General features: G+C 43.1%; 1 pseudogene across 7 annotated transcripts; it reads right to left on the bottom strand.

Moving 5' to 3' along the window:
* Nucleotides 1-64637: 64637 nt before the first annotated feature.
* Nucleotides 64638-132272, bottom strand: LOC147619699 (pentatricopeptide repeat-containing protein At3g09040, mitochondrial pseudogene; annotated as a pseudogene). Of its 7 annotated transcripts, XR_015261890.1 has the most exons (4): nt 132060-132166; nt 131778-131932; nt 68549-68716; nt 64638-68382 (listed from the first exon to the last, which is right to left on the bottom strand). The product of XR_015261890.1 is annotated as a pentatricopeptide repeat-containing protein At3g09040, mitochondrial pseudogene, transcript variant X7 (transcript). The 7 variants fall into 7 exon arrangements; XR_015261889.1 differs by having other exon boundaries at nt 131778-132272; XR_015261885.1 differs by having other exon boundaries at nt 64638-68716; nt 132060-132196.
* Nucleotides 132273-144179: the final 11907 nt, after the last annotated feature.

Below are 144179 nucleotides of genomic sequence, written 5' to 3'. Positions count from 1 at the left end.
CAAAGGGAATAACACCATCACTTGAGTGCTTCGTCACATGGTAAAGTTGGGAGGAGGTGGAATCTCCAAATGTAAATCCATTCCACAAACCATTGTTGATGAGGTGATTAGGGAGAACTCTCTTTTGCAAGTGGAGTACACAAGGGCAAGCCAACCTCTTCGATAACAAGAGCTTGAGGAAGAGACACTCATGCCCTCTTTGGCATCCGATAGTGTGATTGTCAATATTGGGGAAGGATCGGGATCAAGCTCCCAATCAAAGCGACCAAGACATCCCTCTGACAATGCCATTGATAGAAGGCTTGTGCAAGCCACTTTACATGCTTGTACAACCCACTTTACATGCCACTCAAAATATGAAGGCCTATGTCAAAGAGCGGCAATGAGTGGCGGGGATCAAGATTGCACGCACCATCATCCAGTGCAATCTCTCTTTTCATGTTCTTTAAACCCTGCAATGGAAGAGAATGGTCAAGGCCATTGCTGCCGTAGGCTCTTTGAAAGATCCCTGCCCCCTCCGCGCAACGAATTCTAGGGTGCTAGCAACGGAGTAGTACTTCTTGTGCAGGGCAGAGCCTCTCACTCGGGGCCTCGCCTACGGATATCCGGACAAGAGACTAATCCATCGGTTCTTCCAAAATCGAACCCGAAAAAACTTCCCTCGCCCAGTAGACAGGCGATTCCTCCAGGATATTTTATTCTAACGTAGTCAAGATCTTCACTAACCAAACGGATCGAACCAAACCCGTAAGTCTCATGGTCAGATCAAGGAAGAGACTTGCACTTGGATCATAGAGTCCAACTCTTTTTTCCTCATCAAGAGACACAATCGTTGATTCTTTTCAATAGAACAAGGGTTATCCGAGATTTACTTCAACTATCGTAACTTAATAGAATTGAGTCTCATTTTAGGGATCCATTAGTCTAGCCCATCCAATCCCATGGGTTAGCCAACCACCCAACCACTGTAGTAATAGGATCCATTTAGGAATTTGGTTATGTTTTGCCCCGGGTACCAGGGAAAAGAGTTCCCAGGCCCCCTGGTTGCCACTTTAAGCAAACTTCAAGATAGTCACACCACTTACACACCCAATATGAAATTGCCTATTTCAAAGATTCAGTTGTCTTTAAAACAATCTTTTAATGAAACCATAGTATCACTGATCATAATCCTCCAAAATATCTAGCTTGAATTCCAATTTACAATGTGGAGATACATATCATTTTCCCAATTCATACATACATTTGGCATATTGTGGCTTTGACCTCTAGATCCTTCTTCACAAACATCATACTATGATGACACATTATATTCATGTCACATATGGATGTTTGAGCTTGAGATGTTGTTGCCTAGCTAGTTTAGACATTTATTTGATGAGGAGGATGTATGTACCAGGATGGTCGAGACGTTCTACACATGGTGATTTTGTTGAGGATCTATGTGGTTATCTTTACATGGATGGTTCGGCATTGCTTGCATGGAATGATGTATGTCGGAAGTGTCCTACACTCGTGAGCAGAGATTACTGTATACCCGAGAATGTATAACATGATGACATGTATTCAGTGGGTCAGTGGGTGATAATGTACCAAGTCTTTAAGAGTCGATCTTTGCAAGACCATATTACTTGGTAGTGTCACGATCGTATTATCATCGGCTACAATCCACTCCATTACCAATATTCATAACCCACTCTTTAAACTCATTGCATCCATTAGTATTGCTTGATTGAATACGCATATTTCCAGTTAACTTTAGAACTTTGATAGAGTTCCATAGAAAGGAACGACACAAGGTTGCATTAACAATATCCTCACGTCTTCCCTTCATAATAACAGGCAAGATTTGTCTAAAATCTTCCCCCATTAATACAACCTTTCCACCAAATGGCTTATCTGAGAATAATACATCTTGTAAGCTCCTATCCAATGCTTCAAAAGCATAACGATGAATCATTGGAGCCTCATCCCAAATAATGAGCTTACAAACTCTCAAAACCTCTGCAAGTTGTCCATGTACAGGGATTTTGCAAGTTGAAGAATTGTTTAGCTCCAGAGGTATCTTGAATCTAGAATGTGCAGTACGTCTATTCGCCAAGAGTAGAGAAGCAATACCTGACGATGTAGTGGCCAAAGCAACATGCCCTTGTCCACGTACTCGCGCAAGCAAGCAATTATACAAATAGGTCTTGCCCGATCCCCCCGGACCATCTAGGAAAAAAATGTCACATGCATCTGTCGCAAATTGCCTGCATTACAGCATCGAAAGCAACACGCTCGGTATCTGTTAATGTTGACTCCATAGCACTTGACAGGTTAGATTGTTCGACAGTATCAAAAGATCTCTCTTCCAAAAGCAATCTATTTTCACCCAAGACTTCCAAATCAGTTCTGTTTAGTTCAGGCATTCCGAGTCAAAATCTGCCAATGTCCGTCTCTTTGAGCACGAAGAATTTCTTCTAAATGCAGTAGTGCATGAGTTTCAGCTAATTGTTCAATACCAGTGAACTGACCCCTGCTTCTTGATAACTGGTAGAAACATTTGCTTGTCAGGCAATTCGACACATACTAATCTGTCATAGTCTTGGACAGTCTTAGGTTTATGGACACTATCCAAGATCAATAACATGTGTGAATGAGGCAATCCTCTTTTTTCGAACTCAATGACACTCACATATCCAATCACCTTACCAAAGAGCTCCTTTTTCACGATATTTTTCATCATATCTGAATGTTTTTGGTGAAATACTCTAGTAGTCAAATCAGGCTGGTCACATGCACTTTGCCCCGGGAGTAAAGCATCTAATACCTCTGGCCACTTTGGGTTACAAGTGAAAGTAATGAATAAATCGGGCTTTCCCTTTGAACGAACGATTGCCATGGCATCCTGATAAAGTTGATACATTTGTCATAGCCCACCAGTAAAATTGGAAGGTAACACTATTTTGCTTCCCACTGTCCTTCCAGTAATACCCCTATCTTGTATAGATGATGGATTGCATATTCTGCGGGTATAGAAAATTTAGAGGTGTCTTCTTTGATGGCATCTTGGTCTTCTCGAAGACCAAAGAAGAGCATAGAGCTCATTTGGCTATTGTTTTTTAAGAACTCCGTAAGCATAAACTCTTCATAAATGTATTATCTTGGGCTTATGTCCAAAGCTGGAGTGCGAATAGATCATGCAAAGACTCATGCAATTTAGAATTGGCCCGAATTGAGATCCGTAGTTTTCTTGGATTATGCTCTTACTACCGCAGGTTCATTTGGCACTTTGTATGGATTGTTTCTCCTTTGCATGATTTGACAAAGAAGAAGGCTATATTCAAATGGACTAACATAGAGAGGGATGCATTCCTCAAATTGAAAGATGCAACTACACATGGTGCAACATTGATCATTTCGGATTTGCAAAAGCCATTCAATATTGAATGTGATGCATCTGAAAATTGCATAGGAGCTATTCTAAATCAAACAGGGACATGACGTGGCTTATGAGAGCCATAGATTGCATGATCCAGAGCTCTGTCTTGGCATCTATGAGAAAGAGCTCTTGGGGCTATAACTCGTGCATTAACCATATGGGAACATTACCTTCTTGGGACTGATTTCACTATGAAGACTGATCACCAGAGTTTGAGGTATTTTCTTACCCAAACTAAATTGTCGGAGAAGCATATGAGGATGGCCATTTTCCTCTCTATGTTTTCATTTTTAGATCTTCCACACCCTAGGAAAGAAGAATGTAGTGGGCTGATGCGAAAGCCATATGTAGCAGCTATCTCGTTTGCCTCTCATGGGGACTTGTCCACCATGTGTGATTTGTATCATACGAATGCTGATTTTACCACTATTTGGGCTGATTTGATGGGGTTGGTCATACCATGCCTCATATGTGATCAAAGAGGGTTATCTTATGATGAAAGATAATTGCCTATGTGTGCTATTTGACATGAGGCAAAAGGTTTTGGATGAGTGCCATGCTCCTCCATACGCTGGTCATAGAGGCATATGCCTACTACGCACATGATTGAGTGGTATTTCTTTTGGCCAGGAATGTGAGAAGACATAGAGGCACATATATGTGCATGTATCACCTATCAAAAGGTGGAATTTGATAGGCAAAAGGTGCCATGCTCCTCCATATGCTGGTCATAGAGGCATAATGCTTTCTACGCACATGATTGAATGGTATTTCTTTTGGCCAGGAATGTGGGAGGACATAGAGGCACATGTACGTGCATGTATCACCTGTCAAAAGGTGAAATTTGATAGGCAAAATGCACCAGGTTTGCTTCAGCCACCATTGCCTATCCCCACACATCCATGGGAAAGTATTACAATGGATTTCGTTATGGATTTGCCACGTATCCAACAGGGTAATGATACTATTTGGACAATTGTGGACAGGTTTAGCAAGCAATCGCACTTCTTGCCGGTAGAAGACCATCAAAGTTTAGCACATAGTTAAAATATATCTTGCACAAGTGTTTAAGCATGCCGAAGTCTTTTATGGGAGGAGATAGAGATCGTAGGACTACAAAACTTTTTTGGCTTGCCTTATTTGATAAAGGGGCACAAAATTGGACTTCTCATCAGCTTATCACCCTCAAACGAATGGGCAAAGTAAAACTGCAAATGCAGCCATGTTGGATCTTTTGAAATGTTATGTGGTCGATTAGAAGTCTTCTTGGGAGAAGTATTTACCTCTTGTGGAATTTGCATGCAACAACACGGTGCGTAAATCTATGAGAAATGCCCCGTTTGAGATTGTTTATGGTAAAGTGGTTTTGCCACCCATCCTTCATACAGAGGATGATATATTTGCATTAGCTAATGAGTATGTAAGAGACTTGGATATTGCTTTTTCTCGGGTGTAGACAACCATTGCAAGGTCACAAGACAAGCATAAAAAGGTTGTCGCCACCGACAAGCATAGAAGGCAATTCGATGTTAAAGAGAATGATTGGGTATTGTTGAAATTTGATAAAGCAAGAATTGCAAAGAGGCCTGGCAAAGAGGGTGCATACCCTAAGCTTGCAACCAAATACTATGGGCCTTTTTGAGTAATCAAGAAGATCAATGAAGTGGCTTTCAGGTTGGCATTGCCTAGTCATTGTCACGTACACAATGCTTTTCATGTGAGTCTGTCACAAACGGGTGCATGTTTATATATAATTTAACATTGAAATCACAAGATTATCATCATTTGATCACTGCCATATCCCACATACACAACCATAACAATTGATTATATAATTTGGAAATACTGAAAAGAAATGGTACTACACTAGGGACCAGAAGATGGGCTGGTCCCCTCCTTGAAGGATTTGTATTGCCTTAAGGGAGAAAAAATTTCACAAGTACATAAAACGGATGGTTTAGCCCAGCCATACACGACTATTTTGGAAGAAATAATTGAATATGAAAACAAATTCACAAATACTATACTTGCCCACAAGTAGCCCAGCTACAAGTTAGCAATATGGTGCCCAACACCCTTCACCAAGATTGCCACAGCAATCCCGAATAGACTGGCACCACAACTTTTTGCAAATGTAGCTTAGCTTCAATAAGATCAACCAACTAGTGGCTGAAAAAACAGCCTTAGGAGAATGCCCAACACTTCCCAAAGGTTCTGCCGCATAGAAGTAGTAGCAACAGGAACCAAGATGATTCTCCCGCAGCTTCAATCTTTGGGAATAGTCTTCTTCTTCTTTTGCAAGCTTGAATGGAGACTTCCAATTCTGAAAAATCAGAATTCAACCAGCTTCTTAGTGTTTTTGGAGAGTGAAAACACTATGGTATGGCTGGAAAACAATACTCTACAATAAGTGCACTAGATAGAGCAATACACAAAGGCCAAGAAGTGTGTTGAAATGGGGCTGAGAATCTGAATTTATAGAGCTGTAATTAGCCTAGAAAGAGGCGCCTAGATGAAGAGAAGGAGCGGAGGATATTGCTCATGAAAATTTAAGGTAGGGAGAGGTTTGTGCATGACTTTTGGATCACAAAGAATGGCTACTAATGATAAGGAGAAACTCGTGTAGTAAAAGTTGAGGAATGGCTTACTTTTCTTTTTCAGTTAACTAACTTGCATGACTTCTTTTGGGGAAAAGTGAGCTTGCATGATTTACTTTCAAGTAAAGTGAACTTGCATGTGGCACATTTTTATGTGTATAAAAGGATAAAGCATTGCATGATGTATGCATGTAACTGGAAAAGCTTGCATGTCGCATGTACGGGGATTTCTAGCCATGCATGTCGCATGCATCGAAGTTTCTGGCCATGAATGTCGCATGCATGGGGATTTCTAACTATTCATGTCATGTGGATGGGGGTTTCTAGCCATGCATATCGCATGCATGGGGGTTTCTCATCATGGAGAAGAAGATCATCAACCTTATTTAACTAAATTTTCATGCATGCATGCATGGAGATAGAAAACCTGCATAAGAGTGGGTTGATGGAGATAGAAAACCTGCATAAGAGTGGGTTGCGTTCAAAATATCAAATATTTCTGTACAAATCCATCAATACAAGTAAACTGAAGACATTTTATGCAGCATACTAGCCCATGGGTACAATCCAGGCATCCCTAGATCCATGAGTCTACTCATGCAATAAAATCTAGGCATTGTCCATGCAAACAAAATAATAGACACAAATAAAAGCAAGCCATGTACACAAATGTATGCATTTAAACACATATTTTGGAATAAAGCCCATCTATTCATATGTACTTGATATTTACAAGGGCTATGGTATTTGTCTCTCCAAGATCCATCAAATATCCATGGCATTATGTATTGCATTTGGTTCTGCAAGATCCATCAAATGCTTATGTAGCAATGGTTATGATAAAAAGGTATGGAATACCGTGGTCTTGGGAGTCCCTTTGATCATGCAAGACTATGAGGCCGTGCTTGACTTCCATGTCATGCATTTGGCTAGAGCAGATGTTTACTTAGGCAGGGAGTGGCTGTATAGCCTCGGTCCTAGCCTAGTTCGGAGTTATTTACACACCACATTACAGTTTGAGTCTGGGGGTAATATCATCACCCTACAGGGAGACCGTAGTGTCCCCTTTTCACCACTTATATCATCGCTCGAGTTATGCCACGCGGTCCGCAGTGGCGGCCAGGTAGCACAAGTATACGCTTGTTACCGTCTTGTAAATTCTATTTCTGTAGGTGAAACTAAAAGTAATGTTTGCGTAGACAAACATGGAAAACAAAGCCTTGGAAGAGACCCACTGTTTTCTGAAAACCTTGTTTGGCATGCATGTGATGATGAAACAACAAAGTCCAAGGCAAAAGAGACTCTAAAAACAAAGTACATAGATGCTTTGAAAAGTTTATTGCAGGAATTTCAAGATGTCTTTCCTACAGAGTTTCCAGATGGTTTACCACCATCAAGGGAAGTAGACCATGGCATCGAAGTTATGCCTCGGTCCAAACCAATAAGCAAGCCTACTTATAGGTTGAGCCACTCCGAGGCACAGGAGGTGGAAAAGCAGTTGACCGAATACTTAGAGAAAGGGTTTATTCACCCTAGTTCGAGTCCTTGCACATCACCGATTCTTCTGATAAAGAAGAAAGACGGTTCTATGCGCATGTGCATAGATTATTGGGCTCTTAATCAAGTCACGATTAAGAATAAGTACCCTATGCCATGTATGGACGAGTTGTTTGATCGACTCTATGGGTCGAAATATTTCTCTAAGATAGACCTGAGATCTGGGTATCATCAGGTTAGAATTAAGGTCAAGGATGTTGCGAAGACAGCATTCAAGACACGATTCGATCACTTTGAGTTTTTGGTTATGCCGTTTGGGCTAACCAATGCTCCAGCGACTTTTATGACGCTGATGGACAGTATTTTACGTCCATACTTAGGGAAATTCATAGTAGTTTTCCTAGATGATATTCTTGTGTACAGCAAAACGCGTAAAGAACACTTGGCACATTTGCAATTAGTGTTCCAGTTATTGCGACAACACAAGCTATTTGCGAAGGAGAGCAAATGTGAATTTTTTGAAAGAGAAATTCACTATTTGGACCACATTATATCCGCCCATGGTACGCAGATGGAACCTGAGAAAGTGGAAGCTATTCTCAAGTGGCTAGCCCCAAAAAATCTCGAAGAACTGTAGATTTTTCTTGGCATGTCGGGGTTTTACCGACAGTATGTAAAGGACTATGTAAAAATCGGAGTCCCGTTAACGGATCAATTGCGCACAAAAACAAAGAATATATGTTGGGAGGGAGCCCAACAAAAGAAGCTTCGAAAAACTTAAGGTAGCCATAACAGCTGCACCTGTTTTGACTATAGTTGACCCTACTGAGCCGTTTGTCTTGGAGACAGACGTTAGTGGTGAGGCCATTGGAGCCGTGCTTTTGCAAAGGGGACGCCCTGTTGCATTTGACAGCAAAAATTACATAGGGCTCAGCGTAACTACTCGGATTATGAGCAGGAGTTACTGGCCAGCACTTAAAAAGTGGAGACACTATTTATATGGTGCCACTTTTGAAGTACGTACGGATCACAAAAGCCTGACATGGCTTTCGAGTCAAAACAAGTTGAAAGGTCGAAAAGCTCGGTGGGCGGAGCTCCTACACGAGTTTGACCTTCAGATTTGCTACCAAAGGGGTGAATATTATGTTGTGGCGGATGCGCTTAGCCGCATGCCACAAATTAATGAGTTAAGCTTTACGGTTTTCAAGAATGAGTTCTTGGAATCACTCTGTGGCTTGTGTGAGCATGATCCTGTCTTTACAGAGGTCTGGCGCGCTGTACGCGTATGCACTTTGTCACAGCCGTGCCCACCTTCCTCGCCGACACGTAATGCTAGTCCGGAGAGACTGGCCGTAGGTGCGGCGGGTAGCGAGGTGAGAGTTAGTCCGGAGAGGCTAGCCGAGTCTTCGGGGTATAGTTTTGAGCTGGAGAGCTCAGACGTAGGCCCTTCATCACCTTTGTTTTTCGACACGGTTTCAAAGGATGATGCTAAACTTCGTCGGGGGGAGAAGTATGCTAACTACTCCATTGATGATAGGTACTTTCTCTACAAGGGTAGGGTGTGTGTACCAACTATTGGTGACTTTCGAGCATGCATTCTTAGAGAAAGACACGATAGTCCAAGTGCTGGTCATCCCGGGATACAAAAGACCTATGCACTAGTCAAACGACAATTTTATTGGCCTAGTTTGTTCAAGGACATCCAGACTTATGTGCTGCAATGCAATAAGTGTCAGGTCAATAAGCATGAAAGGCTAAAGGTTGGGGGCTTGCTCCATCCTTTAAGCATTCCTCAAGAAAAATGGGAAAGCATTTCCATGGATTTCATCACCGGTTTACCCACGACAAGTCGAGGGAATGACTCGGTCTAGGTGGTGGTGAATAGGTTAACCAAGATGGCAAAGTTTATTGCCACGAAGAAAACTGTTAAAACGCCAGAGTTGGCAAAACTCTTTATTGAACATCTCTACAAGCTATATGGCCTGCCCGCCCGCCGCCGTCGCAGATATAGTGTCGGCTCGGATAGAGATAGAAAGTTCAACAGTCATTTTTGGAGGGAAGTCTTCAAAAAGTTGGATACTACTCTGAGTATGAGTACGGCAGATCATCTGGAGTCTGATGGTCAAACAGAAAGGGTTAACCAAATACTCAAGGATATGTTGCGTTCTTATGTAAGTAAGAAGCAATCAAATTGGGAAGAATATTTGTCCATATTGGAGTTTGCTTATAACAGCTCTAGGCATTCAGCGAGACTGGATTTACACCATTCATGTTAATGTATGGATTCTAGCCGAGATCTCCAATGGCTGTAGGCCTAGAAAAGGAGAAGATTCAATCTATCAAGGATTTCCTTGAAGATATGAATGATATGCTCAGAGCCGCACGTGAGAGCATTCGTAGCGCTCAAGATCGCGCTAAAACTTATACGGATAAAGGACGTAGAAAGGTGACCTTTGCAGAAGGTGACTTTGTATTCCTCAAGGTTCCTGCGCAGTCAGAAACCATGAAAACGAGAAAGTGTGATAAAATTTCTCCAAGATATTGTGATCCTTTTAAAATCCTTAAGAAGATTGGGACATAGCATATAAACTTGAGTTACTGGAGAGTTCTCAAGTCCATCCTGTCTTCCATGTCAGTAAACTGAAGAAATCAGTTCACGGGTTAGAGAACGCAGTTTCTCCAGAGATTTTGGTGGACTTGATAGAGCCACCAAAGATACCACATGAACCTAAAAAGATTCTACAGTATCGTGATAGACAAACCCGACATAAAGTATACCAGGAGGTACTTGTTAAATGGACAGATAGGGATGAGGAGGTAGCTACCTAGGAACGCCGTAGTGCAATTTCCAGGTTTCCCTAGTTTGTTTTCGAGGATGAAAACTCTTCTTAAGGGGGGGTAATCTCACGTAGGCTGTAACGCCTATGACCGACGGCAGACCGGATGGCCATGTCCGGGGTTCAGTGGGAGAGGATGCCCATGCGGAGTCATGGGCGGCCAGGCTACTGTGGACGGCAGGCCACACACTATATAGCCTGGGGGATGAGGGGCAATCCTCATTCTTCCTCTATGGCTGGGTGGTGAGCCAGAGGCCGTCCCCTCCTGTGGTAACACCCGTAGCGGTGTTATGGATATCTAACAACACAGATGGCTTGATGCCGACATAAGTAATCATCCTTAATAGAGAAAGGATGCACTGATTTTGCAGCTTGTAAATCAGCCCATATCTCTTTGAAATCTTCATTAGATTTAGACATTTGAAGCATAGATGAAAGGTCCTCATGATAGGCATTGGTAATAGCAATGTTGGGCCTACAAGATAATACATCAGCCTATTGAAATATTCTTTCCAAAAGTGTGTAGAATCTGAAAATGGAACATGGAAAGGAAATTAGCCCACCGCATCTGCTTCTCTGAGAGCTTTCTTTGTGTGAGAAAATGTCGGAGACTCTGATAATCTATTTTAACCATAAATTCAGTCAGCACTTAAAAGATAGTGCTTCCATATGGTTAAAGCATGGATCACATCCATTAATTCTTTCTCATAGATGGTACTTTGCATCTCTACATCTTGCTATCTTCGACTTTCAAAAGCCACCTGATGGCCTTCTTGATTTAGCAATGCTCCTATGCAATCACCACTTGCATCACATTCCACAACAAAAGGTTTATGCAAATCTGGCACAGTAAGAACTGGTCTTGACTAATGGCATCTTTTAAAGCTATCTTTTTTCTAATACCCCAAACAAAAGAAATCTTTTTTCTAATACCCCAAACAAAAGAAATCTTTTTCTTTGTGAGATCATGAAATGGACTAGCCAAAAGAGTAAAATGCTTAATGAACCTGCGATAATATGAACATAAACTAAGGAAACTTCTGACTTCATGCACAGAAGTCAAGTCAGGCCAATCAACAATAGCTTGAATCTTGGCAGGGTCCATGTGTACACCATCCTTAGAAACAATATAGCCAAGATGGTGAATTTCAGCCAAGAAAAATTCACTCTTTTTGCGATTGGTATAAATTTTATGCCTACGAATATGAAGTTTATTTGCTTTTTAATGGAAATATGGCCTATAATGGGAATAATTGCACCAGTTGTGCTTGCTTGAATACAATACTACTTGCCCTTATGAGTAAGAGTAAGCATCTTCTTTTTAAAGTCTGGTATGGGAAATAGGCAAAAATGCCAAGGCATGCCAAGTAAAACATCATATCTTGAAGAGGTGGGACCTATGAGGAACTCCTCATGATCACCATAGTTGCCAATTCGAATGCGAAGCTTGCCAACCACTTGCGTTACATGTGCATTCAATCCTTCAAAATAAGACACTACATGCATACTCAATCCTAACAACCCTGGATGCAATTTAAGTGCTTCTGCCATCTTAATAGAAATGAAATTGTCACTAGAACCTGGATCAAACAAAAACAAAGCATTCTTGTCTTGCAATTTACCCCAAGCCTTTAGCAAAGTGAGGCTATTTGGATGAGCTGAGGTATTGTCTTGAACATCTAGTAGTGCATTAGACGAGGGTGGGGTTGCAGGGTGGGGCTGCATGAGTGCCTTCATCATTAACAAGTTGAGGACATTCCCTCTTCATGTGGTCTTTGCTACCACATTGGAAGCATTTACCTTGCTCCCGGTACTCCTTAAGTTGTTCAGAACTAAGGCAATTTGATTTGTTTATACCCCCTGGCTTCTTTTTGTCAAACCCCTTCTTCTTTTGCTCTCTTTCTCCATTTCTAACTTGATGTCCACCCTTGGACAGCTCTTGATTTGCCCTCTGTTTAGCTTTGTATGAGCTAAACTCTTGCTTTCGGGGGGTACCCTTTGTATGCAAGATCTCGGCAATAATTTCCGACTCCATCATGTGTTGTAAAGTACTATTAGGATAGAGTTTTAGGCTCATCCTAATAATAGGTTGGAGACCACTTTCAAACTTCCACATCTTCTCATCATTAGCAATCTTCATAAAGGGGGTTACTTTAAGCAAAATAGCCCAAAACTTATCTACATATGTAGACACACTTTCATGCTCTTTTTGTGACAACCAATCCCACTCTTTCTTTACATCTTTCTTAAAGTCAGGAGGAAGAAACTGCTCATAAAATTGAATTTTAAAGTCTTCCCAAGACTTTGGATCCTTGTTCTCAAGAATCTTGGCCAACCACCAACTGCTAGCCGTATCCTTCAAATACATGCCCACATGACGAAGTTTAGACTTCTCAATAAAATCGCCATTCACAAATGCAACCTCAAACTGTCTAATAAAAGAAAGAGCTTTAGTAATATCTCATTTCCCATTAAAAGATTCAAACTTAACATCTTTATCCCCAACCTTGAAGGTCTAAAATCTCTTTAAGGGCTTTTCAGTGGGAGAAGGAGAACAGGCTTTGGGTTTAGCATGGCTTTTATGATGGTGAGAATGGCTTTGATGAGGAGAAGAATTGTGGCTAGGTGAAGAAGAATTGTGGCTAGGTGAAGAAGAATGGTTATGGACATGAGATTGAGAGCAAGTATGGGATCTTGAAGAGGCTTCTTGAGGTGCATGAAGGGTTGTTTCTCTATGCCTCTTCTTTAGAGATTCAAGAGTATGTTGATTTTCTGGAATAGCCAAAATAGACTTCAATTCAGCCACTTCAGACTTTAATTGCTACAACATAACCTCATTGTGATGTGGAGAATCGCTCATGATGGTTATTGGAGTTGCCCTTCCCTCAGCAGAGCAAGAGAACACAACTCAAGAACACTATCAAAGCTATCCAAAACAATGTTTTGCTTGCAACACAATTCTGTATACCCAAGACCAGTCTCTACTCACGTCTAAATATGATACGGATTGGAGTTGCCCTTCCGTCAACAGAGCAAGGGAACATAACTCAAGAACACTGTCAAAGTTATCCAAAACAATGTTTTTCTTGCAACACAATTCTATATACCCAAGACGAGTCTCTACTCGTGTCTAAATATGATACGGAATAGACCGCATGGATACAACAGTGCCCCTACATGGACATGAGGGCCACAAGGTCTTTCCAACACGCTCACTGCTACCAAAACCGTTTGTTCCTCCTTTCGGAGTGTGACAATAAGATAAGGGCTACCTTAGAATCCCATGGATAATGACTCCTTCATGGTCTTATCTAGTATCATAAAACGATTTATACAAATAAGAGAACCGGAGCTCTGATACCACTCACAAACAGGTGCATGGTTATACAAAATTTAGCACTGAAATCACAAGATTATCATCATTTGATCATTTTCATATCCCACATATACAACCATAACAATTGATTATACAATTAAGAAATACTAAAAAGAAATGATACTGCATTAGGGACCAGAAGATGGGCTGGTCCCCCCCTTGAAGGATTTGTATTGCCTTAAGGAAGAAAAAAATTCACAAGTACATAAAATGGGTGGTTTATCCCAACCATACACCACCATTTCTTCCAAAATAATTGAATATGAAAACAAATTCACAAATACTATACTTGCCCACAAGTAGCCCAACTACAAGTTAGCAATATGGTGCCCCCAACACCCTTCACTAAGATTGCCCAACAATCTCGAATGCTTTTTTCCTCATCAAGAGGCACAGCCGTTGATTCTTTTCCATAGAACAAAGACCATCTGGGATTTACTTCATCTATTGTACTATAACAAAATTGAGTCTCATTTTAAGGATCCATCAGTCCAACCTAACCCCATCCAATCCCATGGGTTAGCCAACCGCCCAACCACTGTAGTGATGGGATCCAATTAGGAATTTGGTTAGGTTTTGTCCCGGATACCAAAGAAAAGAGTTCCCAGGCCCCCTAGCCGGCGCTTCATGCAAACTTCAAACTAGTCACACCACTTACATACCCAATATGAAATTGCCTGTTTTACAGATTCAGCTGACTTTAAAAATAATCTTTTAATGAAACCATAGTATCACTGATCATAATCCTCCAAAATATCCGGTTGAATTCTAATTTCCAATCATTCCTTCATCGGTGTACCTATGGCATCATTGACAGAACACTCACCACCTGTCCACTCAAGGGCCTTTCCAATAGTTCCTAGCTCATAGTACTCGGAAATATATTCACTTATAAAAATCTAGATGGACTTTCCGTTGAAGATCAGCAAGATCAACCAATAGATCCATATAAAAGAGCCATGGACTCATCCATTGTTGAGGACCAGCAAGGTAAATCAACCAGATCCATGCCCGAATTCAGAAAACAACTCTTACTCCTTGTTCCATTATCTTCCTCGACGCATGCATGAGTATCCTCGGCGACCTAGAGCCCGAGCACCGTATGGTCAGCACCCTCTAGGATCCTTCACAGGTGACCTAGCGCTTCACTCATAGGCCACTTCCTTGGTCCCTCATCCACCATACCCCCAGAAGCTCACCATTTTAATCAAACTAAGGCTGGTCAAGACCTCGGCCGACCTTGCTACGTGAGACGTCCTTCATTGACTCTCCGTCACAGCGGTTGCAACTTTATCACTTAAGTCTCCACGACCTCATTCCAAGACGGTCAAAATGCTTCCTTAGCATTCTTGACACAAAACAGTCATTTAAAAACAAGTCATAAATACAGTTCCTATAAAACGAACTCTCGTCTTTCCATATCAATCCACGTCCAATCATATGTATTCCCATCGTCCTTCATCCATTTTCATCCAATCACATCATTCTCCATCTTATCACATCTATCCACATTTATTCTCATCACATCTCATTCATTTGCATCTACCCATATCCACATCTCATCACATCACATTCATTCACATCTCATCCATTCATATCTACCCCGATCCACATCACATCACATCACATCTCATCCATTCATATCTATCCCGATTCACATCACATCCCATCCATTCACATCTATCCCGATTCACATCACATCACATCTCATCCATTCACATCTATCCCGATTCACATCACATCACATCCATTTCACATCACATCTCATTCATTCACATCTATCCCGATTCACATCACATCACATCTTTATTCATTCACATTTATCCCGAATCACATCACATCACTTCTCATTCATTCACATCATATCTTATACATACACATCCCATTTCATTCATCCACATCCATTCATTCATTCGCGTGCACGTCTATTCACATCTATCACATCACATCCATCACATCACATCCATCCATTCACATCCATTCATTCACATCCATCACATCACATCCATTTATACACATCCATCACATCACATCCATTCATTCGCATCCACCATCACATCACATCCATCCATACACATCCATCACATCACATCCATTCATACACATCCATCACATCACATCCATTCATACACATCCATTCATATCCATCACATTCATACTCATCACATTCACATCCACATCCCCTTTACATCACATCATATCCACATCCCCTTACATCACATCACATCACATCACATCTCATTCACATCCGCATCCACATCCATTTACATCACATCACATTCTATCACATAACCTCACATCTCATTCTCATCTCATCTTTCACATTCACATTCATTTACATCACATTCTTTCACATACACATCCACATCCATTTACGCATCTCATTCTTTCACATATCCTCTCATCTCATTCGCATCTCATCATTCACATCCACATCCCTTTTCTTCACATCTCATCCACATTTATTTACATCACACCACATCCTATCACATCCCATTTGCATCTTATCACATCCTATCGCATCCCATTTACATCTTATCACATCCATTTACATCTTATCACATCCATTCACATCCTATCACATCCCATTTACATCTTATCACATCCATTCACATTCTATCACATCCCATTTACATCTTATCACATCCATTCACATTCTATCACAAACACCATATTAGAGAATTTGGGAATCTCTCAACTCCCATTTTTGAATACTAGTTTCTCAAAGCCCTATCATGTGACCTATCATTGGAAAGCGCTTGAAAAATGGGATCTAAAGAGCCATAAACCACTCATTTTGGATTAATGGTGTTCAAGTTATGGAAAATCCAAAGTTTTGACCACATGTCCCAAACTTGTGAGAAATTTCCATATTCCCCAATATGGTGTTCACATCCCATTCACATCTTATTCCCATGTAGTAGCTTTTCCTACTTCGATACCGATAATAGGACTTTTTCTAAATTTCTGCCAATTGCTTGGCCTAGATAAAGGTTCTTTTTCTCGACGGCTATTTCCATATTCTTTCTCAATTTCCCAAGTGAATTATATTTAATATTATTCTTTTGAATAAAATAATTCATGAAATTTACAAAAATCAAATTTATCCATATTTCTCAATAATGCTCAAAATTTCACTTTTGATAAATACTCATAATTTGAATTATGCTAAAAATTCTTCTTTTTCCATTTAATTTCTTGGATCTCAAATATCATGGGAATTCCTCTTTTACCATTTAAATGATTACATTCAAATATCATGAGAATTCCTCTTTTATCATAAAATAAATTTATCTAAAATTTCTCTTTTCTTTAATTAAAAAATATCCATTATTCAAATATGCCAAGAATTCCACTTTTTCCATTTAAATGATTGCATTCCAAATGTCATGGAAATTTCTCTTTTATCAATTAAATAAAATTATCATAATTTTCTCTTTTCTTAATTATTTTATTATTCATAAACCTTAAAAATTAACTTTCCATTGAATGTAATGAAAATTATTCTTTTAGCATAAGATGACCAATCCTATAATATGGTAGGAAGCCCTCTTTTCATGTTATGCATAAGAATGTTTTTATGTATTAATTTCTTAAAAATTTTACCATAGCTCCGTTGCTATTACTGAGATTCATTCAATGAAAATTATTCTTTTAGCATAAGATGACCAATCCTAGAATATGGTAGGAAGCCCTCTTTTCATGTTATGCATAAGAATGTTTTTATGTATTAATTTCTTAAAAATTTTACCATAGCTCCGTTGTTATTTTACTGACATTTTTTAATATTTTTGAAAAGCATAAGACTTAGTAATTATGATAGTATAACTATCTTTTAACCTTAAATCCATTTTATGAATTTAATCATAAAATTACCATAATTTTATAAGCATATAAGTATGAAAACCATTTTTCTTAACCTCTAGCTTCGCAAGCCTAGAGTTTGATTTGTGAATTAAGAATTTCTCCATGAGAAGCATCATTTGAATAGAGAATTGATCATAAGAATGACCATTCTTTGGGGGTAAGAGAGATTAACTTAAAAAGCATCCTATTTAAGCATAAATGTAAACTTTTCTTTAATTATTCATTACAACACTTAAGAAAAGCTTGATTTGCATTATAGACACTTAATTTAGAAACTTCTCAAGCTTGAGAGGGGTTGAGAAGTGAAATCATTGAGAATAGAGAAGAAAATCATAAAATTACGCCTTATGATTTTGCTTGCTTCTCTATCTTAGAAGAAGCCCCCAACCAATCAATTGGTTAGTATGTTGAGAGGAGAGCTCCAAGGAAGGTTGAGAGAGAGAGAAGCTCCAAGCTCCCAAGAGAGAGAAAAATTTAAGGGATAATAGAAAATATGATTATTTTAATATAATACTAGCATGGTATAGCTCTAATATGAAAATACAAAGGAATGAAGGTCTATTTATAGGTGAGGGAGGCCTCTAACCAAGTGCAACTGGGTTCTAGAATTTTCCAGGTTCAGTTTGGCTAAAGTTGAACAAGATTTGGATCTAGTTTGGCTCCCTTTTGATTTGGTTTAATCCAGGAGAGAGGAGAGATAAAAATATCATAAATTTTTTGAATTAAAAACTCATCCACATGTGTGAAATATGCACCTACCTCTCAAGAGTCTCCCCCTCCTTACCAAGGTGTCAAAAATGCATCATTATTCCAAAATATCTCATTTTTTTAGTAATATCTCATAGTTTTTAACTAATAAACCCTGTACTCAGTCAACTCTTCATCTTATGTGGGAATTTACTCATTTTGGGTATTTTCTTTTATTCTTTAGATTTATCTCATCCCAACACTTGGATTAATCCAATTGGCCCATTGGAACCTTAATTAGACCATAATCCAAAAATTTCTGAAAATGTAGACCCTTAGGCTAAGGTCCTTTATACACATTTTCAATTAATTCCAAATGCACATTGGAAAGCTCTTTTTGAATTTTTGTTTCAAGGGAATCCATTTTAGACACTAGGAGGATTTTTATATCCAAAGATATCTTAATTTTGGATTGTCTCTCTCTAGACATTTTCTCTCCCTAGGCCAAAATAGGATAAAACAAGATCTTTCTTCTATTTCAGAGAGGGGAATTATTTCAGGAACAGAAGGAGAGGTTCTTACCCCTTTATTCCTCAAAGGCTGGAGGGAGGAATCTTACACAAACTGCCAGTCCTGCGGGACCTCTTAGCATAGAGGTTTCACACAGCCCTATGCCCCAAAACACCACACTATTATTCACCTCTAATCAGCCGAGACAGGATAAAACAAGATCTTTCTTCTATTTCAGAGAGGGAAATTATTTCAGGAACATAAGGAGAGGTTCTTACCCCTTTATTCCTCAAAGGCTGGAGGGAGGAATCTTACACAAACTGTCCGTCCTGTGGGACCTCTTAGCATAGAGGTTTCACATAGCCCTATGCCCCAAAACACCACACTGTTATTCACCTCTAATCAGCCTAGATAGTACATCCACGAGGCCTTGAATACGCATCTAACTGGCCCATGCACATAGCCAAGAACGCAATCATACATCAGTTCATAAACTCTTTCAAAAACATGCTAAATATGCTCCTGTTTTTGCGATCTTAGGCTGCAAATCCCTCATCTCACAAGGGACCAAGAGTAGCACTCCCGAATAGCTCACGAGCCAAAGAAAGAAGAGCTTTAACCGTGTGTCTAACACCTCCCACAAGCCTGTAAAAGAAAAGAGAGAGAGAAATCAACATTCGCCAGCTGTCCCTACACAGTAGCAATCCGTCGCCTTCCACTTGCTCCTCTTACTGTCACTGTCTTCCCCACGAGAGAGAGAGAGAGAGAGAGAGAGAGAGAGAGAGAGAGAGAGAGAGGGAGAGAAGCATGGGAAAAGCCTACAATCCACACACACAGAGAGAGAGCCATGCCCGCCTATTTGCAAAGGAGAGAGAGCCAGAAATGCATTGTGAATCCTTCAGTGATCTAGTAGCTTCAAACGATAGGCCACCTCAACAATCTTTTCCAATACCTGAAAAGGGCCATAGTAGCGCATGCTCAACTTAGGGAATAAGCTCTCTTTACCCTTCTTCTTCTTGAGTCTAGCTGTCTCAAATCGCAAAAGAACCCAGTCACCCAATGCAAACTCTAATGCATGCATGTGACGGTCTGTTGCCTTCTTTTGCTTTTGTTGAGCTTTTTGGAGTGCCAACTTAACTCTCTTATAAGCTTCATCCATGTTCTCCACATACTGGTCAACCTGAAAGATCTTATCCTTTGTGTGCAAAATGGGTGGTACCTTCTTCCCTCCTTCCAGAATCTCAAAAGGTGCCTTGCCCCTCGAGGTATGGATGGTGTTGTTATAAGTGAACTCCACCAAAGGAAGATGCTTTTCCCATTGTTGCTTGTGCTCTGACACATAGCACTTGAGAGGATCTAACACTGTGGAATTAGCCTCTTCTGACTGCCCATCTGTGTTGCCATATATATAGGCAGTGATGTGTGTGAACACACTTAGGACCGCCGGGGTACTTTTTCCCTCTTTAGGAGGTTTTTTCCCCCGGCTTATATATACGCCCATTATTCTAAGGCTAACTTATCTTTGTACATTCACACAATCTAATACACTGTGTGTTGTGTGCATTCTTGCTTCTTCTTCTCCAAGCTTTGTGTGCTTTTTTGCAACCCTAATTCCAATAATTGGTATCAGAGCAGGCATCGGCTCCTAGGGCTAAGCTGCTAGCACCCTCCGACTCACGTTCTCCGATTGAGGTGATCTTTCACGAGCGCTTGGCAAGTCCCTATACTCTGCATCTGAGGTCGTTTCGGGCTCCGTTTTTGCATTACAAGTTCTGTACAGGTGTTTTCGTCATTTTGTGCAGAAATTTTGACAGTGCAGTTTTCTGCAAAACAGGCATACGTATTCTATTTTGTGGACCATGCTACATAGCACGAGTTGTTTTCTGTTCAGTCTTTGCTTCATTATAGGTAGCTTTTGCATTAGTTTCAGTCAGTGGCCATGGCTGATAAACAACAATGATGTATTTCGCATGTTGTCTGCTGATGACAAATTGGATGGAGACAGCAACTACCCAATTTGGGCATACATGATGCCGCATGTTTTGGTTGCAAAAGGAGTGTGGAACATTGTGTAGGGTATGGATGTACCTCCAAGTTCTGTGGATGTAGGATCTGTTAAGGATGTTGCAGGTTCTAGCAGCTCTACTGTTGCTGCTGTTTTACCCACTTCTGAGAACAAGCTCATTGGGATGGTAAAGATGCACAGGCTCATACCTTGATTGCACTTTCTGTCAAACGTAACATCACGCAGCCCCTTCCTCTGTCTCTTCTCTTATTAGTAGGTCTGCAACTTCTTCTCCTTCCACAGGTAGCAACAATAGGTCTGAGAAGGCTCTTGATAAAGGTAAGAAAAAGATCAGGTGCGACTATTGTAAGGCAACTGATCATGTCATTAAGAATTGCTCTAAGCTAAAGGCTAAAGAGGCAAAGAAGAAAGAGTCAAATGCAGCCACAATAGCAAATGCTTCTACAAATGCAGATTCTGCAAATGTTGTGCAGGATACAGAATGGGCGTTTCGTGTATTGCCAGTATGACCCATCTGTACATGATGCATGTTTGGTAATTTCTGTTGACTCTGATGTATGGTATTTTGACAATGGTGCTACAAAGCACATTACCTTGCATCGTGATATGTTCACTTATCTTGACGCTATCTCTAATGGGAATACTGTCACATGTGCCAATAATGCTTCTTATCCAGTGAAGGGTGTTAGTAAAATTATGCTTATTGCTGTAAATGGCAGCGTTTTCACACTTTCAGATGCTTTGTATGTGCCAAGGATATAGAAGAATCTATTGTCTGTCTCTGTGCTTGCTAGACTTGGACTTGTAGTCAAATTTATGGATGATAGATGTACTATTCATGATTTGACTTTTGGTGATACAATTATTGCATCTGGCACCTTGTTTCGTGGGCTGTATAGGCTCAATTCTTATGACAAGTGTGTGGAAGTGTAAGATTCCTCCCCAGCCTCTCAAGATGTCCAGCATCTTCCCGTGTAATTAAATCCCTCTTCAGAAATATAAAAGATCTTGTTTCTAACTGCTGTTTTAACTTAGAGAGAGAAAATATTCTAGAGAGAGAATATTCAGATTTTGAATATTTTTAGATAGAAAAATTTCTCATATTATTAAAATAAATTTCCCTGAAACAAAAATTCAAAAAGAACTTTCCAATGTGCAATTAGAATTAATTGGAAATGGGTATAAAGGACCTTAGCCTAAGGGTCTAGATTTTCAGAAATTTTTGGATTATGGTTCAATTAAGGTTCATATGGGTCAATAGGATCAATCCATGTGTGGGGAGGAGATAAATCCAATTTTGTAAAAGAAGATACCCAAAAATGAGTAAATTCTCACATAAGATGAAGAGTTGACTATGTACAAGGTTTATTAGTAAGAAACTATGAGTAATATCAACAAAATGAGATAATTTGGGTATCCAAAAATGAGTAAATGCTCACATAAGATGAAGAGTTGAATATGTACAAGGTTTATTAGTAAGAAACTATGAGCAATATTAAAAATATGAGATATTTTGGGTATAATGATTCCATTTTGACACATGTAAGGAAGGGGAGTCCATTAAAGGAGGTGCATATTTCACATGCTTGAATGAGTTTTAAACTCATAAATAATGAGATATTTTATCTCTCCTCTCTCCTAATTCAAGTCTAGTTCCAAAAAGTTAGCTTAACTGACCTAAAAATGGTCAAAAATTGACCAAACTGATTTGGAAAATTCTAGAATCAGTTTGTTTGGTTAGGAGCTCAATTTTTCCTATAAATAGAAGCCTCCCCCTTTGTTGAAAAAAAGATAGTATTTTATGCACTGTTACTCTACTCCACCCAAGCCAAGAACTATGAATTCATTAATAATTCACTAGTTTTTGACACTTCCCTATTCCAAAGATTGGTGGCCACTCTTGTTTAAACAAGAGTTGGACCCTCAAACCATCAAGCCAAAGGAAAGCTATCAAAGTCATTAGTAAGTTGGTGGTTCTTCTTTTCTTTCACTTATTTTATGGATTTTTATGCTTTTAAATGGTTTTTATGCTTTATGCCTTCTCTATAATGTTATGCCTCATTACAAAAGGCATTCCCCTCTCTCCTCGAGCAAAACCAACCATTCTCTATCCTAGGTGAATGGTTAATTGATTAATGTCAAGTTTTTATAATGTTTGTTTCAATTAAATGGATAAATGTTTACTTTAGGATATTTTCAATACTTTTGGTGCATTTTAATTAGTTTAGAAATTTAAAAAATGGTCAGCCATACAAAGGAGGTTATGGCAAAATTTTTAGAAATTAGTGAAATAAAATTCATCTTTCTAAAAGAATAATCCCTATGGTTTCTATATTCTAAAGTATCATTCTCATGCATAGAGGTATGCATAAAGGTTGATTATTTTATTATAAAAGTGTTACTTTTATCAGATTTGAATTTCATGCATAGAGGTATGCATAAGAGTTGATTATTTTATTATAAAAGTGTTACTTTTATCCTATTTGAATTTCATGCATAGAGGTATGCATAAAAGTTGATTATTTTATTATAAAAGTGTTACTTTTATCCTATTTGAATTTCATGCATAGAGGTATGCATAAAAGTTGATTATTTTATTATAAAAGTGTTACTTTTATCCTATTTGAATTTCATGCATAGAGGTATGCATAAAAGTTGATTATTTTATTATAAAAGTGTTACTTTTATCATATTTGAATTTCATGCATAGAGGTATGCATAAAAGAAAATTTTTTTACTAAAAGTGTGATTTTCATCATGAATGGATTTTATGCATAAGTTAGATGCATAAGAGAAATTCTTTTATTCTAAAAGAGTAATTCCTACTAAATTGAATTTATGCATAGGAAGATGCATAAAAGATTGATTTTAATGCAAAATTGTCATTCTCATTTAAAATGAATTTATGCATAGGAAGATGCATAAAAGATGGATTTTTAATCCGAGAGTGTTAGTCTCCTTAAACGGAATTTATGCATAAATAGATGTGCAAAAGAATCTTATATCAAATATAAGAACTCTCTTGTATTCTATAAATAGATATGGGATGTGATAGGATGTGATAAGATGTGTATGAGATGTAATAGGAAGTGATAAGAGGTGTATGAGATGTGATAAGATGTGATAAGATGCACATGAGATGAGTTAGGATGTGATAAGATGAGTTGAGATTTGATAAGATGTGTATGGGATAAGGTAAGAAGTGTATGTGATGGGATAAGATGTATATGGGTTGTAATAGGGTGAGAATGGATGTGATGTAAAATACTAGACGTGAAGGCATATATACGATTATATGAATGGGGAATGTGAATGTGGATGTATGGATGTGAATGTGGATGTGTATGTGTGGATGTAAGAATGTGGATGTGGATGTATGGATGTGAATGTGGAAGTGTATATGTGGATGTATGAATGTGGATGTGGATGTATGGATGTGAATGTGGATGTGTATGTATGGATGTATGCATGCAGATGTGGATGTATGAATGAGGATGTGGATGTATGGATATGAATGTGGATATGTATGTATGGATGTATACATGTAGATGTGGATATGTATGTATGGATGTATACATGTAGATATGGATGCATGAATGTGGATGTATGGATGTGAATGTGAATGTGGATGTGGATGTATAGATGTGAATGTGGATGTGTATGTAGGGATGTATGCATGTAGATGTGGATGCATACATGTATGGATGTGAATGTGAATGTGGATGTGGATGTGGATGTATAGATGTGAATGTGGATGTGTATGTATGGATGTATGCATGTAGATGTGGATGTGTATGTATCAATGTATGCATGTAGATGTGGATGCATGAATGTGGATGTAGATGTGGATGCATGTAGATGTGGATGCATGAATGTGGATGTATGAATGTGGATGTGGATGTGTATGTATGGATGTATGCATGTAGATGTGGATGTATGAATGTGGATGTGGATGTATGGATGTGAATATGGATGTGGAGGTGGATGTATGGATGTGGATGTGGATGTATGGATGTGAATGTGGATGTGGATGTATGGATGTATGTATGCATGTAGATGTGGATGCATGAATGTGGATGTATGGATATGAATGTGGATGTGTATGTATGGATGTATGCATGTAGATATGGATGTATGCATATAGATGTGGATGTATGGATGTGAATGTGCATGTAGATGTGGATGTATGGATGAGGATGCATGAATGAGCATGTAGATGTGGATGTATGAATGTGGATGTGGATGTATGCATGTAGATGTGAATGTATCCATATAAATGTGGATGTATGGATGTGAATGTACATGTAGATGTGGATGTATGAATTTGGATGTGAATGTATGCATATAGATGTGGATGTATGGATGTAGGTGTGGATGTGGATGTATGTATGTGGATGTGAAAATGGATGCATGGATGTAGATGTGGATGTATGGATGTAAATGTGGATGTGGATGTGGATATATGTATGGATGTGGATGTGGATGTGGATATATGTATGGATGTGAATATATGATATGTGATGTGAAGGAATCTGAAGTGACGAGATGGAAAATGATGTGATTGGATGAGTACACATATAAATGAAATGTAGAATAAGTAAAGTGGATTGATGAGGGATAATGTGGAAAAATGAGAGTTAATATAGAAATTGCATTTGTAAACTGTTTGTAAATGGCTGTTTTATGTCAAGAATGCTGGGGAAGCATTTTGACCATCTTGTGATTAAGGTCGTGGAGACCTAACTGATAAAGTTGCAACTGCTGCTGACGGAGAGTCAATGGAGGACATCTCGCGCAGCAAAGTCGGCCGAGGTCTTGACCAGCCTCGATTCGATTAAAATGGTGAGCTTCCGGTACGGTGGATGAGGGACCAAGGAAGCAGCCTATGAGTGAAGCGCTAGGTCACCTGCGAAGGATCCTGGAGGGTGCTGACCATACGGTGCTCGGGCTCTGGGTCGCCTAGGATACCCACACGTGCGTCGAGGAAGATATTGGAACAAGGAGTAAGAGTCGTTTTCTGAAACCGGGCATGGATCTGGTTGATTGACCTTGCTGGTCTTCAATGGATGAGTCCATGGCTCTTTATATGGATCTGTTGGTTGATCTTGCTGATCTTCAACGGAGAGTCCATCTTGATAAGTGATTATATTGTCGAGTATTATGGGCTAGGAGCTATTGAAAAGGCCCCTGAGTAGACAGGTGGTGAGCGTTCTAGTTGCCAATGATGCCATAGATACTCTGATGAAGGAATGATGGGAAATTAAGAATCAACCGGATAAATTGGAAGATTGTGATCAGTGATACTATGGTTCATTAAAGGATTGTTTTAAAACTCGTTGAATCTGTGAAAAAGGCAATTTCATATTGGGTGTGTAAGTGGTGTGACTAGTTTCATTTTTGCATGAACATCTGGCTAGGGGGCCTGGGAACTCTTTTCCCTGGTACCCGGGACAAAAATCAAATTCTAAATTTGATCCCATCACTACAGTGATTGGGCGGTTGGCTAATCCATGGGACTGGATGGGGTTAGGCTGGACTGATGGATCCGTAAATCGAGACTCAATTTCTGTTACTACGATAGATAAAGTAAATCCTAGATAGAAATTGTTCTATGGATAGGAATCAACGGCTGTGCCTCTTGATGGGGAAAAAAGTGTTGATCCCAATGATCCAAGTGCAAGTTTCTTCCTTGATCTGACCAAGTATCTTTATAGATACAGTCGGATCAGCTTGATCAGAAATGGTCATGACTATGTTAGAGTAAAAGTTATCCTAATGGAATCGCCCGTGCTTTCTGGGTAAAGGAAGTTTTTTCGGGTTTGGTTTTAGATAAACCGACGGATTAGTCTCTTGTCCGGATATCCATGGGGCGAGGCCCTGAGTGTGGGACCCTGCCCCTCGCAAGATGTGCTACTTCCACTGCTAGCACCCCGAATCTGTTGCGCGGTGGGGACAGGGATCTCACAGTTGGTATCAGAGCAAATTGGCTAATAAAGATCAACTGAGAAGCCAAATATGTCAAAAATTTATCAAGAAGCACAAAAAGGTTGTAATTGTATGATATAATTCATACAATTTGATATTCAAAGTGAAATTCGTAATTTGGTAATTGGGTCTTCAGATGGAAGTACCGCAAGTATATAGAATCCCTGACTTGCTTGAGGCCTAGACATGATGGTACTTATAACTCCAAGGGCCGTAACTACCCATATATACCGAGAGTATAACTGCAGCTCTTTACTGACAGTATATACGAGTAAATCTAAGACTTGAAATTATAAGCGTTAATGCTATCCAGATGATGAATTCGAATGTGGTTGATATGATTTTCAATTTTGTTTGAGAACTGATGAGTTGATTTGGATTCTGATTGAAAAATATTGATCCCTAAAATTTGGTTGAAATGTAATAAGCTGAACGAATCCACAATGTGGATGATTGGGACGAGTCCCTGTGATGATAAATGATTTCAGCAAATCACTATGAGATTAGTGGATTGTGCTGTCAAATTGCTACTGTTAATACTTGACACGGTAGATGAAGTTAAGGGATGACAAATTGAGAACTTACTTAACTGAAATTCCCGTGGAGGAATGTTCACAGAAGGAAATTTTTCGGTCTAATGGACCATTATCGTATGAATGATATGATCTAAATGAATTGTTATTTAATGATGAGTTCTATATAAGGAATATTTATCCTAGTATTCTGTTGGGTTGACCAGAATATAAGGAACCCCAGAATAAATTGGATCTTAAGAAAAAGAGTTGTCCTCTACTTTGCGAGATGAGGACATCTCGCACCTTTTTAAGTGGGGTAGAATGTAAGATTCCTCCCCCAACCTTCGAGGTATACAGGAGTAAGAATCTCCCTTTCTGATCTTATAATTATTCCCTCTCTAAATAAAATAAAGTTTCTGTTTAAAAAAGGAAGACCCTTTCCCCAGAATACTTCTCAGGAGTCCCACCTGTTTTAAGGATACAGAACAATGAGTTCAGAAGTGAGAATCGGTGTTTTGGATACCAAGGTTTTGGTCTTCATTTGAGTACAGCCCAAAAGAAGTTCTTTATCTCTTGGAAAGTATAAGAAGTTATCCCCCAGATATTGTGGGCCTTATCTGAATTCAAAGAAAGTAGGTGACTTAGCCTACGAGCTTCTTTTACCTCCTCATCTCAAAGTTCATAATGTATCTCATGTAAGCCTTCTATAGAAATATGTGCCAAACCCAAATCATGGAAAGATGATAAAACTTCAGTGGCAAGATACCCGTTGGCTTCTAGGTTACACTAGCTCCTTCCTTTATATAAGTCGTAACTTTTACTTGTCGCTCGCAGTAATCTTACTTCCATCGATCTCCTTTCTTTCTTAATCTCCTTCATGGCTTGGCAGCAGGAATTGGTTTTATCCATGATGATTTCTCACCTTCAAGATGCAAGCGAGTCTGTGAAGAAGGATTTTATAGAACTATATGAGCGCTCACTTTTCCCTCACTTGGGAACTTTTGTAGCTCAGACCAAATGGCGGACCTATCAAGACATAACTAGGGTAACACCGTGGGGTCAGCAGCACTTTTGTAACAATGTCCGCTTGGCTATGGTTATTGAAGCTTTGGGTTTGGGTCCCCGATACTATTGCGTGATGAGATCAAGGCATATTGGGTTTTCTGAGCGGGTCTTCTTACTGGCATGTTTTCTTCCTCATCAAAAGATATGCCTTTATCCCGTTTTTGGCTTGCCTCTTAGAGGTCCTTTTAATAGGTCACCTCATACCAGTGAGATAGGTGCTGCAATAACCAGCCAAAAAATTCCCATAGATGCGTTACCTTATACGTGTGCAGCTTGTGAGTGCTGCTTTTGTGACCATATGATGGACGGGCTTATGGAATTGTAAAAAGTTCTTCTATCTTTACTGTATATGTTCCAAGAATGAATAAAGTTGAGATCTCTGTTCTTGTCTTGAGTCTTACTCTCTTTGAGACTTTTCTTGGTGGTTAATCTTAATTAAAATTTCTCTCAGTCTCATATTCGTGCATCTTGCGAAATTACCCCAGTTTGTGAGATGAGGACATCTCACGTTTTTCAAGTGGGAGAGAATGTAAGATTCCGCCCCAGCCTCTCAAGATGTCCAGCATCTTCCCGTGTAATTAAATCCCTCTTCAAAAATATAAAAGATCTTGTTTCTAACTGTTTTAACTTAGAGAGAGAAAATATTCTAGAGAGAGAATATTCAGATTTTGAATATTTTTAGATAGAAAAATTTCTCATATTATTAAAATGAATTCCCCTGAAACAGAAATTCAAAAAGAACTTTCCAATGTGCAATTAGAATTAATTGAAAATGGGTATAAAGGACCTTAGCCTAAGGGTCTAGATTTTCAAAAAATTTTGGATTATGGTTCAATTAAGGTTCCTATGGGCCAATAGGATCAATCCATGTGTGGGGAGGAGATAAATCCAATTTTGTAAAAGAAGATACTAAAAAATGAGTAAATTCTCACATAAGATGAAGAGTTGACTATGTACAAGGTTTATTAGTAAGAAACTATGAGTAATATCAAAAAAATGAGATAATTTGGGTATCCAAAAATGAGTAAATACTCACATAAGATGAAGAGTTGAATATGTACAAGGTTTATTAGTAAGAAACTATGAGCAATATTAAAAATATGAGATATTTTGGGTATAATGATTCCATTTTGACACATATGTAAGGAAGGGGAGTCCATTAAAGGAGGTGCATATTTCACATGCTTGAATGAGTTTTAAACTCATAAATAATGAAATATTTTATCTCTCCTCTCTCCTAATTCAAGTCTAGTTCCAAAAAGTTAGCTTAACTGATCTAAAAATGGTCAAAAATTGACCAAACTGATTAGGAAAATTCTAGAATCAGTTTGTTTGGTTAGGAGCTCAATTTTTCTTATAAATAGAAGCCTCCCCCTTTGTTGAAAAAAAGATAGTATTTTATGCACTGTTACTCTACTCCACCCAAGCCAAGAACTATGAATTCATTAATAATTCACTAGTTTTTGACACTTCCCTCTTCCAAAGATTGGTGGCCACTCTTGTTCAAACAAGAGTTGAACCCTCAAACCATCAAGCCAAAGGAAAGCTATCAAAGTCATTAGTAAGTTGGTGAATCTTCTTTTCTTTCACTTATTTTATGGATTTTTATGCTTTTAAATGGTTTTTATGCTTTATGCCTTCTCTATAATATTATGCCTCATTACAAAAGGCATTCCCCTCTCTCCTCTAGCAAAACCAACCATTCTCTATCCTAGGTGAATGGTTAATTGATTAATGTCAAGTTTTTATAATGTTTGTTTCAATTAAATGAACAAATGTTTACTTTAGGATATTTTCAATACTTTTGGTGCATTTTAATTAGTTAGAAATTTAAAAAATGGTCAGCCATACAAAGGAGGTTATGGAAAAAATTTTAGAAATTAGTGAAATAAAATTCATCTTTCTAAAAGAATAATCCCTATGGTTTCTATATTCTAAAGTATCATTCTCATGCATAGAGGTATGCATAAAGGTTGATTATTTTATTATAAAAGTGTTACTTTTATCATATTTGAATTTCATGCATAGAGGTATGCATAAAATTTGATTATTTTATTATAAAAGTGTTACTTTTATCATATTTGAATTTCATGCATAGAGGTATGCATAAAAGTTGATTATTTTATTATAAAAGTGTTACTTTTATCGTATTTGAATTTCATGCATAGAGGTATGCATAAAAGTTGATTATTTTATTATAAAAGTGTTACTTTTATCCTATTTGAATTTCATGCATAGAGGTATGCATAAAAGTTGATTATTTTATTATAAAAGTTTTACTTTTATCATATTTGAATTTCATGCATAGAGGTATGCATAAAAGAAAGCTTTTATACTAAAAGTGTGATTTTCATCATAAATGGATTTTATGCATAAGTTAGATGCATAAGAGAAATTCTTTTATTCTAAAAGAGTAATTCCTACTAAATTGAATTTATGCATAGGAAGATGCATAAAAGATTGATTTTAATGCAAAATTGTCATTCTCATTTAAAATGAATTTATGCATAGGAAGATGCATAAAAGATGGATTTTTAATCCGAGAGTGTTAGTCTCCTTAAATGGAATTTATGCATAAATAGATGTGCAAAGGAATCTTATATCAAATATAAGAACTCTCTTGTATTCTATAAATAGATATGGGATGTGATAGGATGTGATAAGATGTGTATGAGATGTGATAGGAAGTGATAAGAGGTGTATGAGATGTGATAAGATGCACATGAGATGAGTTAGGATGTGATAAGATGAGTTAAGATGTGATAAGATGTGTATGGGATGAGATAAGAAGTGTATGTGAAGGGATAAGATGTATATGGGTTGTTATAGGGTGAGAATGGATGTGATGTAAAATAATAGACGTGAAGGCATATATACGATTATATGAATGGGGAATGTGAATGTGGATGTATGGATGTGAATGTGGATGTGTATGTGTGGATGTAAGAATGTGGATGTAGATGTATGGATGTGAATGTGGAAGTGTATGTGTGGATGTATGAATGTGGATGTGGATGTATGGATGTGAATGTGGATGTGTATGTATGGATGTATGCATGCAGATGTGGATGTATGAATGAGGATGTGGATGTATGGATGTGAATGTGGATATGTATGTATGGATGTATACATGTAGATGTGGATATGTATGTATGGATGTATACATGTAGATATGGATGCATGAACGTGGATGTATGGATGTGAATGTGGATGTGGATGTGGATGTATAGATGTGAATGTGGATGTGGATGTATGGATGTATGCATATAGATGTGGATGCATGAATGTGGATGTGGATGTGTATGTATAGATGTATGCATGTAGATGTGGATGTATGAATGTGGATGTGGATGTATGGATGTGAATGTGGATGTGGATGTGGATGTATGGATGTGAATGTGAATGTGTATGTATGGATGTATGCATGTAGATGTGGATGCATGAATGTGGATGTATGGATGTGAATGTGGATGTGTATGTATGGATGTATGCATGTAGATGTGGATGTATGCATATAGATGTGGATGTATGGATGTGAATGTGCATGTAGATATGGATGTATGGATGAGGATGCATGAATGAGCATGTAGATGTGGATGTATGAATGTGGATGTGAATGTATGCATGTAGACGTGAATGTATCCATATAAATGTGGATGTATGGATGTGAATGTACATGTAGATGTGGATGTATGAATTTGGATGTGAATGTATGCATAGAGATGTGGATGTATGGATGTAGGTGTGGATGTGGATGTATGTATGTGGATGTGAAAATGGATCAATGGATGTAGATGTGGATGTATGGATGTGAATGTGGATGTGGATATATGTATGGATGTGGATGTGGATGTGGATATATGTATGGATGTGAATATATGATATGTGATGTGAAGGAATCTAAAGTGACGAGATGGAAAATGATGTGATTAGATGAGTACACATATAAATGGAATGTGGAATAAGTAAAGTGGATTGATGAGGGATAATGTGAAAAAATGAGAGTTAATATAGAAATTGTATTTGTAAATTGTTTGTAAATGGTTGTTTTATGTCAAGAATGCTGGGGAAGCATTTTGACCATCTTGTGATTAAGGTCGTGGAGACCTAACTGATAAAGTTGCAACTGTTGACGGAGAGTCAATGAAGGACATCTCGCGTAGCAAAGTCGGCCGAGGTCTTGACCAGGTGAGCTTCCGGTACGGTGGATGAGGGACCAAGGAAGTGGCCTATGAGTGAAGTGCTAGGTCACCTGCGAAGGATCCTAGAGGGTGCTAACCATACGGTGCTCGAGCTCTGGGTTGCCTAGGATACCCACACGTGCGTCGAGGAAGATATTGAAACAAGGAGTAAGAGTTGTTTTCTGAAACCGGGCATGGATCTGGTTGATTGACCTTGCTGGTCTTCAATGGATGAGTCCATGGCTCTTTATATGGATCTGTTGGTTGATCTTGCTGATCTTCAACGGAGAGTCCATCTTGATAAGTGATTATATTGCCGAGTATTATGGGCTAGGAGCTATTGAAAAGGCCTCTGAGTAGACAGGTGGTGAGCATTCTGGTTGCCAATGATGCCATAGATACTCTGATGAAGGAATGATGGGAAATTAAGAATCAACCGGATAAATTGGAAGATTGTGATCAGTGATACTATGGTTCATTAAAGGATTGTTTTAAAACTCGTTGAATCTGTGAAAAAGGCAATTTTATATTGGGTGTGTAAGTGGTGTGACTAGTTTCATTTTTGCATGAACATCCGGCTAGGGGGGCTGGGAACTCTTTTCCCTGGTACCCGGGACAAAAATCAAATTCTAAATTGGATCCCATCACTACAGTGGTTGGGCGGTTGGCTAATCCATGGGACTGGATGGGGTTAGGCTGGACTGATGGATCCGTAAATCGAGACTCAATTTCTGTTACTACGATAGATAAAGTAAATCCCGGATAGAAATTGTTCTATGGATAGGAATCAACGGCTGTGCCTCTTGATGGGGAAAAAAGCGTTGATCCCAATGATCCAAGTGCAAGTTTCTTCCTTGATCTGACCAAGTATCTTTATAGATGCAGTTGGATCGGCTTGATCAGAAATGGTCTTGACTACGTTGAAGTAAAAGTTATCCTGGTGGAATCGCCCGTGCTTTCCAGGTAAAGGAAGTTTTTCCGGGTTTGGTTTTGGATAAACCGACGGATTAGTCTCTTGTCCGGATATCCGTGGGCGAGGCCCTGAGTATGGGACCCTGCCCCTCGCAAGATGTGCTACTTCCGCTGCTAGCACCCCGAATCCATTGCGCCGGTGGGAACATGGATCTCACAGGAAGATTCAGCAAATGCAGTTTCTAATGAAAAGGCAGTTTTAGATCCAAAACTATGGCATGTTCGTTTTGGTCATCTGAACTTTGCTAGTTTGCTGCGTTTGCAAAAATTTGATATGGTTGCTTCATTGCCCCCTCTTGAGGCACCATTAAAACATGTTTGTTGGTGAAGGTGGCAAAATGCAGCGTTCTGCGTTTCCAAAGGATGGTTCTGCATTTACAAAGGATGGTTCTGTGCGGGCCACTCGCAAATTGCAACTTGTACATAGTGATGCATGTGGGCCTATGCAATCTCCGTCATTTGGTAAACACTTGTACTTCGTGAGACTTTCATTGATGATTACTCAAGGCATGCATGGGTATATCCACTGAAGGCAAAGTCCGAAGTGTTTTTGTGCTTCAAACAGTTTTTGCTTATGGTTGAAAATGTATCCAATTGTACTGTGGGCACCCTCCGTTCTGATCGAGGGGGGGAGTACATGTCTAAAGAGTTTGATGCATTTTTGGCTAGTCGTGGGATAAAACACCAATGTACAGTGCCGTATACCCCTCAGCAAAATAGTGTTGCTGAGAGGAAAAACATGTCACTTATGGAGATGGCACGATGTATGGTCAAGAGCCAAGCTTTGCCACATGCGTTTTGGCTTGAGGCTGTCATGTGTGCTACATATGCACACATGAGGCTGTCATGTGTGCTGCATATGCACTCAACAGGTGTCCCACTAAGGCCTTGCAGTCTGCTACTCCATACGAAGCTTGGCATGGCAGGAAGCCTTCTTGGTCACTTGCGTGTCTTTGGTTGCTTGGCCTATGCTTTAGTGCCTATGCAACAACGTAGAAAATTGGATGATAAGGCTGTCAAATGCATTTTTATTGGTTACAGTGCTGAGAGCAAGGGTTACAGATTGTATCATCCGCAGTCAAAGCATATCTTGATTAGTCGAGATGTTGTTTTTGTGGAAGATGCTGTGCAGCCTTTGTTATCATGTACCAAAGAGACAGGTGTGAGCTCACGGGATGTATTTGATACGTTGTTGCCTCTGTTTACAGGTGGGAATTCAAATGTAAGTCCTAATGAGGCAAATATTCAGCCTATCCAGATTTCAAACGACATTATAGATTAGCCTATTTCTAATGCAGATTTACAGGATGTAATTTATGAGGATAGGACTGAAAATGAGCAAGCTAGAGGTATGCCTAAATGGCTCGTGCAAACCTTGCATGATAGTAAAATTGATGCACCTATTTCTAGTCGTACTCGTTCAGGTTTTCAGCATGCCTCTTATGCATCAGATTGTTATGCTTTGGCTATGTCTAGTATGTGTGAAGAGGAAGAACCTCTTTCATTTGATGACACACAAAAATCAGAAAATTGGTTGGCTGCAATGCAAAGTGAATATGATGCTATAATGAAGAATGGTACATGGTCTTTGTGTGATTTGCCTATTGGTAAAAGGGTCATTGGATGTAAGTGGGTTTTTAAGTTAAAATGAAAGCTAGATGGCAGTGTTGATCGCTATACGGCTAGACTTGTTGCAAAGGGTTATGCTCAAGAAAAGGGCATTGATTTTGATCAGACCTTTGCTCCCACTTGTTGTATGACTACCATTCGTAGCATTTGTGCATTGGCATCTCATAATGGTTGGAATGTACATCAGTTAGACATAAAGACTGCGTTCTTGAATGGAGATTTGCATGAGGAGGTGTATGTATCGCAGCATTGTGGTTTTGTTCAAAGAGGGCAGGAAAACAAAGTGTGCAGGTTGAAAAAGGCTTTATATGGTTTAAAGCAAGCTCCACGAGCTTGGTATGAAAAGATACATGCATATTTGACTGCACATAGTTTTCAAGATAGTCCAACAGAAAGCACTTTGTATGTTAAACGTGTGGATGATGTACATCTAATCATTTCTCTCTATATCGATGACATGCTGCTCACAGGACCAAATGAGAGTCATATTGCTGATTTTAAGGCTAATTTGAATGCCTCTTTTGAGATGTTAGATTTGGGGCATTTGCATCATTATTTGGGGATACAATTTAAACATTGTGATGGAGGTATTGCTTTGTGTCAGACAAAGTATATTGAGACACTGTTGTTGTTGCGGAGATTTGGCCTTGAAGATTGCAAGCCTATTGCTACTCCAATGGAGACAGGTTTGAAGTTGGGTCTTCATCATGCTGGAGATCACTTTGATGTCACACTCTATCAGACAGCCGTTGGTTGCCTCATTTATGTATGCATTACGAGGCCGGACATTCAGTTTGCAGTCTCACAAGTGAGCAGGTTTATGCATAGCCCAGGGTCTCAGCATTGGAAGGCAGTTAAACGCATCTTTCGCTACTTGAGTGGCACCATACATCTTGGGCTATTTTATCCCAAGGGGGGATCGTTGTCGCCAGATTTACATGCTTTTTCGGACTCAGATTGAGCCTATGACACAAGATTGTCCACAAGTGGTTTTTGTTTCATGCTCAGTAGCTCATGCATATCTTGGTTGAGCAAGAAGCAACCTATTGTGGCCACTTCTAGTTGTGAAGCTGAGTACAGGGTAGCTTTCACAGCTATGGTTGAGTGTGTGTGGCTCAGACGGCTTGCTGACTTGGATGTTGCTGTCACCTCTATCTACACTGACAGTCAAAGCGCATTGGTAGTTGTTACGAGAAACCCAGTTTTGCATGCTCGCACAAAGCACATTGAGGTGCATTATCACTATGTCAGGGAGAGACTCTCAGCAGGAGAGATCAGCTTGGCATATGTGCCAACACAGGACAACCTCGTGCCGATCTTTTCACAAAGGCGCTTCCTCGTGAGAAGTTTGAAGCTTTCCGCAAAGCTTTGGGCTTGCTCCCCTTTGTGGACTGATCTACTTCGGGCATGGCACTTCCCTATACATGAGTGCCAACTCTCGTTCACACCATCACTCCCAGGGGGATTTGTTGCCATATATATAGGCAGTGATGTGTGTGAACACACTTAGGACCGCCGGGGTACTTTTTCCCTCTTTAGGAGGTTTTTTCCCCCGGCTTGTATATACGCCCATTATTCTAGGGCTAACTTATCTTTGTGCATTGACACAATCTAATACACTGTGTGTTATGTGCATTCTTGCTTCTTCTTTTCCAAGCTTTGTGTGCTTTTCTGCAACCCTAATTCCAACAATCTGTCTGTGGATGAAATGATGATGAAAACTTGAGAGTTGTACTCATGTTGTCAAACAACCCTCTCCAAAATAAACTCGTCATCCATGGATCACGGTCACTAATGATAGACGAAGGCATGCCATGATACTTGACGAAGGCATGCCATGATACTTGACGATGTTCGCCCCATGAACAACTTCACCATGTGATCAACTTTAATCTTCTTATGCACGAGAATGAAATGAGCTTGCTTATTGAACCTGCATATGATAGTCCAAATGTCATCATTCCCCGTTTGTGTCCTTGGAAGATCAAATATAAAATCCATGGCAATGCTCTCCCATGGTATTTGGAATAGGTAAAGGCTGAAGTAACCCTAGTATTTTCTGACAGTCAAACTTCACCTTCTGACATACGATGCATTTCCTAACAAAAGCATCAACATCCCTTCTCAAGGTCGGCCAATAAAAGAAAGCCTCAACTGCCTTTATCTTGGCCTCAATGCCCCTATGACCTACATATAGTGGAGCATGACTTTCAATCATAACCTTGAGCCGTAACACACAGTCTACCATGCATCAATAAAAATCCATCCTTGAGAGTATAATCATTATGCCGCTGACCTTCAGACATCTGATAATAGACCCTATCAAAATCCTCATCCTGTGCATACTTCTCATGATTTTAAGCAAGTGAAACTGTTGAGACATGTGGCTTGCATGACAAATCATCTACCACAACATTCTTTTTGCCTTCCACATGTGCAATCTGAAAGTGGAACATAGACAAAAAGTTGGTCCATCTCATATGCCTCTCAGAAAGCTTAGTTTGCATGAGGAAATAATGCAAGGTCTGATGATCTGTCTGCACAGTGAAATTGGCCCCAAACAAATAGTGTTTCCATGTAGAAGTTTTTCATAGACCTGTAAATGCTTCTCGGCATTCTGTAATATACGACTCTCATAGGCTATCACATGTCCTTCCGACATGAGAGCTTCCCCAATGTTGTTCCCATATGCATCACACTGGACAACAAAAGCCTTTCGGACATGCGGTAGTATCAATACAAGATCCGAAGTAAGCTTTTCTTTAAGCTTCTTAAAGGCTGCAATTTCCTTATTAGTCCATCAACACGGAGTTCCCTTGTTTGTCAAAGCATGAAGAGGTCAATCTCAACAAAATATCGTATGTATGCCTGTAATAATAGGAACACAATCCCAAAAAGCTACGTACATCATGCACGGTCCTCAAATCTGGCCAATTGAGAATTGCTTCTACTTTCAAAGGATCCATACGGACTCCATCTTTAGACACGATGTGCCCCAAGAAGTGTATTTCTTCCAAAAAGAACTCTCTTCTTGCCATTTATGACCAACCTATGCTTCCGGAGTTCTTCAAACACTGTGGCCAAATGCTCCCTATGCTCCTCCTCTGAGCGTGAATGCACAATCATGTCATCAAAGAATGTGCCCACAAACGCTCGATGAGGTCGGAAAATCATGTTCATCATCCTGTTAAAGGTGGCAGGAGCATTTTTCAAGCCAAAGGGCATGACCAAGAACTCATATAATCCAAAGGTGGTCCGAAATGTTGTCTTATGCTCATCCTCGGGTCGAATGCGTATCTGATGAGATACCCGCTTTTAACGTCTATCCGACTAACGACTGTGGAGCCCTATAAGCGGTCCAAAATGTCATCGATTCTCGAAATAGGGAATTGATTCTTGATGGTATTCTTGTTTAGCGCCCTGTAATCTATGCACATGCACCAAGAACCATCTTTCTTTTGCACTAAGAGCACACGTGAGAAAAAGGGTGATGAGCTTGGCTAAATCAACCCCTTTTTCAACAACTCCTGTACCTAGCTCATAATTTCCTCTTGTTGGGTTGCATTGACACGGTACGGCGGTCAATTTGGTGGGGTACTCCCCATAATAAGATCAATAGCATGATCTTCTGGCCTTTCCAGAGGAAGTTCTCCTGGCAATGACTCGAAAAAGAAATCTTGGTACTCACATAGGAAATCGGTCCTGGCTTTGTCTAACATAGACAAATTAGATTGAGGTTCATCATCTTTTGCATCCTTAATAAAAACCAAGTATGCGGAAAGATGCTTTTTCATTACTAATGAAATGGTCGAAGCTGATACAATAGGAATAGATTCCCCTTTAAGCTTTACATCCAAAACATGCTCTTTCCCTGTATGAGTCAAAGTAATCTTCTTGTTGTACGTATCCACCACCGCATGTACTCTATGGCACCATGGCATACCCAACAAAACATCACACCCATTAAGTGGCATGATATAGAATTTCTCACTGTCCACATTGTTGGAATTAGGGTTGCAGGAATGCACACACAACTTCAAGAAGATGAGGAAGCTTGAGCACAACACAGTAGTGTATTATGAGTGCCAAAATGAAAGATTACAAGCCCTAGAAGATAATGGGCGTATATACAATGCACCGGGGGAAAAAACCTCCTAGTGAGGGAAAAAGTGCCCCGGCGGTCCTAAGTGTGTTCACACACATCACTACTATAATATGGTAACACACATAACCCTGCACATGAAGCCTCAACTTCCCAATGATAGGGGTAACGGGTTGTAAGATCCCTCTCCCAAGCCATGTATGTGTCTCTTTTAATATAGATTTCAAGAAGGAAAGAGAGTGCACTTAGAGAAGAGTGAGACAATAAGGCTAGAAACATTAGGAAAGTGAGAGAGTAAAAATATTAGCTCCAAAAGTCCTAAAAGAAATAAGAAGACAAGAATAGTTCTATTAAGAGATAAGTATCTCCAAAAATAAAAATTTGACTTTAGGTGATAGGAAGTCATATTTAGAGTACTTTTACATATTTAGAGTCCATGCATACTAAAAATGTGGAAAAGCAACGCGTTTCTAAAGATAGCGCTTTTGCGGCTATATACAGATGTTTTTGTTTGTTCCGCCTATTTTGGTTTGTAGATCAGATGCCTTCCGGTTCTTTTGACTAGTTATACAATCATATTCTAAGTTTTTATCAAGAGTTATGACCAAAACAGTTTTTTGATTCTGTTAGGGTCTCTACACAAGAAAACTGTAAGAAGGCAGCAAGTAGCCTCAAGGTAATCCTAGAACTTGAGATGTATATATCCCTTCATTCTTATCTAATCTCTTAGAAGAGAAGGCTAGATTGCAATGGTCTTTCAGAGGAAGTTCAGAGGAAGAGACCACAACACCATAGTTTTCTTTTAAAGGAAGAATAGTATGCCGTAGCCCTATGAGAGAGAAGGCTACTTTGCCATAGTCCTTCAAAGAGAGAAGAGTCAGAGTACGAGTGAGAGGACATTAAGCTCGGGGATGGTCGGATAATTCCATTTCTACGAGAAGGTATTAGGAAACTCTCCATTCTCCTATTTCAAGTTCTGAAGCTCTTGTTAACAAGTAAAGGCAACGATAAACGATAAATTTTTATACAATTTCTATAAGGTATATATATTTTTATTTTTTCAATTATATATCATTTTGAGGGGTTGAGGTACGGCCTCGGCTTCTCTATTAACTGTTAATAGTGATCTATTTGATTGATTTACTAGTTAAAGTTTTTATTCTTTTAAACAATAGCATATGCCTTAATAAAGAATATCTTATCGCAATCTCAAGTTGAAATGCTAAAATCTTTGTGAAAGGGATGTTTTCTTAAGAAGGTAAAGTGGATTCTAGTCCTATGGTTTAGTTGAGTAAATGGATTGTTATCTTGGTTAAATTAAGGTATGGGTAGAACTTCTCCTTGCCTTGACGCTGCCCCATTCTTGTGGCTTTGTGAAAGGGATGTTTTCTTAAGAAGGTAAAGTGGATTCTAGTCCTATGGTTTAGTTGAGTAAATGGATTGTTATCTTGGTTAAATTAAGGTATGGGTACAACTTCTCCCTACCTTGACGCTACCCCATTCTTGTGGCTTGTGTAGCCGGATGGCAGAGATGTTAGTAAAGCCCAGAGTCAGCCCATGGTATCCCTCATACCATTGGGAGAATAAGGTTCGCCGATTGAGGCGAGTAATTGTGATGCTGTCTAGTTTTGAGGGCCCAGGCTAGTGCGGTGAATAAGCCCACCCTAGCGCATAGACATCCCTTTGATGGGGTAGGAGGATCGAGCAACAGAGCCTGAGGGGGCGACAGGTCGGCTTGATTTCTCACCCCAGCTACGGCTGACCACGAGGTGCATGGTCTCGTAGGGTTTTGCCCAGCATGTAGAGGCTCGAAGGCTCAATTCTAGATCATCGGTAGTATAAAGGAAAAGAATAAGAGAGCCGGTTTGGCTTGTATGGAATTGATTCTTGTATAAACTTTTTTTCTATAAATCTTGTCTTTGGCATTATTATACTGTGGAAGGAGGCTGCTTTAAGTGAAAGGGCCTTAATTAAGGAACATGTTTGTTTATGTCAAACAATGTGGTAGGATTAATTAGAAAACAAATTGATGCATGAGTAGGGTGGAAAGTGGGAGTATGGAATGCCCCGATGGCACCATCTTACATGGACGGGTGGACTCGATTAGTCGGGTAACTTTCCAATAGATTAAGTGAAAGCCCTACGCTAGATAAATAGGTTCTTGGGCAACTCTACTCTAGAAGACTAGGCCAACGGCTGTGCCTTGCATGGATGAGAAAAAAAGGGTTGTCTCTAGGAATCAAGATTAGTAGTTGCCCAAAGTACGGTCAATTACCCCATGGGTGATTCGATTTTTAGAAGACCATGCTTCTCCTGTGAGATAGGACTAGGTCTTACCTACAAATCGTATCCTTGAATCTTTGCATGGCCAAGGTGTCGACGAGTAGGGAATTTCCTCCAAATTAAGACTTACTAGACTATCTTAAGTGTTTCCAATCTTTTGGAAGGGGGGAACCTTACATGGGTTCTACATACCCAGGACAAGCCATATTAACCTTATATATAGGCCCCATCTCCTCTGCACAGATCCCCAATCAGCTAGCCAAATCTGGTGAGATAAAGTTGGCTCTAGCACATGTGTCAAAGAAAATCAAAGCATTCTGCTCTCTAACTTTTTCCCATGCTCTACACAACTCAGTCTCCTCACCACCTAGCTGTTCCCCAACAAAATCAGGAATTAATCCTGTAAAAGGCTTGGCTTTCTTAGACTTGGGCTCCCCTTTTGTGTCAAAGTCCTTGTTGGACTTACTCTTAGGACAATTGAAAGACATATGTCCCTCTTCAGTACAGAAAAAGTATTTCTTGGCATCCAACAAAGCTTGCTTCTCCTCAGGAGTTCTGAAAGATCCCTGCCTCCTCCGCGCAACGAATTATGGGGTGCTAATAGCGGAAGTAGCACTTCTTGCGCATGACAGAGCCTCTCACTCGGGGCCTCGCCCCCCCACGGATATCCGGACAAGAGACTAATCCCTCGGTTCTTCCAAAACCAAACTCAGAAAAACTTCCCTCGCCCCCACAGTAGACATAGGCGATTCCTCTGGGATATTTTATTCTAACATAGTCAAGGTCTTCACTAACCAAACTGATCCAACCGAACCCGTAAGTCTCATGGTCAAATCAAAGAAGAGACTTGCACTTGGATCATAGAGTCCAACGCTTTTTTCCTCATCAAGAGACAGAACCGCTGATTCTTTTCCATAGAACAAGGGTTATCCGGGATTTACTTCAACTATCATAATTTAACAGAATTGAGTCTCATTTTAGGGATCCATCAGTCCAGCCTAATCCCATGTGTTAGCCAACCGCCCAACCACTGTAGTGATAGGATCCATTTAGGAATTCTATTATGTTTTGCCCCGAGTACCAGGGAAACGAGTTCCCAGGCCCCCTAGTCGGTGCTTCAAGCAAACTTCAAGATAGTCACACTACTTACACACCCAATATGAAATTGCCTGTTTCACAGATTCATTTGTCTTTAAAACAATCTTTTAATGAAACCATAGTATCACTTATCATAATCCTCCAAAATATTTACCTTGAATTCTAATTTACACAATCATTCCTTCATTGGTGTACCTATGGCATCATTGGCAACAACCAGAATGCTCACCACCTATTCACGCAGAGGCCTTTTCAATAGTTTCTAGCTCATAGTACCCGAAAATATAATCACATAAGAAAATCCAGATGGACTCTCCATTGAAGATCAGCAAGATCAACCAACAGATCCATATAAAAGAGCCATGGACTCATCCATTGAGGACCAGCAAGGCCAATCAACCAAATCCATGCCCGAGTTCAAAAAACAACTCTAACTCCTTATTTCATTTTCTTCCCCGACGCACACGTGAGTATCTTCTCGACGACCCAGATCCCAAGCACCGTATGGTCAGCATCCTCTAGGCTCCTTCACAGGTCACCTAGCACTTCACTCATAGGCCGCTTCCTTGGTCCCTCATCCACCGTACCAGAAGCTCACCATTTAAATCAAACCGAGGCTGGTCAAGACCTCGGCCGACCTTGCTACGCGAGATGTCCTCCATTGACTCTCCGTCAGCTATTACAACTTTATCACTTAGGTCTCCACGACCTTATTGACAAGATGGTCAAAATGCTTCCCCGGCATTCTTGACATAAAACAGTCATTTAAGAACAGGTCATAAATACAGTTTCTAACGAACTCTCATCTTTCCTCATTGTTCCACATCATTTCTCGTTATTCCACATTCTTCTACATCAATTCACATTGCTTATTCCACATCCAATCATGTGTATTCCCATCGTCCTTCATCCATTCTCATCCAATCACATCATATTACATCTCATCACATCTATCTCATCCATTCATATCTAACCAGATCCACATCACATCACATCCATTCACATCTCATTGCATCACATTCACATCTCACCACATCTCTCCACATCCACTCACATCTCATCGCATCCATTCACATCCATCACACCCATTCACATCCCACATTCATTCACATCCATCCTCATCTTATCACATCTCGTTCACAGCCATCCACATCACATCACATTCATTCCATCCACATTACATCACATCCACATCTATCCATATCACACCACATCCATTCACAGCTCATCACATTCATCCACATCCATTCATTCATTCACATGCACATTTATCATATTATATCTCATTCTCATCCATTTTCATCACATCACATCCTTTCACATATCATCACATCTCATCACATTCACATCCACATCCATTGACATCACATCACATTTCATCCAGATCTCCTCACATTCACATCCAATCCATTTACATCACATCACATCTCATCCACATCTCCTCACATTCACATCCACATCCATTTACATCACATCACATCTCATCCACAGCTCATCACATCCACTCACATCTCATCACATCACATTCACATCTTATCACATCACCTTCACATCTCCTCTTATCACATTCATATCTCATCTAATCACATCGCATCCATTTACATCCCATCACATTTATTGAGATCCACATCACATCTTATCACATCCACTTTTAGTATTGTTTCTACTTTCGGTACTGATAGGACTTTTCTAAGTTTCTGCCAATTGCTTGGCCTAGTTAAAGGTACTTTTTTCTCGATCCCATTGAATCTACGTATCAGAGTGTTGTTGAAGGTTTAAAAAGGGAAAATAAACCTTATCAGAATTGAATAGTAAAAACTCAGAAAGAGCATTTAAGTATTGTATTTTCATTCCTTAAGCTTCATTAATGAGAATTAATTCTAAACTTTCGTTTACTCATTGGATCCTCCTTGATCCTCCTAGGGATTCCAGATTCTCTTTTCTAAATAAGAATTATCCAAGTTTTCTCGATGGATATTTTCATATTCTTTCTCAAATTTCTCAAGTAAAATATATCCAATATTCTTCTTTTCGAGTAAAAGATTCATAGAAGTTACAAAAATCAATTCTACCCATATTTTTCAATAAAAATAAAAATACTCAAAATTTCACTTTTGATAAATACTCATAATTTAAATTATGCCAAAAATTCCTCTTTTACCATTTAATTACTTGGATCTCAAATATCATGAAAATTTCTCTTTTTGTATAAAAATAAATTTACCAAAATTTACTCTTTTCTCATAATCAATTAATTATGCATAATTACAAAAAAAAGTATTTCTCATATATATGATGAAAATCATTCTTTTTGCATAGGATGTCCAATCCTAGAGTATGGTAGGAAGTCCTCTTTTAGCATTATGCATAAAAATAAGATATGTATTATTTTCTAAAAATTTTACCATAGCTTCATTGCTATTACTAATAATTCTCAACAAAAAATTCTAAAAGAATAAAAGCTTGTAATGAAAATATGATAGTAGTTCCTTTTTTATGCTTAAAATCAAACTATGAATTTAAATCATAATTTTAACCATAAAATTAAACATAACTATGATTATCTCACTAAATTAAGCTAATTTCAACATTCCTCTTTTCCCAAATTATTAGGATAATCCATTTCTCATTTAGAATGAATTAGAGTAGTTTTCAACTACTTATAAACAATCTAAAAGAATTTACCATTATTTTAATAGCACAAAATCATGAAAATATAATTTTCTTAATCTCTAGCTTATCAAGCCTAGAGTTTAGCTTTGAATTAAGAGACTATCATTGAGAAGCATCCTTTTTCAAGGGATTTAGCCATAAAGATGGCTATTCTTTTAGAGAGAGAGATTTACTTAAAGAAAGCATTACAAGTAAGCATAAAGATTAACTTTTCTCTTAATTAAACATTAAGACTTTAAGAGAAAGCTTGATTTGAATTAAAACAATCATTTAGAAAGCTTCTCAAGCTTAAGAGAGGTTGAGAAGAAAGTTATTGAGAAAATTGAAAAAAAAACACATAAAATTTGATTTTACCTCCAAGTTTAGCTTGATTCTCTAATTTGAGTGAAGCCCCCGACCAATCAATTGGTCCACCAAGAAGAGAAGAGCAACTCCAAGAGTTGTTGTAGAGAGAGAGAGCTCTAAGCTCCCAAGAGAAAAATTTAAAGGATAATAGAAAATATGATTATTTTAATATAATACTGACATGGTATAGCTCCAATATTTTATTACAAATGACTAAGGATCTATTTATAGGTGAGGGAGGCCACTAATCAAGTCCAACTGGGTTCTAGAATTTTCCAAGTTCAGTTTGACTCAATTTGGATAAGATTTGGACCAGTTTGGCTCCCTTTTTTATTTGGTTTGATCTAGGAGAGAGGAGATAAAAATATCACAATTTTTTTGAATTAAAAACCCTTCCACATATGTGAAAGAGACGCCTACCTCAAGATTCCCCCTTACCAAGGTGTCAAAAATGCATCATTATTCTAAAATATCTCATTTTTTTAGTAATATCTCATAATTTTTAACTAATAAACCTTGTACTCAGTCAACTCTTCAACTTATGTGAGTATTTACTCATTTTTGGATATTTTCTTTTATTCTTTTGGATTTATCTCATCCTAATACTTGGATTAATCTAGTTGGTCCATTGGAACCTTAATTAGACCATAATCCAAAAATTTCTGAAAATGTAGACTCTTAGGCTAAGGTCCATTATACCATTTTTAATTAATTCCTAATGCACATTGGAAAGTTCATTTTGAACTTCTGTTTAAGGGGAATCCATTTTAGACACTGGAAAGATTTTTATATCCAAAGATTTCAATTTTGAATTATCTCTCTCTAGATATTTTCTCTCTCTAGGCCAAAATAGGATAAAACAACATCTTTCTTCTATTTCAGAGAGGGGGATAATTACAAGAACAGAACGGGAGGTTCTTACACCTTTACACCTCAAAAGCTGGAGAGAGGAATCTTACAAGTTCTCCTGGGGGCATTGGTAACATCTTACGTCGCTTCTCTCTGCAACCACTGTTGCATGCCACCAAGATGCATGCCCTGACTTCTCAGTTTTCTTGTCGGTGCTTTTGTTGCTCTTAAATCCAGTTGAAATGCTAGTGAGTAACGCATTTATCGTTATGGCATTCTCTATCATCTGCGAAATATTTGTTACTCGGGTCTTAATGCAATAGTCACGCACTTCCTTGGGCAACCCACAACAATACTTCTCAACCTGCTCAAACAGTGGCATTGCCATGATAAGAAGTAACTGGAAGTAAAGCTTCCCTGTCATTACATCCACCTCAAATGTAGATGTGAGCCATATGGGAGAGAATACCTGTTTAAATTGTACCCAAGTAGATGGTATTATGCCCCAAAAAAAGAAGAGTGGACCACCACTGCAATTGATTGCCCTTGAGAAAAGTCATAGCTTTTCTCACTTTTGAGGACTCCATGTAATTTCCACTAGAAAAAGCAACATCAAACTGCTGTAAAAAGGTAAGAGCCTTGAGCCTATCTTTGGCCCCACACTGAATGTGTCAAATTTCATTGTAACTTCCCCTTCCTTATAATTCTTCACCTTACCAATAGGCATTAGATTATCGTAAGGAAGTGGCTTCACAAGATTTCTACCCCCTGCATTCATGCCCATACTAGGCTCAACATTGCCAGTTCCCATACCATGTAATCTTGTTGATCCTCCCATGTTTCCAAACATGCCACTATGCAAACCGGGCTGCATGCCCCCATACATGTTTCCTTGCATTCCGGGCTTGATGCCCCCATACATATTCCCTTGCATTCCAAGCTGCATACCATCATACATGTTGCCTTGCATACGAGGCTAAAAACTAGCTCCAATATTCCCTTGCATTCCCTTGCCTCCTTGAGGGTAACCCCTAGTCATAGATTGGAACATGAAACCACCGCCAAACCTGGATGCATCGATTGCTTGCGGAATAGGTGGCTGCCCGAAAAAGGAACTCTATGGGTTTGCACCATAAGTATTCTGTATGTTGGAAAACTGTCCAAAAGCAGGATCGTGTGGGAAGGCAACACTGTTGCCTTTTCCTCATCATCATAGTCATAGTCATAGTCATAGTCATCCTCATAGTAGTCTGTCATCTTGCTAAAATTTTCAGCAACGACTTTCCTCGAGACAACCACGAGCTCACCCCCTTGGGAAATTTGGTGATGGTCCCGACAAAACGAAACCTTGAAACCGGCCTCTGGTAGAAACCAAAGTGCGATAGACTAGCAGTCACCCAAACACAGTTGTAATCCACCAAATAAGTCAGATATAAAAGGGAGCTAGAGTGCTCCTACTCAAAAAGAACAGCGACACCTGTTGGCCCTTGGCGCCACCTATGTATTTCTTTATTCACATTAAATGGAAGAGTTTAATTGAATACATCATGGCCATTCATGTCTTATACATATGCATGTCCAAACTGCCAATCCTCTGGACCTCTTAGCATAGAGGTTTAACACAGCCATGTGCCCCAAAACACCACATTGTTATTCACCTCTAATCATCCAAGATAGTACATCGATGAGGCCTCGAATACACATCTAATTGGCCCATGCACATAGCCAAGAACATAGCCATACATCAGTTCGTAGACTCTTCCAAAAACATGCTAAATATGCTCCTAGTTCGTAGACTCTTCCAAAAACATGCTAAATATGCTCCTGTTTCTACCCTCTTAGGCTGCAAATCCCTTCTCTCACACAAGGGACCAAGAGTAGCACTCACGAACAGCCCACGAGCTGAAGAAAGAAGAGATTTAACCTATGTGCGTCTTACACCTCCCACAAGCCTCTAAAAGAAAAGAGAGAGAGAGAGAGAGAGAAATCAACAGTCGCCGACTGTCCCTGCACAGTAGCAGTCCGTCGCCTTCCACTTGCTCCTCTTGTTGTTCACTATCTTCCACGAGAGAGAGAGAGAGAGAGAGAAGCGTGGAAAAAGCCTACAGTCCACACAGAGAGAGAGTCCTGCCCGCCTGTTTGCAAAGGAGAGAGAAACAGAAAATCCTGCAGCCCCACCTAGAAACGAGAGACCTGCAGCTCTGCACTAGCCAAGAGAGGGGAAAAGACATGTGCAACCCAACTCCAGTCTTCCTGCAACCAGCCCGCCTCTGTGCCCAAAGAGAGAACCAGCCAGCGTCAGCAACCCGACTCCAGTCCTCCTGTTGTTCAACCCCTGTACACCCTTCAAAACTGCCTGCCAGCCTTCCAAAAGCGTGAGAGAAAGGCTTCAGCGTGCAGTCGACTTCTCCCCCCAAAAAATAACGTAAGCCTCTCCAAAAAGGGCCACGACCACCACAAAGGGTTCTCTCATTTGTTTGTTACTTTGTTACGTTGTCCCCTCCACACATGGGGTTTTATTAGTTTTAAAAACCTTTGTCCCCTTGTCCTCTCCACATATGGGGTTTATAAAAAGGACCTTATTAATTCCTAATGTCACCCTAGCCCCAAGTGTGAACATTAAAAATATGTCTTGCTCACCGACCACCATGCTCATGCTTATGCTACACAAATTCACAAGGTCATGATAATTTATTAGTAGTTAATATAGAGATTTGTGTGTGATTTTGTGAGAAATAGCTCTCTTTTTAATCTTTTGATAGAATAATTTTTTGGCTTAAATGTGTTATTTTGTTAGTTTTAATCTAGTTTTTAGTGTTTGTTAAGTGTGCACATAGAGTGTGTGAGGTTCAGTTGCATCCATTACATCAAACAATGCAATACATTACAAATTTATGATTTTTATCTCTCTTTAGAATTAAACATAGAGCTAAAATCATTAATGTTTACTTGATTTTTGTGTTTTTTGTTTGATTTGTTTGCAATAGAGTGTTAGTAAGTATTAGGGGTAGCTTAATAATTTAAAAATTTTCACAAAAACTTTGAAAAACTCTTGAAATTGACTAATCTTTCTTAATTAATCGGTTTTTATCATTAAGAAGTGATTAGTTCAATTCAAGAGGTTAAAAAAACTAGAAAATATATATTTTGGGATCAAAATCGATCATGCAGGGTATCAAAATTAATGTTTTGGGTGTTTTGAGAGTATCTAGATACATCATAACATCTAATTGCATTAATTTTTTCACCAATTAGAATTTTTTCTCTCTTTGGCTTAATTTGCATAAAGCTTAATTAATTTAGATTATTAGTTAATTTACACTTTAAATTAAGCACAAAGCGGATCTATCTAATGATGTGTTTAATGATGTGAATTAATTGATATTAAATATTAATTAGAGACTCTTGATTAATTCAAAAGAGAAAGATTAGGAAAAGAGTTAATCTTGGATTAATTTTTAATCACATTTTTACACAACTCATTAGTAACTAATGAGCATTTAATGTAAAGATGCCAATGAATTGTCATCTTTTCCATTTTGGGATCATTTATGAAGTGTGTAAGGAGGTGTCATAAAAGTGTTGACTTTTTTTATTCCCACACCTTTTTGAAAAAATTCTTATATCACCCCGATTCAAAATTCAAAAAATATTCCCTCCACATAAGAAAACTCGAATTTCTCTTGACTTCGAAAAAAAAACTTCACGACCTAAGATCCATTTTACGACAGAAGATCCTTTGCATTTCACGGTGTGAAAAGGCCCGTAGAGTACCAAAAAAAAAGAAGCTTCACGGTGTGAGATTCATTTCACAGCGTGAGATTCTATGCATTTCACGGCATGAAAAGGTCCGTGAAGAAAAAAAACAACTTCACGGCATGAAAAGGTCCTTGGAAAAAAATGACATCGTAAGATCCTCTACATTTCACGACGTGAAAAGGTACGTGAAGCAAAAAAAAAAAAAGAGTATTAAAATCAGCCCTTTTTGGAGGCCCGTATCTCCTAAACCGTGAGGTCAATGAATATGTTGTAGTGCTCATCGAAAATTCCTAATCGAGCTCTTCAAAATTGGTCTCGGGCATCCGAGAACAAAATCCATCGTTTTGGCCTCCAACCAGCAACCTCAAAATTCGACCCGAAAATCGAGGTAAAAAACAAGCTTAAAAGCACAAAAGCGCCCAAAATAGCCTAGAAAAGACCGCATACCATATTCAGGTTACTATTTTTAAGTGTCTAAATGACAAAATCACGAAAAAGTCAGAGAGATAAAGTTGTAGTACTCCAAAAATACTACAACTCTCTGAGGCAATGTTTTTTCAAATTCCTTTTGGAACACGTTTAAAAACGAGCTACGAAAAAGGAAAAATCTTTTCGAAAAAAAAGTTCATCTTGAGAAAGTGATGGAAAAAAGATTTTGAAACCTCCTTTTTCATCTGGGATGCTACTAGCATGCATTTTTTTGAAAAAAGTTTTTCCTAAAGAGGACGTTAACGTGCTTTTAAGACCTTGTCTTCCATCTAAGACACTACTAGCATGCACTTTTTTCAGAAAAATATCTCTAAGATCGTTCATCTTTGCTTAGCGCTTAAGAAAATGAAGGCAAACAAACCCTCGTTTGACCCAGAGAGGTGCGTCAAGCCTCCTAAGGCTGTTAACTGATTGTAAGAAAATCTTTTTAAAAAAACCACGTGTGCTTGCTCATTAAGGAGCAATTGGCAACGTCAAGATATGGCAACGATAGAGAGATTACGTGGGCCCATACCCAAACTGAATCCAATGGCTGAAATCTTTGAGCCATTGAGATGTATGCCCCAAATGCATCTCCCAATACCATTTGCCATGCCGACAACAAGCGTGTCATCTGGTTTTACACCCCTTGTCATATCAATCTCTCTGGGATTTGGTCCCTTGCTTAGCACTACCACAAGTCCTAAACCTTTAAAGGTTCTATGTACCAACCCTTTGCAACTCCTAAATGCCCAAACCTTGGACATATTGACTAATCTAAGCAGGGGGATTACCCAAAGACTAAATGAGATCCTAACCATAAGAGCACCCACACACGGCCTCGGTGACTCATCCAAGAACATGGCTATAGTGATTTTAAAAATCATAGGCAAGTATGATGGAATGACTGATCCTGTTCAATTCGTGCAAATGTTTGAACAGAGATGTGAAGTCTTTGGAAATCCAAATTGCCCCACCAAGGTCCATGCTTTGAACCTTTGCTTAGTAGGAAAGGCTAGTCAATGGTTCATCACATCGATGCCTATGAGATTAAGGCGAATTTTAGGACCTTGAAAACAGCCTTTATCCACAGCTTTTCAAGACAAGGTGAAGTGCAGAAAGAGAACTCTATTCGATTGAGCAAAAACAAAACGAAGCCATTAGAGATTTTATCCTTCAGATAAAAATCTTGGACTCAATGTGAGCCATGGGAGAAACTAAACGATGCTCAATTGAAGAGATGTTTCATGATGGGCATAAAGAAAAATAACTTACACAACTTGATCATTGTATCCAACCTGGAAACATTCGATCAATGTTGTAAAGAAGCAATACGTTAGATGCCAACATCATGGAGGATGATCACGATATGAGATGTTCCTCATCTACACCAAGTGAAGCAAAGACTAAAGAAACATTCATCTTGGAATTGCATTCCCTAAATTCTACATAGCCTTACTTAAAATCTTTGAACTGAAATCTCCAACAAAGAATAAGCTACCTCAAGACAAAACATCCTTGATGCCTCTCAAAGTGGTTGACCTAATGCCTTGTGTTCATTTCCACCACTACCACCCCAATCTCCAATGTGTGTACCCTAAGCCTGTCTTTCTATTCTGCAACCATTGCAAAGCTTTGGGTCACCACACATCTCAATGTCCTAATTCACCTACAGTTACATCAGTACTACAATCGTCCTTGCCTCAAACAAAAATAGTCCGAAGGGTAGAAACTGCTCAAAAAGCAGTTAAGTACACACTTCAGTGTTTCTATTGTCGTGGACCACACAAAGTGGTAGACTGCATAGTTTGGAATACTTCCATGTCCACAATCACTGACACTTTGCAACCCGTATGTGAACGATGTGGCATCGATCACTTATTTCAAGATTTCCCAAGGCGAGTTCCTTCAATGCAACCTATCTCGCAGAATACAACTCTTAACATCTTGAGTGTGAAAAATAGGTAATTTTTCACGGTACCCTTGAATGTGCTTACGCGCTTGCAAGCCAAGGTATGAGAAATAGTAAAAAATAATGCAAAAGAACACACTTCGAAATGGGTAGAAGAGTACGTTTTCAAGCAGAAACCAACAGAGAATGCAAAACCTTCTAAACCCAAGTAAAACAAGGCTAACAAACTGTCAAAAACCAAGGTTGAAATACAGGACAGGGAAAAGGAGCCTGTGGAGTACCTAGCCCCAAAAGAGCCAAAAGCTACACATGATATAAATGCATCCACCTCAAAGGCTACCCCTGAAACCATAAAACCCACATGTGTGACACATGATACAAAAGCCGAAAAGAAAGTTCGTTCTCGTCGCATGTGGGAAAACATAATGGAAACCTGACGATCCAAGGAAAGTCAGAAGATGAAACAAGTTTTAGTACATCACTTAGTGAGGAGGAAACAAGTTTTGACTCGTCACTCAGTGCACCTCACAGTCCAATAAAGAAATTAGAACCCTCCCAACCACCCGAAATTGAACATCGTGATCACATGACATATGAGGAATGCAAAAAGCAAGCTCAGGAGAGCATGCTTAGCATTGTTGAGTGTCAAAATAGGATCACCGATTGTGATTGAACCTCATAATGTTAAACCTAAAAAAGCAACCAAGATACAAAAACCGGAGGAGTATCGCTCCCCTTTCAAGAGGAAGACGTACTCTCTACAGAAGTGAACTCATCAAGCCAAGAAGAGTCATCGGAGGAAGATTGCACAAATGCTATAGTTGAAAAAGCACGTGAGGAATTCGATGAATCCCTTACAAAATTTAAGCAGTCTCTCAAATCCTCATTTGGAGGAGTGCTCTTCTCTCCTGGTGAAGCTAGCATAGCTTCAAGCCTTGCACTGTTAAAGGCTAACCATGAGTTATACCAAGATCTCAAGAGCTACATAGAACAGGACTCTAAGGATTCGCAAGTTTCCAAACAGACCTGAATTAAAAGTGGTCAGTGGACCCAAGGTACCATTGTACACATTGAGCACTCTTGAAAAAGCTAAGAGCCAAGAAGAGGATAAAATTGAATGGGAATATGAAACCGAAACGGGAACTAAAGCTGAAATAAAAACTAAAACTTCCATGGTTTCGCTTGAGGATTCTATCATGATATGGTTAGATTTCCTTGTGGGAAATAAGGTTAAATACAAACACGCATTGATTAACTCTCGAGCAAGCCATAACCTTGTGACAATAGATACGGGTATCATTAGGTCAACTTACAATCATCCCTACAGGAAATTCTCTCGATAGGTGCCAAAGGAGGGAAACCATTGAAGTTTCAGGTTGCTTTAGCTATGCTACTCAAACAATCGGTCAAATTGTGAAATTTAGTTCCATTTACCCTAGATTCTCTTAAATATGATGTCATCCTTGGTGAAACTTGCGTACGTGACTCCTGGTTTTCAATTGACGAATCCATGCAAACAATCACCTTGAACACTCCTGCAAGCATTGTGAAATTGCTTTTACAGGAGAAAGAGACCTTGGAAGAGCTGGAACTCCTAACTTATCTTACTCAGAATATCCCAAGAGTTATGGTTGGATTTGAACTTTACAATAAAATCAAAAAAATCAAAGCACAGCTTTATCCACAACGAGAACACAATCTCATGACCCTTGAGTTATGGGATTTGTTAGGTCAACCAACACTCAAGGCTTATCCTAAAAGAATTCCATTCACAAAAGACATGAACATGCCATGTTTGGGGTACTTTGAACAAACAATGTATATAGAAGCTAACCCCCTTACTTGCAACTTTTTTGTGGTTGAGTATGTGTTGAAAGCAGATTTGAACTTGGGACATAAATGGACTATTGTTGCCTAAGCACCATTGTGCTTTACTAGCGATAGGATCATCATGATGGTCAATGACACAAAGTTGATGATACCATACTGCAAGGAAGTGGCTCCAACATTAACGAATCTATATGATGTTGAGTGCAAAAAGCTACAAGCCTCTTCCTCGAAAGCCTCTGTAGTCAAAGACCTACCATCTGCATCAATGACCAACTCCAACAAAGCATCTACCCCTTCAACTCCATCCTCACCAACAAAATCCAATGCCACAACCTCGCAATCAATAGCTATTCATGAAGAAGTCCCCTAAGCGTAACCATCTATCTCTAAAAAGGAACTCAAAGAAAAAGCCTTAACCTCGACAACTCCTCATAGTCTAACCTCACCAAGGGAGAAAGCTGCATGCTTAAAAGCCTCAACATCAGCACCCACCACTCCACCACAGACTTCAGCCTCATCGTCACAACAATGCCCATGAGTCTCAAACCCGCAACCTCAGCGCCAATCAATGTGAAGGAGGATAATAAACCTTTTGCTTCAGCCAAAAAGAAAACTCCATCATGACAACCAAAACCGAGGTATCTTAATGGTATCAAAATGTGGGTGGAAAAGAAGCTACTTGTAGCTCAAGGCTACTACAATGGTGCTAATCCAATTTGGGTGCCTCGACAATCATAGTGTCTTCCTCAACACAAAACTCAAAGGCCAAAGAAGAATAAAAGTACTCCGCAACATCGTCCACAAAAGCCTATGCAAGTTCCTCAAAGAACTCTAGCCACTCAACAAGTATGGCTATACGAAAAAGATTACAGTAAGCTTAAGAGTACTACCAAGGTAATACCAAAGCTTGGGTTCCCAAGAGCATCAAGAAGTCACCTAAGCCTGCACAAAGAAAGAAACCTCAACACCAAATATTAGCTACCAATTCATAATGTTCATCAAAGATAGGTGCTTGTGCATGTGTTTCAAGAACAAGGATATTATGATGAAAATCCCATTATATGGTTGCTAAGATCAAACAAAGTGAGAAAGCATCACCACTAACTCTGACTCCAAAAGCTTCACGTAAAGTTTGACAAGAATGGAGACCAAAACAACACCAAGCAAGCCACTCCAACCCCTCTCGTGCATACAATACATTCACAAGAGCTTGCGTATTCAGTCAACACCAATGGCAATCAACCAGAAGTTGTACCTATCGCCTCGACAACCCTTGCACCACAAATTCAAGAATCAATTCCCACATTTGCAACAAAAACTTATGATGAAAACATCAAGAACAAACTAACAATGCTCTTTTCACTCCTCTGGATGAGAAGCATGACTCCACAAGTCACGCGACAGACATAAGAATCTATTCTCTCAAAAAGAAGAGTAGCCACAAGAACCTATTGTTTGCAAGGGGTGGTAACAAAAAAGAAAAAGAAAAAGTAAAAGACAAAAACATAAGGGAGTCACAAAAATGGCGTACCTAAAAATGACAGGACATCACAAGAAACTCCCAACAATCTTCAATAGCCAATATATTTTTGTTAAGCTTATAGCTTACTATTCTTTTAGCCAAGTTAATGTAGCAGTTGCTCCATGAGTACATATCCATGCTCATGCACTGGAAGAACATTTCCACCAGAGCCTCACCATCGACAACTTTCCAGGTACATCTTTGGATGGGAGGGCTATGATGGGCGAAAGCCTGGTCAATGGTATAATCCATCGCCTGGAATTTTCCTTCAAATCACAAATCTCTCCAAACAAAAACAGGAGTCTTCACAACACATTGATCTCTATTCCTTAGTGAAGATGCCTATGATAAATACGCAAGTCGACGTAATTCTTTCATGCCTCACCAACAAGTGGCTACTTCAACACTTAACAGCTCAATAAGAGTCTATTTGACTCATTTAATGTACTTCATGTTTATTTGCTTCATAGAGTACTTAAATATACATAAAGCATAAAAAACACAAGGAAATAAGCTAGCAAAAATAGATCCTATTCAACAACATTTAACAAGTATCCTATCACAAAAAGGAACATCATCGAAGACCAATCTCTTCAATTGATGAATGTCGCTTCAATAAATCAGATGAGGAACTAAGAATCACAATCTCATTCTGATGAGTTTTTTACGGTTGTCCGGATCCTTCCTTCTCTTCTCCCCCATTATTAACATCTCTTAGTTTTTCCATTATTAACATCTCTACTTATGATTGCCAAAAACAAAGTGAGCAAAAAAATATACCAAAAAAATGCTCACAAAAATATAAAAATGCAATCACTAAATAAAAATCCACACCCTGTTAGGAATTCCCACTAATCTCTATCCTTTTCATTTACTAACTAGCCTTTCTTATTTCTTTCAAAAGAACAAGGACCATTTAACGCCACTCAACATCCAAAGCTATCAACAAAGCTTGTCAATTCTCCCCACACAAAGGTCTTCTCAACGTGATCACGAAGACGCGGCGATCGATATCAAGAAAAGGAAAATGTTAACCCATTTCTAAGGTTAACAAGTGCTACTGCCATTATCTTATATCAAAGAGTCAAGGTAAATACACCAAAGGTCATGCATTCAAGATATGAAGCACTGGTGTCCAAATCTACAATTTTGGATGGACGCCCGTAATGGTCCAACGGAATACTTATGCCGATTCCCACTTCAAGAGCGTGTGGTAGTAAGTTAGGATGAAGTCCCAAGTGATGTACTTCATGGATTATATTATGAGAGTAATCATTGTAATAGCATTAGTCCTCTTATGAGCCTAAAGTGTCCGGCCGACCATAGTTTAAGTGAGTGTGAACACTTATGGCTATGTATATAAGTGAAAATCTCTCATAATACAAAGAACTCTCCCTTTGTACAATAGAGTTGCTCTTGCTAATCCTATTGCTAACCTCTCTAATCCATGCTAGTGAGTGTGAGTGAAGTGAGGTGAGAGGAGAGACAAGTACACGTAGTGCAATGCAAGGGTGTGACAATGCTCGAGGAAGACGCAGTAGAATTGCTTCTCAAGGAGTTGTGGAGCTTGGAGACCTCAAGGGTTTTACGAGCTCGGGCATCGGAAAGATCCTCACGATAGTTACAGCTCGCCAAGTAATCTTCTTGTTGGATGTGTTTCGACGAGGGTTTCGGTGAGCCATAACAATGAGCCTTGAGAGGAAGAGAGTGTGTAAGAGAGAGTGACGTGTGTGTGTGTGTGTGTGTGTGTGTGTGTGTGTGTGTTTTGAGTCTTGAGAAAGGTTTAAGGAAGGGAGGGAGCGTGTGTATGAGAGGGAGAGAAAGAAAGAAAGAAAGATTTTATTAACGTCTTCCAAAAGACCGAACTCGGTCTCTGAGACAAATCGGTGTACCTGTATGGGGTATCCTCTGTCATCCCAACAAAATGAAAAAGTATTGAACTAAAAAGCTGAATCTGGGTGTGCAATAAGTACAATGAGTGGGGAGAGGGGATGGAGCTCTAGGACTAGGAGAATGCAAAGCTAAATGCATGGAGTATACAATCATGATATGCAACCTAGCTAGCTCCATCCTGTACCATACTCAGGGTATAAAATGGTATACATCAATGAAGGAGGTGTCCACAGCTCCGTAAAGAACATGCCTGGGTGTGCTCTGACGCGAGCCAGTCGCTCCGCACCCTCTCTATGAAACTGAGCTCTGATCTCTGTCATCTCTCTCTGGTATAGGCGTGGTGTCCGAAAGCCAGGTGTCCTCTGTCTCCTACGGGCTCTGAGTGTCTCTGCTCTCTGCAGAGTAATTCCCTGCCGTGTAGGGGCTGGGAGTGGGATGGATCTCTAAAAAAATGTAGTAATCTGTGTCTATCGTCCCCCCTCTGGAGCTGTCTAAGCCTGTAATGATGTCTCTCTGTGGCGCTGTGTGTCTAGAATGAATCTCCCCAGTATGCGCTGGTCTGCTGCCTCAAAGATCTGGCGTACGGAATGTGGCTCTCTGAATAAAATGGGATATCTCTCTCTGATGGCTGTATATGCTCTACATCTGCATACATAATGCTCCTCACTCTCCACCTCCTCTCTGCACAATCTGCATACCCTCTCCTCTCGGGGGACCCCTGCTCCTCTGCCAGTCTCAATCTCCAATCGGTGTGATGAAACTCTAAGCTGACCAATAGCCACTCGGGAGCCATATGGTAAAAAGCCCTCCATGTATCTAGGCCTCTCTATAAATCCATCATCAGTGATACTCATGAAGTGATCTCTGTAGTATAGCATCTTTGGTGGAAGAGGCTGTATAGGCGATATCCATGTCTCTCGTGTATAGAGCTGCCATAGGTCCTGTCTCAATACTTTGTTCTTCTCACTATGAGAGAGACGGATATGTGGTGCATCCCTGTCATACTGGAATGGTGGTAGATGATCCATGTCTAGGCCATGCTGTGAGAACCAATGTGTGACCTGTGCATACCATGATCCTCTGTCTCCTACCTCACCCAGCTGTCTAGATGCCTCAAAAGCTCTGTATGACAATCTGTCCTGTGGCATCTCTCTGAATCTGTCTAGCAGGCATATAGTCTGAAATATGGCCTCTACCATCATAGGAGGCGTAGCAAACTCTGCTCGGATAATGTCATGAGGTACTGACGGTTTGCTGCGTATCATGCGTGCCATCATGAGCGCCTGTGGTCTCTCTATCTGTGTCCACCAATGGGTAGCAAGGCCTGGCGCCCATACCGCTACTCCATACATCAATGCCGGTGTGACTAATGTGTCAAATAGCCACCCCTTCGTCCGGGGCTCCTGAAAATACGCCTCGTGGCACTGTCTCTCTAGCATAGCCAATGCTGCATATCCCCGTGCTCTGGCTGCTGAAGCCATGGTGAAGCGTGTGGCTGATGCAGAGAAGGTAACCCCTAGGTACACGTATGATGTCACCACCTCCACCTGGCGTCTTGCGAGAGTGAATGTCAGCTGACTCTTGCCCTGTCTCGATGTATGAAAGACCATAACCTTGGTTTTCCCAAGGTTCACAGTAAGACCCCTCTGTGTGCAGAAATCATCGAGTGCATGTAGATGCTGTTGTAGACCACCTGGAGACTCAGACACTAATACAATATCATCAGCATAAAGCATAATATGTACTGAGGTACCTGCTAAATTAACTTTATCTTCGCCTCCCCGTGTAATGAAGTCAGCCACCTCATCAATGTATAACCCAAATAGCATGGGGGAAAGTGGGCATCCTTGCTTCACACCAATGGTGCTAGCAATAGTCTCGGACATACCTCCTGGACATCTGACTCGCCCAAAAACCTGCTCATATCATGCATAGATGCCCCATGTCATATCTGCTGGTATGCGCATCTCAAAGTGAATACACGGTCAGTGGTAGAGAAAGCTCTCCTGAAGCCTGCCTGGCCTGATGAGCGTAAACCTGCTCACTCAGCATGTAAGCTAAGCTCTTGCTCCAACACTGCACCATAGAGTTTGGCCAGCACGTGGCCAACCATAATCGTCCTGTAGTTTCTCGGATCGAGCATATCCCCTGTTTTGTGAATCGGCACAATGGTGTGCATCATCCACTCCGCAGGCAAACCCTCTGCTAGTGCCCTGTTAAACAGATGTGCAAGAAAAGGAGCCAAAGAATCTACTACATATATGAGATGCTCACCCTGCAGGCCCATATGGTCGGTGGCCCGTCCATGCTGTAGGCGGCGGATAGCTTCTTGTACCATCGAGTGGGTAAAGAAGCTAGCTGTGGTAGGTCGACGCTCCTGTGGCTGAGGTATAGGTGGCTGCTGTGGGGCGTGGTATAGGCCCTCTGCATATGTGTGCCATGTCTGTGGGTCTGCAATAGGTGTCGGTGTCCGGGGCTCTCTGAAGTGCCGCCATGAGACAAGGCTATCTCTACTCATGAAGAAATGAAAGATCTCTAGCTCCTGTATCTCTGCGAAGGCCCGCCTTTTGCGGCGAGTAAGTCTCCTCATCTCTCTCCTCGACTCCTGCTCTGTGATGGCTCCCAAGGCTCTCTGTGTGCGGAGCCGTGAGTATAGGGCTCTGCACTCGTCATCATACCATCTGTTCTGGGGCATAGTCCCAGATCTCGCAGGCTCTCCTGAGTGGACACGATGTGGGAAGCTCTGTAATGCAGCCGTGTGTAGGAGTGATGCCAACTGGGCTATAATGGTATCCATAGGTGCCAAGGGATCCATGAGTAGGAGCCCATCCTCTACTCTGCCAGTGTATATGTCTGCCATGTCATGTGTGAAGTAGATGGTAGTGTGTGGCGTCGGTATGTGGGGGGCTAGTGATACTGGTGATCCGGCTAGTGAAAATGCCAAGTATGTATGATCTGCCCCAATAGGACGAGGTGGAATGGAGAATGAGGTGACAAGCTGTGATGCCTCCAAAGACCCCATAACGTAGTCTACCACCATGCCTCCGGTCCGTGTATGACCCCCATGTGGGAAGCATGTCAGCCCTCTTGATCCCGGCCACTGTAGCATCCCGTTATAAATAACAAGACGATGCTTGGCTCCCAGCTCTAGTAAGTGGTCCCCATAATGTCCTCTGTCTGGTCCAGTGTCCTCTGATGCCCGACTAGCTCCTATCTCCTCTGGATCCACAGGGTGGAGGATCTCCATGTCATAGTCATACACCTCACACTGTTTGCTCTGTGTGTGGGCATTGAAGTCGCCCGTAAGAAATACTTCCCCTAGTGCAAAATAATGCATAATCTCCTCTGACAGACAAGTGTATGGCGAGGCTCCTGTCTCCTCCTCCTGTGGCATGTCCTCTGTGATGACATAGGAGGATCCTGATGGAGAAAAGTAACATAGAGCTATGTATATAACCCTGTCCTGTGAGAGCTATAAGCTGATCCACATGTATCTGGCCTCTGGATCCTGTGCTACCACTCTCAGTCTCCCCTGTAGCTCCCGTCTAAATAGAACTGCTACTCCCCCCGACCCTCTCGAGGTACCCTGGCGTGTGGTCCTCCTGTATGCTAACTCCCACTGGAATCCCTCTACTCGAGGTAGCCCTCTCTCTGGGCTCTGATGTGTCTCTGTCAGAAGTATGATGTCTCTCCCCACCATAACATGCTCCAATCGTCCAGGCTGCACCCATAGTGAACCATTATAGTTCCATACTGCCATGTGTATCTATGTCAGTGGCCTGGTCTGTGTCCCATAGGCCCCAAACCGCTAATCCATGGGCCGGCCATCAATGATGACCCGACCATCTCGATAGAAGACCTTGCCTTCTCTCCTCGCGTGTAAGACTCGTAGCATGCAAGCTCTCCTATGCTCAAGCTGCATCCTCGTGAGAACATCATCCAAGAAAATAGGAGCTCCCTCTAAACCTCGTAGTAAGACCCTCTTCCTCGTGAAGGTGACCCTCTCCGTCTCTCCTGCAAACTGTAGGATGAGGGCTCGCTTGCGTGTTGAGTCTTTCCCGGCTCTCCATGCTTTGGTGAAGGGGAGAGGGTGCTCTTCCCTGTAGCCGAGCTTCATGCATAGAAGCTGTCCATCTTTCTCGGGAGTGGAGTCGGGTGTCTCGGCTATACCTGTGACTCGAATGTTGAGGCGGCGGGCATGCCTCATCTTCTCCTCCTCAATGGTGGTGTGAATGATTTGGTGTTCTTCCCTTTGAGTCTCCTCCCTCACTTCTTTACGGATGTTCTTCTTCACCACCTCAACCCATCTTGACTGCTTGGCTTCGAGTTTTCCCTCCATGTCCTTTGTGATCTCCTTGGAGATCTCTTCTTTGATGGCCGTGAGAGTGTTGTCATTGATCTCCCCTTCTTTCTTCTCAGTATTCTTGATGGCTACCATTTCCACTTTCAATGCACTCACCTCCTCCTTGACTGCCATGTTCTCTTGTTCGAGGTTCGTGACCCGTGCTTCGAGAGCCATGATGTGCCGGTGTAGTTTGTTCTCCACCTCATTGAGGTTGGAATCGGATGTCTTCTTGTTCTCCTTGATTAGTGCCTTCATTGCCATCTCGAGGGCCTCGAGTTTCTCTTGGAGACTCGGGGCCATTCCTCCAGATCACTCTGCAGTCCTTCCCACAAGCAGGGAGGAGAGAGAGAGAGAGAGTTATGTTGCTGCCTTGGGGGCCTGAGCAAGGGTGGGTGGGGAAAGGGGGCCACAGAGCCTAGCGGAGAGGGAGGCGGGCCAGCATAGCGAACAGAGACACCGCAGCGAAGGGAAGGGGGCTAGTGGGCGGCGAACAGAGACACAGCAGCGCAGGGGGCTAGGGCAGCCAGCGCAACGAAGGGGAGAGTGTATGTGAGAGAGACTCTTAAGAGAGTGATAAGTGTGCCCCATGGGAAAGTGTGTATGAGAGAGAGAATGTGTAAAAGAGAGTAAGAGGGCATGTGTGAGAGAAATGAAATGAAATGAAATGAAATGATATATTAACGTCCTCAAAAGGCCAAAATGACCTATGAGACCAAAAAGGTTACAACATTTGAGAGAGAGAATGTGTCATGAACGTTGTGAGAGGGGAAGGGGGCTGCCTTGGGCCCTTAAAGCCTCACCTAGAAACAGGCAAAAAAAAAATCCCGACTATGGATGCCTCGAACAGTTCGAGGCGCGCCTCGTAGCAACTATGCATACAAGAGATTTCAAAAGAATAGCACTCTGAAGTGGTCTATGAATCAGAAATAATCAGCAGATTCTCCTCCATAAGTGGAAACATGGTTCCGGTCGAAGAATCAGACAGTTCTACACAAAGTTCAGAGACCGAGGCACTCACGAAACCGTTTGGCTTGACAGGAGTACCTCCAATTATTGGTGGACTACTTGGAGGCCATGCAACAACCGCCAAGCTAAATGGGAGGGAATGTCACATGCACCCATGCACTGAGGTGCAATGTGACACACTAGCTCATCATCAATGCTATACTTGCACAAAAGTAGAGCCTTTTAGGAGCATTTTGGAAGGCCGAAGGCCAGTCCTCCATAGTAAATATCTGCTGCTGCTCACCCAATGAGGGATCTCCTGTCTCCCTAGAGGACACCCACACTCCCAGGAGAAATGGATACAAACTCAGTGCTAGGGCCCATCCTTGCAAATCCTACCTCATCAGCCTCTGCGGAGCCTGCATCACCAGCAAGAGAGGCATAGGGATTAGGGTGCTCCACTAAATGGTCTGGTGTAGCGTATGGAGTTCTGGCCGGCTGCCATCCATTACCATAAGCAAGCGCTGCTAGGCCTGGGGTGGAGCAGAAGGAGGCACGTGCAGTGCATGTCCACCAGCTATCTGCTGTGCCTATCCACCAGGCATCTGCCGCATGTGTCTGCCTCTTTTCTAGGGAAATCCGCCCTCGCGGTCCGGTTTCCTGGCAATCTCCATCCTGTCTAAAGTGCGAGCCATCTTGTCTCTGCAACATAATGTGATCCTCTGAGATGAATGGATCAGAGACAAGGACAACAACTCAAAGTACCGGTGGTAACAGTTGCTGAGGAAGATGAGGAAGTCCAGGGAGTGGAGGGACTTCCAGGGCCTGACCGAAGGCGGCTCCTATTGACCTCAGCAATTAGAAATACGCCCTTGGGAGGCCTGGAAATCTGAGTGTGATAGGAGTAAGGTGCAAGACTTCTTCCGCTGGATCAAAAAACTGGGCAGTATTTTAAGGAAAAAAAGGGCCTAGTGGAAGGGGGCTACCAGACAGCGCCCGGAGTGTGACTTCTGGCGAATGAAAGCCTACTTGGTAGACACTTCTACCAAGTAGGCGTACATCCTGGGAATGTTGTGTCAACTCAGTGGTGGACATAAGAGACAATCCCGCACTTGGAAGCGGGCAGGGTGGGATCCATAGTTCCCACCAATGAGGTTGTGCTGAATTTCATGTTCAATGTCGCAATGGAGTATCTGGAGCTCATCTTGAGAAAAATTAATAGTCGCACGACCAAGGGAGGTGCGGAAGGGTTGGCTTTGGTAGATGCCATAATGCCAATCAAGGGTGGGAGGCCGACTTGAATTCTGATTGGCAACACAGTACACAATATAGCAACTCCCCATCGATTCGTGTGCAAAACTCAAAGTTAGGATTTTCTGCCTTTAAGTCTCTCCCTTTCCCTCCCTCTTTTTTACTTCTTCCTCTCTTCAATTTCACTTCACAAATTTCAGAAATGCTTATATTGTGTATTGTGTGTTATTAGTGTTGCGTTTGCTCAAGTGACAGAGATAATCCACTTCCAGGATAAGCCTATACACACCACATTCTCGCAATGACAGGGAATGACTTATTTACATGCCATGATACCTGTCAGTTCACCATTTCCTTAAGAGCCTCCAGCCACTAATGCCCCTTCTTCGCTGCTTGCTGCAGGACATGGTAACATAAGTCAGGGCTCTTGCAAAGGCAGTAATATTGCTCTCCCATAAAGTAAAGGCCTTCCATCCATAAAATATTGACCTGTGCACAAACTGTCTCATATTACAAAAAGCAATCAGAGATCCTGCAGGTCTGTTATTGCCTAGCGCGCTCACGCTGCCAGGTGTTGCGGCCCAGTTGATCAACATAATGCAGTCAATTTGTAAAAGAAGGAAATGACTGCCATTCAACACAGAGAAGCAAGGCTGGGAGGGGGGCAGCCAAACTCCTCTGGTATACAAAATACATACCACAACATACTATACTTCACTCCTCTGGTATACAAAATGCATACGACAACATGCTATACTCCACAGCTCAGCATGCTAAAAAATCGGAGAGTTCCATTGTCATCTGATTCAAGAGGGGTTGAGCTTCTTTGCAGCAGCCTTGAGTAATCAGGACTAAATAAAATCATGGCTTAATATAATGTTCCAGCTATCAACTGGTAATGGAATTCAAAGACCGTTCTGACCATTGGTAATCTGCTATGTCTGCAGGCATACGCAAAAATATGAGCCTCAACTTCAAGATCTGACCCTCTGACTAGATGCGACGTGCGAAAAATATGCAAGTGCATTACCCTTTGCACTGTTCGTCCCTTTGACTGTCCGAGCACAGATATAATGGCCATCCATCATGGAGTCACACGAGGATTGGGACAGCTGCATTCCTTCTCATGAGACCCAGTCATAGCTATCCTCAGCTGTAAAGCCCTAAAACCCCTGCATCCTTTTTAAAAAGATACACACGAAATCCTTCAGGGCATATTGCTCAGCTCTGCATGTATACTATCACCTTGAGGAAAACCTAAGTCAAATGAATTTCCATGCTCCACTGTCTCGTGACTCACATGCCTCATTCCACATGTGATTTGCTGCATAAATATTCGACAACAACACATATCCTGTACTGCTCCATTTGTCAGCTTTAATAAGGTTTTCAAATACTCGTTTTCCTAGCTCCAAATTTCTGAACGTAGCACAAGAACCTAGCAGGGCAGTCCACACGGCAGAACTTGGTGAAGATGGCAATTTAAGAGCAAATTCCTCTGCTTCAATCAACCGCCCCGCACGGCCAAGCACATCAACCAAGCAGACGTAGTGCTCTACTGTTGGTATAAGGCCAAAATCATTGGTCATTGACTTGAAGTAGTAGTAGCTTTCTGGCACTAAACCAGCATGGCTGCATGCAGTCAAAAGGCTTACAAACGTGACACCATCCGGTCTTAAACCTTCACACTGCATCCTATCAAAGTAATGCTGCGCTAATTCATGATAGCCATGCTCTGCATATCCCCCAATCATCGCGTTCCATGATACCATGTCGCACGCATTCAACTTGTGAAACACATCCTTTGCAGTCCCTAGACAGCCACACTTGGAGTACATATCAATCAGAGTATTCCCAATACTTGATACTGAGTCAAGCTTTCTATTCATGATGTCCATGTGAATTTGCTTACCATGGGAAAGGGCTGCTAAGCTAGAACATGCTTTAAGAATGCAAACATATGTGACTTCATTTGGACTTATACCATCTTGCTCCATTTTATAAAAAAAGTGAAGTGCTTCCTCACTGTTGCCATGTTCAGTGTGTCCTGTGATCAGAGAAGACCATGATACAACAGATTTCCCAAGCAGCTTGTCAAAGACCTTGCATGCCTCATGTAAGTTGCCACATTTAGCATACATGTCAATCAAGCTGTTTCCAACATGTTCATCAGAATCGAATCCTTGTTTTGTAATATCAGCATGGATCATCATGCCTTTGTTCAGAGCTGCTTGGCTGGTGCATGCTTTGAGAATACACACAAACGTAACCTCATTCGGCTCTAAGCCATTTTGTCTCATTGCTTCATAATGACAAACAGCATCATGCAGGTGCCCACTTTCAGCGAATCCTGCAATCAATACAGACCATGAGACCACACTTTGAACTGGCAGCCTCTCAAACACATGAAAAGCATTTGCTAAGCTTTGGCATTTTGCATACATGTCAACCAGGGTGTTCCCGAGTATAACATTTGAATCAAACCCCTTTTCTACAATTCTACCATGGATCCACTTGCCCTGATCTAATGCAGCTATGCTGGAACAGGCTTTAAGTATACATGCAAAGCTGACTTCATCTGGCTCAATGCCCTCCTTTGCCATTTTTTCAAAAATCTGAAACGTTTCATGGCCATGTCCATGTTCAGCGTATCCTGCAAGCATTGAATTCAATGAGACCAAATTTTGTACTGGCAATCCATGAAACACCTTGTGTGCATCCTGGAAACTTCCAGATTTGAAATACAAATCAATTATGGTACTTCCAATCATGAGATCTGAATCCAGCCCCTGGTTTATAATGTCAACATGGATCAGTTTACCCAGACTAGGAGAACCCAAGTTAGCACAGGCTTTAAAAATGCATACAAATGTAATTTTGTCTGGTTGTATCCCACCCTCTCGCATTCTCTTATAAAGTTGAAAGGCTTCTTCACCAAACCCGTGGTCTGCATAACCCAAAATCATTGCAGACCATGACACCACATCTTGCTTCGGCAATCTGTCAAAGACTATCCGTGCAGCATCTAGTCTTTCACATTTAGCATACATGTCAATCAAAGTGCTTCCAACACAAATATCTGACTCCAGCCCTCTTTTGTTGATGTCAGCATGGACTATTTCGCCCTCCTCCAGATTTCCTGTAATGGCACATGCTTTAAGGATTGACACAAAGGTGATCTCATCTGGCTGTTTTCCCTCCTGTCCCATTTTCTTGAACAGATAAAGAGCCTCCTCAGCGTTTATGTGATCAGCATATCCTGAAATCAAGGCATTCCATGACACAACAGTTCTACCATGCATCTTGTCAAAGACTCTACGTGCGTCCTCTAAGCTGCCACATTTAACATACATATCAATCAGGGTGCTTCCAGCAAATGTGTCTACCTCGTGCCCCAGTTTTACAATTTTGGCATGGACCACCTTGCCTTGATTCAAAGCTGTAATGCTTGTACAGGCTTTCAGCAAGCACACAAGTATTATTTTGTTTGGTTCTGTGCCCTCCTGTTGCATTTTATCAAACAGATTTAGAGCTTCCAGACCAAAGCCATGTTGAGCAAAACCTGCAATCATTGCACACCATGACACCACATCTCTGACTGGCAGTTTGTCAAACACATTAAGTGCCTCTTGTAGGCTTCCACATTTTGCATACATGTCAACCAAGGCACTACCAACAAATAGATCCGACTCCAACTCTTCTTTTAGGGCATCATCGTGAATCACCTTTCCCTTCTCTGAAGATGCTAAGGAGATACAAGCTTTGAGAGCTGCAACAATAGTATGAGAGCTTGGTTTCACAGAGGACGTCTGCATTTGCTTGTAAAGCATCAATGCTTGTTCCCAATTGCCAGCCCGAGCATGCACTGAAATGATTGCAGTCCAGGCATACACATTCTGCTCATCCAAACTGCGAAAAAATTGCAGTGCTTCTGGCAGGCTTCCACATGAAGAAAACGTGTAGATGAGCTGACAGCTAAGCTTGGATGTCCACTGTATTTCATACTTGAAGAACATCGCATGCACTTGCCTAGCCACAATCAAGTCATTTTCTCTAATACAACACTGCATAATGCAAGCCAGAGTAGCCTCAGAAATTTGCATACCTTGTTGACCCATGATGTCCATAGCCTGAAGCACCTCACGTACATGTCCTTGCTTGCACAGTTTGTGCAAGCCCTGGACAGTTTGGTAATAGCAAGGTTCCAAGTATGATTGCAAACTTGCATAATACATGCAAGACGTTGTATGCATCGTAGACATCCATACAGGAGCTGCAACAGATTGCAGAAACCAATAATGAAGCCTTCAACTATTCAAAATCAAATGCAATATTATCCTTACACTGCTACAAGCAACCAAATTAAACAAACCAGAGCATATTCTGTACCCTAAATTCTTTGCCTTTTCTCTAATAACTAAGATCAGAACAAACATTAAATATTGTGTTAGCTCATTCCAATTTGAGTAGACAAAATAATTAACAGAAAAAACATTTAAAAAAGACTGCCATGTTCCAAATATTTCATTTCAACTGTAAATTGCACAAAAATTCCAAGACCATGAAACTGGTCACAAGTTTATTGACATCTCGGCCCCTTACTCCGTTGAAAAGAAGCTACAGAAATTATATGCTCAGAGCAGCTGATCCTCCCCTTTTTTTTATCCTGCCTACTGCAGCCCCAGGATATAGCAGGGGGATGGATGTACTTGGATGGTCAGCCCTTTTTAGTCAACACCTTGATGCATCCAATGGTTGTGTTTTCTCTTGTAGGTTTTGTTATTCAACTTTTTCATTTTTTTGCTCTCACATTTAAATTTTTAATATGAATTTGCCCTCTTTCTAAATGACAGGGTTCTGCCATCTTATTTATCTTCCAGGTCCAATTGTTGATAACGAGCTTTTGTCAGCAAGCCAACAATTAGTTCGAAATAGATTAGGACGAGGCACAGACCTCATTGCAATAACTCTTATCAGGCTTATGGCACGGGAAAGTTCAGGTTCATCCATCACCAAAGGCATGATGAAAGCAACAGTGCTTTTCAGCCATTGGCAACCGGAGGTGAGGCTGGAGTGAAGAGTACATAGACTGTACCAACAGATTTTGGGGAAGCTCAGGTGCAGCCACAAACAGATGATATGATTGTTGGATATCAATGCTCCACCCTCATATTGTATTGTACAAGCACCAGCTAGCTCATGTTTGTAGTACGGGGACCCATTATGAAGAGTAGCCATGGTTGAGCAGCCCAAGCACTAGCATCCCCATATTCACACAGGAAGGTGGCCTAGGAGGCCAAATGGTATAGAGATGGCTTGGATTAGATTTGGCACACTACCAAATAGGCTACATGCTACACTCAACCGGCCGTGGAAGTGTCCCTGCATCTTGTAGAAAACTATGCATCTAAGCACGTAGCATGTAGCATACACCAAGCTAGGATTGTGTGGAACAATGAGGCCTTCTTTAAACCTGAGTTTAGTGAGTCTTTAGAAATCCTTTAAACAGCATACATGAACTGGAAGATGTAGTCGAGACGACATTAGATGGGGTACCAAATTACCCATTGAAGCGAGCACACCCCCCCCCCCCCTCCTTCAAGCAAGAGTATTTGCTTTATTTCTTCTCGAGAACTAAATACAAGCTGAATTGTGTCCACAAGATTGAGCAGAAAAACTGACTGACCGACCGCCAAACACAAGGACAAAGTGACCAAACGCTGAGCAGAACTATGCATAAGTTGTAGGCGACTGTGAAGCAATCTTCGAAGAGAATACATTGGCCCGAGACTAAGGGTTGGTGTGCTGAGAACTTTGGGAAGAGACTGAGCTTTAATTTGCCTTGGCTTGAAAAGCACAAAGATTGCTGAAAGTATGCAAAGGCTGGATGCCTAAGCACACACGCTTGACTGTTTGCGTGAGAACTTGGTTTGTATCTGATGATTTTATGGACTGAGCCTGCTCATCTTTTTTTATGTCCACAAGGATGTTGGTCGGCTGGCAGAAAGGCTGTCGGCCTATTTTTATTTACCACGACTAGGTAATTAGCTTTAAATGCTGGCTTTGGGGTCGTGGGCTGGTCTGGTTGCTGGCCGACTGTAGTCAGCCCTGGCCGCATACTGTCTGGCCTGGCCGACTGCTGCCCAGGCCCTCACAAGGGCTGCCGACTCGGTCTACATGATGGCTAAGGTATTTAATATCCATAGCAAGGTTGTCCCTCCTTGGGTAGGCCTTAGGGTTGGCCCCTACTACATGAATGCAACTAGCATGCCTCTGATGCATTCTACTCCTAAGGCTGACATCTACATGCACCTACATGACGACTACTTTCTGAATTCTCCAAAGCGGGTTAAGAGGACTGACTTGACATTGACCTAACAGACCCCTATGGCTGGGAGACTGACCTACATAGCTCATGCTTAACATGTCCTAGACTGGGGCTCACAAAGGGGTCACAACATACGAAAAAATATCCTATCAAGGTACTACTTCTGTACATGCTTCTTGCACTGTTGAGATGACCCACTTTGTCACCGTGTACCACAGTGCATGGATGCACGTAACATTCCCTCCTACTTAGCTTGGCGGCAAGGTCATAGTTTCGAGATAGTCCGCCAATAACTGTGGATACTCGAGGAAGAATACTTCATCTAGCCATGATACCATCTTGCTCGCTGAAGCCTTCGCCCTCTCTGCTCGAGCTACCGCCTGCTCGCACCCCCCCCTCCTCGCCCTTGTGACCTACTCCCCCCCCTTCCTCCGCGTCCCGCCCCCCCTGCCTGCCCCTGCCCTCTCCCCCTTGCGCGCTTTCCCCGCCCCCCCTTTCGTTCCCCGCTGCCCCCCCCCTCCTCCGCCTCTGCCTTTCGCTCCCCGTTGCCCCCCCCCCCCCCCCCCCCCCCTCTTTTTGTTCCCCCGCCCTCCCCCCTTCTTTTTTTTTCTTTTCTTTTTTTTCTTTCCTTTTTTTTCTCTTCTTTTTTTTTCTTTCCTTTTTCTCTCTTCTTTTTTTCTTTCCTTTTTTTTTCTCCTTTTTTTCTCCCCTTTTTTTCTTTTTTTTTTCTTTCCTTTTTTCTTTTCTTTTTTTCTCTCTTCTTTTTTTCTTTCCTTTTTTATTTCCCCTCTGTTTTCTCCGCCCATCCCTCTCCTCCCCTCCCCGCTCCGTTTTCTCGTGCAGCTTGACTCTTGCAGGACCCCCGTTTATCGCTTCGCCCTCGACTCAGCTTCAGACTCTGATGGAGGCTCCTCCCGCCCCACCTCAGAGGGACTCTTCCGCAACCCCCTCGCCCGCCCCTGAGGATACCCCCATCAGGCTTTCTCTTTCGCCAGAAGAGGAAGCGAGCCTCGCCGCAGAGGTGGAATGCCTCCAGGCACATTCCACCATCTGCCGTATAGTTGGCACCCGCCCCAGCAAAGGGGAGATCCGGGATCTACTCCAGGCCCGCCTTCTTGCAAATGTGGGCAAGATCCTGGACGTTTAGTTACTGGGCTGCGGACACTACCAGATTGAGTTTGAGAGAGCCCAAAGCGTGGCCCAGGTCCTAGCCATGAGTCCCCTTGACATCAGGGGCGCTCGGGCCTTCTTCAGACCTTGGCAGCATGGTTTCGACCCAGCAGCGGCCAAGCAGGGAGAGCGCCTATTCCATGTTACAGTTTGCTTCCCTCGACTTCACCGCGAGTACCCTCCGCTCCTTTCTAGGATCGGATCATTGGTGGGCTCGGTGCTTGAGACTGGCCCCACAGCCGCTTCAGTGGTGGCTAGAGTAGCTGGCCTGCCTTCGGTCAGAGTTTTGGTTTCTGACATCTCCTCCCTTCCAAAGGTCATTCAGTTACCTAGGATAGGGGGGGGATGGATTGATCAGAGAGTGGAGTTTTCGGGGCTCCCGAACCAGTGTTTTATATGCAGGCAGGTCGGCCACTTGGCCAAGGCCTGCCCTCGCAGGAGACCCCAACTCTGGAGTTGGCACATGTCTTTGATACCGGGAGTGCAGATGCCGTCGGGATTCGACATTTGGTGGTTCGCATAGTGGCAGACCTAGCACGAGACCCTGGCTATGTATGCATACATGAGATTTCTCTCTCCGAGTGGGAGGCAGTCGCTATGGGACACAGCCACTGGCGCCTGGTCCGAGACTCATGCAGCACACCGGGTGGGCAGATTCGTAGCCGCTCGGATGGGGATTACTCTCCATCCAAGCCGCTTGCGAAGGCCCGCCATGTGGCTAAGACAGCCTCCACCTCAGCAGGTCATCCATGAGGATCATCTCATGGAATGTACAGGGCCTTGGCGGTGCACACTATGTATGTTATCGTGGTTGCTTGAGGCAGGAGCTTCAGAGATGCCTGGTTGGGGGCAGTATTGATATTCTGATGATGCAGGAGCACCATTTGAGTGAGAGCAGGATTCGGAGATATGGGTCGGTGATGCCTGCTAGATGGGACACATTTTGGTCTGCAGGCTTTGGCCCCTTGGGGAGGCAGGGAGGAGTATGTATGGTCATTGCGGATGTATGGCGGCAGGCCATTGTGGATCGCGGGGTCATTGTGCCTGGTAGAGCATAGTATGTTATTTTGAGGATGCACGATGAGCACTTTGGTGTGCTCAATGTCTATGCGCCCAACCATGCTAGTGCCAGAGCACAGTTCTGGACCCTTGTTACAGATGCATTGCCCGAGGCCGCACATTGGTGTGTTGGGGGAGACTTCAACATGCTTGAGGACCCGGCCGATAGGGTGAGAGGCAGTCATGTTACAGTGCACGACACCGAGCTTGCAGCTTGGGAGCGATTTTGTATGTCACTGCGGATCACTGATGCATGGCAGCATGACGCTTTCTCTCGCTCTCAGGATAGTCTTAGTTTTTCTCGGTCGGATCGCCGACAGGGAGGGAGTAATCTGAAACCGATCCCGTCAAGTGGGAAAGACTCAATTGGACACCTACACGATTAATAGCACAACTTTAAAACCACAAATATGAAATGGACAACTTAAAACAACTTGAAATTTAAATGAACAGAAATGGAAAGATGGACACCAGCACTGGGGCCGGAACGGGCCGACCCCCCCTCAATATATGATATATTTATTGGGAGTATTTAAAGAATACAATGCTCCATGGGTTCTGAGAACCAGATAATGTCCATGTACATATGAAAACAGTACTAAACAAATAGGTCGAATTTTGATGTAGAAAACTCGAAGCAGATCTACCACTGGTGTGGTCCAATCGCTACGGTCCTGTGCTTTCACTGGACTCCGCGGAGAGCACCACACTGGTGTTCCGAGACCACGCACAGACAGGCGCTCTCGTACTAACGCCTGGCTCTCCCGATCTCAGCACCTTTGGACCGAGGTTCGCCCATATAGCTTGGACAACCCGGCACCGAACGGGTGTAGGCCGAGCGGGACGAATCTTTTACCAGATTTTAAACATTTAATGCTTTACTCAAATCTGAAAATCACTTACTTGTAGTTGGTCGATGAAAGACCAAATCTTGCGGAATGATGAAGTTGAAACCACCCTTGTTGATGAAGGAGCAGTCTCGTGTAGAACTAACAAAACCAGCACCACCACGAGAGACCACAACTGCCTGTGAGAGCAGCCACAATAGTCCTGGTGGAGGTGGCCACGACTGAAAAACAGTGAAGAAGAAAGGCAGCGCAGCTTGACAATATTCAGCCGCCTGGGAGAGAGTTGCAGCTGTGTGGCTTTGTGGAGGCGACAGCCGCCTGCAGGAAAGGCTGAGGTGCAATCAGCAGCAGAGGGTCGCCTGGGGTAGTAGGCGCAGCCAGCAACACTTTCGACCACCTGTATGGGTTAAGCGCAGCAGTACATCAGCCGCCTGTGAAGAGCAACAGCATAGAGGTGCAGCCGCCTGGTTACAGTAGAAGCAGCCGAGTAGAAGGTGGTCGCCAGCAGAGATGCACTCAGCCGCCTGGTTGCTGTAGGAGATTGCGTAGAGGAAGCAGCCGCCTTAAAGAGGCATGCGCAGCCTGTGTGTAGCACACCTACAATTTTGTGCTGACCGCCTGTAGAGAGTTAGGCGCAGGCAGCAGCAGCATAAGCACCCCCAGCAGCAAGCGAAGCAAGACTCCCGTCGTCAGGAAGCTTACGAGGGGTGACGCCAGGAAGAAGCGATGGCAAGCTTACGCTTGAAGGGGTAAACCTTTTTAATAAAATTAAATGTAAAAGTACAACTCAAGATTTTCTACGCTTGCATGAAAGGGGACTAGTGGGGGTTGGTGACCATGCCCACCCCCACACTCACTTAAAAGTGAGGCTCCCCACCTTGGCCCCAAAGTGGGTGCCCAAAGGGGGTGCCCACTTTTAAATAAGTGTGAATCCCCTATCCTTATAAATCAAAGGGTTAGAATGTAATAACATTAAACAACATGTACCATATACTTACCACCTGTTCACATGCACTGAAACTCGTCAGAATACAGAGCACACTTCACGACTCACTGGCAGGCGTCCCCGCTCAGTAAGTAACACGTCAGGCAGGCAAACACACGAATACATGTCATGCGAAAACAGTTTCAAGCATACAAATCATGTGTGCATATGCAAAAAGTAACATGGACATATCTCCCGTTCATGGAACATGTACAAAATATCTGTCGGCACAAAACTGGCACGACATAAAAACATAAAAATCCTGGTCTTCCTATGGAGTGACAGTCCCATAGGTAAGACACAGTTCCAGGCACGAGTTTCCCTAGGTGTGACAGTCCCATAGGTAAAACATGGCACGAATACTGGCCCTTCCATGGCGTGACAGTCCCATGGATCGAACACAGTCCAGGTCATACACGGGTGGCACTGATCTGGCTCCCGTCCATACGACACCATCCTGCTAACACACGGGTGGCACCAGTCTAGCTCCCGTCCATGTCAGCAAAATACTGGCCTCTTCACATGAGACACCGGCCTGGCCCCAAGTGAACGAGACGCAAAAATGTGGGAATGGACCAAATGGTCGGCCAATTGGTGACATCCCCCCGGGCTTCTAAAGAGTTGACCTCAACTTAAAAGCCTCAAGATATGCCTGCAACAATTGCGGATAATCTGCAAAGTAATCTTCATTTACCCATTTGGCATCAATAGGCAAATAATTCTTAAACTTCACAAGGTATCTCCTGGAAAGCTTTCCTGCAGGTAGCTTTCTCTCCTTGTGAAAAACAATCTGTTCTGGCTGGAGGATCTCCTCAAGCTCTTCAATCTCTGGCGGATCTTCTGTGACAGGCTCATCAGGATCTGGCCCCACATATTTCCGAAATAGACTCACATGAAAAGCATTGTGAATCTTCCAATGACTAGGTAGAGCAAGCCTGTATGACACTTCATTGATCTTGTGAATCACCTTGAAGGGTCCATAATAGCGAGGAGAAAGCTTAGGATATGATCCTTCTCGTCCTGGCCTCTTCCGAAGCCTAGCCTTCTCAAATTTCAGCAATACCCAATCACCTTCTTTGACTTCCATGTCCCTTCTATGCTTGTCAGCAGCCATTTTATGCTTATCCTGAGATCTTGCAATGGCTGTCCGCACTTGACCAAAGGCAACATCCAAGTCACGAACATACTCATCAGCAGCAAAAATCTCATCCTTGGTACGAAGGATGGGTGGCAAGACCACTCTGCCATAAATAATCTCAAACGGAGCCGTTCCTGTGGAAGCATGGATCGTATTGTTGTAGGCAAACTCAACAAGTGGAAGATACTTCTCCCATGCATGCTTTTGATCTGCCACATAACACTTCAATAAATCCAATACAGCTGAATTCGCAGCTTCACTTTGGCCATCCGTTTGGGGATGATAAGCTGATGAAAACTCAAGCTTAGTACCCATATTATCAAACAAAGCCCTCCAAAATAGGCTTGTAGTCCTGGGATCTCTATCGCCAACAATGGATTTAGGCATACCATGATGCTTGAAAATATTAGCAAGAAAAAGCTTTACCATATGATCAGCTTTAATGGTTTTCTTGACGGGCAAGAAGTGAGCTTGCTTGCTAAACCTGTCCACAATAGTCCAAATAGCATCATTCCCATGCTGGGATCTAGGCAAATCCATAATAAAATCCATCGTAATACTTTCCCAAGGTTGCGAGGGAATAGGCAATGGCTGAAGCAAACCTGGAGGCTTTTGCCTGTCAAATTTCACCTTTTGACAAGTAATACATGCACGCACATAAGCCTCAATATCTTTACGCATGCTTGGCCAAAAGAAATACCTCTGGATCATGCGAGTAGTAGGCATAATACCTCTATGACCAGCATAAGGTGGAGCATGACATTCGTCCATAACCTTTGGACGCAAATCCTTCACCACACATAGGCAATTATCCTTCATGAGATAACCCTCAATGATAACATAAGAGGCATGTGAATGACCAGCCATCAAATCAGTCCATATATGGCAAAAATCAGCATCCAAATGATACAAATCTCTCATAGCAGATAGATCTCCATGAGAGGCCACTGAGACTGCAGCAATATAAGGCCTCCTAGATAGTGCATCGGCCACGACATTTTTCTTTCCTGGAGTATGCACAATCTGAAAATGAAACATGGAAAGAAAATTTGCCATTCTCATTTGCTTCTCTGAAAGCTTGGTTTGAGATAGAAAGTATCTCAAGCTTTGATGATCTGTCTTGACTACAAATTCAGCCCCAAGAAGGTAGTGTTTCCAAATCTTTAAGGCGTGAATCACAGCCAAGAGCTCTTTCTCATAGATATCCATATGAAGCTCGGCATCATGCAAACGACGGCTCTCGTATGCAACTGCATGCCCTTCTTGATTTAGGACAGCTCCTATGCAATCACCACAAGCATCACATTCAACCACGAATGACTTGTGCAAGTCAGGAACAATCAATACTGGACCACATATGATCGCATGCTTGAGCTGCAAGAAAGCATCTTGTTCCTTTGAAGTCCATTTGAAAACAGTTTTCTTCTTCGTGAGATCATGTAGAGGAGTGGCAATCATAGCAAAATGCCTTATGAAACGCCTGTAATACGAACATAATCCCAGAAAACTACGTACTTGATGTACGTTTTGCAATTCGGGCCAATTCCGAATAGTCTCTATCTTTGCAGGATCCATTGTAACTCCATCCTTGGATACAATATGTCCCAGATAATGAATCTCTGAAAGGAAAAACTCACTTTTCTTAGCATTGACGAAAAGTTTATGCTTCCGCAACTCTTCGAACACTGTGACCAAATGAGTTCTGTGTTCCTGCTCATTCTTAGAGAAAACCAAGATATCATCAAAGAAGACTCCTGTAAACTTGCGATGGGATCGGAATATCCTATCCATCATACGATTAAAAGTAGCAGGAGCATTGGTGAGACCAAAAGGCATTACCAAGAATTCATATAATCCAAAAGCTGTCCTGAATGCAGTCTTATGGACATCTTGTGGCACCACACGTATCTGGTGATAACCACTCTTCAAATCAAGTCTGCTAAAGCAAGCTGAGCCATCAAGCTTATCCAAGATATCATCAATACGTGGAATAGGAAATCTGTTCTTGATGGTAAGCTTGTTCAAAGCTCTATAATCTACACACATACGGAATGATCCGTCCTTCTTTTGAACAAGAAGCACAGGAGAGCAGTAAGGTGAGGAACTGGGCTGAACCAAACCTTTCTCCAAAAGCTCATTAACCTGCTTCATAATTTCTTCTTGTTGTGCAGCACTCACTCGGTATGCGGGTTTGTTAGGTGGAGAACTACCTGGCACAAGATCTATGCAATGATCTTCGGGCCTTTGGGGAGGTAATTCACCTGGCAACGAGTCAGCAAAACAGTCTTTGAATGCATTAAGAAAATTCAGCCTATCATTAGACATAGCATCCACACTTTGATGATTTGGCACAAGACTATCACGCACAAAAATCAAGTACGCTGAAAGACTCTTTTTCATTGCTTTATTAATTTGGATGTGTGATACAACTGGGATGGAATCCCCTTCTTTGCCAGCATCAATAAAGTGCATGCGGCCTTTATGCATAAAAGAAATCATATTAGACTTATAGTCTTTGCGGGGCTCAAGCCTATGGTGCCACGGCTTGCCCAACAATACATCACATCCATTCAGAGGAGCAACTAAGAAATGCTCATTGTCAAGATAGCCCTGTATATGAATACGCAACTTCCCAATCAAAGGGGTAACCTGCACCTCTTTGCCAATAAATGCAGCTTCAGCTTCAATCTGAGGTCCCATGTTTTCAACTTCAATACCCAATGCAGCTGCCATTTGCATAGAGATGAAATTGTCAGTTGCACAGTCATCAAACATAAATAGTGCGGGCTGATCCTTGATTTGCCCCCAAGCCTTGCAAACCATTCTCTCTTTAGCATCATGACCTGTATTACCTTGCACATCAGGAACTGCATGAACATTTGCTTTGGTGTGCTTGTCCTCGTGCTTTGGTTTGCGATCTGGGCATTGCCGAAACATGTGGTCTTTGCTACCACAAGAAAAGCATTTTCCATCCTTAGAATATTGCTCTCTTTGCTCCGGGGTTAATCCAAATTTATTCTTTCTTGGGCCCTGATCTTTATTTTCAGCTTTACCACCCTTGTAAGGCTCCCGGAAGTTCTTTTTAGATGGCTGTCCACCCTTTTGCTGATTTGGGACAGCCTTGTCCTTTGCTTTGGAACCTCCTTGATCCTGCTTGATCTTAAGCACCAATTGCTCTGTGGCAAGGGCAGAAGCTGTGAGTTGTTGCAACGTATGTTTTGGGTGCAATTCAATACCCGATCTATAAGCAGGTTGCAATCCAGAACGAAACTTCCTCTTTCTTTCCTCCTCAGAGATTAGCATGAAGGGAGTCACTTCCAGCAACACTTTCCAAAATTTGTTCACATACTGTTGCACACTCTCATTATCTTTTTGTTCCAGCCTGTCCCACTTTTGAGTGAGAGTTTGCTCTGCATTGGGTGGCAAGAACTGAGCATAAAATCTGTCTTTGAATTCCTTCCAAGTAGAGATGGGATCCTTGGTGATCTTTTCGGTGATCCACCAATGGGCAGCAGTGCCTTTCAGAAACATGCTAGCATGGCGCACCTTCGACTTTTCTGTAAAGTCTTCATCGCTAAAAGCAATGTCGAACTGTGCCACAAACGCTAACACCTTAGAAGCATCGTGTTCACCATGAAAGACATCAAATTTTACAGATTTATCACCTGCTTTGAACTCCTTGAGCTTCCTGGCATGAGGCTCATGGTCCTCTCTTTTTCTTTTCCCCTTATCCAACGGGGTAGCCCTGTCTGCATGGGCTCCATGGGCCGTCATAGAAGCTTCATGGGGCACGGTGGCATGTGCTCCACGAACTCGAAGCTCAGATGCATGTGACTTACCTGCATATGGCATAGTCTCTCCATGAGACAACTCAGAAGGCAAAATTTTTCTGGAAGCAGACCTGTCACCATGAGATACATATCTTGCATGCATGTGACTTTCGTGCCCTCCATGAGCACTGGCATACATATTTCTGTCAGGCTTAGTGCCTTGGGGAGAGGATGCATGTCGAGAGGTGACAGTCACCTCTTCCTTTTGCATATAAGATTTCAGCCTCTGGGATGCGGGATCTCCATGCTTCAAACGAGGTGGATTTCTGAAAATCAGCTCCCCGTCATCCCCCTCTTTGATATCACCTTTGCGAAGGAGATAGGCAAGTGCCAACTCCCTTGGTTTCTTGCCCACTTCACGAGCCATAGATTCAAAGGTTACATCAACCATAGCATCAGCCTTCCTGGCTTCAATAGCACTTTGTAGATGAGGATCTTCATGCAAAAACTTCAATTCTTGCTCTTGAGCCTGCAAAAGTTTTCTCATATGTTCCATTTCAGCCCTCATAGCATCAGGGTCTTGTTCAAGCATAACTGTCTTTCCTGGAGACAGTTGACCTTTGGATTCACTATCAAGAACCCTTTCAAGGGGCTTGTGTCTACCTCGCAGGGCATCAGACCCACGAGAAGCACTAGAGGGACCCCTCGAATTTGGCACTTCCAAAGGGTTGCCTTGGCTGTCCATTGTGTTCAAAGTTTGCTAAAAGCGGGATGTCCAATACACAGGTTCGTTTCCCCACTAGGAAGAGGGAAACAACCGTGCTCTGATACCAATGAAACCGATCCCGTCAAGTGGGAAAGACTCAATTGGACACCTACACGATTAATAGCACAACTTTAAAACCACAAATATGAAATGGACAACTTAAAACAACTTGAAATTTAAATGAACAGAAATGGAAAGATGGACACCAGCACTGGGGCCGGAACGGGCCGACCCCCCCCTCAATATATGATATATTTATTGGGAGTATTTAAAGAATACAATGCTCCATGGGTTCTGAGAACCAGATAATGTCCATGTACATATGAAAACAGTACTAAACAAATAGGTCGAATTTTGATGTAGAAAACTCGAAGCAGATCGACCACTGGTGTGGTCCAATCGCTACGGTCCTGTGCTTTCACTGGACTCCGCGGAGAGCACCACACTGGTGTTCCGAGACCACGCACAGACAGGCGCTCTCGTACTAACGCCTGGCTCTCCCGATCTCAGCACCTTTGGACCGAGGTTCGCCCATATAGCTTGGACAACCCGGCACCGAACGGGTGTAGGCCGAGCGGGACGAATCTTTTACCAGATTTTAAACATTTAATGCTTTACTCAAATCTGAAAATCACTTACTTGTAGTTGGTCGATGAAAGACCAAATCTTGCGGAATGATGAAGTTGAAACCACCCTTGTTGATGAAGGAGCAGTCTCGTGTAGAACTAACAAAACCAGCACCACCACGAGAGACCACAACTGCCTGTGAGAGCAGCCACAATAGTCCTGGTGGAGGTGGCCACGACTGAAAAACAGTGAAGAAGAAAGGCAGCGCAGCTTGACAATATTCAGCCGCCTGGGAGAGAGTTGCAGCTGTGTGGCTTTGTGGAGGCGACAGCCGCCTGCAGGAAAGGCTGAGGTGCAATCAGCAGCAGAGGGTCGCCTGGGGTAGTAGGCGCAGCCAGCAACACTTTCGACCACCTGTATGGGTTAAGCGCAGCAGTACATCAGCCGCCTGTGAAGAGCAACAGCATAGAGGTGCAGCCGCCTGGTTACAGTAGAAGCAGCCGAGTAGAAGGTGGTCGCCAGCAGAGATGCACTCAGCCGCCTGGTTGCTGTAGGAGATTGCGTAGAGGAAGCAGCCGCCTCAAAGAGGCATGCGCAGCCTGTGTGTAGCACACCTACAATTTTGTGCTGACCGCCTGTAGAGAGTTAGGCGCAGGCAGCAGCAGCATAAGCACCCCCAGCAGCAAGCGAAGCAAGACTCCCGTCGTCAGGAAGCTTACGAGGGGTGACGCCAGGAAGAAGCGATGGCAAGCTTACGCTTGAAGGGGTAAACCTTTTTAATAAAATTAAATGTAAAAGTACAACTCAAGATTTTCTACGCTTGCATGAAAGGGGACTAGTGGGGGTTGGTGACCATGCCCACCCCCACACTCACTTAAAAGTGAGGCTCCCCACCTTGGCCCCAAAGTGGGTGCCCAAAGGGGGTGCCCACTTTTAAATAAGTGTGAATCCCCTATCCTTATAAATCAAAGGGTTAGAATGTAATAACATTAAACAACATGTACCATATACTTACCACCTGTTCACATGCACTGAAACTCGTCAGAATACAGAGCACACTTCACGACTCACTGGCAGGCGTCCCCGCTCAGTAAGTAACACGTCAGGCAGGCAAACACACGAATACATGTCATGCGAAAACAGTTTCAAGCATACAAATCATGTGTGCATATGCAAAAAGTAACATGGACATATCTCCCGTTCATGGAACATGTACAAAATATCTGTCGGCACAAAACTGGCACGACATAAAAACATAAAAATCCTGGTCTTCCTATGGAGTGACAGTCCCATAGGTAAGACACAGTTCCAGGCACGAGTTTCCCTAGGTGTGACAGTCCCATAGGTAAAACATGGCACGAATACTGGCCCTTCCATGGCGTGACAGTCCCATGGATCGAACACAGTCCAGGTCATACACGGGTGGCACTGATCTGGCTCCCGTCCATACGACACCATCCTGCTAACACACGGGTGGCACCAGTCTGGCTCCCGTCCATGTCAGCAAAATACTGGCCTCTTCACATGAGACACCGGCCTGGCCCCAAGTGAACGAGACGCAAAAATGTGGGAATGGACCAAATGGTCGGCCAATTGGTGACATAATCTATCACGGATTGATCGCTTCTATGTGGGCGACAGGTTCAGGGAGCGTGGTGGCTCCGTTGGCATTCTCGCTGGGACCTCTTTTTCAGACCATGCGCCAGTTATTTTGACACTGGAGGAGAGGACATGGGAGACCAGCTTGCAGTTGAGGATCCCAGAGAGGATACTTACAGATCCCAGTCTTTCTGAGGACATTGAGAGGATATGGCATGATAGCCAGAGCTCTGACCTGGATGCAGCAGGTCAGTGTGCCCAGGGACTCATCCAGAGCTCTTTCCTGCACGCTACAACCTTGACACGGCTGGGAGAGACTCGAGAGCGGGAGCGACGCTGAGACGTAGCCTTGCTTCGCTTCAGCATCTTCAGGAGCAGCTGCCTACATATGAGTGGGTGGCATATAGAGACCTGCTTTCGGCGGAGCCAGCCACGGAGGCACGTGATGGTTGCAGACAGACTGTGTGGGCCCAAGTGCAGAGGAGGGTCACAGATCGTGTGCGCACAGTTTTGGGTGAGCCCCTTTCAGAGGATGAGCTTGTTGAGGCTTTGAGAGTCCTTCCGCGTCATAGTTGCCCTGGGGAGGACGGATTGACGCCTGCCTTCTTTATGTGCTATTGGGACCTTTTGGGGCCAGGCCTCCGCAGGGGCTTTCAGTATGTTTTGGACACTAGGGTGATGCCACAGAGCTTTTCAAAGGGCTTGATCTTTCTTATCCCCAAGGAGGAGGGAGTGTCAGATGATATTCGGCATTGGAGGCCTATTACGATCCTCAATACTGTCTACAAGGTCCTAGCAAAGACCTTGAGTTTGAGGATCCAGCCCTTCCTTGGGGAGTTGATTCATGCTACCCAGACAGGATTCGTCAAGGAGCGCAATATCCTTGACAACGTTTTCACCTTTTGGGAGGCGACGGCCCGAGCTAGATTTCTCAGTGAGGACTTGGTCGTGATGCTTCTCAATTTTGAGAAGGCATACGATAGAGTCGATTGGGGATTCCTAGAGGGCACTATGCTTCGCCTGGGTTTTGAGCCACACTGGATTCGAGGAGTGGCGGCTCTATACTCCACAGCTCGTAGCCAGGTGTTGATGGCAGGAGGACGGGGGCTGAGTTTTGAGTTGACCAGATCATTCCGTCAGGGATGCCCTCTCGCCCCGTTCCTTTTTCTCTTCTTTGCAGAGGCTATGAGCATGTATCTAACACCAGAGGAGGTTGGTTTGAGAGGACTTCAGCGTCCAGTCCGGGGTGAGGACCTGCTCGATTCTGAGTTTGCTGATGACACAGGATTATTTCTACATGGCCAGGAGGCCAATCTGCAAAGGGCAGAGCAGTCGCTACAGGTTTTTGGTGTGGCTTTGGGAGCATTGATCAATTGGCGCAAGACGGTGGCTTTTTGGATCAGTAGCGCTCCCGCTCCGTCATGGAGCCCAGACCCGGGTTTTAGATGGATTCCTCCTAGCACAACAGTGCGGTATTTGGGATGCCAGATTGGACTTGATTTGTCACCTGAGCAGCACATCGCCCCGCTTCTTCTGAGCATTCGGAAGAAGCTTTTATATTGGAGTACAGCTCGGCTATCCTTGGCTGGGAGGGTGGTGGTGACAAATCACGTGCTTTTAGCGACTATGTGGTACATCACGTCTTGCTGGATCTTCTCGAGACCTTGCATCAGCCAGGTACAGAGGCTGATCAGGAACTTTCTTTGGTCTGGGCGGGATGGTCAGCCGACCCGGGCTAAGGTTGCTTGGGCAGTTATCACTCTTCCGCTGGCCCCAGGGGGCTTGGGCATTATAGATCTAGCTGATCAAAGTAGAGCCTTGTTGGGGAAGCTTATTGTTCGGGGGCTGCTTCCAGGCGCTCAGGCTTGGAAGGAGCTTCTTTTTCAGCGGCTGCAGGCTAGAGCTCCCCCAACAGGGGGCACTTGGGCACCAGAGATACGGTGGATCTTCATAGAGATGAGGAGGACAGGCCTCAATAGAGCATGGGAGGACAGATTTACCTTGAGCATCCTGCGAGCTTGGGAATTGCTGAGACCGGGGCTTTCTCAGAGACCTCCCACTTGTGATGAGGAGCGGGCCAGACAGCCGCTCATCTGGAGCCCCGCCATGCGCACAGAGCATGGTCATATGCTGGGTTCTCGGCCTCGTCTAGCCTGGGGACCATTGGCGCGGCAGGCCCAGCACGCAGTTTTGGAGATTGGCAGGCCTTTTGCAGCCTCCCGGAGGAGATCCAGGCGGAGAGGCTAAGTCACTTCAGAGGGGGGCTGATTATGAGGGATGACATTCAAGAGGCACTCACTGAGGAGTGGTTCACGCCTTTAGAGCCAGTGGCCCCACTGTGGATGGGAGCCTTTACACAGTTGGAGATCCTGATTGCTGTCAGAGCTTGCACTGAGTATGGTAGATACAGGATGAGGGGAGACTTCAGAGAGTGGGGACGGAGTCGCCTTTGGTTGCAGAGTGCATCTTTCAGAGGATACGGGTAGTGGCCGCCGCTTCTCGGAAGTGGCATATTGATCCAGACCCTCCAGATGTGGACTCTGATTGGCGCATATGGGCATATGCTGCGCGCCCCTTGGCTCGGCTCCAATGGGACCCTGGCGAGTACGAGTGGCATGATCCTTATGCGTCCCCCGAGGCCACAGAGATCACCTTTTTCCAGTACACTGTTCGATTGGGGAGGCATATTTTGACGGCGAGGAGGATGGTCTCTCCAGCTGCATCGGAGCATTGGAGGCTACAGGGACTCTCACAGGAGTTCCTGGAGGATTTTTGGACCAGGCTCTGGGCTAGCCGACAGGCACACAAGATCTCGATTTTCCAGTGGCTGGTTGCCCACAGGGGCTCTGCAGTTGGCACCTGGCTTGTCTACAGTGGCCTTCCGTCGGCCTGCGTCAGATGCGGCCACCCATTGGAGACACAGCGACATTGCCTATGGGACTGTCCACCACAGGCGCAGCAGATTTGGCTGAGGATTCTGCACATTTTGGCCCCCCTCTCTCCAGAGGGCATGTATACGTGGGGGAGCCGCTGCTTGGTCGACTTCGTCAGGGCCTGCTCTGGGATACGAGTCGGAGCAGGACAGCCAGGCCATCAGATTCATTCAGGGCCAGCCTCGCCTTGTTCCTTCACTGGATTTCTCGTCCGCCGGCTGGACACAGGAGAGGGATCTACGATGGGAGCTCCTCAGTAGCCTCACCATATGGTTCACCTGGAGAGCCCGTTGTTTCAGGGACTTTGAGAGGAGACTGGAGCCACCAGCAGAGACTGTTCGGAGTATCTGGCAGGAGTTGATTCACACCCTGCGAAGACAGTATGACCGCGGCCACTCGGATCGATCGATCTTGCGGCGCCAGGCCTTTCACACCACTTGGCGCAGCGAGCCCTTCTATACTCTACACGACGCGGGTACCCCCCGATGGCACTACAGGCCACCTGTTTGGATTTTCCCCCCTCCTATTGTATGATATAGCCTCTCAGTTATTTGTACTTGTATTTGCACTTTTTTGCACCTAGGGAGAGTCTCCCTAGCTGCCTCAATTGCATCTCTGCTCTGCCTTCTTATGAGTAAGGGAGGGGTTTTGTAGCCCAGTAGGCGTTTTTTTTATATAACTAATGAAAGGATCTTTTCTTGGAAAAAAAAAAAAGAATACTTCATCTAGCCAAACGGCTTCATGGGTCCCTCAATCTTTGAACTTGGTATAAAATTGGCAAAGTGGTCGTCCGGAACCGTACTTCCAACGATGTAGAAGAATCTGCTTAGGCTCTATCACTTCTGCTTCATCAACCATTTCTGGTTAATGCTCTTCTGGAACATTTTGTGATGAAGGTCCGATATAAGACTTTAACCAACAGACGTGGAAGACGACGTGCATCGTCCAACTGTCTCGCAATCTGAGTTGCATGGCGAAATCACTTAACTTCTTAATGATGGAAAAAGGACCAAAACTCCTAAATGATAACTTTGGACAGCGCTTGCCCACTTGCTTGAGTCTTTGCTTCATGATCCTTAAGTATACCCAATCGCCCTCTTTGAAGTTGACGTCTCTCCTTGACTTATTTGCATGTCTAGTACAAGTCTCCTAAGCTTTGGTAAGGTGCTCTTTGACTGACTCAATGATGGCTGAAAATGTTTCTAATGTCTTGTTGGCTTCCAACGAAAGAGATATCATCCGAGTGACAAGGGATGCAAATCTTTGACCAAAGGCTGCCTCATAAGGAGTTCTGCCAACACTTGATGAGTGTGTCACTGAGAACCGCCTGCACCAACGGGAGATGAAGTTCCCACTTCGATCACTGATCATGGCAGTATGATTTAAATTTTGAGCACATCGAAAGCCAACTGGTTGTAAATCTCTGTTTGGCTGTCATGACCCTGTGAAATTGGTATAGCACAAGTGTGGGCATGATGGTCGGTGAGCAACATAAACTGTTAAGTGTTCATACTTGGTGCCCGGACAAATGGTTGATGTGTGGACATCCCCAAGTGTGAAGGGGGACCAAGGGAATAGTTTATAACCTTGGGAGGCCCCTAGGCATAAGTGGCCCCTAGGCATAAGTTTAATAAACTTATGAAGGGGGTTAGGGCCTTAGGATTTTTATGGGAGAGGGGGCTACTCCACTTTTAGAGTACACGCCTCCCTCTCTATCTCTATCTCTCTTGCTTTTAGAAAGAGCAAGGCGGCTGGCTGCGTGGAGAGGAAGGCGTGAAGGTCGCCTGAAGAGATTGGCACAGGGTTGTTTGGCCGGTTCTCTCCATACGCATACAGGCTACAGGTCAGCTGGTACAGGCGGCTACTGGACACGTGGCGCAACGCGGTTGCAGGTCAGCTGGTACAGGAGGCTACTGGACAGGTGGCGTAGGCCGTTGCAGGTCAGTTGGTACAGGCGGCTATTGGACAGCTAGCGCAAGCGGCTGCAGGGCATCTGGATCAAGCGGCTGCAGGACAGCAGGGCGGCTGTCATGGCCCTGTGAAAATGGAACAACACAAGTGTGGGCATGGTGGTTGCTAAGCAAAAATATTAAAAGATTCACATTTGGGGTGCCCGGACAAATGAGAATGATGTGTGGACACTTCAGATGTGAAGGGGGACAAAAACATTAATGTTTTTAATGTTTTATTGAAGGTCGCCCCTAGGCCTTAGTGGCCCTTAGGGAACTTTAATGATTATTAAAGTTGGGGCCCTAGGATAAGTTTGGGGAGGGGGCAACTCCACTTTTGGAGTTGCATGCCTCTCTCACATCACTCTCTCTCTTACTTTTGGGAATCGTGCAAGCTCAAGCGTGGAGGAGAGGAGAAGAAACGTGGGACTGCTGGCTGCTGCAGAGAAGTCTGATTGCTGCTGTGTGTGAGAAGAAAACAGGCCGTACAGAGCTGTACGACTGCAGGTACAGGTGGCGCTAACAGGAATCCGTACTGTAGGTACTGGCGGCGGCTGTGGCAGGCGGCTGCAATTGCAGGTATAGGCAGCGCAGACAGGTACGACTGCAGGTACAGTGTACGAACAGGTCAGGAGAGCAGGCGGCGCTGGACAGTACTGGTGCAGGCTGTGTTGACAGGTGCAGTCAGCAGTCGGCTGCTGTTAGGTACTGACCAGTACAGTACAGACACGTGTGGAAACTGTACGGACAGGTACAGTGCTGATTTTCTGGTCTGTACAGACAGGGTACAGCACCTACAGTTGCAAACAGAGTTTTCCAGAGCTTGGTTGGTGCGATAGTCAAGTGGTTGCAGGGGAAACAGTACAGACAGTCGTTGTCAAGAGCAGACTGGTACGAACTGTTTCACGAGTGCAGAACCACGCACTGACTTGGTAAGCTCTGAACTTGTTCATCTGTCTTTCTTTCCATTGGCTTATGTCTGCTGCAGATTTGTGCTATCTGGCCCCTTGTGAGAGGAGGGGTATGGCAGATTGAAAAGGTGGAAACAGAGAGATTGGACAGTGAATGTATGCTTGTGCTGAGTTGTGGAATCATGTGCATGAGATATGCCAGATGTATGCTCAAGGTTGTCCTGCTGAATGGTCTTGGCTGATCAGAGGGGAGCACAGAGTGTTGCTTTGAGACACAGATCTGTGTGTGTGAATCCTCTGTGCTAAGAGGTATTGTGGGCTGCCAGATTGGACATACAGGTGTATTCTTAGTCTTGCATATTTTTGAAATTGAATAAAGAAATACCGCAAGGGGCGCCAAGCTTTGGGGCCAACAGGTTTGGGTTTATTTCAGATTTGGGGCACTCTAGCTCCAATCACATTTGTTTTATATCTGGACTACAAGTGGAAGGGTGACTGCTAGTCTACCGCACTTTGGTTTCTACCAGAGGCCGGTTTCAAGGTCCCGTCCCCAGGACCAATCATCAACTTTCTTAAGGGGGTGAGCTCGTGGTTGACTCGAGGAAAGTCATCGCTGAAAAATTCAGCAACATGTCTGATACAGAAGACGAGTACTTTTATCATGAAGATCTCCTGAGAGAAATGCATCTGAGGATATTTTTGCAGGAGAACAGGCTGCAGATGATGAGCATTATGAGGATGTAACACAGCCAGAAGATGTGCTTGGTAAAGAGGATGATGATGCTCGGTTTAAAGATCGTTTGGCTGGTGTTATGGATGTGTTTATGCAGCTCACACAAAGTGAGAAGTTTGCTGAATTTATGAGATCCCGTACAGAGCCCGAAAAGAAGAAGAAGAAGGTGTGTTCTAAGAACCTTCCTCAGGGTCATAGTGGTGCCATCCCACAGGAACCATATTTTGGACAGTTTCCGAACATGCAGCATGCTTATGGTGCTAACTCTCAGAGTTCCTTCTTTGGACAGCCACCTATTCCTCAGAGCAAACTATGCATCCAGGTTATTTTGGTGGTGGCTCAGTGTTCCAATCTATGACTGGGGGTTATCCTCAAGGAGGCATGGGTATGCCAGGGCCTTTTGGAGCTAATTTTCAGCCTGGTATGCAGGGAAATATGTATGGTGGTATGCAGTCCGGTATGCAAGGAAATATGTTTGGGGGCATGCAACCTGGAATGCAAGCAAATATGGTATGCAGCCAGGTATGCATAATGGTATGTTTGGAAACATGGCTGGAATGTATGGCATGCCAGGTGTGGGAATGGGTAATGTTGACCCTATGATGGGCATGAATGTTGGGGGCAGCAATCTTGCGATGCGAAGCCACTTCCATATGATAATCTAACGCCTATGGGTAAGGCGAAAGACTATAAGGAAGGGGGAGCTGCTGTGAAGTTTGATACATTCAGTGGAGCCAAAGATAAACTAAAAGCACTTACCTTTTTACAGCAGTTTGATGCTGCTTTTTCTGGTGGGAATTACACAGAGTCCTCTAAAGTGAGGAAAGCTGCCACTTTTCTCAAAGGCAATGCTTTGCAATGGTGGTCTACTCTTCTTCTGCAGGGCATAGCACCCACTACTTGGGTACAATTTAAACAGGTTTTCTCTTCCGTATGGCTCACATCTACATTTGAGGTGGATGTTATGACTGCATGGCACAAGTTGGATGCTTCAAAATGTGAAAATTTGGAAGATTATAATAAGAAGTTTTGGGAAGCTTTACTCCCAGTGACTTCATACCGTGCAGTGCCATTGTCTGAGCAGGTAGAGAAGTATTGTTGTGGGCTGCCCAAGAGGTGCGTGATTATTGTATCAAGACTCGAGTAACGAACATGTCACAGATGATAGAGAATGCTATGACAGCTAATGCGTTACTCACTGGAGGTTCATCTGGGTTTAAAGGAAGTAAGAACTCGAGCAAGAAAGCTGAAAAATCTGGGCATGCTTCACGTGATGCTAAGGGGTCTTCAGAGACGCGGTATAAGAAGTTGCCAATGCCCAAGAGAACTTCTGAGGAAAGACAGGCTTTGAGAGATGCTCGGAAATGTTTTTACTGTACTGAAGAGGGACATATGTCATTTAATTGTCCCAAGAGAAAGTCCCAAAAGGACTCTGACAATAAAGGAGAGCCCAAGTCAAAGAAACCAAAACCTTCTGCAGGGTTAGTTCCTGATCTTGTGGGGGAACAGCCAGGTGGTGAAGAGACAGAGTTGTGCAGGGCATGGGGCAAAGTGAGAGATCAAAATGCCTTGATATTCTTTGACACAGGTGCTAGAGCCAACTTCATTTCACCAGATTTGGCTGGCCGATTGGGGATTCGTGCAAAGGAGATGGGGCCGTTATATGAGGCTAATATGGCTTGTCCAGGGTATGCAGAACCCGTTACTCCTATCATTGGGAAGCTCAGGCTTCATTTGCAGGGTTATGTGAACAGCGACGAAGAGTTTTTCATCATGCCACTTGATGGCTATGATGTTTTGTTGGGTATGCCATGGTGCCACAGAGTACATGCGGTGGTGGACACATTCAATAGGAAAATCACTTTGACTCATAGAGGGAAAGAACATGTATTGGATGTGAAACTTAAAGGGGAATCTATTCCTATTGTATCCGCTTCGGCAATTTCATCAGTAATGAAAAAGCATCTTTTTGCGTACTTGATTTATGTAAAGGATGCACAAGATGATGAGTCTAAGTCTAATTTGTCTATGTTAGATAAGGACAGGACTGATTTCTTATGTGGATTCCAAGATTGTTTTTCCGAGTCATTGCCAGGGGAACTTCCTCCGGAGAGGCCAGAAGATCATGCCATTGATCTAATTCCTGGTAGTACTCCACCAAATAGACCGCCGTACCGTGTTAGTGCAGCCCAACAGGAAGAAATTATGAGTCAGGTGCAGGAGCTTTTGAATAAAGGGTTGATACAGCCTAGCTCATCACCCTTTTGCTCACCTGTACTCTTAGTGCAAAAGAAGGATGGTTCTTGGCACATGTGTATTGATTACAGGGCATTGAACAAGAACACCATAAAGAATCGATTCCCCATTCCGAGGATCGATGACATTTTGGACCGCTTACAGGGCTCCACAGTCTTTAGTCGCATTGACTTGAAAAGCGGGTATCATCAGATACGTATTAGACCCGAGGATGTGCATAAGACAGCATTCCGAACCACGTTTGGGTTATATGAGTTCTTGGTTATGCCCTTTGGTTTGACAAATGCACCTGCCACATTTAACAGAATGATGGACAGGATTTTCAAGCCTCAGAGAGCATTTGTGGGCACATTCTTTGATGATATGATTGTGCATTCACAAACTGAGGAAGAGCATAGAAGGCATTTGGCCATTGTGTTTGCAGAACTCAAGAACCATAGGCTGGTTGTTAATGGCAAGAAGAGTGAGTTTTTCTTGCAAGAGATACATTTCTTGGGGCATATTGTGTCTAAGCATGGAGTCCGTATGGATCCAGCGAAGGTGGAAGCAATCCTTAATAGGCCGAATTTGAGGACCGTGCATGATGTACGCAGCTTTCTAGGATTGTGTTCCTATTACAGGCGAAACATACGGTATTTTGCTGAAATTGCTTCGCCCCTTCATGCCTTGACAAAGAAGGCAACTCCGTTTAGATGGGCTGATCGGGAAATTACAGCATTCAAAAAGCTCAATGAAAAGCTTACTTCGGATCCAGTATTGGTGTTACCGGACCTCCGAAAGGCTTTTGTTGTCCAGTGTGATGCATGCGGAAGTAGCATTGGGGCAGTTCTCATGCAAGAGGGACATGTGATCGCTTATGAGAGTAGAATATTGCAAGATGCCGAGAAGCATTTACAGGTTTATGAGAAAGAGATGTTGGCTGTAATTCATGCTCTTTCTACATGGAAACATTATTTGCTTGGGGCTGATTTCACTGTGCAGACAGATCATCAGACTTTGCATTATTTCCTCATGCAGACTAAGCTTTCAGAGAAGCATATGCGATGGGCAAACTTTTTGTCTATGTTTCACTTCCAGATTGTGCATGTGGAAGGCAAAAAGAATGTAGTGGCAGATGCTTTGTCACACAAGCCACAGGTCTCTGCAGTTTCACTTGCTTATCATCATGAGCTTGATGAAATGAAAGAGCAGTATGCCCATGATGAGGACTTTGGCAGGTTGTATGATCAGATGTCTGAGGGTCAGCGGCATGAGCATTACACTCTCAGAGATGGGTTTTTATTGATGCATGGCAGACTGTGTGTTACCAAGCCATTGCGACTCAAGGTTATGATTGAAAGTCATGCTCCACCGTATGCAGGTCATAGAGGCATTGACGCCACGGTAAAAGCAGTGGAGACTTTCTTTTATTGGCCAACCTTGAGAAGAGATGTTGATGCCTTTGTCAGGCAATGCATCGTATGTCAGAAGGTAAAGTTTGACCGTCAAAAGACACCAGGGTTATTACAACCTTTACCTATTCCAGATAGACCTTGGGAGAGCATTGCCATGGATTTTATATTTGATCTTCCACGGACACAAACGGGCAATGATGGCATTTGGACTATCATATGCAAGTTCAGTAAGCAGGCTCATTTCATTCCCGTGCGTAAGACGATCAAAGTGGATCATATGGTGAAGTTGTTCATGGCGAACATCTTCAAGTATCATGGCTTGCCTACGTCTATCATTAGTGACCGTGATCCACGGATGACGAGTTTGTTCTGGAGAGGGTTGTTTGACAACATGGGTACAACTCTCAAGTTTTCATCGTCATTTCATCTACAAACAGATGGTCAGTCAGAAGAGGCTAACTCTACAGTGTTGGATCTTCTTAAGTGTTATGTGTCAGAGCACAAGCAACAATGGGAAAAGTATCTTCCTTTGGTGGAGTTTGCATATAACAACATTGTCCATACCTCGACGGGCAAGGCGCCTTTTGAGATTGTGGAAGGAGGGAAGAAGGTACCACCCATTTTGCATACAAAGGATAAGATCTTTGAGGCTGGTCAGTATGTGGAGAGTATGGATGAAGCTTATCGGAAAGTTAAGTTGGCACTCCAGAAAACTCAGCAGAAGCAAAAGAAAGCCGCAGACCGTCACAGACGTGCTTTAGAGTTTGCATGGGTGATTGGGTTCTTTTGCGCTTTGAAAAGGCTAGACTCAAGAAGATGAAGGGTAAAGAGCGCTTATTCCCTAAGTTGAGTATGCGTTATTATGGGCCTTTTCAGGTACTGGAAAAGATTGGTGAGGTAGCCTATCGTTTGAAGCTACCAGATCACTGGAGGATTCACAATGCATTTCATGTGAGTCTACTTAGACCTTTCCGTGGGGATGTGCCCGAGGATGTATCAGATGAGGCTTAGCCGGAAGTTGAGGAACTTGATGAGGTTCTGATTCCAGAGCAGATACTGGCACATAAGGAAAGAAAGGTACGAGGTAAAGTTTCCCGTCGTCGCTATCTTGTGAAGTTCAAGAACTATTCACCGATGGATGCGAAGTGGATGGAGGAAGGTGACTTAACAGATTCACCTCAGGTTTTGCAACTTTATCTCGATGCCTTTGAGTTAGAGCCGACTCTTGTTGTGGCTCATTCAGGTTCAGCAGAGCATGGGTCTGGAGCATTACCTGATGCTCAAGAGGGGGGTAGCACCTCCACTCCCTTGATACAGACAAGCTCAGATGACATCTAGAGGTCGCTTGGTGCAGTTTTTATCTCACCCGAAGGTACTGATGGCTGACAGTACATCTGTTTATGGGACTTCTATGATATATGTGTACTAGTCACATGGGATATTGTGGTTGTGTATGGTTCACAGTGGTATACAACTTGGACTACTACTACGCCATTGATTTGCAGTGAATGTTGATACATGTGCATGGCTTAGAGATTGGGACGCTGATCTTGCCATATTGTATATTTCACTTTGGATATTTTGCTATATCACCAGAATGCAATCGAGGACGCTTGCCATTTTTCAAGAGGGGGGTATGTCATGGCCCTGTGAAAATGGAACAACACAAGTGTGGGCATGGTGGTTGCTGAGCAAAAATATTAAAAGATTCACATTTGGGGTGCCCGAACAAATGAGAATGATGTGTGGACACTTCAGATGTGAAGGGGGACAAAAACATTAATGTTTTTAATGTTTTATTGAAGGTTGCCCCTAGGCCTTAGTGGCCCCTAGGGAACTTTAATGATTATTAAAGTTGGGGCCCTAGGATAAGTTTGGGGAGGGGGCAACTCCACTTTTGGAGTTGCATGCCTCTCTCACATCACTCTCTCTCTTGCTTTTGGGAATCGTGCAAGCTCAAGCGTGGAGGAGAAGAGAAGAAACGTGGGACTGCTGGCTGCTGCTGCAGAGAAGTCTGATTGCTACTGTGTGTGAGAAGAAAACAGGCCGTACAGAGCTGTACGACTGCAGGTACAACTGTACGACTGCAGGTACAGGTGGCGCTGACAGGAATCCGTACTGTAGGTACTAGCGGCGACTGTGGCAGGCGGCTGCAGTTGCAGGTACAGGCAGCGCAGACAGGAACAACTGCAGGTACAGTGTACGGACAGGTCAGGAGAGCAGGCGGCGCTGGACAGTACTGGTGCAGGCTGTGTTGACAGGTGCAGTCAGCAGGCGGCTGCTGTTAGGTACTGACCAGTACAGTACAGACACGTGTGGAAACTGTACGGACAGGTACAGTGCTGATTTTTTGGTCTGTACAAACAAGTACAGCACCTACAGTTTGCAAACAGAGTTTTCCAAAGCTTGGTTGGTGCGATAGTCAAGTGGTTGCAGGGGAAACAGTACAGTACAGACAGTCGTTGTCAAGAGCAGACTGGTACGAACTGTTTCACGAGTGCAGAACCACGCACTGACTTGGTAAGCTCTGAACTTGTTCATCTGTCTTTCTTTCCATTGGCTTATGTCTGCTGCAGATTTGTGCTATCTGGCCCCTTGTGAGAGGAGGGGTATGGCAGATTGAAAAGGGTGAAAACAGAGAGATTGGACAGTGAATGTATGCTTGTGCTGAGTTGTGGAATCATGTGCATGAGATATGCCAGATGTATGCTCAAGGTTGTCCTGCTGAATGGTCTTGGCTGATCAGAGGGGAGCACAGAGTGTTGCTTTGAGACACAGATCTGTGTGTGAATCCTCTGTGCTAAGAGGTATTGTGGGCTGCCAGATTGGACATACAGGTGTATTCTCTTGGCTGGTTTTGTTGTACTCAGTCTTGCATATTTTTGAAATTGAATAAAGAAATACCGCAAGGGGCGCCAAGCTTTGGGGCCAACAGGTGTCGGATTTATTTCAGATTTGGGGCACTCTAGCTCCAATCACATTTGTTTTTATATCTGGACTACAAGTGGAAGGGTGACTGCTAGTCTACCGCACTTTGGTTTCTACCAGAGGCGGTTTCAGCAACGGGAATCTCTCTCTCTCTCTCTCTCTCTCTCTCTCTCTCTCTCTCTCTTTCTTGGACCCGGCGTGAGCTCTGGAGGGCAAAAAGAGGCGGGTGGCTGCAAATTCAGAACAGCACTCTCTATGCTCTGAGAGTTGGTGTTTTCTGAGGAAGATTGGACTGAGGGACAGCAGTGTACCTACTGGATATTTTTCTCTCCCTTTTCACTGGCTTATGATTGCTTCAGGGATGTTTCTTCTGGCCCTTTGTGAGAGGAGGGGTGTGGCAGTTTAAAGGGTGGAAACAGAGTAAGACTGTGGATTTGCTCTTGGGCTGAGTTTGAGGCTATGATCATGGAACAACCAGATGTGTGCTCAAGGCTTCCCTATCGCATTGTCTTGGTTGATTAGAGGAGACAGCAGTGTGTTGCTTTTGTGGGACACAAATCTGTGTGTGTATCCTCTATGCCAAGAGGTCTTGAGGGATGCCGGATTGGACATGCAGGTTTCTTGTCCTTGACTGGCTTTGTTGTACTCAGTTACGCTTTTCCATTGAAATTGAATAAAGAAGTACCGAAAGGGGTGCCAAGCTTTGGGGCCAACAGGTGTCGATTTCCTTTTTGTTTTGAACCAACAGGTGTCGATTTCCTTTTTGTTTTGAAGCACTCTAGCTCTTCTGTATTTGTTTATTTTAGAGAGATTGGGACGCTGATCTTGCCATATTGTACTTTTTCACTTTGGATGTCTTGTTGTATCATCAGATTGCAATCGAGGACGCTTGCCATTTTTCAAGAGGGGGGTATGTCATGACCCTGTGAAATTGGTACAGCACAAGTGTGGGCATGATGGTCGGTGAGCAAGATAAACTATTAAGTGTTCATACTTGGGTGCCCGGACAAATGGTTAATGTGTGGACATCCCCAAGTGTGAAGGGGGACCAAGGGAATAGTGGGAGGCCCCTAGGCGTAAGTTTAATAAACTTATGAAGGGGGTTAGGGCCTTAGGATTTTTATGGGAGAGGGGGCTACTCCACTTTTAGAGTACACGCCTCCCTCTCTATCTCTCTCTCTCTTGCTTTTAGAAAGAGCAAGGCGGCTGGCTGTGTGGAGAGGAAGGCGTGAAGGTCGCCTGAAGAGATTGGCACAGGGTTGTTTGGCCGGTTCTCTCCATACGCACACAGGCTGCGGGTCAGCTGGTACAGGCGGCTACTGGACAGGTGGCGCAAGGCAGTTGCAAGTCAGCTGGTACAGGCGGCTACTGAACAGGTGGCGCACGCGGCTGCAGGTCAGCTGGTACACGCGGCTACTGGACAGATGGCGCAGGCGGCTGCAGGGCATCTGGAGCAAGCGGCTGCAGGACAGCAGGGCAGCCGGAATCTCTCTCTCTCTCTCTCTCTCTCTCTCTCTCTCTCTCGGACCCGGCGTGAGCACTAGAGGGCAAAAAGAGGCGGGTGGCTGCAAATTCAGAACAGCACTCTCTATGCTCTGAGAGTTGGTGTTTTCTGAGGAAGACTGGACTGAGGGACAGCAGTGTACCTGCTGGATATTTTTCTCTCCCTTTTCACTGGCTTATGATGACTGCTTCAGAGATGTTTCTTCTGGCCCTTTGTGAGAGGAGGGGTGTGGCAGTTTAAAGGGTGGAAACAGAGTAAGACTTTTTTATTTGCTCTTGGGCTGAGTTTGAGGCTATGATCATGGAACAACCAGATGTGTGCTCAAGGCTTCCCTGTCACATTGTCTTGGTTGATTAGAGGAGACAGCAGTGTGTTGCTTTTGTGGGACACAGATCTGTGTGTGTATCCTCTATGCCAAGAGGTCTTGAGGGTTGCCAGATTGGACATGCAGGTTTCTTTTCCTTGACTGGCTTTGTTGTACTTAGTTAAGCTTTTCCATTGAAATTGAATAAAGAAGTACCGAAAGGGGCGCCAAGCTTTGGGGCCAACAGGTGTCGATTTCCTTTTTGTTTTGGAGCACTCTAGCTCTTGTGTATTTGTTTATTGTCTGGACTACTTTTGGATTGGTGACTGCTAGTCTACCGCACTTTGGTTTCCACCAGAGGCCGGTTTCATTGGCCATCGGTTTAAGAATGGAATGCACTAGACAATCGCAATTTGATACCAAAGTTGTCAAACAAAGATCGCCAAAAGCAAGATGTAAACTTCGGATCTCGATCTTTCTAACTTCTCCGAAGTATTGTTGATCTTGCGATGACCACCAAGTTACCGACAAGTGAATCATGGGCATCATGGAGGAGTGCCGGTCTCTTCTCCCTGAGAACACATAGTCGACTCTTGTAAAAGAGCCAACCATCCTGAATGATATAAAGATCTGGTTCTGAATAAAGGGCCATACTATAAGGAGTTCCAAATTCTGGACAATCTGCATATTGTGTCTTCATACTATCTAAGTCCTTTCCTTGTATCTCCAACACAGTGGACTCTTGTACTGTCTGAATACTACCTTTCCACCTAAGAGCATCTGCTCTACAGGGTTGTGCTTAGCCGGTATATATTCAATCATTCCGTCAAATTGTTGGAACAACTGACTCCACCGATGCTGTCTATCGCTCCACTAGGCACTTGGCATAGTCTGTAACCACTTCAAGGCCTGGTGGTCTGTCTTCACAGTAAATTCCCTTCCATAAAGAAAAGGTTTCCACTGTTTCAAGGCTATGATAACCCCTAGCAACTCTTTGTCATAGACAGAGTAGTGCTTTTCTGCATCCTTCAACTTCCTGCTGTAATACACCACAGGTCTCCAATGGCAAAATTACTAGCATCGGTGATCACCTCCAAGAGATCATCCCATGATGCGAGTTTGAGGATTGGTGCTTCGGAAGCCACCTTTCGCAAAGCAAAGAGCGGCTCTAAAGCCTTACCTGTGACTGAAACCTTTTGTCTTCTAGTCTTCACTCCCTTAACAAATCTGTCAATGGTGCTCCAAAGTTAGAAAACCGATCCATATGCGAGCTATACGCTTGGCGAAGGCCCACGAAGGATTGTATCTCTCGGGCTGTCTTCGGAACGTCCCAATTGAGGATTGCCTTTATCTTCTCAGGGTCAAGGCGAATTCCATCGGTTTATGGTTTTGGTCTTGTATATTGGAGGCTCCTAGCAGTACGGGATGCTAGAATTGTCGCCTATACAAGGATCTCATATGGAGAGTATTCTAGGGGTATGGGACGCTAGAATATGTCGCATATGCGGTTACAAAACTATGAATTATTTATCAGTAACATGGATTGGCCGATTCTAGACTATGAGTTGTTTTGAAGCCTAACATGGCAAGTATTCTGCGCTTGTATGGTTGGTCAAAGACATGCAGGGTTGTCCTGGACTACAGTGGGCCAGATGAGCTTCACTCGCTTGTGTGAACCTGTGCTTGTCTTGGTGGCTTTGTGAGGAAGGACTCTCACACCGATCATGGCATGGCACATGCCTTTTGCATGTATGTGGATGGATCCCCAAGAAGGACTCTGGTGTGAGCCCACTGACATGCCAAGAGGAATTTATGCCTATACGTGGTGGATGGTGTCAGAATATGCAGTGGAGATGAAGACAAGATCTGAAAACACCTAGAGCAAATGCACCGCAGAAAAACGCAGAAATGAGAGAGAGAGAGAGAGAGAGAGAAGCGTATAACTTGTTGGAATTAGGGTTGCAGGAATGCACACACAACTTCAAGAAGATGAGGAAGCTTGAGCACAACACAGTAGTGTATTATGAGTGCCAAAAATGAAAGATAACAAGCCCTAGAAGATAATGGGCGTATATACAATGCACGGGGGAAAAAACCTCCTAGTGAGGGAAAAAGTGCCCCGGCGGTCCTAAGTGTGTTCACACACATCACTACTATAATATGGTAACAAATCCCCCCTGGAGTGATGCGGTGAACAAGAGCTAGCACTCATGTATAGGGAAGTGTCTAGCTATGTGGACGAATCCACAAAAGGGAGTAAGCCCAAAGCTTTGCGAAAAGCTTCGAACTTCTCACGAGGCAGAGCCTTTGTGAAAAGGTCTGCAAGGTTATCCTGTGTTGGCACATAAGCCAAACTGATCTCTCCTGCAGAGAGTCTCTCCCTGACATAATGGTAGTGCACCTCAATGTGCTTCGTACGAGCATGGAACACTGGGTTCCGCGCAACTGCCAATGCGCTCTGACTGTCAGTGAAGATGGTGGTGGCAGATGGCTGCCCAACACCCAAATCAGCCATAAGGCGTCTGAGCCACACACACTCAACCGTAGCTGTGAAAGCTGCCCTGTACTCAGCTTCACAACTAGAAGTGGCCACAGTAGGCTGCTTCTTGCTCAACCATGATATGCATGAGCTTCCAAGCATGAAGCAAAAACCACTCGTGGACACGCGTGTGTCATAACAACCAGCCCAGTCAGAATCTGAAAAAACATGTAAATCTGGCGGCAATGATCCCCCCTTGGGATAAAACAACCCAAGATGCCGAGTACCACTCAAATAGCGAAAGATACGCTTCACTGCCTGCCAATGCTTAATGCCTGGGCTATGCATAAATCTGCTCACCTGTGAGACTGCAAACTGAATGTCTGGCCTCGTAATGCATACATAAATGAGGCAACCAACAGCTGTCTGATAGAGTGTGACATCAAAGTGATCTCCAGCATCATGAAGACTCAACTTCAAACCTGTCTCCATTGGAGTAGCAATAGGCTTGCAGTCTTCAAGGCCAAATCTCCGCAACAATGTTTCAATATACTTTGTCTGACACAAAGCAATACCTCCATCACACTGCTTAAATTGTATCCCCAAATAATGATGCAAATGCCCCAAATCTGACATCTCAAAAGAGGCATTCAAATCAGCCTTAAAATCAACAATATGACTCTCATTTGGTCCTGTGAGCAGCATGTCATCGACATAGAGAGCAATGATTAGATGTACACCATCCACACGTTTAACATACAAAGTGCTTTCTGTTGGACTATTCTGAAACCCATGTGCAGTCAAATATGCATGTATTTTTTCATACCAAGCTCGTGGAGCTTGCTTTAAACCATATAAAGCCTTTTTTAACCTGCACACTTTGTTTTCCTGCCCTCTTTGAACAAAACCACGAGGCTGCGATACATACACCTCCTCATGCAAATCTCCATTTAAGAACGCAGTCTTTATGTCCAGCTGATGTACATTCCAACCATTATGAGCTGCTAATGCACAGATGCTACGAACAGTGGTCATACGACATGTGGGAGCAAAAGTCTCATCAAAATCAATGCCCTTCTCTTGAGCATAACCTTTTGCAACAAGCCTAGCCTTATAGCGATCCACTGTGCCATCAGGCTTACGCTTCAATTTGTATACCCACTTAGTGCCAATGGCCTTCTTGCCAGGGGGCAAGTCACATAAAGACCATGTACTATTCTTCATAATAGCATCGTATTCTGCTTGCATAGCAGCCATCCAATTTTCTGAACTTTGTGCCTCATCAAATGAAACAGGCTCACTTTCATCGCACATACTAGAAACAGCCAATGCATAACAATCTGACGCATAAGAGGCACCATGAGAGCCAGAACGAGTGCGACTAGACAAAGGGGCATCCAACTTGCTGTCACGCAAAGTCTGCACCAGCCATCTAGGCATATTCCTAGAGCCCTCAATCTCTTGTCTCTCATCCTCAAGTGCATCATGCACATCTGCATCAGATATAGGCTGATCTGTGCCATCATTTAAAACCTGCATAGGCTGAAAAACTGCCTCATGAGGTATTGCACTTGACTGTGCACCACTGAAAAGAGGCAACAATGTATCATAGACATCACGTGAGCTGATATCTGTCTCCTTAGTACATGAAACCAAGGGCTGAACTGCATCTTCCACAAATACAACATCACGGCTAACCAAAATGCGCTTTGTCTGTAGATGATACAAACGATAGCCTTTGCTCTCAGCACTATATCCAACAAAAATACATTTGACAGCTTTGTCATCCAATTTTCTGCGATGTTGCACAGGCACTAATGCATATGCCAGGCAACCAAAAACACGTAAATGGCCAACAGATGGCTTGCGGCTATGCCAAGCCTCATATGGAGTGACAACCTGTAATGCTTTGGTGGGACACCTGTTTAGTACATAAGTGGCACACATGACAGCCTCAAGCCAAAAACCATGTGGTAGACTTTGACTCTTAACCATACATCTTGCCATTTCCATGAGAGACCTGTTTTTTCTCTCAGCCACACCATTTTGCTGTGGTGTATACGGCACTGTACATTGGTGTTTTATCCCACGCTCAGCCAGAAATGCATTAAATTCTGAAGACATATACTCCCCCCCTCGATCTGAACGGAGGGTGCCCATCTTACTTTCTGACACATTTTCAGCCATAACCAGAAACTGTTTGAAGCACAAAAACACTTCGGACTTTGCCTTCAAAGGATATACCCATGCATGCCTGGTAAAATCATCAATGAAAGTCACGAAGTAAAGGTAGTTTCCAAATGATGGAGTTTGCATGGGACCACAAACATCACTGTGAACAAGCTGCAATCTGCGTTCAGCTCTCACTGATCCATCTTTGGGAAAGGAAGCACGCTACATTTTACCCAATATGCAGCCCTCACAAACATGCTTGACAGGTGCCTCAAGCTTAGGCAAAGAAGACACCATTTCAGATTTCTGCAGGCGCAGCAAACTTGCAAAATTCAGATGACCAAAACGTGCATGCCACAGTTTTGCATCTGAAATAGCCTGCGTATCCATAATAGCACATGCTGAATCCTCTACACATTTGCCATCCATATTGAGCTTATACAGCCCTCGACATAGTGAACCAAATGCTACAATGATGTCACCACAAGAGAGATCATGAACAGTACATCTGTCATCCACAAATTTTACAACCAAACCTGTTTTGGCAAATGCGGAGACTGACAGCAGATTCTTTTTGATCCCTGGCACATACAATGCATCAAAAAGTGTAAAGGTGTTGCCATTTGCAACATTCAGCACAATCTGTCCAACTCCTTCAACGGGATAAGAGGAGTTATTGGCACAAGTGACAGTATTCCCTGTGGGAGCAGACTCAAGGAAAGTGAATAAACTGCGCTGCGAGGTGATATGCTTAGTGGCACCACTGTCAAAGTACCATACATCTGAATCTACTGCAGACATACATGTGTCATGCAAAGATGGGTCATAACTGCACTGCGCATTGAATGCCCATTCTGTATCTAGCACAACATTAGCAGATTCATTGTTAGAAGGAGAGGCATCTGCAACAGCCATACCAGCCTCTTTCTTCTTAGCCTCTTTCGCAGCCAGCTTAGGACACGCTTTGATGACATGATCATTTCCCTTACAGTACTTGCAAAATGTCTTCTGTTTGTCACCCTTCTTCTCATCTTTGTCTTCCTTCTTTGGTTGCGCAGCATTTGCAGATTTCTGCTTACTAGAAGAAAAGCCAGCTTTACCTTTCCCGCTTCTCTGACTAGCAACGAAAGCTTGATCTGCGACACGCATAATATTCCTGTTTTGCCTTGACTGGTCTTCTTGCAGCAAAACAGAAACTAACTCCTCAAATGATAAGGCATTGGGATTGCCTTTCATCATCAAGCGAAGAGTGGAAGCAAAACCCTGATAAGAATCTGGTAGACCATTCAAAACAGTCTGCACAAGTGAACTGTCTGACAGGATTTCATCTGCAGAAATGAGCTGCTCTTTGAAATCCTTGATCTTTGTCAAAAAGCTATCCATAGAATCACCTTCGTTCATATGCTCACTCTCCAACTGTTTTCGGAGATAAGCAACACGAGCCTCATTTCTTGCCTGATACAATGTGGCAAGTACATCCCAAGCATCCTTAGAAGTCCTGCAGGAGCGAATATGTGGGATAATGGTACGTTTGACAGACAGCGCAATCAAGGCATGAGCCTGCGCATCTCTACCATCCCAACGAATCTGCTCTGCTGAAAGTGGTGGTTCTCGAACAGCTGCTACAGCACTTGTGCCTGCACCATCATCAACAGTACCTGTTTCTGATGTGTTTGCAGCATTCCCAGCCACAATAGGACGTGCATCAATACCCTGCACAATGTTCCATAACCCCTTTGCTACCAATACATGTCGCATCATATATGCCCACAATGGATAGTTGGTGCCATCCAACTTATCCTCAGCAGCCAACATGCGGAATACATCATTGTTGTCAGCCATGGCCAATGACTGTACTACTAGATGTAAATGCTGTCTGTAAGAGGTAAACCTGTATAAAATCGACCTGTGCTATGTAGCACAGCCCAAAACAGACGAATGGGCACCTGTCCTGCAGATTTTAATCTTGACAGAAAATCTGCACAGTAGGACGATTTTGCCTGCGCAGTACTTGGAATGCAAAAACGGAGGGCGAAATGACTTCAGATCAAAATTCTGAAACGAACAAGCCCTACGGGCTTTCCCACGGCATATACTAACCTGCAGACGCTCGTGAAACCTCGTCGCAATCGGAGGAGATGAAGCGGCAGGTGTCGGTGATGCTGCCCGGGAGGAGGAAGCCTGCTCTGATACCAATTGTTGGAATTAGGGTTGCAGGAATGCACACACAACTTCAAGAAGATGAGGAAGCTTGAGCACAACACAGTAGTGTATTATGAGTGCCAAAAATGAAAGATAACAAGCCCTAGAAGATAATGGGCGTATATACAATGCACGGGGGAAAAAACCTCCTAGTGAGGGAAAAAGTGCCCCGGCGGTCCTAAGTGTGTTCACACACATCACTACTATAATATGGTAACATAACTCTACTATATACACAAGAAAATCCCGGATACAAGATATGAAGTAGTGTGGGGGGGCAAGAGGCCATTTTATATGGCCCCACATAGCCAGTCGGCCTGCTGAAAAACAGCCGACAGCCATCAGAAGTGCTCACGACCTGCTCTCCTCCAGTTGGCCAGCAAAATCACATGTCGGCCAGCAGTAGTCAGTCGGCCAGCATACAGGGGACAGCCTGGGGCAGCAAAGTCCAGTCGGCCAGCATCTCGATCAGCCAACAGGCACAAGACAGCCTTCCACACCAAGGAAAAATATGGAGAGTGGGGAAAAATGAGAAAACACCTAGATCGGGCGGGCACACCCACAACAGAGGCCCTGGTGTAAATATACAGACAAGAGATGACTGCTAACACCCCCTCTCAGCTCCTGGATGTGGAACCAACCCCAGTGAGCTGGAGTGCTGCCGGAGCATAGCCTGAGGTAGAGACTTCGTGAAGAGGTCCGCCGCATTGTTCTCCGTCGAACAATAAAGAAGCAAGATGTCACCAGCCAAGATCTTCTCACGAACTAAGTGATATTGTATCTCTATTTGCTTGGTCCGGGCATGAAGACCGGGTTTCGAGCAATAGCTATACAGCTCTAGTTATCGCATTGGATGATCGTGGGCTCCTTCTGTGGAAACCCAATCTCGCCAAGCAACCTCCGCAGCCACACAACCTCGCAAGCAGCACCACAAGCAGCCCGGTCCTCTGCCTCTATCAACGACAAGGCAATAGTTGGCTGCCTCTTACTGCTCCATGAAACCGCTCCTGAGCCGAGGGAAAAACTGTAGCCTGATGTGGATCTCCTCGTGTCTGGATCTCCTCCCCAATTTGAGTCACTCCATCCTTGGTGTCTAACTCCATCCATCAATCCCCCTCCTGTGTAAAAGAGTCCAAGATCCTTCATACCCTGCAAATACCGCAAGATCCGCAGTCCTGCCTCCCAAAGAGTCCTCTGCCTCATCAAGAAGCTCCCGTCCAATCTGGTATGCATCAACCAAGACAATGAACCATTCTGCTTCCGAGTCAAGGAGGCATCATACTTCTCACAAGGATCAACAACTGTTACGGTGGGATGCCAAGTCCTGGAAACCTGCTGAAGACCACTCAAGGCCTTCGAAAACCTATAAACCACCCCCTCTGAATCCGGAACCACAAAGCCTAGAGAATGCGCAATATCCACCTCCTCCTGCAAGTAATCAACTGCCACCTGCCTGGCCTTCCAATAGGTCCCCGTGGAAAGAGCTTCCTCAACTACAGGAGTTTCTTTGTCCCGAATGCTACGAGACATCAGAGCATAGGTTACCTGTAAAGTTTCCTCTGACTTTCAAACACAAGAACTACCAACATCTGTACTGGAAAGTTCCTGCCAACTGTTGCCATCATCTGGCAAGCCATCCACCATCTAGTCCGGGAAAGCCTGCACCTGCAGCGTATCCACACTTAAGTGGCCATTACGAGACTGCCACTCTTCACAAAACTGAGGACCTGGGAGAGACAGTGCTGAAAGTTTGTAAACTCCATTCTCGACTCCGCCTTTCCAAACTACCTGGCCTGTTGCTTTCCCGGACAGCAACAAAATGCTCATCAAACTCCACCCGTATGCCAGCCTTGCAAACCTGATGCACTAACAACAGATGAAAACCAAGTGATGGAACATACAACACTTGGGAGGAATGCTTCCCCCCTCTGCCATCAGGAACTATCTCCAACCTGTCCTCACTATGAACTAGGATAGTGGATGTATCCCCAATAAGGATGTGACCAAAATACCTGCAAAGATCCTGTAAAGCCGTGCGGGAAGGAGTCATGTGCCTGGAAGCACCACTATCTAGAATCCATTCCCGAGTATCCATAGCGGAGAGTCCTCCAACCTCCTCCCTGCACGAAGAAGATGAAACACCGGTGTCCATAACCTCCAAGTGCACAAAAGCTGGAGTCTTCACTCTTGCTCCAACACTACACCATAGAGTTTGGCCAACACGTGGCCAACCATAACCGTCCTATAGTTGCTCGGATCTTGCATATCCCCTGTTTTGTGGATCAGCACAATGGTGTGCATCGTCCACTCCGTAGGCAAACCCTCTGCTAGTGCCCTGTTAAACAGGTGTGCAAGAAAAGGAGCCAAAGAATCTACTGCATATATGAGATACTCACCCTGTAGGCCCATATGGTCGGCGGCCCGTCCATGCTGTAGGCGGCGGATAGCTTCCTTTACCATGTAGTGGGTAAAGAAGCCAGCTGTGGTAGGTCGAGGCTCCTGTGGCTGAGGTATAGGTGGCTGCTGTGGGACGTGGTATAGGCCCTCTGCATATGTCTGCCATGTCTGTGGGTCTGCAATGGGTGTCGGTGTCCGGGGCTCTCTGAAGTGCCGCCATGAGATAGGGCTATCTCTACTCATGAAGAAATGGAAGATCTCTAGCTCATGTATCTCTGCGAAGGCCCGCCTTTTGCGGCGAGTAAGTCTCCTCATCTCTCTCCTCGACTCCTGCTCTGTGATGGCTCCCAAGGCTCTCTGTGCGCGGAGCCGTGAGTATAGGGCTCTACACTCGTCATCATACCATCTGTTCTGAGGCATAGTCCCAGATCTCGCAGGCTCTCCTGAGTGGACACGATGTGGGAAGCTCTGTAATGCAACCGTGTGTAGGAGTGATGCCAGCTGGGCTGTAATGGTATCCATAGGTGCTAGGGAATCCATGAGTAGGAGCACATCCTCTACTCTGCTAGTGTATATGTCTGCCATGTCATGTGTGAAGTAGATGGTAGTGTGTGGCGTCGGTATGTGGGGGGCTGGTGATACTGGTGATCCGGCTAGTGAAAATGCCAAGTATGTATGATCTACCCCAATAGGATGAGGTGGGATGGAGAATGAGGTGACAAGCTGTGATGCCTCCAAAGACCCCATAATGTAGTCTACCACCGTGCTCCGGTCCGTGTATGACCCCCATGTGGGAAGCATGTCAGCCCTCCTGATCCCGGCCACTGTAGCATCCCGTTATAAATAACGAGACGATGCCTGGCTCCCAACTCTAGTAAGTGGTCCCCATAATGTCCTCTGTCTGGTCCAGTGTCCTCTGATGCCCGACTAGCTCCTATCTCCTCTCGATCCACAGGGTGGAGGATCTCCATGTCATCATAGTCATACATCTCACACTGTCTGCTCTGTGTGTGGGCATTGAAGTCACCCGTAAGAAATACTTCCCCTAGTTTAGAATAATGCATAATCTCCTCTGATAGACAAGTGTATGGTGAGGCTCCTGTCTCCTCCTCCTGTGCCATGTCCTCTGTAATGACATAGGAGGATCTTGATGGAGGAAAGTAACATAGGGCTATGTATATAACCCTGTCCTGTGAGAGCTGTAAGCTGATCCACATGTATCTGGCCTCTGGATCCTGTGCTACCACTCTCAGTCTCCCCTGTAACTCCCGTCTGAATAGAACTGCTACTCCCCTGTAACTCCCGAGATACTATGGCGTGTGGTCCTCCTGTATGCTGACTCCCATTGGAATCCCTCTACTCGAGAAAGAAAGAAAGAAAGAAAAATTTTATTAACGTCTTCCAAAAGACCGAACTCGGCCTATGAGACAAATCAGTGTACCTGTGTGGGGGTATCCTCTGTCATCCCAACAAAATGAAAAAGTACTGAACTAAAAAGCTGAATCTGGGTGTGCAGTAAGTACAATGAGTGGGGGAGGGAATGGAGCTCTACTACTAGGAGAATGCAAAGCTATATGCATGGAGTATACAATCATGATATGCAACCTAGCTAGCTCCATCCTGTACCATACTGGGGGGTGTAAAATGGTATACATCAATGAAGGGGGTGTCCACAGCTCCCTGAAGAACATGCCTAGGTCTGCTCTGAAGCGAGCCAGTCGCTCTGCACCCTCTCTGTGAAACTAAGCTCTGATCTCTGTCATCTCTCTCTGGTATAGGCGTGGTGTCCGAAAGCCAGGTGTCCTCTGTCTCCTGCGGGCTCTGAGTGTCTCTGCTCTCTAGAGAGTAATTCCCTACTGTGTAGGGGCTGAGAGTGGGGTGGATCTCTGAAAAAATGTAGTAATCTGTGTCTGTCGTCCCCCCTCTGGAGCTGTCTGAGCCTGTAATGATGTCTCTCTGTGACGTTGTATGTCTAGAATGAATCTCCCCAGTATGCGCTAGTCTACTGCCTCAAAGATCTGGCGTAGGGAATGTGGCTCTCTGAATAAAATGGGATATCTCTCTCTGATGGCTGCATATGCTCTGCATCTGCATACATAATGCTCCTCACTCTCCACCTCCTCTCTGCACAATCTGCATACCCTCTCCTCTCGGGGGATCCGTGCTGCTCTGCCAGTCTCGATCTCCAATCGATGTGATGAGACTCTAAGCTGACCAATAGCTACTCGGGAGCCGTGTGGTAAAAAGCCCTCCATGTATCTAGGCCTCTCTATAAATCCATCATCAGTGATACTCATGAAGTGATCTCTGTAGTATAGCATCTTCGGTAGAAGAGACTGTGTAGGCGATATCCATGTCTCTCGTGTATAGAGCTGCCATAGGTCCTGTGTCAATACTCTGTTCCTCTCACTATGAGAGACGGATATGTGGTGCATCCCTGTCATACTGGAATGGTGGTAGATGATCCATGTCTAGGCCATGCTGTGAGAACCAATGTGTGACCTGTGCATACCATGATCCTCTGTCTCCTACCTCAGCTAGCTGTCTAGATGCTTCAAAAGCTCTGTATGACAATCTGTCCTGTGGCATCTCTCTGAATCTATCTAGCAGTCATATAGTCTGGAAAATGGCCTCTACCATCATAGGATGGCGCAGCAAACTCTGCTCAGATAATGTCATGAGGTACTGACGGTTTGCTGCGTATCATGCGTGCCATCATGAGGGCCTGTGGTCTCTCTATCTGTGTCCACCAATGGGTAGCAAGGCCTGGCACCCATACCGCTGCTCCATACATCAGTGCTGGTGTGACTAATGTGTCAAATAGCCACCCCTTCGTCCGGGGCTCCTGAAAATGCGCCTGGTGGCACTGTCTCTCTAGCATAGCCAATGTTGCATATCCCTGTGTCAATCTAGCTCTGGCTACTGAGCCCATGGTGAAGCGCGTGGCTGCTCTGCAGAGAAGGTAACTGTAAAGCTTTTATAGCTTTATTAACATGATTAAGACTTAATTAACGAACATAAGACAAATGCTGATAGAAAGATTGAGACCAGATGAGTTATTTGCATTGAGACAGGGGCCTTTCTTAAATAGAGGCCGAAAGGGTACAAGTGAAGAGACACATCCCTGGGAAGGGGTGTGGCTCTTGAGTCAACGGTTATGTCCTTTGGTCTTAGGGGTGTGCCTTTTAATGAATAGACATGTCCTTTGATAGTGACCCATGTGTAAGAGGGTGACCCTTCACAGGTGTCCTTTCAGTTAATAAGGGATTAATGAGTAACTGAGGAGAGATTAAGAGAGTTACTCACAATCGTGACATTCCCTCCCACTTAAAATAAGACTCCGGCTAAGAAGAGATGGTTGTCTTTGAAAGAATTTCCGAAGAAGTTCTGGATATTCTTGTAAGTCTTCATCACTTTGCCAAGTAGAGTTGGAATCATCAAGATCTCTCCATTTAACCAAAAATTTTGTAGTGAGTTTATGTCGTGTTTCTTTCTGTCTGACATCAAGAATTATCCCTGGAATTAAGAGTATGTGTTCATCTTCGATTTCTGTAACATAATCCAAATGATCTAAAACTGGAAAATCACCGTCCACAAACTTCTTGAGCCAAGAAATGTGGAAAGTTGGATGAATTCTACCCCAAGAAGGTGGTAACTCCAACTTATAACTGAGGGATGAATTCTTCTTAATAATACGAAAGGGTCCATAATATCTTGGGCGAAGCTTTGGAAAATTTGATTTCATTGTCTTGTATCGATGAGGGGCAATATATAATAATACCAAGTCTCCTTCTTGAAATTCAATGTGACGACGATGCTTATTAGCTGTGCGTTGATATTGCTCTTAGACGCTGATCATCTTATCCTTAATCTGTAATAGAATATCTTGCATTTCCTGAATGAGGTGGTCTGCTAAAGCCACTTTATGTTGAAGAACAAAGTTGGCAGGAATAAGGGGAGTATGGCCATAAGCTGCTTGAAAAGGTGTCATTCCAATAGCTGAATGATAAGAATTATTATAAGCAAATTCTACCAACGGTAAATATTCTTTCCATGAAGCTAATCGAGACTGAACATAATGTCGCAGCATTTCTTCCAGAATCTGATTAACTCGTTCCGTTTGACCATCTGTCTAAGGATGATAAGCAGAGCTAAAGAGTAAATTTGTACCAAGAGACTTGAATATCGAAGTCCAGAAATGTCCTGTAAACTTTGGATCTCGATCCGAAACTATAGATTTTGGCAATCCATGAAGTTTGAAGATATACTGTATAAACAATCCTGCAATATCTGAAGCTTGGGCTGCTTTCTTGCACGGGATGAAATGTGCCATTTTAGAAAATCTATCAACCACCACAAGAATGTGTATTGCCTTTAGAAGAACGTGGCAATGAAGTGATAAAATCCATACTAACACTTTCCCAGCGTTCATTGGGAACTGGAAGTGGTTGAAGAAGACCAGCTGGAACTTGTCTGCTAGCTTTCATACGTTGGCACGAGAGACACGCTGTAACAAACTTAATAACATCTTGCTTCATTTGAGGCCAATAGTATGTAGCTGTCAAAAGACGATAAGTCTTGTTGATGCCTGGGTGTGCAGCATAAGTGACCTCGTGATGTTCTTTCACCAATACTCTTCGAACATGAGTATCATGAGGTACACAAATACGGTCTTGATAATATAATAAATCATCCACTATTGTATATGCGCCATAAATCTTTAAGTCGGACGGAGTTGCGTTCTGAGAATTGAGAATTCGAAATGCATTTCCAAAATCACGAACTGTTGAATAAAGGTCCTTAAAACTTTGAGGTATATCCATTTCAATGGTAGAAATAGCCAAGACCGAAGCTGATAGCATACGACTGAGGACATCCGCAACCACATTGGTAAGACCAGGAACATACTCAATTGTCATATGAAAATTGGCTAAGAATTCGACCCAACGTGCTTGCCTAGCATTCATAACTGGCTGCATGAAGATATATTTCAAAGAATGATGATCTGTTTTTACCACTGAATCCGCACCAAGGAGATAATGTTTCCATGCACGATAGGCATGAACAATAGCTAAAAATTCCTTGTCATATACCGGGTATCTTCCTTGAATTGCAGAGTGCTTATGACTGTCAAATGCAATAGCACGTCCTTGTTGCATTAAGACGGCACCAGTGGCAATATCGGAAGCATCCGTGTAAACATCAAAGGGGAGAGTAGGGTCTGGAATAGCCATGACAGGAGTTGTTGTCAAAGCTGTCTTTAAATTTACAAAAGCTTCTGTTGCGGCTTCAGTCCATTGGAATGCAGGAGCGGACTTTAAAAGTTCGGTGAGAGGAGCAGCTATTTCGGAAAATCCATAAACCTTTGTGTGATAGAAGTTGGCAAGTCCCAAAAAAGAACGAACATCATGGATGTTTGTGGGAGTTGGCCAATTGACAATAACCTGTATTTTCTTTGGATCCACTGAAATTCCATCTTCTGAAACAACATGCCCAAGGTATTCCAAGGATGTCTTGAAGAATTCACTTTTGCCTGGATTAATATAAAGAGCATTGTCTCGAAGCACCTGGAAAACGATCTTAAGATGTGCCTTATGTTCTTCCATATTACGACTGAACACCAGGATGTCGTCAAGATAAATAATGACGAACTTGTCTAAAAAAGGACGAAAAAGATCATTCATCAAACTCATAAATGTTGCAGGGGCATTGGTTAACCCGAATGGCATGACCAGATGGAAGAGAAGAATATGCCTCATAGCTATTGGGCTGAGGCTGTTTCTATAGCAGTTTACATCATGAACAAGACTCCAACTACAGCCATACATGATGTAACTCCAGAGGAGAGGTTTACTGGCAGAAAACTTGATTTATATCAAAAAAGTTTTTGGATGCATTGCATATGTGCATGTGCCAGATGAGCTGAGAACTAAGCTGGATCCAAAAGCTAAAAAATGTGTGCTTATTGGATATTTCCTTGAGCAAAAAAGATACAGGTGTTATAACCCTGCTACATGTGAGTTGAGGGTAAGCAGGGATGTTGTCTTGAATGAGATGAGTAGTTGGTATGCTGCTGAAAAAGAAGCTGTTGGGACTGATGTGAGTGGAAATGTGGTAGCACAAAATGCAAGTCAGCAATCACAGTCTTTGAGTGGACCACGAGAGTCCTCATCTAGTGGTTCAGTTGATAGACCATGGAGTGGCAGGCTGCGTCATAATACCAGTCCTACAAATATGATTAGTACATCACGTAAAGGAAAAGAGAAAGTGGTTGAGCCCCTTAGTATGCCTGACATTTTTGCAGGGCATTCTCATGTTGATGGAGAGTCTAGTGGCTCAGAGATGAGCCTTGATGAGGAGCTTGGGATCCCAGCTATGAGAACACCTGGTGTAAAGAAGGCTATGGAAGCCATGAATGGAAAGCTGCGAAGATCTGGGAGAGTGAAGAACCCTTTGGTGGAGAGGTTTACTATGATGGTTATGTGGCACATCACTATGCATACATGGCAAAGGTTGTGCAGATTGTAGAGCCTACTTGTAGAGCCTACATTTATTGATGAGGCTGTTGGAAATGTGTGTTGGGAGAAAGCTATGGATGAGGAGATGGATGCACTATATAGAAATGAGACTTGGGATTTAGTGCAATTGCCTAAAGGCAAGAAAGCCATTGAATGCAAGTGGGTATACAAAGTAAAACATAACAGTGATGGAAGCATAAGCAGGTACAAGGCTAGATTGGTAGCCAAAGGATATGCGTAGACATATGGCATTGATTATGAGGAAACTTTCAGCCAGTTGCCAAGATGGCAACAGTGAGAGTTGTGATAGCAGTGGCTGTGTCAAAGCAATGGTCTTTACATCAGATGGATGTAAAGAATGCAGTAATGACCATATTTTGTGCGAAAAGCTGTCTTATATTCATCACCTTCGCGAATGCGAATTTGATGATATCCAGACTTAAGATCAATTTTGGAGAAGACCTTTGCATGGAGCAATTGATCAAACAATTCATCAATGCGTGGAAGAGGATACTTATTCTTGATAGTTAACTTATTAAGGGCACGATAGTCGATGCAAAGACGCATAGACTTATCCTTCTTTTTTACTAAAAGCACTGGAGCTCCAAAAGGGCTTTTACTTGGTCGAATATGTCCTTTCTCCAAAAGTTCAGTAAGTTGTCGCCGTATCTCCTGAGATTCCGTAAAAGAAACTCGATATGGAGCACGAGTAGGTGGAGCACTACTAGGAAGAATATCAATAGCATGGTCGACTGGTCGAGGTGGGAGGACCGCAAGAAGCTCCTGAGGAAAAAGATCCAAGTATGGAGCAAAGAAAGGTTGCTTGAGATACATCACCTTTGTATCTATGTCCTCGGGAGGGTCGTTGGCTGAATAGACCATTAAAAGTACTGAGGAACAACCACTCTTGCGGACCCACCGTTTCACTTGAAGAGCTGAAAGGGTTGGTGTAGAAGGTTGGTCTCTGATTCCTTCGAGAGCCACAAGCATAGCATTTTGAGCAAATTGTATAGAATGGTTCCGGAAACTGATCAGGGGATCATATTGATACAACCATTCTTGACCAAGGATCATATCATAATGTGCCAAATTCATGACTTGAAAATCCAATTTGTCACGATAGTGCTGAATTCGAAAGGAGAGGTATTTGACAATGGTGTTACACGAAGATGTAGAACCATCGACTTCATAAACAACATTACTTGGGGAAGTCCGAATCTTCAATCTCTGAGTCAAGGTGGTTCCCACAAAATTATGAGAACACCCACTGTCAATGAGCACATGAATAGGGGGACTGGAAATAGAACCTTGAAGAACCAAAACCTGAGTAGACCGCTGAGGCAACGGTGAAGAGGCAGGTTGTGCTGTAGCAGTAGCGGTAATTACTGAAGCATGTGCAATAGCATGGTGATTAACTGCACGCTTTCCTTTGTCAGCAACTAGGGGTTTCTCTGCAGAAATGGGGGTTCAGCATTAGAATTCTGTCGATGAGTTGGTCTTTTGGGGCACTCAAACCAACGATGAGATCCATTACAAATTGTGCACAATCCTGTCTTTTGTTGATCCCGTCCAAAAGGAACAGTAGAAGGACGAGGATTGCGAGATTGGTCACGTCTTTAGTCCTGTCCACGATCCGAACTACGTGGTTGAAAGGAGTTAGGACGTCGGAACCGAAAAGAGGACGATCCTTCTGATCGGCGAGGTTGTTGAGAATTATTCCATTTAGGATTAGGCCGGGAGGTAGAAGAGCCAGATGACTCTCTGCGACTGTCTCGGCTCATACGAGATCCACTGGCTTTCTGAAAGTCATTAGTTCGACTGGAAGAGGCCAAATTTCGAGAATTAATGTCTGCAACACGCTCGGCATATCGTATGGCATCGGCAAGATCGACAGGGTTATATTTCTGGACATCGGCACGCAATGTGGGGTTAAGCCCTTCAACGAAGGCATGAAGTTTGTTCGCTGGGGACAAAGAATCAATCTCCAGTATCAAGTTGGTGAACTGGGAGATATAAGAGACCAAGGAACCAGTTTGGTCCAAATGGCGTAAGCGAGTACGGCTTGGAAATCCGCATTGGCAGGTATGAACTGCTTACGGAGGACCCGCTCGAATTTTTCCCACGTTGTAACCGTTTTTCCAGAGTGCTGTCGTCGTTGCCATCATAATAAAGCAGTGTCTTTGAGGAGGAATACCGCAAAAGTCACCTTTTTGGAGTCAGAAAGGGTCATGGATTCAAAGTATAACTGCAGTTTGTAGAGCCATTGGTCTAAGATGCGCTTATTGCGCTGACCACCATAAGAGTCAGGGGGTTTAATCTCCAATTTCTTTGTTTTACTGGCTTGTAAAAGACAATAAAGAGTTTTAAGGTCGTCGCCTTCTACCTCGGAAGGAATGACGTCTTCGTTTGCTGGTACTGTTGCTGAAACATCTGCTGCCGCTGGTACAGAACTTGTGTTGGAGTGGCGATCCGGGTGAAGCTGCTGGATCTGAGAGGCCAAGGATGCCATAGACTCCTGAAGTTGCTATTGGAACTGCTGTTGGAGTTGCTGCAAAGCTGACTGCCATTCCGGAGGGGTTGGTATGTCAACAGGTTCTGCCATGAGAGATGTTGATGTAGAGGCGTCAGGGTGATGAGGCTCTGGGGGTTTTTGTTGCTGATGACAGCGCTGGGCTCTAGTAAGAACCATCGGCTGGAGGGTGCGGCATCTGTAAATCCCGAGACGAGAGGCTACATACTGGTGAAGCGGCTATAGACCATCCAGTATAGTAAGGGCGATCCTCTGGGACTAGGCTCGCACGAGAGTCTGCTACTGGAGAAGAAGGTACAGGAGTAGGGGCAGCTCTACTGGTGTCAAGGGTGTATACTCCGGTGTAGAGGGGCGCACCGTGAATAAAGATGGATGAATGTCCTCAGAATAGGTGCAATATTCATGAAAAATGATGCTACACTCGGGTAGAATAGCACCCAGATAAGGATGACACCTGAGCATAAAACAATAATGATCCAGATCCTGTGCAGAAGTACGAACACGGATAACCCACACGTCGAATCCTCGGAGGTGAGAAGTCGGTGTGGTTATCTGTATGCGGTAATGAGTGGGAGGGTTGCCGTTGGGTGCTAGCTGCTTCACGTGGCTGGTGGAAGCCACGTATAGTAAAAGGCTTAATTATAAGCCTTAAGTTATAAGGCTTCTTGTTTTATATATTTTTTTGATGTGAAACGTCGCGTTTAAAAGAAAACGTGAAGAGGCATGGCTGTAGAGAATGAAGGGTGGCGTGTCACAAACCCTATATTCTAGGGACATGCGGATGCGTGTCAGGCCTAGAAAACATGCGGATGCATGTATGTATTATACCTGGGCATGTGTATGGATCATATGAGTGGATGCATATGAGTCCAAGGACATGGCAGGACATTTGTGGACTTTCGGGCGGTGCCCGTGTGGATTCCGGCCATGCACACATGGTGTGTTATGATGGCAGGCGGAATATTTTCAAGTACAAGAATGATGATAGGTGGTTCTCCAAGTTTACATGTGCACAATGCATAAATGATGCATGCCATAACTTTATTTTACTTTGTGTGACATTGTCTTGCTGCCTAGACAATGCTTGTTATTTTGGCTTGTGAAGTCCGAGGGACCGGGGACGCCCGGGCACCTTGTGGACACGTGTGTGCACTCCTGTTTGGGCCTAAAACTGTGGGCTTATGGGTTTTGCAGGTGGTAAGTGCGTCCACACTCAATTACAGCTTACTTCATTTACTACTAAGGTTTATTGGTTTGCAGGTCCACACTCATTAATAAGTGGCCGGACAACTTATAATGCGTTCGCATTTGGTTGGACCAAAATTAATGAAGTCCGAACAGCTTATGGCCATTTCCCATTTGGTTGGACCTAAACTTATAGAAACAGGACAAATGGAGCACTATGGGCTGGACACCTTATGGGGACACATGTCAGCCAGCATGTGTACCCACCAGGCCCCTGAGGTGGCACCTGAAAAAGGCGCCTCCCTCAAGAGGCCCTTTTGGGCTGTTTTACTCATTATTCAACATATTGGAGAGCTGGTTGGAGCTTTGGGAGTTGCTACAGGGCTGGTTGCTTGCTTCCCGGACTCACACAAGCTTGGACGACGATCCCCACACTCTTCTAAAGGGCTGGTTGGTAAATTTCAGACCTGCAATTTCTGGTTATTGCGAGTTTTGGGCTGGTTACAGGTGTCCAAAGTCAACTTGGACAGTACAGGACAGCTCTAGGGACCTCCACAGGGCTGTAGGACCCTTTACAGGTGGATTTCTCGCGACAGAAAGTTGCTGTTTTGGACTGGTTATTGCACAAAATAGGCCGGACAGCAATGGAATATGTGAGCATGGATGTGTCTCAAGGATTCCTAGTATAGCAGGTGCTTAGGGCAAGCATTGGGGACACTTGCTCGCGGAGAACACAGGTTTCTGGATCAGTTTCTCGCGTGGAAACAGGGCCTAAAGATCCATTTACATCTTGTGCAGGGCGGAGTACCTGTGAGGATTGTGATACTCTTGTGCAGGGCGGATGTACCTGTGTGTAGGGCGGATGTACCTACAGATTTCTCTTGTTTGAAATGTATTCATTCATAATGTATTTGGAAGAATCATGTGCAGGCTGGTGGTGAATCCCCAGGCACCCGTAATCTTGTACTTTGCAGACTCTTTTGGTAATATAACCTAAAGGGGGGGGATCAGCCTATCATCGGCCCCTTTATGTGGTGTACTGTCATTTTCAGCTTTGTGGTTGTAATGCTCAAGTGTTTAAGTGCTCAGAATCTTGTTCACATTTATACGATTCTGTCAAATCCCCACGGATCTTCCCTCGTGATCGATCTTGGTTCGAAACTCGAATCCTGCAAACAAACGAACAACAAACAACAAAGGGGGTGCAGGCCTGACTCACCTCCCAACCATGACAGCCGTGGGCAAGCCCACAGTCTTGGCTGTCCCCACCGAGCCACGAGCTGAGCTAACTAGGTTGACGTACCGACCAATCTCCTCCTCACGACGTCCCATACCGCCGCAAAGCTGCCCTCGCGGGCCTCGAGATTGCTGCCGGCCTTGGCTGCATAAAGCAGGTGCACGTCTGCACTAGATCCAGGCTCCAAGACCATAGAGCTCTCACAAACTCGCGAGACTCTCTATAATCAATAACTAACCTTGGCCACCCTTTTATAGGCTCTTGGTCGGTCATCGGGCGTCCACACTTGGCCGCCCGTCCGTCCATACTTGGGTGCCCGCCCGTTAGTATATCCCTAACTCAGCTCGTCAATCAGCCTGCCTAGTTCCAAGCTTCCCCAAGCCTCGAAACTAGTCTTGCATGCGTATAGCACACGGTAGATACCCACTGTGCACATGACATACTCCCCTTCCTCTAAGAGCTCACTCCTGAGCTCACTAAAAAGCCAGGGTAATCTCTCTGAAGAGAAGTCAATGTCTCCCATGTAGCGTCCTCCTCAACACGATCCTTCCACTTGATCTTGTATTCCGTGATAAGCGTATGACGCAATCTTCGTTCACGAAATCCAAGAATCTTTTCAGGTTCGTGCGGAACAAATGTCATGTCCTGGACATCTATAATTTCTTGAGGAGTAACTAACTGATCTGCTCCACCCAGTACTTTCTTAAGTCTACTGACATGAAATACAGGATGAACTTTCACATGAGAAGGCAAATCCAATTCATATGCAACTGAACCAATCCGTCGTGTAACACGAAATGGTCCACAGTATCTAGGGGATAATTTCGGAGATCTACCTGTCCGTAAAGTCTCGGAATCTTTCGGAACTCGCAAATACACCATCGTTCCTTCAGAGAACTCTCTAGGTGAACGATGTCTATTAGAATAAAACCTGTCTCGGTCTTGAGCACTTCTAATAGATTCCTTCGCAACTTGTAACATTTCCTGCATATCTTGCAAAAAATTACGTGCTGCATCATGCTGAAGTCCTGAGAATCCTACTGTAACAGGTGATCTTGGTTGAAAACCGTACATAAGCATGAAAGGACTAAACCCTGTACTCGTATGCTTAGTACTGTTATATGCAAATTCTAACATAGGAAGATAATCCTCCCATGAACTTTGTCTTTTGGATACATATGCTCGAAGCATATCCTCCAAAATCTGATTCACTCTTTCAGTCTGGCCATCAGATTGAGGATGATCTGAGGAACTCAAATTCAAAGTTGTTTCCAACTTCTCGAAAACAAGTTTCCAAAAGTCACTCGTAAACTTAGAGTCCCTATCACTGACTATGTCCTGCGGTAACCCGTACAGTCTAAACAATTGCTCGATAAACTGCCGAGCTAATTGCGTAGCTGTAATATTCTTCCGGGTCGGTAAAAATCTAGCCATTTTTGTCAAGCGATCTACCACAACCCAAATAGAATCGTGGCCTTGATGTGTTCTTGGCAATCCGGTAATAAAATCCATGGAAATACTTTCCCATTTATTACCTGGGATTTGCAAAGGATGCAACAACCCAGCCTGTCTAAAGCGTTCAGCTTTATTTGCCTGACAAATCTGACACTTGAGAACATAATCTTCTACATACCCTTTCATCTTCGACCAATAAAAAGTGTGTTTCACTAATGATAGTGTCCTGTGTACCCCAGGGTGTCCAGCAGAAGGGGCGTCGTGACACTCCCTCAGAATCTTGGACCTAATGTCCGGGATCTGTGGTACACAAATTTTGTCATTACGGAATAGTAAACCATTCCGAATCATCCACTGACCTCCTGTAGCCTGAATAGTAGACTGCTCAGTCACCGAGTCTTGGTCAATCAATGAGCTCCCGTCCTGGATCTTCTGCCAAAATGGACCAAAATAACTATCAGTCCTGCAAAGCCCTCTCAATGACTGAAATAAATCAGTAGAAATCTCGATGAATGACAAAGAATTCACCTCTCTAATTCGACTAAGCGCATCTGCAATATTATTCATGGACCCTTTCCGATAACGGATCTCAAAATCAAAATCTTGCATTAACTCTGCCCAACGAGCTTTCCTTCCTCTCAAATCATCCGCATCACACACATACTTGATTGACTGATGATCAGTCAATACCACAAACTTGGAGCCATATAAATAATGTCTCCAAACCTTGAGAGCATGAATCACAGCATAAAGCTCCTTCTCAAGGGTTGGCCAACGAGATTGAGTGTCGTCTAGCTTTTTACTTTCAAAAGCAACCGGTCTACCATCTTGAAATAAAGCAGCCCCAATAGCATAGTCACTGGCATCAGTTTCAAGAACATAAGGCCGACTAGGATCAGGCAATGCTAAGATAGGTGCTTCCTTGACTTTATCTTTCAAAAGTCTGAAGGCCATATCCAAATCGTTATTCCAAGTGATAGGCTGATTGGACTTACGTCCACGACCTTTCAATAAGTCGGTCATCGGTAGTGTGAGCTGAGAGTACTCCCGTACAGATTTTCTAAGAAAAACAACAAAACCGAGAAAAGAACGAAGTTGTTTCACTGTTCGTGGTATGGGCCAGTCCAAAACCTTCTGAACTTGGTCATAGTCAATGCTCAATCCATCTCTAGTGATCTTGTGTCCCAAGTAAATGATGTCAGTCATAAAGAACTCACATTTACTCAATTTAGCATATAGTCGATTCTGTCTTAAAAGAGATAAGACAATCGTGAGGTGTCTGACATGATCCTCAAGAGTACAACTATAAATCAAAATATCATCCAGGAACACCACCACAAATTTTCCCAAATGTTCACGAAAAAGATCGTTCATCATTTGCTAGAAAGTGGCTGGAGCATTGGTTAACCCAAAAGGTAATACGAGAAACTCGTAATGGCCATACCTAGTCCGAAAGGCGGTTCTTTCGACATGCCTTTCATGAATATGTATCTGGTGATAGCCAGTACGCAAATCTATCTTCGTGAAATATTTCGCTCTTGCTAACCGGTCAATTAGGTCATCTGATCTAGGGAGAGGAAAACGGTTCTTAATTGTCAGCTTGTTCAATCTTTTGTAATCTATACACATTCTCCAAGTATTGTCCTTCTTTCTCCTAAGCAACACAGGTGCACCCCAAGGTGATTTACTTGGACGGATCTGGCCCATCCTCAAATAATCTTCGAGTTGTTTAGCCAACTCATCTTCCTCAGCTTGGCTCATCCTATAAGGTGGAATACTCACAGGATGAGCACCAGGGATCAAGTCAATACGATGATCTACTGCCCGTTCAGGTGGTAAACCCGATGGCAATTCCTTAGGAAATACATCTTGAAACGAATCAAGTATCTTCTGTAATTCTTTGCTTTCAAAGACACTTAATTCATTCACATCCATGGAAGGGATGAGAAAAGAAGAAAGTGGAATCAAGACACTATGGAAAGCGGTGTACAAAGAAGAATTCATTATATTTCCAAAATCAATTGTATTTACAAGAGGTCCCTGAGAGGGATGGATACAATCACCTAAAATACTATACTTGGTGTCCCTATGCTGAAAAGAAAAAATATGACTAGACCAATCTATCTGGACATCAAGAGTCTTAAACCACTCAATCCCTAATAACAAGTCTACATTTTCCAGATGCATGACATAGCATTCCAGAGTATCTTTGTAGTCCTGAATCTGGATTGGAAGCATCTCGACCTTGCGATCCCAAACTTGTCTGCCCGCAGGTAGACGTACCTCATAGGTATGGTCGCTGAGTGTCATGTCAAGACTCAATTTCTGCACAAGTTTGTAGTTAACAAAATTATGCGAACTGCCAGGGTCTAAAAGAATGTGAATTTTATGGCCATTCACTTCTCCATAAACTCGGAGAAGATCATGTATGCCAAATACCTTAGAATTGAACAAACAATCAGAACAAGTACTAGGGCGAGAAAGTACAGTAATTGACGTACCTGTCAAAGACAACTGGTTAGCTGCCTTTGGCTTGGGTCCTGCGTTTGACTTGGTACCCTTTTGCTTCGGGCACTCATTACGCATGTGTCCTTTTTCTTCGCAGATAAAACAACGTCCTTCCTTCTTGAGCTTCAAAGCCCTAAGGAGTCGTTTCTTCTTCGCTGGTGTCGAACTTGTATTCTTCGAAGGTTGGTCCGAAGACTTGCCTTCAGTCGTGTTAGCCATAGGTGCGGAGAACTTTCTTTTATGCTTGTTCCCCTGCTCGGTAACGGGTTTTGACTTGGAAGAGACCATCGTATCATCATAGATACGAGCTGAATGAATGGCCTCGTCCAAAGTTTTACATTTGTTATTTTTAACCTGTAATCGGTACGAGTCTGGTAAACCAGCTATGAAAAACCCCAAAAGAGTAGTGGGATCCATCTTTGTAGCCTTCATCTCCAAGTCACGAAATTTCTGGAGATAGACCTCATAAGTGAGGTGCTGCGAGGTCATGGTTAAAGCTGAAAACCGGGCAACAACGTCGTAGTCATCCTCTTTCTTGAGGAATTCCTTCTTGAAAATATCTTCAAATTGTGCCCAAGTCGTTGGCTTTGGGTTCAGTTCCTTCCACCAAAGCAAAGCTTTGCCGGACAGGAAACCTGCTGCTAACTGTATCTTCTTTCCATCATCATATGGATGAAACTGAAAGTGAACTTGCCACTTGTGTAGCCAAGTGTCCACGATCTCCTTGGTTCTCTGCTTTTGCTCGCCCCCGAACGGTTCCGGAGTAATATTGGGGCCTAAAGCTGAAGCCAAGGTATCCATTCCCGAGAAAGTAGAGAGGGTAGTGGTCAATAGAGCGATGGAGTTCTGCAAAGCCTGCATCTGGGCTGCGATTTGTGCCTGACGTTCCGCTGAAGAAGCTTCGAGAGCTACTTTGAACTCTTGGAAATCTGATTTTGACACAAACTCGTCAAAAAGATCGGCATCAGTGCCTTCCGTATAGCCGGCAAGCCTTCGCGTTCCACGAGGGGCTCCAACTCTGATTCTTGGGTCGACATCATGAAGAGGGTACGTGGAGAGAAAATTCGATCTTTGCACAATGAAAGTGTGAGCGAACTCGAGAGCTCGAGAGCTTGAAAACTTGAGAACTTGAGAACTTGAGAAGTCGAGAGATGTGTGGCAAGAAGCCCACGTGAGGGGGTTTATAAAGGTTTCCCAAAAGCCAAAAAAAAACTCGAAAAGCTAGGCTTAGCTTTTGCTTTAGCTTTTGTGTTTTTTTTTCTTTTTTTTTTCTTGAATATATATATATATATATATATATATATATATATATTTTAATATATATATATATGGATATATATATTCGCTTTTCTTTTTTAAAAAAATAAACATCTTGAAACCTTTGAGAGGGGGGGTTCTTTTAAAATTTAAAAATTTTAACCTCCCCTAAAAAAAAACAAAAACGAAAGCATAAAAACGTTGCTTTCCTTACGTGTGTTTTTTTTTTTCCTTCGTTTCCCTCCTGGCGCCTGGATTAGCTGCCGTCGGCGAGTTGCTGATGTCATCCATCGCCGTCGCCAATTGCTGCCGGCGCCTGTGCGACCTGCGCCAGCCTCGCGTAGGCCTTGTCATGAGGCCATGTGGGCCTGAGCTGGCGGCTACGCTGCCTCTGGGCGCTGCCTGGCGGGCCTGGGGTGGCTGCACAAGCCGCCTGGCTTGGCAGGCTTGGCCTCCCCGGTTGCCTACAGGCCTAGCCCACCTGCAACGTAGTAGCAGTTCGACTGTCATGTCAACACAAATCGGCCAGCAACCCACTCGCCAACGCTTCGTTCGCTCTCTCTCTCTCATGCGTTCAACGAAAAGAAACGAAAAGCATCATGTTTTTTTTTCTTTTTTCTGTTTTCTCTCCCTGCAAGTTATGCGACTGCACACAAGGCCTCTTCTTTGCAAAAGCAATCAACCCAATCAAAACTACCATCTCCCATCAACATGGGATTCTTTGATGAAGAAAAAACACATACAAAACTGAAATCTGCAGTATGCACAGAAAAAACAGCAAGCTTTTTTAACACATACCGTACTTCGACCTCTTCTTCTCTACCTACCGACTTGCTCGTTCACGAGGTATGCTCTGATACCACTGTCAAATCCCCACGGATCTTCCCTCGTGATCGATCTTGGTTCGAAACTCGAATCCTGCAAACAAACGAACAACAAACAACAAAGGGGGTGCAGGCCTGACTCACCTCCCAACCATGACAGCCGTGGGCAAGCCCACAGTCTTGGCTGTCCCCACCGAGCCACGAGCTGAGCTAACTAGGTTGACGTACCGACCAATCTCCTCCTCACGACGTCCCATACCGCCGCAAAGCTGCCCTCGCGGGCCTCGAGATTGCTGCCGGCCTTGGCTGCATAAAGCAGGTGCACGTCTGCACTAGATCCAGGCTCCAAGACCATAGAGCTCTCACAAACTCGCGAGACTCTCTATAATCAATAACTAACCTTGGCCACCCTTTTATAGGCTCTTGGTCGGTCATCGGGCGTCCACACTTGGCCGCCCGCCCGTCCATACTTGGGTGCCCACCCGTTAGTATATCCCTAACTCAGCTCGTCAATCAGCCTGCCTAGTTCCAAGCTTCCCCAAGCCTCGAAACTAGTCTTGCATGCGTATAGCACACGGTAGATACCCACTGTGCACATGACAGATTCCAATACACGCGTCCGCCTCCCGTTACATTGGTATCAGAGCTCAGTTTTTCCCCTCATTGGAAAACGGTCTGAGGCTTGGAATCATAACTGGTGACCTGATTTGAGTGTCATGGACAGCCACATTTCTGACAATGTGGAGAACACACAGGACCGTGAATTTCATGGTACAAGGGATGCAAGAGATGCTGCAGGCAATGATGTCTATGGAGATGCAGGTACTCATGACACTATGCATTCTGATTTGGAATCTTTGAGGCGTCAAGTGCGACGCTATAGGGCTGAGACCGAAGAGCTCAGGTCATTGAAAAATGACCCAGATGTACAAAGGGTGTTGGCTGCGAAGGCAAAGGCTTCGGTCCATGAAGTCACTTTTGAAGCACTTGCAAAGGAAATGGATGTTGAGAAACCCCGAGAGCTTGCACTTGCATACCTAATGGTTAAGGGTGATGTATACACCGAAGCAGATGGTAGATTGGCTTTCAAGAAGCCACCCCTCATGGCTACCCGTGGTGGTGCACATGATGCACAACAAGCAGGAAGAGCACAGCAAGTGCCAAATGCTGAAAGGACAAGAGTCCCTGGTGCTAGGCTTGATGCAGGTCAAGAGAAGAGTAAGGATGAGGGATCCTCTACTCATTCCCGCTTTGCTCCAAGAAGACATATCCGTTCTCGTGTTGAGCTTTCCACTCATTCGGAAAGTGTGGCTCAAGAGAGAACGAAGAGGGATCGTGAATCTTCATCGCGGCATCATCACCATGGAGATGAACAGGATGTACATAGGGATGCACATAGAAGGAAGAAGCCTCGAGAGTTCAAGTCCGGTGACAAGGATGTAAAGTTTGAAAACTTTCAGGGGCGGATGGACTCTACCAAAGCACTTGCTTTCATTAGACAGTTTGAGATAGCTTTTTGCAATGAAGACTTTTCGGAAAAGTCTATGCTCAGGCATGTGGGAATGCATCTCAAGGATACGGCAAGTGATTGGTGGCTTGCAAAAATACTTGATGGAAGTGCTGCCCCAACTTGGTCTTCTTTCAAAATTCAGTTTTATGATCAATTCTTACCACCAAACTTTGCAAAGGATGTACGCAAGGAGTGGGATTGGCTGTCCCAAGATGAGGGAGAGTCCGTTGCTTCATACATAGCAAAGTTTTGGAAAGTCCTTCTCAAGGTTACTCCCTTCATGAAGATTGGAGAGGACGAGAAGAAGAGAAAGTTTGAATCGGGGCTCCATCACATCATCCAACAAAGCTTGGGAGTGTACCCAAATAAGACCATACAAGAGCTTATACACTCAGCCATGATTGCGGAGAACTTGCACATGAAAGCATCCACAAATAAGCCATTTGCAGGTCAAAACAAGAGCAAATTCAGGGCTGGTTATGACCAGAAAAAGGGTGGACAGCCACCTAAGAATGCTCCCAAAGATGGCCGAGATGCAAAGGATGACTCCGAAAAGAAGCCGGGAGGTAAACGCCACAATTTTGGGCTCTCAAAACAGCAATTGGAAGAGTACAGGAAGGCTGGAAAATGCTTTAAGTGTGGCAGTAAAGATCATATATATCCTAAATGCCCACAGAATCCTAAGAATGCTGAGCCTAATGTCGAAAAGCCTCTTGTGAATGTTGTACCCGATTTGCAGGGTAATACAGGGCATGAGCCCAAGAGTAGAGTCATATGCAAGGCTTGGGGCAAATTGAAGGATCAGCCCGCTTTGTTTCTTTTTGATGATGCTTCCACAGATAACTTTATATCCGTACAGATGGCTGCCGCCATAGGTCTCAATGTGGAAGACATGGGAATGCAAATGAATGCAGATGCCGCCTTTAAGGGCAAACAGGTTGATGTAACTCCAGTCATTGGTAAGCTCCGTGTACATATACAGGACTAACTCGACCATGAGAGCTTTTTAGTGGCTCCTCTTACAGGTTGTGATGTTTTGTTGGGGATGCCCTGGCATCACCGTTTAGAGCCTATTAAGGCTTACAAAGAGAAGAAAATCAGCTTTGTACATAGAGACCGTGAGCACTCTATAGATGCTGGTACTACTGGAAGTACCATACCTCTTGTAAGCCATGTACAAATTAATAAGGCAATAAAGAAATCAGCTTGTTCTTACTTGGTTTTTGTACGTGATACCATTGAACATTCTAGTGTTGATGTTAGTGCATTAGATCAAGACAAGCTTAACTTTTTGAATGAGTTCAAAGATTGTTTTGCGAATGCTTTGCCAGCAAGGTTGCCACCAGAGAGGCCGGAAGATCATTGCATAGATCTAATTCCCGGTAGCTCTCCACCTAATAGGCCACCATACAGGGTGAGTGCTAGTCAACAAGAAGAGATTATGGCACAGGTCAATGAACTTTTGGAAAAGGGTTTGATTCGGCCTAGTTCCTCGCCATATTGCTCGCCGGTACTTCTTGTTCAAAAGAAGGATGGTACTTACAGGATGTGTGTTGATTACCGTGCCCTCAATAAGATAACCATCAAGAATCGGTTTCCGATTCCGCGCATTGATGACATCTTGGACAAGCTTGAAGGTTCGGCATGTTTCAGCCGAATAGACCTCAAGAGGGGGTATCATCAAGTGAGAGTGGCACCTCAAGATGTACACAAGACTGCATTTAGGACAGCCTTTGGTCTTTATGAGTTTTTGGTGGTGCCTTTTGGCCTTACAAATGCACCCGCTACCTTCAACAGGATGATGGACAGGGTGTTCAGAAAGCATAGAAAGTTCACGGGTATATTCTTTGATGACATTATTGTATTCTCAAAGAATGAAGCCCAACATCGTGAGCACCTGACTATTGTGTTTAAAGAGCTTAAGGAAAATCAGCTCTACATAAATGCAAAAAAGAGTGAATTCTTCCTCCCAGAGATTCACTATCTTGGTCACATTGTATCAAAGGATGGTGTGCGCATGGATCCCGCAAAGATACAAGCCATGCAAGAATGGCCAGAGCTGAAATCAGTCCATGAAGTGAGGAGCTTCCTTGGTTTATGTGCTTACTACAGGAGGTTCGTCAAGCATTTTGCTTTCATTGCCGCTCCGTTACATGAGTTAACGAAGAAGAAAGCAATCTTTAAATGGACACAAGAAGAGAGATTCCTTTCAAAAGTTGAAGAGTGCAATCATCTCGGGACCGGTACTCATTATTCCGGATTTGCACAAACCTTTTGTGGTGGAATGTGATGCATGTGGGGACTGCATAGGGGCTGTTTTGAACCAAGAAGGACATGCCATTGCCTATGAGAGCAGACGCTTGCAACATGCAGAGCTTCACTTACAGATTTATGAGAAGGAGTTGTTGGCTATAATTCATGCCCTTACTATTTGGAAAGGTAAATTTCAGACCTGTAATTTCTGGTTATTGCGAGTTTTGGACTGGTTACAGGTGTCCAAAGTCAACTTGGACAGTACAAGATAGCTCTAGGGACCTCCACAGGGCTGTAGGACCCTTTACAGGTAGATTTCTCGCGACAGAAAGTTGCTGTTTTGGACTGGTTATTGCACAAAACAGGCCGGACAGCAATGGAATATGTGAGCATGGATGTGTCTCAAGGATTCCTGGTATAGCAGGTGCTTAGGGCAAGCATTGGGGACACTTGCTCGCGGAGAACACAGGTTTCTGGATCAGTTTCTCGCGTGGAAACAGGGCCTAAAGATCCATTTACATCTTGTGCAGGGCGAAGTACCTGTGAGGATTGTGATACTCTTGTGCAGGGCGGATGTACCTGTGAAGAGGCTTGTGCAGGGCGGATGTACCTGTGTGTAGGGCGGATGTACCTACAGATTTCTCTTGTTTGAAATGTATTCATTCATAATGTATTTGGAAGAATCATGTGCAGGCTGGTGGTGAATCCCCAGGCACCAGTAATCTTGTACTTTGCAGACTCTTTTGGTAATATAACCTAAAGGGGGGAGATCAGCCTATCATCGGCCCCTTTATGTGGTGTACTGTCATTTTCAGCTTTGTGGTTGTAATGCTCAAGTGTTAAGTGCTCAGAATCTTGTTCACATTTATACGATTCCAATACACGCGTCCGCCTCCCGTTACATGGCGCTCCTTGCTCGGAGAGATATTCAGCCCAAACAGAATGCGATCAGGGCCTACAGTAGAGTACAGGCATACTACAAGCACTTAGATGGAACCCTGATGTGAGTCTCTACTTCCCATCGTTATTTTTTTTTTAAGAAATTGGGGAAAAATGCTTAATCAAGCAAAATTGGCAAAATTGGGTAAAATTAAATGGGGCATTCTCTCCTGCTCTTCCATTCAACACTTGCTACACCCAATTTTAGGGTTTGGGTGGGCTGATTTTAGGGTTAGGGTTTGGACTGATTTTAGGGTTAGGGTTAGGGTTTGGGCATCTCACAGGGCGGAAAAAAGCTTGCTCTGATACCACTGTAAAGCTTTTATAGCTTTATAAACATGATTAAGACTTAATTAACGAACATAAGACAAATGCTGATAGAAAGATTGAGATGAGATGAGTTATTTGCATTGAGACAAGGGCCTTTCTTAAATAGAGGCCGAAAGGGTACAAGTGAAGAGACACATCCCTGGGAAGGGGTGTGGCTCTTGAGTCAACGGTTATGTCCTTTGGTCTTAGGGGTGTGCCTTTTAATGAATAGACATGTCCTTTGATAGTGACCCATGTGTAAGGGTGTGACCCTTCATAGGTGTCCTTTCAGTTAATAAGGGATTAATGAGTAACTAAGGAGAGATTAAGAGAGTTACTCACAATCGTGACAGTAACCCCTAGGTACACGTATGATGTCACCACCTCCACCTGGCGTCCTGCGAGAGTGAATGTCAGCTGACTCCTGCCTTGTCTCGATGTATGAATGACCATAACCTTGGTTTTCCCGAGGTTCACAGTACGACCTCTCTGTGTGCAGAAATCATCAAGTGCATGTAGATGCTGTTGTAGACCTCCTGGAGACTCAGACACTAATACAATATCATCAGCATAAAGCATAATATGTACTGAGGTACCTGCTAGATCAACTCCATCTCCGCCTCCCCGTGTAATGAAATCAGCCACCTCATCAATGTATAACCCAAATAGCGTGGGGGAAAGTGGGCATCCTTGCTTCTGGCCCATGGCCTCATCTAAGTAAAGAATTTAACTAACGTCTTGTAAAGACCCAAAGAGTGTTACATGTTCCATGTGTATCAAAAACATGAAAACAAAAAAGCACCAAAAGGAAAAAGGCCCACGTACCAACTGGCCCTACATGTACAATGCAAGGTGAGGCAAGTTAGCTGAGTGGGAATCATCATCTGTCATCCTCCTCTAACACAAAATACATGAAGTCAATGTCCATGTCCAGGAGTGGTGCCGCTCTACGACAGTGGAGTATATCCCGGATCTAGCGCTCATGGACAAATGGCCTGGATCTCAAGAGAGGGAGGGCATCTAGCTCTCCGTGATTGATCCTTTATGACTCCATGTGTGTGTGAGGGGCTGGTCCCATAGGCCCATCAGTGGTGAGCTCCAATATCCCGTCCATGATCTCCCTGCCTAGGCCAGGTGTCCGTCATAATTACCTGATCGTGTCCAAAGAAATCTGATGTAATGGATGTCATAACCTGCTGACCTGTCTCCCTATCTATAGCCTCACTGAAGCCTGGTCCCATAGGCCCATCAGTGGTGAGCTCCAATATCCCGTCCATGATCTCCCTGCCTAGGCCAGGTGTCCATCATAATTACCTGATCGTGTCCAAAGAAATCTGATGTAATGGATGTCATAACCTGCTGACCTGTCTCCCTATCTATAGCCTCACTGAAGCCTCTTTGTGGCAGCGAAGCTCTAGAAGGTAGAGACCCACACCTCCCTGATCTTGCATCACTCGTGTGAGGGGGGCAAAACCCATCTGAATGGAGAATGAAACCTCCCTTGTATCTCATAGTACGCCGGGCATCTGAACAGGTAGTGATCCTCAATCTCTACCTCCTTGGTCCTCCATAGTTTGCATATCCGCACCTCTCATGGTATGCCCTTTGCTCTCGAAGTCTATATCCCGCCGGTGGAAACACACCCACAGCTGACCAATGGTTGCAATCCTCATGACATAGGACATGTATCTATATAGATAGCTTGGTTTTTTAATAAAACCACCCTTCACATCTCTCTATAGAACTAAAGCTTCATGGGAAGCTCCAACAGAGATAGCTCCAGATCCTGTGAAGGTGAGCCAGTTCTAGGCGGATGATATGGTTGATCTTCTCCCCAGAGAAATCCAAGAAAGGGGTGTCTGGGGAGACAATCTATCTGAAGACCGTGTGAATCTAACCAACTGGCAATTTGGGAATACCAACATGTAATGATGTCCCTCCAGTGCAACCTTCCCAGAAGACTCAAGTGCCAACTGCGGGAGGCAGTCTCTATCTAGTGTGCATACATGGTAAATGTAAGTGATGGTTTGAAAAAGAGCATCAAGGACCAATGGGCTCATTCCAAACTCGGCAAGCACAATCTCAAGTGGCACTGATGGCTTACTCCTGATCATGCCAAAAAATATATCATCACCTGCTCTCTCTCTCTATCCTCTTCTAATGCGCCCGAGAGAGAGAGAGAGAGAGAGAGAGAGAGAGAGAGAGAGGTTGTACTACATGGACCCATGTATACAATACTCTATAGCGTCTGAGGATGTCCTAGATGTCCAGCTTGCAGGTGATCTCTGAGTCAGGGATGCCTCTCTGGTGACTCCCTCTCGGGGCTTATTTTTGTATGACTTATATATGTACATAAGTACGTGCACACACACACAAACTTCATCCACAAAACATAAAGATGAGTGTGTAGGGCTCACTTTGCCTGCATTTAGCACATTTCTGCTTACGACTTTCCACCTCCGCTAGCCATTGCTAGCTGCTTCTTTGAGCCTCTTCTTGTTCTCCTTGCTTTGCGGCCGCTTCTTGCGAAAACGCTTCCTTCTTGCTAAGCTCAAAATCCCGCTAATCTCCCCTTGCATCATGCAGAACATTGCAAATTATGCAAATAAAGAATTAATTGATGGATTGAGCACATTTCATAGAGAATAAAGTCATGGAAGCATGGCTAGAATTTTTATTTGGTATGCTACCACACATACCTTCAAAGCAACTACCACTTCATCTGCATAAGAAGCAAGAAGGAAAAAAGAAGAAATTTGATTTGTGCAATACACCTTTGTGCGGCACAATGGTGCAAAACAACAAAGATTGTAGGGGTGTCTACATGGCAAAATGCAAACACCTCCTGTATCTTAGTCTCTAAAGGGGACACCATACTTGATGCACCTCTATGGTGGCACCTTAAGGGGGATGGCAAAAATAGGAGAGTGATGTCTTCACCATGTAGAGTATCAATGTTGTGAACTCATGAGCTCCATAATGGGAGCCTTCCGCACACATTTTACTTTTTGAGTAGCTTGCTTCTACCATAAGAGTCTGCCAACGCATACTAGGGGGTTTTAAAAATATTCATCAATTCTTGAAGTTTGTGAATATTACAAGAGGATATCTTGTAATATTCGTCAATTCTTGAAGTTTGTGCTTACTTGGAGATCAAAAGCTTTAAGCTCCTCCTTAGACCTATCATTTGTATGACCCAATAGTTGCAATGCATACTTAATGCTAGCAATATGGATATTTAGCCTTTCGACCACCACATTATAGAGTTGCAAGACCAATTAAGATGCTCCCAATTGTTCCTTCTTCTTGGCAAGCCCATCATGGATCATTTTAACCGACCCCTTTGTCATGATGGAGGGTAGTCCTTACATTATTTGAGGACTCGTACACATTACCATCCTCTTATTGAACTATGGCAAGCATTGTCTTAGTACTTGGTGTGCACCTTATGTGTTCAAAGAGAAAGTACATGGCTATCACCTAAGAAAAATATTAGGCCATGTGCTCCCCACATTCCCACCATCATGTGTGGAAAATTCCGCCCTTGTAGATAGTAACCCTCGGACACATTAGGTGTCCGTTGTGCAATCTGCGCATGATTTTTCTTTTCGATGATGTCATTGAAAATCTAGGCAAACGGCGATGTAATTAATTTGTTTTTTTTTTTCTCTGAGACCTCCACCGCTAGGCAATAACTTTATAGGCATGGTTGATGAGCCTAGCTCCACATGCTTACAAAGTTTCATCGCCATCGAACAACGTTTGGTTGGTCAAGTGGGGCCCAATGCCCAAAATTAAAGTCTCTTAGTGCTAGAGAGGCTAGGAAAAATCCTACTCTTCCACATGCCATCATATTGATGGGTGATGAAGCCCCACATGCCTGCAATGTTTCATCACCATTGGGCGACAATGGGGCCCAATGCCCAAATTGAAGTCTCTTAGTACTCAATAGGCTAGGAAAAATCCCACTCTTCCACATGCCATTATATGTAAATGTCGTTCGATAGTGATGAAACTTTTCAAGCATGGGGATAGGCCTAACTCCACGTGCCTGTAAAGTTTCATCACCATCAAATGACGTTTGGTTGTGGTCAAGTGGGACCTAATGCACCGAAAATTGAAATCTCTTAGTGCTCGAGAGGCTAGAAAAAATCTTGCTCTTCCACATGCCATCACACCCAAACGTCATCTGATGGTCATGAAACTTTGCATGCATGGGGGGCTAGGCCCACCCCCTACGCCTACCTTTCATCACCATTGGGTGATGTTTGGTTGGTCAAGTGGGCTCCAGTGAACCCAAATTTTGAAGTCTCTTAGTGCTCGAGAGGCTAGGAAAAATCCCGCTCTTCTAGATGCCATCATACCCTTGTCTAATGATGATGAAACTTTGCAGGCATGGGGCTAGGCCCACTCCCATGCCTGCAAAGTTTCATCGCCATCGGATGACGTTTAGGTGTGATGGCTTAGACTCTCAAGCACTCATCACTATCAGCCCTGCTGATGTTTGGTTAGTGAATTGGGGCCCGATGCACAAATTGTGTAGAAGAGTGATATTTTTTTAATAAATTAACTAACAATTTGGAATAACTATTTTACCTTACAATGAAACTTTGAAGTGAATAATAATTAAAATTTTTTAGAGGAATAGCTTACAAATACAAAAGAGATATACACAAGATTGGAACCATGATCATAAGAACATAAATAATCTTGTAGAATAGTCCAAATGGACATACAATACAATGGTAAAATTAGGACTCAAATGCTCCAAAATACTCTCATGGCCATCCTCTGTAAGGAGAAAATGTGGTATGGATCCACATTTTCAACTAATAGGTATGTGACCAATAACTAGATGAGAGTATTGAAATACCTCTAACTCCCCTCTTAATCATTTTGAATCATATCTCGCAACCAACTAATGACATTGCAAAGCACATTTCGCACACGCGCCTGCACCACCATGCTCACCCTTCCCATGAAAAATCTCGAAGTAGCTCCAAATCACTGGTTTACTATGAAAAGATATAGGGGAGAAGAGAGCTTGAGCTCTTGCAAGCACACACACACTCACAAATCCTAGAAGAGAACACACAAGGTGAGAGGCTGAAAATTCTTCTTCTTCTTCACACAACAAAAGAGGTCTACATAGAAGATAAAGTGACACACATAATAGAGTATATACAAGCAGTCCATAATGTGAACACGCTAAGTGGAGTGGGTAGGTGTGGACTAGTCAGTGTAGTCAAGCTGTAGAATCTCTAGTGACAGCTACCAAACCTGTCGGTGATGTTAATGTTGAACGGTCATGCAGGCATCTCATGAGTGTCAGATCATGTTGAGCTTGACATATGAACATACTAGAATATACATGCCACTGTACATGCCACCTGTAAATCCAAAAAAAAATATCTTTGTTAGTGTTCTCTATAAAGATAATATATTTGAGCTTTGGCTATGTAAGGACTCTTAGAAAGTATAAGTACCACCTATAGAGCCAATAGAACTATTGTGTGGACTTAAATTGTGATCCATATCCATCCATCATTATCACCATGTGATCCATATCCATCCATCATTATCACCATGTGACCCGATCTCGTACTCTTGGATAAATAATTGTGCAGACCCCGAGCATACTCTCCACTCCATCTATATGTGCCTCCGCATTTCAATAGACTATATATGTACCAAAATAGCAACCTAGGGGAGAGAAAAGCTAGTAGTTAAGTCGTTATATTGAACCATTTATATGGTTCTAATATTATAAAATTAATGTTAACAACAATAAGAATACCTACTCAGAGAAGCAATACTCAAATTGTATCCCTTGAAAAGGTGCAAATGTGTAGTTCTTTGAAAAATTCATCACCCCAGAGATAACCACACCAATAGGGAACTCCGCTAAGCATGCTCAAAATTGGCTATTCTCCCACTTGGTAGAATGAGTGTGCCGAATGTATGGGTACACATTCTCCCTAAATGTCGATGTGAATTGAGAACGAGGTGTATGTTTGTCCATAAGCTGTAACCTCCTAGACTCCCCACTACCTTGGTGCACATGCACTACATACTCATAGCACTACCACCGCTCGAGCTCCTCATCACTTGCATCTAGGTCTACCATCTCTAGCCTTGTAAGTGATCCACATGATGTGCAACTACTCTCCATACAAGAGAGGTTATGGTAAAGGACATTATCCATGCATTCACACAAGAGAGTGGGTGAACTCATGAGTATTGTGAGGCAACTTTGTATGCCCAAAAAGAAAATGAAACACATCATAAAAATTCAACATGGTAGCGACATAAACATGTGTCACATTCTCATGAGTACCTCACGAACCAAGGCTTACACCCCTCAAATGACCTTTTTTCAATTTTAAGGTCTAGAAATGATGCCACAAACTAGGAATATAACTTAGTTTGGGTAATCTCAAGAAAGCAAGCACCATGCACAATGCACACCTCTTGCGACCCTCTTGCATAAAGCTCTCTTAGAATCTGGTGGTGAGAAGAAGTAATTCTCCTCCCAAAACCTTTCTATTAAGGCTCTAGTGGTTTCGGTAACTAGCAATCATGCGTAGGTGCACGACCACTACTTGTTGCCGATAACGCTCTAGCATCGTTGGCATCCAAGCTTTGCCTTCAACTAGAGCCAACTCTAAGTGTCCGCGGTGCTAATATTGAAAGGATTCAAGATGTTTACCCCCCATTCTCAGGAGCTACTTATAGCTTCCACAATAGTCCTTAGAGCAGCCAAAGCATCCACACTATTCCTCTTCTTGATAACTTGCATAGGATTAACGTACACCTGTAAGCACGACCATGCCAGCTGTTCTCTCTCTTCGGCCTCTGGTGGAAGATAGTACCCTGCACTCCACCATGTTGGGATGCTCGATCAAAGCATTGAGCATAAAAAACTATGATGAAGGTGTGAGATCCTTGAAATACACTTCAAAGATCACATTGGCACGTCAATACACTGAGGAATTTGATAGTTCTTTCCTATCCACACTTTGGGTACTTTGTAATAAAGCAGTTATGTATGCACATGCACATGCATGGATATAGACCTAGGCACATGGGACCTGGGTTCCTTGAGCATTGATTTGAGACACGAGATGTTGATTAGCTAGTGTGAAATGGCTAGGCACTATATAAGTGACCTTGGTCTAGGATATTGTACCCTTTCACCCTTTATCACCTAACCTTTTAATATTGTTTGATATGGACATCTTGTCTTCTTGGAACTTATGCCCAAGCTTTCATGGGCTATTTCATAGCAGTCTTTCCATATTTAGGTGCTACTCCCTAAGATGAGTGGAACATGTGTGTACTCCATCTTAATGAGTGCAAACCCTTAGGTCCCTTCATTGCATTGGTATCAGAGCTCTTGGCTTAGATCTTGATATTTTGATTAGCGAGTTTAATCTATTTTTGAATTAATACTTTTATATAATTTTTAATTTTTGTGTTAATTTTGTTTTGAGTGGATTAGTAATGAGGTTAATAATAATCATTTTCGAGTATATGTCGATCACAGATTTCAAAAACCCTAATTCTTGCACAAATTTGAAAGAATCTCGATTTTCTTAATTTTTGAATTAAGATTTTCAACCATTTTCAGAGTGCTCTTCTTGCTAAATCTCCTTGATCAGTGCTTTGTTTCATTAAATCTATTCATAAACCTTAGTTTCCTTCTATATTTGTCTAGTTTCTAGAGAATCTTGGCAGTTATGAAGGATATTGAAGGTTGCTATTTAGAATTAGTAGATTTCAATGTAATTTATAGTTCTGATGCATATTTGAGCAGATTATAGTGTAGCGTATAGTTTTGTTTGCAGAATATGTTGTGCAAAGTGGTGTAGTTCATAATTGTGTAACAAATCTATGCAAAGTTGCTGTGTAGAGTACTATTTACAAGTTTCTTGGTGCAGATTTATAAAGAAATGCAAAGATAGTATAAAAATCAAATCTTGAAGCAACAATGAGTGATTCTTGATTAAAACTTTCCTAATCTTGATCATTTCTTACAAGAATTATGTTTCTTTAAGAGATAATTATTGAAACTACAAGTTTAATTTTTTTTAAAAGTTTGACACAAGATATACACACCTATGGTGTTCTTACTTAATTTGATGCAAGTAAGCAATATTTTTGAATCTTGTTGGAAGTAATGCAAGATTATGAGATGATCATGACCAAGAATGAGTTTTTAACAATGATCTATGCTAATCAATGTCATCAGTCAATTTGGATGAAGTTTGATCTCCTTGACAAGAAACACTAAATAGACACTTGTAAAAGCTTACAATTTAGAGTGTGGTGCAAAAGATTACAGTTTACACTGTGACACACAAAGCCCACATAGATTTGCAAAGTTACAAAGAAGTGGAGGCATTTCAAACTCTAAACTAACTAGTCATTACCCCTGGTTCTTGAAGTAAAGCTCCAATACAATCAAGACTTGCAAGTTCTAGTGTAATGGTTGTTAAAAACATTCATCAGTCCACTGGCAGTGAAGAGTTGCAAGTTGGCAAGCATACTCATGGACAAGCAAGCAAGGACACACATGATGGCACCAGCCATATCTCCTGCATGGTACAATACCATGGCTAGGTACCTGTAGCAATTGGCAACTTCCCAGCACATAGGCCCACAAACCTCTTAAAGAATATTAAAACCCTTAGAGAAAACCTCATAGGCCTTATTAAGTTTTCCATGTGCCAGTCCCAACTTCCTACTTTCTAACAAAGTGCTTTTGACCTACAGCATGTAGGTCAAGAATGTCTATAATTTGAAAGGGGGCAACTGCATGAAAATCATAGCTCCTAGCAGCCAGTGTCACTCACTTTCTGGCACAAGTTTCGAATGGTTGAAATCTTCCCTGTTTTTGTTTTAACATCGTCACAAGGAGTTCAAGTTGGTATTTGAACTTGACACCCTCTTGAATGTCCTTCCAATCAAGGTCATAAGTGATGCATAAAAAGGAAGCTTGACTTTCAGCAGTTAGGGTCATCTTTGAATCAAATTAAATTAGGGTCATCTTTGAATCAAATTAAGTTAGGGTTTCAGGCTAAAGCAGCATCACGATAACAATTTATAGAGGACAGTCAACATCGCGTTTAGTACCACCATCACGCTTGGGTAGTGAGAGGGGGATAGAGAGAAGGGATTAATTAAAAACTTTTGGAAATAAATTACAAATGCATAAATATCCTAAAACAAAGCATGCACATAAGTACAAAGAACCATCTCAATATATCATGATCAACAGTACAAAGAACCATCTTAATATATCATGATCAATACAGTACAAAGCATAAAGCACCAAGATACATATGAATAAATCATCAACAACAAAGGATAAGGTATAAGTGCTAACCCAACTACTATTGGTTGTCACTAAAAGATATATCTTGATAAATAATAATAAGTGCTAATAACTACTCCGGGTTTAGTCATTATCATTTGATCCCCTGAGTAGCCTAAGGACGCTGCAAACACCTCCTCGTCTCGGAACCTCATAGCTACCTATTGTCGAGGCTCCTCTCTGACTCAAGTGACAATACTACCACTACTGCTCGCCTATCCTACATCTATGGTAGGGGAGGTAGGTGATCAGTCCTAACCATCTCTAAGGCCCTGTGTGCCCTAACCATCTCTCTGGCCCTATGTGCCTCATCTTCTCTCTGACCTTGTAGTCGCTCATAGTTCTCTAATCAAAAAGTGTAGTCTTAGCAAACCCGTACCTCCCACTCAAAACGTGTCTGCTCCTCAGTGCTGAGTACATTATCACAATAGCTCATAGGTTTGTAACCAAAAAGTGTAGTCTTGGAAAACCTATACCTCCCACTTAAAACGTGTCTGCTCCTTGGCATTGAGTACACTATCATGATAGCTATGTCGAGGAGCTGATAAACCACTAGGATTGCACCGTCAACCCACTTGGATGTTGTTTGTCTGCTCTCAAGGATAATCTCTAGATTACGCTTGCTCCACTCCATATGTGCAGGCTCCTCAAATATAGGACAAATCTAGTCAACACCAATACCCAATTGTTATGCTGCTATAGTCTCCAGATTCTTGCATGTAGTGTGGGAGATCGGCATGCCTGTCTCACTGGAACTCCCCTACCACAAACTACTAGTCACATCTGATGGAAATAGTGCTCAAAATGATGCTCTACAATCCAGTGCCGCCTCATCAAAAAGATGCCCTTTTGTATCCTCTAACTGCACTCTTGCATGCTCTCTAGACTGGTCCAGCTTTGCTCTCACCTGCTTCCCACTCAAACCTAATTAATAAATGGGAGAAGGTATTACATCACATTTATTGATGATTTCAGTAGGATGACAAGGATTTATTTTCTGAAAGAGAAGAGTGAAGCATTGAGCAAGTTCAAAGAATTCAAAGCACTTGTGGAAAAGCAATATGGTCATTGGATTAAATTTTGAGGACATATGGTGGTGGTGAGTACATCTCACATGTATTTGATGCGTTATTGGGTATTAGGCAGTAGCTTACATGTGCAAGTATACTTCTCAACAAAATGGAGTTGTTGAGGGAAATAATAGAGTGATAGGTGCAGTGATAAGAGCATTCATGAATTAGAGGAGTATGACTTTGTATTATGGGACACAAGCATGTGCCATAGTGGTGTACATCTTAAATAAGACACCTATAGCTGCCATACATGAGAGTGCTCCTGAGATGAGGATGGTTTTTGGCTGAACATTGGATATCTCAAGGTTTTTGGATGTATTGCTTATGTATATGTGCCAGATAAGAAGAGAAGGAAGTGACCCAAAGGTTGAGAAGTGCATATTCATTGGTTATGCACAAGATAGAAAGGCTTAAAAATGTTACAATTTGAAAACTAAACAGGTGCTCATTTCTAGAGATATGGTGTTTGATGAGTTGGCAAGTTGGTACAAAAACAAAGATGATGTTATGGTTGATGACATAGATGTAGATGTGCACTTGCCAAAAGAGAGTTCTACTTCATTTTTTGGGCCAGGTGAAACATCTAGTGGAAGTGATAATGTAAGTCCATGGTTAAGAAGATGAGACATGGTAGTGTGAGCACAAGTGTAAGTGTTGTTGATAAAGGCAAAAGAAGGTTGAAGGAATTGGCATAACAGGTTATAAGTCATCTAGCTCGAAAAGCTTAGATGAAGAACTTGGTATCCTAGCCTTGCGTACTTTAGGTGTAAGGCAAGAGAGATATGTTCCTCCACATGCTAGAGTACAGGGTGTATAAGGTGATCCATAAGTTTTGAAAAGGTCACAAAGGATAAGGTATCTAGTGGAGAGATTGACATATGATGGGTATGCAATGCATTATGCATACATGACATCAATGGTGAAGCATGCGGAACCATCATGTTTTGGAGAAGCTATTGGAAAGCTTTTATGGGAGAAAGCAATGGACAAAGAAATGGATGCCTTGGGACACAATGATACATAGGACTTGGTTACATTACCAAGTGGAAAGAATGCCATTGGTTATGTAAGCTGGATGGATCAATAGAAAGGCACAAAGAAAGGTTGGTCACAAAGGGATATGTATAGACACATGGTTTGAATTATGATGAAACATTTAGACCTGCTCTACTAAGATGGGAATTGTGAGATCTGTGATTGCATTAGCTACATTAAATGGTTGGGAAATGCATCAAATGAATGTAAAGAATACATTTCTAAATGGTGAATTGCAAGAAGAGGTATTCATGGAGCAGCCAAAAGGTTCTATGCATCCTAAATATCCCACACATGTATGTAAGTTGAAGAAGGCATTGTATGGATTGAAGCAAGCACTATATGCTTGAATGAACAAAATAAGTAGGCATCTTATGAGCATTGGATTTCATGTGGGAACATCAGATTCATCACTATATACAAAGAAGACAGCACATGGTATTGTGGTGATTGTCATCTATGTAGATGACTTGATTGTGATGATTCAAGCAAGGATATTACTGATCTGAAAGCTTCATTATGTGGTGGATTTGACATGAAAGACTTGGGATAATTGAGATACTTTATTGGCATTGAAGTGGTGAAAACAAAGAAATGCATTTGGTTGGTTCAAAGGTAGTATGCATAGAATATGCTAGCAAAATATGGTATGACAGGTTGTAAGCTAATGAGCACTTCATTGGAGAAAAATGTGAAGATAAGGGTTGATTGTGGTGAAGGGATTAAGGATGTGACAATGTATAGAAAGATGGTTGGTAGTTTGATATACATGACTATCACTAGACTGGATTTATACTATGTGGTTGGGCTTGTGAGTTAGTTTAAGAAAAGCCCAAGGAAACCACATTTGGATGTAGTGAGAAGAATCTTGAAATATGTAAAAGCTACAACATAGTATGAACTCTTTTACGATTATGGAAAAGATATGGATGTTCATGGATATACCATGCAAATTGGGCAGGTAGTTCTTATGACAGAAGATCTACTAGTGGCTATGATTTTATATTGGGAAGTGTAGTGGTGAGTTGGAGTAGCAAAAAGCAACCCACAATTGCTTTATCTAGCATAGAGGTAGAGTATAGAGGCTGCATGTGAGGTGGTATGGCTGAAAAAGCTACTCAAAGATTTAAGATAGCAATGTGATGAGAAAGTTGTCATACATTGTGACAACATGAGTAGCATACAATTTGCAAGTAATCCGGTCTATTATGCGAGGACCAAACAAATAGAGGTCCACTATCATTTCATCAAGGAGAAAGTGTTAGATGATGGACAGATAGAGTTGACATATGTGAAGACTGATAGTGAGCTTGAGGGGGAGTGTTGAGAATGAAAGCTCATCGAGATCTAGTGGATAGAGGTAGCGTGTGGACACCAGTCTAGTAGTGTGTGTTTGGACAATAATGGCCACATCCAGCTAGCCAAGTGTGTGGACATTATTTCAGTGTGAACTTATCATTAGGAAAATGTGTTGTGTTTTGAGGAGTGCAATGAAAGAAAGCTATGGAGCTTCTTTATCTTGTGTGTGTTGATGAAATGAGAAACTATTGTTTAGGTGTGTCTCATATGTTCCCCTCTATTCTCTTTTCAAAGTAATCACCACCTAGCGTAGTAGCAACATAAAAGGCAGCCAACCTTGCGCCAGAAGCAAAGAAGGTGTAGCAAAACAAGGCCAGCACATTAAAACAAGCCACCACGTAACATAAGTAAAAAATAGAAGGCAACATAACCTTGCACAACAAACCAACGAAAAGCTAAAACATCACCTTTCGCACCAAAGAAAAAGAAGCACCATGTTCAACACCAACGACAGTAGCAATGAAAAAGAAAGAATACCTCGTGCCCACCACCTTGGCTTGGCACATAAGCATATCACCATTTTAAAAGAAGAAGCTGGTACATCAACATAAAAAGTCAAGCAATCGTCCGCAAAGGGCACCAGTCCATGACCATTAGCAAACAAGAGAAAAAGAAGCACCATGTTCAACCCCATGCGCAATAAAAAGAGATAAAAAATGATGATATTGATATGAATGTGAGTGAATGGATGGATGTGAATAGACGTGCATGTGAATGAATGCATGGATGTGGATGAATGAGATGGGATGTGTATGTATAAGATATGATGTGGATAAATGTGGACCTAATGTAATGTGGATAGGATGTATGTGATGGGATGGTAATGGGAATGATGTGAATTGGGATAGATGTGAATGAATGAGATGTGATGTGAATGGATGTGATGTGATGTGAATCGGGATAGATGTGATGTGAGTCGGGATAGATGTGAATGGATGAGATGTGATGTGAATGGATGAGATGTGATGTGAAATGGATGTCATGTGGAATGGATGTGATGTGGATCAGGGTAGATATGAATGGATGAGATGTGAAAGAATGTGATGAGATGAGATGTGGATATGGGTAGATGCGAATGAATGAGATGTGATGAGAATAAATGTGGATAGATGTGATGAGATGGAAAACGATGTGATTGGATGAAAGACGATGGGAATACATATGATTGGATGTGGATTGAGTAATATGGATTGATGTGGAACAATGTGGAAAGAGGAGAGTTCGTTATAGGAAGACCTAAGTGATAAAGTTGCAACAACTGAGAGTCAATGGAGGACGTCTCGCGTAGCAAGGTCGGCTGAGGTCTTGACCAGCCTCGGTTTGATTAAAATGGTGAGCTTCCGGTACGGTGGATGAGGGACCAAGGATGCGGCCTATGAGTGAAGCGCTAGGTCACCTACAAAGGATCCTAGAGGGTGCTAACCATACGGTGCTCGGGCTCTGGGTCGCCGAACGATACCCATGCGTGCGTCAAGGAAGATAATGGAACAAGGAGTAAGAGTTGTTTTCTGAATTCGGGCATGGATCTGGTTGATTGATCTTGCTGGTCCTCAATGGATGAGTCCATGGCTCTTTTATATGGATCTGTTGGTTGATCTTGCTGATCGTCAAACAGAGAGTCCATCTAGATTTTTATAAGTGAATATATTTCCGGGTACTATGAGAGCTAGGAACTATTGAAAAGGTCTCTGAGTGGACAGGTGGTGAGCGTTCTGGTTGCGAATGATGCCATAGGTACACCGATGAAGGAATGATTGGAAATTAGAATTCAGCCGGATATTTTGGAAATTAGAATTCAACCGGATATTTTGGAGGATTATGATCATTGACTCTATGGTTTCATTAAAATATTGTTTTAAAGTCAGCTGAATCTGTGAAACAGGCAATTTCATATTGGGTGTGTAAGTGGTGTGACTAGCTTGAAGTTTGCATGAAGCGCCGGCTAGGGGGCCTGGGAACTCTTTTCCCTGGTACCC

This window comes from Cibotium barometz, chromosome 33 (assembly GCF_041138505.1).
Source record: "Cibotium barometz isolate CiBa-2024 chromosome 33, ASM4113850v1, whole genome shotgun sequence".
Lineage (NCBI taxonomy): Eukaryota > Viridiplantae > Streptophyta > Polypodiopsida > Cyatheales > Cibotiaceae > Cibotium > Cibotium barometz.
This window is presented reverse-complemented; position numbering and strand designations above follow the sequence as displayed.